Genomic DNA, 121,902 nt, shown 5'->3' on the forward strand with positions numbered 1-121,902 from the left:
TTTATTTAAGGTAGTCCTATCCTTGGCACTTAATGGGATCAATCATTAAAAGATTAGTTTTAAATGATAGACATACATTCTAGCAATACATATACATAGGACAATATGTATGTTTACATGCTAGTTTGTTTTCTATCACCTCTCCCCTTGCAACAATTATTGACAATAATGAAATTTGCCAGACGTCCGTTTTTAAATAATTACAAATTTTAGGAAAATTAGAACTGGACATACAAAATAGAGTATAAACATTTATGTAATCCATATCTCATCAATAATTTTGCGCAAATTGTTGTAAGTATATTTAAGTATGCCTTATGGACCTGATGTATCAAAAAAAAAAAATTAAAAAATGAGATGCATGCATCGTGTTTGGTCATTTTTTTTTTACTATTTTATGGACTTAAACTTAAATTTTTGTCTATAGATTGACATCTTAGAAACAAGATTTGCTAGAATAAATCATATGTTGACAGATTACTTTTCACGCTATACATGTAAGCTCTAAACCAAGTAGACTCTGACGAAAAAAAAATCCGTAAAAATCACATTTTTATACAGTTTTCTGCTTAGATCTGTCAACAATGTTAGATTTCATTTAAACATTAATTAATTGACGATGGATTAAATTCGAAATAGCTTCTGTCTCTAAATTTAAACCGGTTTTAGTAAAAGAAAAAAAAATTCGGGGGGGGGGGGGGGGGCATCATAACAAAGTTCTAAGATATAAGTATAACTGAGACCCTGGTTAATCAGAAACTTCGTTTTTCATTTTACTTTAACAGAATCGAGTTTCTCAACATGAATCATTTCTATCTCTCATAGAATATATATATTACCGTTCTAATTGCTTATTATTGCCTTTGTTTACAAGAGCGATGTAAAGCAAAATCAATACCGGGAATCTAAAACGCTATGTAAATGTCGAAACAATATTATGACGTAGTGCGATACTCGGGCTACTTTAAGGTTTCTAACATAGATGATACATTCCATGCCTTAGTAACCACAAATGTTAGTTGGAACAAAGCGTCTAGCGTATTCGCTAACGGCTTAAAAAGCGAAAGATTTATATTTCCGGTTTTGCATATGCTGTTAACCAACATTTATTTGCGTGCGAGAAATTTTCGCGAAGTAATAAGAGCCTCGTCGTCGCGAATATTTCTCGCTAAAAACCAGTTGTTGTTGTATGGTTGTTACATGTATAACAACGGGTTCTTGATAAGGCTTGGTAGCGAACATTAGTCGTCGCAAACCAGTTTATCTAAAGTTAATCGCGAAATAAAGCAGACACGAATAAAATTTGGTTTACAGTATATATGATCATAACTTGATCTAATGGTTCGGATCATGTGGAATAGCAAGGGGTGAATCAGCAGATCAAACAAGAAGCGAAGCGAAGTTACATGTATTACATTATACCACCGCTCTGAAGCTAATGACGTGGTACCCAATAAATCAATTTTGCTTGTTAGACCGTTTTCAATATATACTTTGAATTAAATTGTTTTCAATAAGTATGATGGTTTGTTTTGTTTTGTATTTTACCTTGCGGAAAGGTATCTAATGAATTTATTATCATAGGGGATCATGTTCCAAAGAATCAGATCACGTCTCGTTGCAAGGCGCGAATCATTAAATCAAACTCGACGCTACGGGTTACTTCTTATCTGATGATCCGCGTCTGGCAACTCCATGTAATCTGACCCTTTGATCAAGTTACTGTAGTAAAAATATAGCTAACACTCACATTCATGTACGTTATTTCATTTGATATGTCAATCACAAAGTAATTTATTTCTTCATGTTAAAAAAAAAATTGCATATAGACAATAAGTCCTTTTGTTAGACATAAAATACACATAACTGTTACTAGAAATAAAAAAAAAATTGGTCATTAAAATGTGTTTGGCAGGAAAAAACAAGGAATTGCCTTTGTCATAATATTAGTTCTTTAATGTTTTTGTCTATAACATTACTATCAAGCATTAGTGGTTGTGTAATAATCTTTGATTTTTTTTTATTTGACAGAACTCTTACAGAGTATGCCATGGACAAGAAAACTCGATCTATACGTCCGTTTTCAAGAGAAAGATATAATACCATTCTATCACTTATAAACAAATCATTTAATGTGGCAGTCAAAGAACGATCCTTAGAACAGAAAAGAGCTGTCCTTCAGTTCTATCGTGCTAAATCTGACTTTTCTGTTAGGAGGGACGTTTTACATTTCCGAGGCAAGAGAGTCTTATTAAAAGATGATTTGCAAAATATTGTTAAAAACAAATTCAATGATGCTCAAGGCAGTGGCGCTAGAGCGCTCAACCATCGGATTCAAAAAGAGTTCACTGGAATAAGTGAACGTCGTATCCAAAGTGAATTAGCGAAAAGCAAAATATATGCACGACAGTATGCTAAGTTCACCAACAAGCCCCCACTTAAATCAATCATTTCAAAAAATATCGGTGACCGATGGCAAATCGATCTCATAAATATGAGATCAGAACCAGTCCAATGCCATGGGCAGACATACCAGTACATTCTATCTGTCATTGATGTATTTTCCCGGTTTTTGATTTGTCGACCTTTGCAAAACAAATCAAGCAAACTCGTATGCAAAACAATGAATGATGTCTTTTTAGAATATGGAACTCCAAAAGTTCTTCAATGTGACAATGGGACTGAATTTAAAGGATCCTTTGACTCACTGTTATTAAAAAAGGGAGTTAAGAAAATTACTAGTCGCCCTTATCACGCAGAATCACAAGGAAAGTGCGAAAGGTCTCATAGAACGTTAAGAAGAAAACTTGGATTTCTCAAAATCTCGACAAAAGGTTCAAATTGGGTAACAGATCTGCCAACAGTCGTGCATTCTATGAACACAACAGCAATGGAAGTTCTCAATTATCAGACGCCGTTTGAAATATACTTTGGCCGACAGCACAAAAAACACAAAGCTACTCCAAACATTTCATTATTGAAACAACGGGTGAGAAACTCGACGGCAAGATGCGCAAACAGAATGCAACGATATAGAATGAAAGCGTCACTACCATCAATGTATGAGATTGGAGAAAAGGTTCTGATTCGCTTCCCCACAGGCAAATCAAGGATTCCAAGACGCAGATATATTTTTCCGGAAGGATAGTAGAAAGGAGGCTAAGATCTCATAAATACCTTGTTAAGTTTCAAGATCCAAGGTCGAGTTCTTCTAGAACAGAATGGGTAGGGGTTGAAAATATCACAAGTGAGACAATACAGAAAGAGAAGTTCAGAAAAATGCATACGATGAACAATGAACACAGAAAGAAATATCTTATTCCTTTCTCTCATACAGACAGATTGGAAGGCCTAGATTTAATAGAAAACGATTCAGTCACACTTTTGTTTGATCCTAAGGGAGATGGTAACTGCCAATTTGAGGCAGTAGTTCATCAACTATCAATGATTGGCATTTTTAGAACAGCTTCTAGTCTCCGCACAAGTGCTGTGGATCATTTAAAGAAGCATGGCGAGTTCTATAGATCGTTCGTCTGTCAAGATTTTGCAGAATATATTCAAAAAATGTCACAAAACGGAGAGTATGGTGATAATCTTACTTTGCAGGCATTAGCTCGAGAGCTAAATCTGCAATTTTTGATTATATCTGCAAATGGCTTAATGCATTGCAAAATTATTTCTAATGATGGAAAATTTGATGAAGGGTTAAACGTGCTTTGTCTTGGATATTTCCCAGAGGGTCAGGGTGAACACTATGTCAGCATTGACATACATCCTCAAACAAAAGAGTACATCATAGAAAATATTGAAACACACAATGAAAACGAACTACAGAATGGTCGTGTAGACGAGTTGATGAGCGAAAACAGTTTTCAGCAGAAGGAAAATGACACGTTTTCAGCCTGTAACATTTCTGTTAACGAGGATAGGTCTTCTCCTATAGAGTTAGATGAGAGCTGTGACAATGATGTTGGTCACATAGAAGAAGAAACACCTTTAACCAGTAATTGTATCCCCTCTTCCGTTGACGAATGCAGTAAAGAATTTCTACTTGACCCCAACAGTCCACCGCCTGTTTTGGATGAATACAAAAGTCCTTTTCCAAGAGAGTCAGATGAGAGTTGTGACAATGATGTTGGTGACATAGAAGAAGAAACACCTTTAACCAGTAATTGTATCCCCTCTTCCGTTGACGAATGCAGTAAAGAATTTCTACTTGACCCCAACAGTCCACCGCCTGTTTTGGATGAATACAAAAGTCCTTTTCCAAGAGAGTCAGATGAGAGCTGTGACAATGATGTTGGTGATATAGAAAAAGAAAAAAATTTAACCAGTAATTGTATCCCCTCTACTGTTGACGAATGCAGTAAAGATTTTCTACTTGACCCCAACAGTCCACCAAATGTTTCGGATGAATACAATAGTCCCCATCCTAGAGAGTCAGATGAAAGCTGTGACAATGCTGTTGACGGACTGGAAAAAGAAACACCCTCAACATGTAAAAGGCCACCCACACTTCTGTTGTCAAATGCAACGAGAACATGCTCCCTGGTGTAAACAATCAGCGCCATGTCTCAGACAATGAAACGTGTCCAAGTACTTCTTCCAAGAAATCAAACAAGGAAGCCAATAACAGCCATATCCACGGCGCGTCTATCGAATTGCCGAAAGAAATATGGTGGAAAATACTTCACATTGTTTTGGATAGGGAACCTAGTTATAGGTTTCGTCTTAGGAATGTTAACACATTATTCCGTACCATCATTGACGACACACCATGTCCAATGGTGTACATTTCTCCAAATGTTTTGCATTCTGTCCCTTCACCTGTAAGTGTGCGTCGAATAATAAGACTTGTAGGTTCTGGAAGCGGACTTGTTTTAGAGTTAAAAAGAGTTATTGCTTCCCCATTTTGGCACCATGCGTGGCTTAACCTTCGAGAGGTTTACAATCGATGGTTTGAGGTTCAAGACATTAAATACAGAAACAGAGCATGTTGACACTACCGGTAGTAAAGTAAAAACCAAAATATGAAAAAAAGAAATAAGTTTACATGTACCCAGCTTCCAGACAGTAGCTGTAGACATTTCCAATTTTGTAACGAATATTTTAAACAAGATATTCAAAGAACAAACTTGGGGGTCATATATAATAAAACTTTTCATCAATATCATGCTAGTTCATGAGTCTTAATAAACACTGATGCTCATTAATGCCCTGCGTGTGCTATTTTTTTAGGCCATATCAAAGCAATGATAAGATGTTTAAACATTATTTAAAAGCCAGTTTATCAAATAACTTGAACAACATTTAATCTTTTAAGCTTTTGTTTCAGAATATATTTCACATTTTGTCTGTTTTTAATTTCTCTTGATTAAAATGAGTTTGATTCAGTTTATTTTCTGTTGTTTTATACTTATTGATGTTTTTTTATCTATCTAAATATCTATCTAAATATCTATCTATCTATCTATCTATCTATCTATCTATCTATCTATCTATCTATCTATCTGTACACCCGTCCATTCATCATTTTATCTATCCGTTCATCAATCCATCTACCATTGCATCGATCCATTTATCTATCTATTTGTGTCTGATATATCGATTCTCTCTCTCCATCTCACCTCTCTCTCTCTATATATACAGTATATATATATATATATATATATATATATATATATATATATATATATATATATATATATATATATATATTCTATCTACCACTTAATGTACTTAATGTACAATTGTTGAGCCAATTGAGGAAAAGATAAAGATGTTTTTACATTCTTTATTACAATTTTGTATCATTAAAGGGTGCGACTGCAACGCTTAATGATATAAAGTTTGTATCATTAGCGGTTGAGGATGTCGATATTTGCTTGTTTCATTAAGCGTTAGGGCTGCTGTGCAATTGTGACGCTTAATGATACAATTATATCATTAAGCGGCGATTTATCATTAACAGTTGAAGATGTCAACTGTTAATGCAAGAATTTATGGCATTAAGCGTTGCAATTGCAACGCTTAATGCTTTTTATAGCATTAAGCGGCGTTGTATCATTAACGGTTGTTACATTCCCATATCTTTCATAGTTCTGTAATCAATATACATGTATTCACACTGAATCCCAAAATCAACAGTGTTCATTGATTTCTACAAAACAGCATGATATTAAGTTAAAATGTCTTTACTTTTAATTAACGTTAACGAACTAGATAAATGAATAAAACTTTTAAATACTAGTCTTGTTCTGAAATTGCTTTGAAAGGCGTGCTATTTCATGCTATTTTTTATTTGTCCTTATATATATATATATATATATATATATATATATATATATATATATATATATATATATATATATATATATATATATATATATATCAAATGCATATATAAATAAAATAAGAAATTAAAGTAAATTACAACCTTCAGATGTTTTCAGATTGTAATTTAATTTACTTTATTTTGTAATTTAATTTAATTTTTTAACAAAGAGATAGTAAGTAAGTAAATCATTTATTATAGTGACATGTGCATTTTGCATGTTACAATAATACAGTGAAACAATAATACAAGAAAATAGCACCCGGCCCATCGGACCTATATGTCACTGGTTATATAAATTACATATTTAAAAGTCAACGTGAAAATTTTGATTGTCTTAGTTTTAGAGCATTAATAATAAATTGAGAGCATTGCCGGGGATAAGTACATACTAAAGTTCTGAATAATTCAAATTCTTCATAATTTGTTGAGCCAGTGGTATTTCTAATAAGTATAGATAGATAGATAGATAGATAGATAGATAGATAAAACACTCTGTTCCTTTGGCTGCAGAAAAGTAATGGCGATTATACTTTATTCATTACAATGATATGAATATTATTTTAGTACGTGGATTATATAGGGTTTCTTTTTTCTTGCAATAAAAACCTAACTGTCGACGTTTAAACTCCCGTACGATGATTAAATACAAGATCTGTTTACACTTGAGAGAGAACAAGGTGGACTTGTTAAATTGTAACTGGGGTTTCCGTAGGAAAATCCAGTTGATAAAATGACGGGTTTGCGAATACCTAGGAGGTAACTGATTTTTTTTGCAGACCTATTGTACATATATTTAAGCATACGTTTTTCTTAATCTTGATTTTTGATAATTTATGCAAATAAATACTAGTCTAATATTACATATTGGGTCTTTGCAAAAAATACCAGCCGTGAAACTTTGTCATTTATGGCATAAAATGGCAGATGATAAAAGATATAACTCTACTGGCCTAATAACTCCTACAGTTTTTAAAAAGAAGGTTTTATTTTGCTGATTAAAAATGTACATATATTAGTATTAGAGATGTACATTTAACCTGGAGCTAGGTTTTTAGTATTTATATAATTAAAAAAAAAACACCAAAATTAAACTTTTTTTTTTTAACCTTTTATTGTCCAATCACTTAATAAAAAGCAATATATTTGGTGCCAGGGTTGGGGCCCTGGGATCACCAAGTACTAAGTTACATACAGTTATATATAAATATATAAACTTGTAAACTTTCGTGAGAGGTTTTTCTCTTTAACATTTATACATCATTCATGCAAACACATGCATATGAAAATATGTAGACAACTATAATTTTACGTTAATCATGCTTTTGCAATAGACAATTGTATAACATCATCTGTAACTGCATAAAAAATAATTATCCTTTTTCTTAAAACATTATCAGGTTCCATCACTTATTAAAACTTTCCATGTCACCATTTTTTTTATAAATATGTTTCTCACAGTGAAAGTAATAAACAATTTCCTCTTTGACCCTTTCAAATGAGGGTTTACAATTCTTGCTCCTACTTCTATACATATGTTTTTTAAACTTAATATCTCACAGATGAATGCAAAGTCATAAATTTTAATTATATTTTGCGGAAAGTATCAGGTGTTGAAATTTTATTGCAGAATATTACAGATAGGGTACCTTTTTTGTCCTTCCCCCTACAGTTTTTGAAAACTTTTTTTTTTTAATTTTGCCGTTGTTAAAATAACATGATGTTTATATTACTTCGATTTTGATTTTAATAAATCGTGAGATAAATACCAGCTGTTAAACTCAGTCATTTTTTAACAAAATGTTGCATACAGAGTACCCCTTTTGCCCGGATACCTCTTCGATCCTACATTTTTCAAGATAAAACTGTTTTGTTTTGTTTTGCAGTTCCATTGTGCAAATACACTGTATGCAAGATGTGAATATTACTAGTATTTTGTTTATGTGAAATGCCAGTTATTAAAGTTGATATTTTTATCCATTAAATCGCACACACGTTGCATCATTTGTTCAGATAAATCTTCCTGTAGTTTTCAAGATATGATGGTATTGTCAGTTCAGTTGTACAGATATGCACAATAAAGATAAGAATCATACTTCAAGTTTTGGATGATCATGAAAAAATACTGAAACGAAATTACGACCATATGATGATGTTTTCGGGTCAGGATCGGCTTAAGGTAGTGTTGATCAATTCAGGGTCGACAAATTGCAATGCAGATACAGCTAAGTACATAGAAGCGTTTATTACCTAATCAAAGGGATTTTGTTGTTTTATTACAAATTAAATATTTGCGTCTATTTTGAACTGCCGGTCAATAGACTGCGATCTATTAGGCTGCAGGTCAATAGACTGCGATCTTTTGGACCGCCAGTCAATAGACTGTGATCTATTGGACCGCCGGTCAATAGACTGTGATCTATTGGACCGGCAACGTTTATCAGAACGCATGTATGATATGTTATTATACTCTCATGTTAAATACTGAAATCTGATTGGTTTAGACGCAGTTGATAATCCGTTCTATTACCCTCAGCGTTAGCAACACACTTAGCAACGGGTAACACAACAAATTGTTACATGCGCGTAAATTATGTGCGTACGGTTTGCCGTGGAATTCACGTCATTTCTTTATAAAATCAGTAAAAAAAATCTCTAAAATTAAGACATTCAGTATAATAAAATAAATAGTGCCTGTTTGGGAGGATAACAGTTGAAATTGAAATCCTCTGAGTGTCAATTTCAACTGTTACCCTCCCAAACAGGCACTAATTATATAATGTTACATCCTTTCTCAGGGAATGTATATTCCTTTACATAGACGCTGTTTTTAGTACTTGGTGAAACCAAATTCAATGTTATCAAAATGGAGTATCCAAAAATCAACAGTTTTGAAGCCTCATATAAGGTAAAAGACTATTTAGAATCTACTGGGTTGAAGACTCCTCCTTCTTTGTGTAAACTAATATTAAATTGAGATGTTGTAATGCATGCAACAGGTTTGGTGCATGTTAAAGATAAAAAAATCTTAGGATATTGCATAATGGCACGAAAACCATCTGCAATATGCAAATTGTAAACCCGGAAAACTAAAAAACGAATTAGGTAATAAAACAATTATTTAATGCTTGAACAGTCAATAGACCAGAATTTTTTCCCTCGGTGCAGGGAATAGATCATACTGAGCCGTTCAGATTAAAATTTTCACAAAAACTGAAAAAAGTGATGATTTAATGGACTAAAAACGTAAATCACCCAATCTAGAACATATTTGTTTCCGAATTTCTATATATGTGAATCGTCATGCATTTTATTAAGGTCTTTCTTTGTTTTTTGCTTTTTTTGCAGCATTGAAAGAGAACGAAAACAGCTAAAATTTGCATTGTTTGGAAGATGACATTCGTTCGTCAAACGTCAATTTTCTTCTTTTAGACTGATTTTTAAGAGTTTTCTCATAAACTTTTTTAGATAAAACTATGAGACTTTATATGTTAAGAAGTGCGTAAATTACGGAAGCCTGAAAGTCACAGGTGGAAAACATAGTTTATGGAACGCCTCAACTGCCTTATGTAGGTAATCTTCATGATATGATGATACTTTAACATTACATGATGGTACTTTAACATTACGTGCTGATACTTCAACATTACATGATGGTACTTTAACATTACGTGATGGTACTTTAACATTACGTGATAATACTTTAACATTACATGCTGATACTTTAACATTACATGATGGTACTGTAACATTACATGCTGATAGTTCAACATTACATGCTGATACTTTAACATTACATGATGGTACTTTAACATTACGTGCTGATACTTTAACATTACGTGCTGATACTTTAACATTACATGATGGTACTGTAACATTACGTGCTGATAGTTCAACATTACATGCTGATACTTCATTATATGATGGTACTTCACTATGCGGTGGTTCTAAAAATAGGGAAGTTTTAACATTGGGCTGTTTCTCTGTTTCAGAGACTGATCATATAGGACTTAGGTCCACTGAGACTAGTTTGGATATTGTCAAAAAGCTGGAACTACAAATAATAAAAAAACCGGATTCTGCTTGAAAAATATATGTTATTGAAAAACTGTAAATACTCAGATTATGAAAACCACTGACAAACAATTTGTGAGAAATTATAACAAGTTTTATGACATATGTGATTGCTTAAACTATTCTCTTTTTTTTTAAAATTATATTGACCTGTGAACAAATATACATGTACCCCCTTTTCTATTGTATTTTTTTTTATCTTCGATATCTCCCTTTTTCTCTTTTCATTTACTGCTCTATATATATATATATATATATATATATATATATATATATATATATATATATATATATATATATATATATATATATATTTGCAAGAAAACACGTTTTCACACTACACGTATAATCTATTTCCTTTAGATTAATAAGATATTACAATATGTAGAATCTTGAAATGTATGAAATATGTCTGAAATATGTTTGTATGTGGATTTATGTGTAAACAAACATAAAAAAAAAAAAAAAAAAAAAAGCTGGAACTGAAGAAGTACACAATACACTACAGCTCATGAGAGAGGATCTCTACTGAATAAAAATATTGTCGAAACATACGATTTGTTTTGGTGCAATGTATTTAGGCAAACGACAACCACAAATGCAACTTATAAGATCATGCAAAGGATAAAGCATTGCATTGCTGTTGAATCTGATTTTAGCAGTAACTGTACTGTTGAACAAATCAGTGCTTTCATTGCCCACTCTTTCACGTGGATCTCCAGGAATCTACATGTAACGTGAATGACAGAAGTGTTTGTTTAGGTGCTTTTTTTTAAAATTAGTTGTTCGCTCTGACTAAGCGCCAAAAGATTGGGTTCTGAATGCACATTTTTAGACCAAAATTCCCTGAAGGACTTTTGGTACCCCCTGATTTTTATGCGCTGAGCCCCAATGAACTCACAATGCAGCCATTCTTCAAAATTTAAAATGACCCATTTAAAAGACAACACTTAATCAAATAGTAGCATTTGTTGAGTTTCTCGATCTAAAATAGTTTTAGTGGACCTTAGTCCAATCTGATCAATCTCTGAAACAGAGAAACAGCTCAGTGATAAAAACTTTACAGGAATTCACGTGTTCTGAGTTTTAGCGTATTTCGTTCCCTAGGCGACGCTTCCCTAACCCTATTTTTAGAACTATCGCATAGTGAAGTACCCATCATATAATGAAGTATTAGCATGTTATGTTAAAGTATCAGCATGTAATGTTGAAGTATCAGCACGTAATGTTAAAGTACCATCATGTAATGTTAAAGTATCAGCATGTTATGTTAAAGTATCAGCATGAAATGTTCAAGTATCATCATGTAATGTTAAAGTACCATCATGTAATGTTAAAGTATCAGCATGTAATGTTGAAGTATCAGCACGTAATGTTAAAGTACCATCATGTAATGTTAAAGTACCATCATGTAATATTAAAGTATCATCATATTATGAAGATTATCTACATAAGGCAGTTGAGGCGTTCCATAATATTTCATCAGGCGGCCGCCACATTATAACTGGCGGTCGCAACAAGTCAATTATCTGACGGCCGCCAAAAAAAGGTGACCGCCTTTCTGGCGAACGCTATATAATTATATGTGGCGGCCGCCATATAAATAAGTAGCAGTCGTCATAACGACCGCTATTTATTTATCTGGCGGCCAGCCGGTCACCACATAATTATATGGCGGCCGCAACATGTAGAAGTTTTGGGGTTTTGATTTTTTGTTTACTTTTATGCAAATACACAGTCTTCAAGGCTGCTAAATGTTTATAAGACGTCACGTTTTACTAGTTTAAAACATCAATTTTATTTATTTGTATACAGTACAATTTTAATTTTTTCAAGTTTTTGTAGTACGTACACAACTCAAAGTACTGAACGTACTTCTACTAAATCGAGGTTTAGACAGAATGATACTTAACGTTTATTTTTTGAATGATCAGTAAATCAACACTGTTTGTTATTTTTTATTGTAAATATCATCAAAGAGTGTGTGGAAATAAGCCGAGGGATAAAACCACTTATATCTATTTGAAAACCCCTCAGTTTTTTTTTTAAAATATCACTGTGTAAAGATGTCACTGTAATTAAGACAAAGTTTGAAATATTCACTAAATAAAATATTTCAGTCCATTATGTTCGATCAAACCATCGAAAATGATAAATATTCTCTAATGTATGTGTATATATGAGCCAAATTTACGGAAAAGTGTGTAAATTTTACAGATTAAATGTAAAATTTACAGATTAAAGTGTGAATTTTACAATTTTAAGTGTGAATATTACATTTTAAAGTGTAAAATGTACAGATTAAAGTATGAATTTTACAGATTAAAGTGTGAATTTTACAGTAATAAGTGTACAATTTTCAGATTAAAGTGTGAATAATACACTTTTGAGTGAGAATTTTACACTTTAAAGTGTGAATTTTATTGATTAAAATGTTAAATTTACAGATTAAAGTGTATATTTTACAGATTAAATTGTGGAAAATAAAAAAATTTGAAGTGCATATGTGGCACTAATACGCTTCCGTAGGGAACAGTACGAATATTTAAGAAACTGTTTTTATTACAAGTATTTCCGTTCGTATTCTAATCAAAGTTTGCCGAATCTTCCTGGAATTAAACCTTGGGACGAATTTGTCCGCCATTGTTTTATTTTTCCACTAAACATCCGCCTGCGTTGCCTTTCCTTTTCACTACATCTAAAGTCATAAGTGATCATAAGTGATCATTCGTTCGCATTTTAAAATATTTATGCCCGTATTCATCGGACTCCATGCTATGAAATTTAGTTGGTTAGCTACGTAATTCTTGTACATGTTTGTTCAAGTCCGCCCAGCTACGATCTGATTGTACAAAGATCAGTCAAAACATTACCTTTTCTGGAATTAACCCCTATTCAACGCTTCTATGTACTTCGCTATATTGCTCCCACAAAAGAAACCCCGGTTTGCTAGTTTGGTGTTGAATTGATATTCGTTTATTGCCATTGTCATTACTCTGAAAATAAATGACTAATTTATTTGTTAATCTTTTATGTTATTCAATATGAAAGTTTGTTTTGTAGATTGTATTACAAAGTTCAGATAAACTGTTACAGGTAGAAAAGTCAAATTGAATGTGCATTCATATGATATCTGCGTTAGATCGAATCAGTTGTTGTATAAACATTCATTTAACATTCATGGATGACCTGATAAAATGTTGATATTAACAACCCTTAACGATGTCTTCAATCTTTATGTAAGGCTACTTGAGTTGCATGAAAAAAATTGTCTTTAAAATAGAGATAGCTGAAACGAAATGCACTGGTAGCTGACAAGATTAAGAGATATATCCGAGTAATTTTGTTGTAATATTAAGAGGATGACATGATAGATTGTTATAAATAATAACACTTGTTGATATTTTCAATCTATATGTACAGCTACTTGAGTCAACTGGACAATATTGTCTAAAATAGAGATATTTTAAACGAAACGCACCAATTATCTATGAGAGGAATATGAGTAAATGATGATATTGTGCAATGTACATATCAAGAACACAAATAGAAATCCTAGGTATGTTTTCTCACTTGGACAGTAACTAGAAGCCAAGTTTCTTTCATCTCGTAGCCAGTTACTAGTAGCTAGCTTTTCTTACTTCTCGTAGCCAGTTACTAGTAGCCAGTTACTAGTAGCTAACTTTACCTATCTTTCAAATTTTGCAATATTTTTCAATGTTCTTAACAATTTTATATTTCAAATGGGTGCATATTTACATATAACGTCAAAATTACAGTGTTGGTGAAAAAAAAAACCATGGGTGGTGCAGTATTTTAGGATTATGTTATTCTGATTCATACATAGATTTGGGAATAATTGTTTACTACTTTTAGGCTACTTATTTTAAACTTTAAACAAAACTATTGTAACTGTCAGTATTCACCAATGAGTAAATCTGCACACAAAAACCCTACATATTCAGTTCATTTAAAATCACTGTGAGACGATTCCGTGAATGCTTAAAAATGGTTTTGTTTGATATGATGTACCGTGCTTTAATATTTGGTAAACACAATGAAAAATCATGTTGTATTGTAAGATTGTGTAACGTCTATTTTGCTAAAGTTTAATTATTATCTTAACAAATTTAGAGTTATCTTCAATTATCATATTAATATGTATTTCTGCAGTTATCTTTCTTTTTCTGAACCTAGAGTTATCCTTACATTATATAAATTTAGAGTTACATTTCCTTATTGTTGACTTCCTGTTTTGTTGTTTGTGTGACCCACACAAGGACACTCAGTTCATGTTTTTGTATTCATATGCTGCCACACACTGTAAGTAGTTTTCTGTTGATTTATATTACATAGGCGGCTATTCGTTTTTATGTTTACTGTTTTGTATTTATATAAATGCAGTTTCTGAGTAAATCTCTCATTCTCTCTAAAAAGTATGGAACGCCATTATTGTCTTTGTCAATCTTAGTAAATAAACATACGTTTGTTACAATTTTCTAGGGAAACCCATATCTGTTAAAATTCATTGTTATGGACCATATCTTCAATACTGTTATTTTTTTTAATTTCTATTCTTTCATTACAAACTATTATTGAATGTATCTCTTTGTAATAAAAGTCACCCCTGCGAATGTGTTCGGAATGTTTTCTTTATCGTTGCTAAGTATGTAATAAATCCAGAGGTGCTCGAATGAAAGTTCACGAGACTTCACCGAGATTTGTTCAGTTCCTGTGAAATTTCGAACGGAAGTATAAGTGTTCGGATAATATTCTCAAAATACGTAAGAACTGGTCAATTTTCATATCATATCCTACTTTGATTTATGTTAAAACATCAAAATCTTTTAAGATGTATGTCTTATTTCACAATCTAGCGGTAATTTAAATTTAACGATGATATTCAGAACAGAGTTATCGTTCGTGTTCAACCACGTGTAGAGTGGTTGAAAATATAAACATTGGGTTGCTAAATAAAATCATAGCCTTGTTTGATGCTTGTGGTGTGCAATACTATGTTTTTAAAAAAAATAATGGGTGAATGTTTTGCATAAAAATTCGGTATATCGAGCCATTTTCAAGGAACATTCTGCATAAAATAGTGTAGTCTCTTTCACTATTGATGTTATTACTAGGTCAGGCGCGGATCGAAAATTAATTCCTATGGGGGATCTCTACTACGCATGTTAATTGTTGCAACAGCAGATAAAAACTATTTTTGTATTGTCACATTTATTTTTAGAACACTTTTTATCCACCAATTAATGAAAATAAAGTTTAAAATCAATATACGTCTAGAATTCATATTTGACAACAAGTACCTAGATTCTATAAAATAAACTATAAACACGAGGCAGGATTTTTACTGCGAAACTGAAAGGGTCAAATAAAACCACGTGGTCTAAAATTTAAATGACAATAACATTCGCAGGGGTGAAAGTGTAACAAGGGCCTCGAATTTCTTAAAATAAAACTGATACCATTATTTGTTTGAAAATGTTAACCCCAAGGTAGGGTCTTGGATGTTTCTGAGCCTGATGATTAAAGTTGCCTTATAACGAATGTTAGTAGGATATTTTAAGTATGGCTCGGATCTCTCTCATTAAAGATAATGCTACCACACTTAATTCACAGTAGTTGACAATAGATAATTTTAGCTTCCAAATACTAATATTTTATTTAAGATTTCCATGTATAAAATTCACTTTTGATTACAAATTGTGTCTAAATTTTGAATCTAGTGTTTTAAGTAAATATGTCAATCATATATCTAAATGCAGGTCTGTCTAAAAGGATGAAGCTACTAACCGGTAACAGAGCGTCTAGATGCATCTATTACAAGCTTTATAAGACACCTGTGATACTGTAAAGTGTTAGAATAATGACAGAGGTCGGGTGAGCTAATTCAACCCTTGTTGGTGTCACAAACGCCTTCTAAAGATTGTAATGAATATATTTAAACAGAGTCTTCATCTCATCCTTTGTATTATTTTTTGTGATCAAAATCGTCAGAGATATAAATAATTCAAATGAGTCCAAACCCCATTGAACCAGCTCGTGGTATGCCACCAGCCAAAAACTGAAGACAGAAAATGATAACGCTACACGTCAAGTTACGCCTCGTAGTGAAACGGGCCCCAGGGCTTGATTTTCAGGCACAATTGTAGCTTCCATATAGATTTTTCGAGTCCTTTAAAGCTAGCAATAATGTAACGACCACGTCATTAGCTGCTATACATCCTTAGACTTTTTGTGAATCTTGTTTAGAATTTTATGTTCATTTAAACTATTTTCATTAAAACTGTGTTTTGATAAATCATTTTTTGTGACAGTAACTTACTTGTACATTTCCATTTTTAAACTATATTTTTAGAAGATAAGTGTCTATGGCATTATCAGTTTCATAACTTATGACCCGTAGACACAGATCAACTTTTAATTGATTTCCTATGATATACTTGATAAAATCTAGGCAAGCTTTACTGCCCCTGAAGTTGTCAATCATCAATAATATTCATGCATTAATCATCTTAATATTACTTATGATATGACAATGACAAAGCAGAAAGCAATTTTTGCTCGAGGACTAGCAGTCATCTACGGGCCTAGAAGCTGCTGTCATGGCTGCAATTATCAACCTTTTTAACTTTCTAAACACATAATCGGTATATATTTATGATTTTTAGCTATCTATCTATCTATCTATCTATCTATCTATCTATCTATCTATCTATCTATCTATCTATCTATCTGTCTGTCTGTCTGTCTATCTATCTATCTATCTATCTATCTATCTATCTATCTATCTATCTATCTATCTATCTATCTATCTATCTATCTATCTATCTATCTATCTATCTATCTATCTTTATCAAGTTTTATCATTAATGCATAACTTTTACAAAAAAGTACAGGTACATGTTATAGTATAAAATAACATAATGCAAATACTATTATAGCACAGGTTCATTCTGATTACCATACAAGGCACCCAAGCCTAAGGCGTACATTTCATGAATCCATGTGTCATTATTCTTCGGTAATCATGTCTTAATAACAGGCTATTTATACATATTTTACTTTTTTCTTATCATTAACCAATATAAGAAATGTTTACTTAAAATTAGAGGAATTCTTCCTTAATCGTTAAATACAGCGCTGTTCCAATTAGGTGTCTTATTTACACACAACACATTGGCATACTGAAGGTTGAACCAGATCAAATAATTGATTCGCTGAAAATAAACTACTCGATATATGATGTGGTCGACCGAGGATTCCATTGCGCATCGTTTTGCGCAATCTCATTAATTAAATGCAGTGTATTTACACCTGTTAGTAAATTGCCTAACACTATTACATTTAAAAAAATAAATAACAAAACATTATGTACATTAGATTTTTTAATATAGAAAATGTTATTCATTCAATGAGTTTACCATTGTTTGCAATTGTTGAAAGTTGTCATTGTGAATGAATGACGTCATGAATAACTCAATAGGAGGAGATAAGAACTGAAAATTTGGTTATACAAAATACAAAAGCGTTAAATTCTGTAAAAGATATTTTCAAGGCCAGATACATTTACTAGCAATAGATGATCTCTTTGAACGCTCTATGAAAATGAACAAAATTTGTGCTAAGAACATGATAATTGGATATATCCCAATATTTCTTAGATTATTTCAATTTTAAGTACCCTAAATAGTTGGTGTTTAGCCATATCTTCCTATCTGTGTTATGCCTAATGTTATTATTAATTCATACGCACTCAAATTCTTTTCCTCAACGTTACAACACTGCTACCATAGTAACCCGATTGCACCTGAGAGCAGTGAAATTTTTTTTTACATAACCTTGTTTTTTAAATGCATGAAAATTTTGAATAAGAATTTGTGTTCTGCATTCATTCGGTAGGTTGTATTTGACCCGTGCATCTGATTTACCCGGCGCTTTGTCCGAGGTCAACACTGCGTGACGTGTCCCTACCCAGCGTATATACCTTCTGCATTCTGCATTGCAGTTGGCAACCGACCAGGAAATATCTATCAGAGTAAAGGTAAGCGGAAGTTTTGTAAATCTATATATATTTTGTGATAGCACAAAAGGTATCGGTCATCGTAGAAGTTTAACTGTTTATCTAAATTGGGTAAGATTTGCATACTACCTTGTCCCTATTAACAAATAAGTATTCTCTCTCTCTTTCTCTCTCTCTCTCTCTCTCATCGGATAAAATATTATGAAAACTAATAAAAACAAAACGAAAGAACCGGCCTGAATATTGTAGACATATTTTACTGAATATTAGCATTGCAAACAAATACAAGACTTCAACATAAAACTCATTTTCATTATATAAAAAGCAGTTGTCCTGCCGAATTTTTTTTATTGTAAAAATTAACAGACGACAGAGTTTTATAAGCAATGGCCGCCTTGTAATTTAAAACGCTGCTGTTTACGCAATCTGCTTCCCTCGTCGTTTTAACCTACTCTTAGCAGAAATATTAAAAAAGAAGTTCTTTATAATTGTATCCACGTACGAAAGCCGAATAGGGCCACATAAAAAAATAGTTTTATCTCGTAATTACGAGAAAAGATCTCGTTATTACGAGTTAATTATCTCGTTATTACGAGAAAAGATCTCGTTATTACGAGTTAGTTATCTCGTTATTACGAGAAAAGATCTCGTAATTACGAGAAAAGATCTCGTTCTTACGAGATAATTTTCTCGTTATTACGAGAAAAGATCTCGTTATTACGAGATAATTTTCTCGTTATTACGAGTTAATTTTCTCGTTATTACGAGAAAAGATCTCGTTATTACGAGAAAAGATCTATATAAAATGGTGCGTTTTTGAAAAAGAATTCGACTGAATCACACTTTAAGTCTATCTTTTTCATTCCAGAAACGTTGATTCAATTTTGATCAATATTTAAAAATAACAACGATCATTATTCATTAATTTCTACATATCAAAATGATTGGATTTGACATCTTATCTGGTATTAATAAAAGGAAAGAACTTTATGTAATTTTTCTATTCAACTTATATATATTATAATCCCACTCCGAAGTAAATACCAGGTAGTCCTATAGTCGTAAAAACACAGTTTTATTAGTTACAGATCACTTTAATGACTATATAGTTTCAGTCATGGATATGGATACACAGGATTTACCCGAATTTGTGTTTTATATGTTCATACACAACCTACATGTATATTGAAAATAATTGATTTTATATAAACATTTTGGAGTCTGAAAAAAAATAACACGTATCCGTCTTAATTATTGACATATAGTTCAATGAATTTTTTAATCAATTTGCTTTGCTAATTCTTCTGAAATTTCTTTAAAACTGCTTGGTCCGATTTTATATCAAATTATGCGTTTTAAACGATGATCACATGTGCTAAGTAAGTGTATATTAATAGACATTGCAGTAGTTCATACACTTTATATAAAAAGAATAGAATAATGAAACGCGCCATTTCAAAAATAGATCTTTTCTCGTAATTACGAGATAATTAATTCGTAATAACGAGATCTTTTCTCGTAATAACGAGATCTTTTCTCGTAATTACGAGATCTTTTCTCGTAATTACGAGATAATTAACTCAAAATAACGAGATCTTTTCTCGTAATTACGAGATCTTTTCTCGTAATAACGAGATAATTAACTCGTAATAACGAGATCTTTTCTCGTAATTACGAGATCTTTTCTCGTAATAACGAGATAATTAACTCGTAATAACGAGATCTTTTCTCGTAATTACGAGATAAAAATATTTTTTTAGGTGGCCCTATTCGTCTTTCGTATCCACGTCTGTCGCACAATATTGGAGAAAATTTTGTTTATTGACGATCTTATTTTGTGTTTTGTGAATAGATTTTGTGACATAACATAACAATCTGATGATCGTAAATGTTAAAAGGTTTTCGTTCGATGATTGTGTTAGTAGTATGATTGACCTGGCGCAGAAGAACTTGGGGTTCAGGGTTGCTTATATATATATGCGCATATCATAAGCAAAATCAGACACCGAAGCACCACGTATCTGTAATTCAAAACTGTATGCTAAGTAAATAGCGTATATAGAGTATGTTTAGATAATTCCTTTATGGTTGAAAATTGACTTCGAAAATATAGTGTCAGATGTCTATAGTTCCAAGCTTGATGTAAGGCCAACAATTGTTTGTTTAAACATTTTTGTTATTCAACAGGTTGGGCACAGTAACCCTATTGAGGAATGATTACGCTTCTCTAAACGGACACTATTCCTATTTTATGTAAGAAAAAAACTCTCGTAAATGGTGAATTTTTTCGTTGTGTGCCATATATAACAAATCCCACTTAAATAAAAATAATCGCATGAAAATGCAATATGGTGCAAAAATACTTTATACAACTGACACTTTGAATGGCTCAATTCTTAAAAAATAATGAATAGAGATATTCCATTCTAAAAAATAACGAACAAAGACAAGTAAAACTGTTAACCTATTGGACGGTTTCACGTAAGTTCGAAACAAGAATAAAGACATCACATTTACAGATAAATGACAGATTTAATGTATAACTCCTTGAGAATGGCTCAGGTAACGCGATCCATCAGAGAAAGGCTAAAAACTAGTAACTAATCCAGTATGATATATAACTACTCCATTTGTTCAGAAACACAAATCAAACCTAATTCACTTTATCATATTATTTACTTGTAACCACAAATCATATCAGAACGTAGATTGAGACACATTTCACTGCACTATATGAAAATCAATTCTTTATATGAACTACATTCTGAAAAAAGTTCATTAAAATGAGCCTTGGCCGTCAACTTCAATCTCCTCCACACTCCTGGAAAAAATTCTGCATGTAAGCCTTTTTTGGTTAGTTTAATCATTTTATTAAAATAATTGGTAGAAATTATTGCAAAACATTGTTTGCATTCACAATAAATTCTGTTACATATGTATGTAATGTTAGAAAGGTCTTCCGTTGCAGCTTCGTGTTGAAAAAAGATTGTCAATATAATTTTAATAGTGATGATGTAATTACTATTGACAGTAAATGAATAGCATCTTGTATATCTCAGTCTCTTATTGAAGAATTACGGTAGAGATAATAAAATAATGATAAATTTATTCAAGGATAAACAACTGTTTCCTGGTTTTAATACATTTAATAGAGAAATAACAGTTAACGGTAAAACAGTTAAAGGTTTTGATTTTAACTCTAAAGGCTACAAACGATGGATGACCATCGAGCAAAATCAAGCTGTGTGAGTTATACTGCAATATAATTGAAATGATCATCAAGATGGCGAACTCTCAAAGAACCCGCCTAAATAATGGATATTTGAATTGGAAACTTTGAAAAGGACTTTTTCAACCTGAAATTTTGACCATTTTTTTTAAAGACTTACACATTGGTTTGTTGCATGACCATGACATTTGAAAAAGAATCTTTACTTACAACATTCTAATGATTAAGTCTGAGCAAAATTAAGGTAGAGGTCAAAAGCTGGGTTTCAAAGAGAGATTCTATTAATCTTTGACTTTAATATCGTTGGATCCTTTACTTACAAACACTCTTTCTGTTAATATCTGAGCCAGATAAAATCAATTAGAGAAAATATATGCCTTGATTAAACAATGATTTTTCAAACAGGTCTTATATAACCTTGACTTTTGAGCTAGAAACTTTGCTAAAGGTCACTGCACAACCTTTGAGCTAAAGATACTGAGGACAGGGTGAAGTATGAGCCAGATGGGAGAATATGTAGTCATGGCACATATTTTAAACATTAATCTACTTTGACCTTAATCAAATAATCTCTAAACATAGTTTAAAGTCATTGCACACTCACAAAGACACTCTGTAGGTGAAGCATTAGAAGTAACAAAAAAATAACAACAAAATAAAGAGATATTATGCTTGAGAGAATTATTCGGACGAACAGAGGGACAAACAAGGGGACATACGGGCATACTGATCACTGTACGTAGCGCCGACAGAGTGGAACCCTTATCATTTGTTAATAAAAATATGACAATGAATTATGATAAGTATTCATTGGCATGTTAGTGAGGGGATATTTAGGTGTTTTGTTCACAAGCACCCAAGTTACAAACTTGATCAAAAGTATTTTTGCATTGTTATATACCGGTAATACATAATGTATATATGCTTTTATACGGAAAATTGTCACAATTTTGTTGTCTTCAAAACCGCAAAGGATATCGTATTCATTGATGAATCCAGAAGGGGGTGGGGGTGGGGGGGGGGGTTCGGGGGGTCAAACCTCCTCCTCTTTTATTTTGAACATATGACTTGTTATAAAACTTTTTATATTTATTTAAAGGCGATTTTCCCATCTATAATTATCTTATATAAATGCTTTAAAAAACTTTCTTATTTAAAGAAAGTCGTACAATGGACGAACGTAATTTATATCTTGAAAAAAAAATGGTCTTCACCTTCACTTTGATTGTTCTCTCAAATTAAGGGTACCCTCACCCCACATACACAGACAGATCTGTTATACCCAAATTCATCTCTTAACTTATTGTTGTAGTCGTTCAAATTACTATGACACCTTTCTGATTTAAATAAGATACCACCCTAAAGTCGTCATTATATATGATATGTTGCCAAAATGTCCGCAAAGTTCAACTTAGCGTCATTATTGATATGCATTATCTTATTGCGATATGGTGGAATTCGGCTTTGGTAGATTAAAGTCCTTAAGTCGTTCTACACATGTAAAAAGGCGTCATCTAAAAAGAGATTGTCGTTTTGATTAAATTGCCAAATTTTGAAACAATTATATTTGACAATATTTGTTATGAGAATATAATGTGTTCGAACACAACAACACGAGACGTCTATACGTTTCCGTAAGTAACTCCTATTTACTTGTAATCATAAAATCTGTCAAGTTACCATATTTTTCTGACATATCGACTTATCAATTAAAGATGATGATGATGATTATTATTATTATTTGGATTAGCTTTTGTTCTTTGCTGAAGCGATCGAGTACGATTGTGAAAAGGTAGTGAACACAGAATATCAGTTTGGCCGGCAATTGGCCGCTAGTTTGATAAAAAATTATCATTCAAATTATCAATTCGATTTTTCAGATGATTATGTTGACCTCTAAGATGTTATACCGTCTTGAAAGAAAATAATGTCGAATTGTCAGATAATTATATCAACTTGTCAGATAATTACGAAAACTTACTTGAAAGTGATGTCGACTTGAAAGAAGATTATGTTGACTTGTTGGATCCTTATGTCGTCTTCTTAGAAAATACTGATGTCAAATGGATTGCACAATGTGGGAATGTATACGTTTTCTTTTTGAATTTTTAAACACGTGAATATGTGTCAAGTCGACCCAAAAATTTAAAAAGACAAGTCTACATAAAAAAATCTCATAAGTCGACACAATCATCTGACCAGTGCTGGCAGAACTACGCCACCATAGAATTAATCAACCGTCTAACATATACTATGGGTAAAAGCGTAAACTATGGGGAATGGAATGGCGGAACTGAGAAACCATGGAAACTTTAATCTGTTTAAACAATAACTACTTCATCGTCAGGTTTTGAAATAAACCCCTCCACTAAAAAGCAATTGCATTTGTGAAAAAAGGAGGAAAATAACGCAACGCCTCGCTATTACATTGAAAAAAACTAAACAAACACAGAAAAAGCAGCAGAACTAAATCGAGACTACCCGACAGGCCATATTTTTTAATCGTAGGACACATTAATAACGCACATTTTAAAGATCCTAGCAGCAAACACATTAAATCTAATTTTTATGACTAAACAAGGAAAGAAATGTGTTTGGTTGAACGATTTTTTAAAACGATGGAGAGAAAACATTGCTGCATGCTGTATTATTTGTCGTATCGACCTCTGATAATTTTTTGTGTGTCCGCCCGACTCGATGAACCGCATGAATGATGTAATTGAGACAGGTATGAAGGGCGCATGTTTTCATGAAGTAAATTTTAAAGATTATTTACATAATTTTATTGCTGATATAAAGATAGGTATGGGCGGTGGAAAGGGTAAAAAAGACGTTAATGTAAAACTAACTTTTAGAAGCATGTTAAAATACGGAACAGACAAGCTGAAAACAAAATCAAGAGCGTCTCTTGCAAAATCGACAGACTGCGATGCAACACAAATGATCACCAATGTAAAACCAATAGTCAACCGTAATGAACTGAATTAACGCTAGATGGCAAACCCCATACTTGTTTCGTAATCATATGGTGAGCATATCCGAATCCGATATAATAAGGTCTTAAACTTAAGAGCACACGGCGGGTGTGACCAGTCAGCAGAGGATGCTAACCCTCCTATGCACCTGATCCTACCTCTATCTCTTTGGAGATCGGTGTTGCTCTGCTTTGAATTTGTATTTCGTTTTATGGATTTTTGAGATGGTTGACGGTTTGTTAATGTCATTTTTTCCATCGCATGTGCACATAATTTTCTTCTTTCTTGTGTAGTCACAAAAATCTATTGTTTGTCTGGGGTTACGAAACATCTTCACAGAGGTAATAGCCAAAATGAATGCTCAGACAGTTACATACGATATGAAAACCGAAATGCCTTTGTCCAGCTTCAAAATAAACAAAGTTAATTCTAAAAAGAAAAACAAGGTATTCAGTAATCAACAATACAAAATATGTCTTAATTTTCTTGTTTATTAAGAAAAAAAGTACGCGTCATGGTCAAGAGGGTTCATATATATGTATGATATTTCAATAATGTTTAGTTCTAGCAAAAACTAGGTATTGGGAGCTCAGCATTATGTATAATATTTTATTGAATTTTTATCAATGAAAAATGACAATAACAAACTGTAAAGCATCTCAAAAATCCATAAAACGAAATACAAATTCAAAGCAGAGCAACACGGACCTCCAAAAAGATAGAGGTAGGATCTTGTGCCATGGAGGAGTGAGCATCCTCTGCTGACCGGTCACACCCGCCGTGTGCTCTTTGTCGTAATCGGGGAAAAAACGGAAAAGTCCGTAGACAATTGGGTGAATAATTATGGTCTAACAATTAGTTTGAAAAACGTCAGTCAGCATGCGACCCAGTGGAAAATTGTATTTGCTGACAAGGTCGTTGTATCGACCATAGAACTTATGAAAAGATGACTTCAAACGAGACTGTTGATAGTCCTGTTTTATCAACTTGTTTGTCAGTAGCTTGCCTCGCCTAAGAAACTGTTCATACGAAGATCATGCCCTTGTGTATCAAATTAATTGAGAAACAAAAACACCATATTTAGGTGATGAAGGTATATTGCTACATAAGTAAGGAAAGTTAACTATAGGAAAAGTCATTGCGTTTATCATAAAGTTTTGTTGTTAATGTGAATTTATTCAATCGGCTATTATTCATATTTATTGGATTTTCCCGAAATCTCACTAAGATTAGATAGCAAGATCTAGGGTTCTTACTCGAGTGACGTCATCATTGATAATAATAGATATATTGGAAAATCACAAAATTTTTGTATTTTCCTAGAATTAATGATGTTGCATTAGTAATAAAGCAATATGTGTAGTCTGCATGTTTAAAAAATGTAGATCTTAAACTACTTGCAATTTACGCTTCAAATCATCGCACATGCACATGAATTGTAGCATACACATTTATTGTTCATATAAATGTAATGTTCATACAGTTTTTAAATTAAAAAAAAAACCCAAATGTAATCACAGAACTTTGCCTTAAAAGTAACTATTTTTCAAAAGAAGCAACAAATTCAACTAGAAATTATCAGGAGAAAAATTTCCCAAGGTTAAGTTGATTGAGCGAAATTTGTTATACTTGTTCTAAAAGTTGAAAAAAGAAAGCGTTTTCAACCCTTTGCTTTTTGGCTTTTATTAGTGCAACAGGTATAAATCTATTTTTATGAAAAGGATAATTAACTTTGAAATTTAGAAAATGTATCTTATATGAAGATATGTATTTTTACTTACTTTTATTTACCTTTGAAATTTAGAAAATGTATCTTATATGAAGATATGTATTTTTACTTACTTTTATTTACCTACAAAGTGTCTATTAATTCGTGTATGATGAAAATGGCAAATGTAATAAGTTTCTCGGATAGTATTTCATTTAAAAGAATATATTTAGAACTGTTTTGGTTGAACAAGGTGCAAAGAACTGAAAAGAATTAATTGTTGCTGGAAACTTGTTATGAAAACAGGGGGATACATATTGTCGAGATCCTGGTAAGAAAAATAACATGTGCTTTGAAGGCTTTCTTTATTTTATTTTCTTAATTTATTCATTTTAAGCCGCCTAAACTTAATTCTTAGTTTCACCTTGAATAAAAATACCAAACATACGAGAATGGCGATAAAAAAAAAAACCCCAAACAAACAACATTACTTCTTGAATAATAATATTTTCTGATTATCCCATTGAGTACCGGCTATGAATACCAACAATTACATGAATTTTTACCACCAATATCAGTAAAAGAAGTTTTTATAAATCGGCACCCCCCCCCCTCCCCCCCCCCCCCAAAAAAAAGAACCCATATACGTACTTTTCAGAACAGCAGTGGCTTGCAGCCAACACATATATTAATTATCTCATAAATATGCGTAGAATAGGTAATGAATGCATGCTTGGCTGTGTGGAGCGAAAAGAAAATACTGTGTTGTGCATCGAACAAGTTTTTATACTTTTATGTGTCTGTGTATGTGGTAAAATTCCCGATATGCAGCCATTCTTTGTGAAACTTGATTTTAAAAAATGAATTACTTTCTTGGTGAGGCAGAGTAATATAATATTTTCTTAAAGCTTTATTGTGGAGAGTCCAAATATTATCAACTTGATTTGGTAGAATGCAAGTCTTCTGCATAATTAAAATAATGGGCATACAAATATTACATATTCTTCTATATGCAGGGTTGGCATTAATACTCATGTATTCCGAGGAATTACTGGGTAATAAAGCACAACTTATTACTAGTACTTCCTACTAAGAATAAATCAAATCTTTTGGGGTGTAGGCAATAGTTCACATTGTTATCTATGACATTTTATTACTGTCTTTTAATTTATCGCGTTTTGACTAGCCAGTAACTCATTGGGCATCTACTTATGAATACGCAAACCATGGTTCGTTCATACACCAGTGTTAGACTTGAGTCAGGTATACATTTAGGTGCAGTCCATACATTTATCATAAACTCGAAACCCAAAGATCCAGTTACATGTACTTGTTTCTATGATATATGTAAAAAAAAAAAAAAAAAGGGGCCAAGAAAATTGTGAAAAATAAAGTAACTGTGTCCTCAGTATGCAACACTCATACGAAGAAGCCAATTAGCCCCACTCAAAGTTAATATCTCCCCAAAAACAGGAGCACATAACTGTCCAGAGTCAATTATTTAGAACATAAAAAACCACATGTGATTGTTGTTGGTAACACCTACAGTAATTATAACAAAATTTAAGTTAATTTTGTGCTTTGAATGACTTTAAAGCTGTAAACAGGGAGGTATGATAATTTAACACGTGATTGTCGAAAATGTGAATCTTGCAACTTAAATGTAATTGAAGATGAGTTCCATTTTTTACTTATTTGTCCATCACTTTGTAGTTTAAGAGATAAGTATATTAAAAAATACTACTCCCGAAAACCAAGTGTCTATAAAGTTATACAGTTATTATCTACCTCTAATACTAAAGAACTGTGTAATTTAGGTAAATATTTATATTATGCAAACAAGCAACGAACACTCCATGTGAATTATCCAAATTGATTATGTACACTTTGTTTTTCTTACTGTTTATTTAATATGTATATGTTCATATGTATAACCTATGAGACATTTGTCTCTTGGAATAAAGAACTTGAACTTGAACCTGTAAAGTACAAAACAAGGGGCTGTAAAAGCTTTTTTCTTGTTGCTATATGATGCTTTGGAGAATATCTTATCTAATTAATTTCAGATTCATAATACTGAAATGGCCAAGCATACTGAATTGCGTGGGGTTTTTTGCTTACCGTTTATGTTGAACATATGTTTCAGACATATTCAAAATAAATAAAAGAGTAGAATTAAATTTAAAGGAACATGCATTTTTAAAAATTGAATGATTTTTAAAATAGTTCTTCAGTAAACATAACGCACAAAAAACATAGTTCCTGAAAAAAATTTGTCTGTTTATTAATTTTAGGTTGATGTTCTTTAATGCAATGTGATAATGAAATAATAATCTTTTGTGCTACAGTGGTAACACCGTTATTGTTGACAAGCCAATTGTGTTAAAAAGTCCGTATATTGTGGGTGATCGTTCGTGTAACGTGCGGGATCGTGCGTGTATCAGAAAAATTAGTTTGCGTTTTTTACCGTGCATGATCGTGCGTTTTTTTCGTTTTGTAACTTTTTCTACGGAATTCTAGGGTTTATTCTATAAACAACGAGTAGTTTTTTATTTACACAGTGCAATAAAGTCAATTTAAAACTTTTTTTTATAGAAGAACATTGACAAAACATACATGAATCATGTCAGTGCTGATCTTTTTTAATTATTCCCTCTTTCGTCGTTAAATACATTAAGTAAGTAATTCAACAACTCATTCAATCCTTTGTTCGATCGAGTTAGTTTTGCATATTTTTGTAATCAGTTTATATCAAGCATCTATTGTATCTTGACACAAAGTTTTAATCATATTAGCAAGAGAGACTCATTACTGAAAGCGGTCAGGTTACCCATTCCTTGTTTAAAACTAAACAAGTATCCCCCAAGTTCTCTTTAAAATGAGAATAAGATACGCATTCCTTTCTGGTAAATAATATAAATATTCGGAATAAATTCATTTTAATTCGACGTTTTAAAATTTAGAATAAATAGAACTAAATCAATACAACGTAAATTTTGAAAATATGGGATGTGTACAACCGAAATTCTTTGGAACAAGGTAACAAATTTATCTGTATTTCGCATAAATAAATCGTAGGTAGAGGAATAGATTTACATAATCAACTCGTATATAAATAATTTTGTGCAGTTTATGCATTATTTTCATTTCTTTTACACTTAATTTACCTTAAGTTATTATATAAGTTAATATTTGTTATGGAGACAAAAAAAAACCAAAACAATTTCTGTTTGAATGCTATACGTATATTTCTAGTAAAAAATAAAACCGTGCATGACTTCTGTACATGCCGCTTTTCAATAAAACACAAGTATATTGTAGTATATAATAAAAAATACGTTCCTTAAATCTAATCTTATATAATAATTTTGATTTAGTGTGTTTAATGGTGTAGAATCGTTCGTTTGCGTGCTTAATCGTTACCGTTCGTGTATCGTGAAAATTCAGTCGTTTGTCAATAATAGCGTTGCTACCACTGTAAATAAATCAATACAATAATAGTTATATCAAATAGTATGATCATCTGCAATATACCGGCCTATACTGTTACGAGTGAGATACCTTAAATTTTATATTTTAAATTGCAGAAAGTTAATAACTACATTATTTAAACCCCCGCACACGGAGTTTGGGGGTATATAGGAATCACCTTGTCTGTCCGTCCGTCAGTGCAAAATTCGTGTCCGCTCCTTATCTTTTTAATGAAGAGACTTTGGAAGTTCATACTTCACACAAAGATTGCTTATGACCCGAGGATATGTAATGACCTTGCCCAAAGGTTATTCGGGCAAGGTCAAGGTCAATGGCAGAAAAAATACATATTTTGTGTCCGGTCAATATCTTTCTTATAGAGAGACATAGGAAGTTCGTACTTCACACAAGGATTGCTTGTGACCTGAGGGTGTGTTATGACCTTGACATGAGGTCATTTGGGCAAGTTCAAAGGTATTGTTTTAAAAATGCTCAATTGTTAAAATGTGTCATGTCTTGCATGAATGGAAATGATTAAAAGGTAAAATTTGACACAAAGCTTGCTCGTGCAAGGCAAAATTGAATTAATTGTAACAACCCCGCCTGCCCCACTGAAAATGTGGAAAAAAAATTTTCGGTCATAATATCGAGCTCGGTAACTATACCAAAACTAAAAATAATTGATGGCTGTTTGACATGTGGATGATTGTTTGCTACCAGTACCTCTAGTTTATAATTGCATACATATCTTTGAACAGTGGCACCTTTGAGTTGCATTGGGAATATTTCAAAGTGAAGATGGTGATCAGGTGTTTGCATATACATTCGTGTAGCTTGTCGTGTGTTCTCTATCACATTTGCACTTGATCGAGGCTGAGTGAATTTGATTGGAGCTCTATGGGAGGTTTGTGATAACTTAAACAATATTCCTCGTCACTTAACGCATTTGGTTATTGATTGCTTAGATGGTGGAATCAAGTCGTAAATTCCATCAGATGACTGATGGGCTTCAAGTCATCGGCGTCCTAAATTGAATATATTTCATGCATGTTGCGACGTACAAAGTGGGTAGGTGGCCTGCTTACTTTTTCTCGAACGAAACATTTTTGTTGGATTGACAAATGTAAAATACTGGACAATAGGAAAATGAACGCTGCAGTAGTAGTAAAAGTACAACCCAACATTCTTGTTAAGACTCAAAAGAGGGCAGCATGATAATAAAAAGATAACCATGTAAAAGTAAAGAGATAAACAAATACTTTACTAGTACGACGGCAGTACTTGCCAGATACTTCACTACAAACACTTCGGAGTTTTGGGATTCAATGTAACACTTGTTGTTATAGTATTGTTTATTTAGACAGAATTATATTCACACTGTTCACCTCTAGCGTGGTTATTAACTTATTTCATGTTTTTATTTTACTCTTTCAGAAGATGGGATGTGGTAATGGCGACAACAAGCACGTAACCGTGTTCATTCTCACTGTTCTCTGTCTTGGAGTGTATATTTATCTGTATGTTGATATCAACATGGGCATACAAAAGATAGAAATTTTAGAACGCTCAACATACGACCATCTTAATCTGATTCTAGCGAACCAAGATCGTACAACAGTGTTTAAACCAACAACTTTAAAGCCGCACTACGTTAAGCACACAGGAAATGGATCTGGAATGCAATTTTTCTTACATGATTATAATATATCTGGTCCCATTTTGACAATATTTACATCTTGGTCAAAATCAAATGAGACTGATTTGCTTAGAAATAACACTGTTAGAAACTGGAGTCTCTTCTCGCCTTATTTATACCCTATCTTATTCACAAACGACACGGGTCTAAAAAGAGATGTCAGGGCAATGGGATGGGATTCTCTTCCAATTATACACGCAGGAAAAGGAGTACCAGTCCTTAAACACATGTATTTAGCCGCTATGGAAAAAATTGAGTCTCCCTTGTATGCCTTTGTGAATGGAGATATCTTGTTTACCCAGTCTTTGCTGGAGACTCTTGTCTCAGTTCTTCAGTCACATCTCTACCAAAACGGGACAGTGTTGGTTGTTGGAAGAAGAACGAACGTATTAAACGTGAAGCGAAAGACGGCAAGTAGTTTTCAAGATCTAGCGAATGTATCTGTTAAAAATGGCAGTTTATTTACTCCTTGGGGGCTAGACTATTTCATCACATCTAAGACGTTTCCATGGCGAGATATGCCAGATGTTGTCATTGGTCGAGTTGGCTATGACAATTTTTTGGTTGTTGAATCGAACAAGAGAAAGATCGCCGTCATTGACGCAACGAAGACGTTGTTGGCGGTTCATCAGACCACAAAGAAAGGCGGGAATTTTGAAGGTCGTAAAAAGATAAACAGAGACTATAATATCAACTTGATAGCCAAGATTTATAAAAAGGTAAACTATGCGATGGGAACGTCGAGTGCTGCTAAATATTTCACTAAATACAATTCTAAATCGCAAGTGTGCATTGTAAAGAGGTGAAATCCCATGAGATACTATCGCCATCAAAGCCTCCGTCCGTTAGTCAATTGAACCAGGTGTGTTTTTTCTCTGATAACTAAACTTTCATTTGCCTGCTGAATTTGATCTGCTTTTGAGAATTGTGAAATCATATTTAACTTTCATGTGGTATTTAGCTTTGTGTTCTTATATTAAGAAAAAGCTTGTATTTTTCTCGAAAAATAAATCATCATCACTAATATGAAGTGTATTACACGGATTTGTCAGTTCCCCCGAATTTTATAGAGGCTTATCCTTCTGTAGATTTACATTTTGATCTATGGAAGTATGGGACACAACCATGATCTTGTGATCATGGTATGCTCATTCCGAACTAAGCAATAAATTCATTTGATACATTTACTTATTTTACGATCTTGATGTCATAGAGCACAATAGTATTAAACGAAGCTGATGATTTACAGGTCACTGCATATTCTAAACCTGATGGGACTTTTACAATTGTCACTTTTTAAAAAAATTTAATAATGTGTCTTACGGTTAAATAATGTAAATTTCAAAGTTTGAAATGGGCATTTTGACTGATCTACTTTTTATCTGCTTTTATATCTCAATGTCTCCTATTCATTCCCCGAACGGTTACTCTGCAAGATTACTTTTTTGACTCTAGAAAGATCGTATCATCGTGGATATATTAAACTTAGTTAATAAAAAAATACACTTCTTTTATTCAAATACCTGGAACAATGAGATGTTCAAAATAACGTTTTTATATACTTTTTAAGACAATTTTGGGTAGAGAAAATTGTGTAGTTTCAGTTATGACTATATACATGCGACAAAATTTTGCTCGTTTTTGATGTGAGATTTTACCATGAAAGAGACAGTACGGCGCATCTTATAATCAAAGTACTGAAGAACTGACGGGAGTTGATTTTGTCGATGCTTATTTATTCTAAAATCAATGATATGTTATTTTGCATGACAAGTACATGTAGTTTCTAATTTGTATTTGAATTACGCACATTTTTATATTATGAATTTTTGGACTTTTTCGACAAGAATGTCGAGAAACTCCCATATGAATCATGTTAGATAATATTTAAAGATATAATTAATTTATTCAAACTATGTATCAGTAATAGAAATATTTCTCGATTTTTGTATGGATCCAAGCAATATCGAACTCTAGTCTCGTTCAACCAAACGTTCGGCTGACACCGTAAATCTCCGACAAGCAAGAGAGACTCTCTGCTTGTCGGAGATTTACGGAGACAGCCGAGCGTCGAGTTGAACGAGACTATATTGAACTCTGGCGTAGGAATACATACGACTACAAAAAGTATCTAAATTGAAAAATTCGTACCATTTAAAATCTGACTTTTTTCAAGGTATTAAGTTTATAAATAAGTTTTCTTGAAAACAATGCTTTAGCATACATTACATCGAATTTATCAATTATTTTCAAGAACTAAGTTTTGTCAGCAGCGATGATTTGTGCTGAGGTCCAAACACTGTTTCACTTTCGGTTTGTCTGAGTTACTGCATAGGAGAGTTGATTAAAATCAACTCCCAAAAAAAACGACTTGAAAATTTTTTCTGATCGTGTTCAGTTTTTTTTGTACTACTCATGAATGTATAAACTTTCAGAAAATTACAAAAATCTCCATTAAATAAATCTAATTATTTCATTAAAATTAATAATTACGTATAACCTATCACATAAATACGTCGCAACGTGTTACGGGGTCAGCCTTCTATAATATTACGCTTGCGTATTTACTGTAAACAAAACACATGTAGGGCTCGCGAAGATTCTCCTGAACATGTTTGTTGATAAAAATATGGCTTTTCTACTTCTCCCAGGTAATAGTTGTTCAAAGGTTTTAAAATAACCACAATTATTATTTTGTAAGCATGTATTTTTCGTGCTTATCATAGGAGTTGACTACAGGCTAAATTCATTTTTGTTAGTGAGGCTCCGTGAGGGGTTATTTGACTCATGTATGTCTGTTCATTTTAAAATGAACCGAAATTGGAAAACCATTAATAGATTATCGACAAAGTGATCATGTGTTCCGTTTAGAGAGTCCTTTTTCCCTCGTATACCACGATGATCGGAGTCGGGCGAATATCTTGTAGTTTTCAGCACGTGTCAATTACTGTAAATCAAAACCCACGTGGTACAAATAAACGATATAAGATTAATCCGGTTTGTACGACTCTTAAATTTCCGGAAGCTCATAATTACATTAATTAGGTATATGAAATGAATTTTCATCTATTTCAACTGTTACAATCAAGGTTATTTCTTATTTCCTAACGAAACAATGGGTAAATCTGAAGTTATTCACACATGTGTTTTCAGCTGTACTGTCTCTTTAACAATAATTGAGACAGGTAGAAACCGCGGAGAATCTACTGAGGAACGAATTTGCACCCTTTGTCCTGAAAAAAAGAAAAGAAAATGAGATCCATTTATATTACATTTTCTTTATACTATGATCACAGAATTACAAGAATGACCAGACGAGGATGCATTTATCGTACAAATCGATTTATTTCAAATTATCATCAGGAGGTTGAAAAATACTTAATTTCATCATCAGCGTGCAGACAATTTTTACTGTTCAGAAAATAAACATAGTTGTCCCATATTAACTGTTAAATCAAAATAAGGATTGTAGAACTTGCTGTTTATCAACTTGCATCATAAAGTGCTTAATAGCACTTATATAACAAAAGGCTCTAGTTCCTTGATTAAAAAAATATCAAAATCACCACTCTTAATCAACACCACCAACTCCAATCCAAGCCTATGAAAATAAAACAATTTACAATAATGTGGTCAAATTCGTGGACATATTTTAGTGAGTGTAACGCTCTGTGAGTTGAGTTGCATTGACATATATAAAACTTTTCACGAATTTTATCCAATTTTGTAAACTATACATTTAAAAAAAATGTTCAGAATTTCTTGCTCCCTATCCGTTAATACCCTTCCTCATTGAAGTTTTTTGTTTTGTTCGTAAAAACAAACAACTCTTGAGAAAATAATCTTTATACCGGTATTTGACATTACTAGAATAACATACGTAATTTGACATGTAGAAGTAAAAAAACTTGTTCATATTGATAATCAATATCAAATAATCGGCAGTTTTAAAGCATAAAGTTTAAAGTAAAAGACTATTTATAAATAAGTGGTATGGAGACTCTCCCTGCAACGTGTAAACAATTGAATGAAGAAATTTTAATGCATGTAAACACCAGCTTGCACAGGTGAAAGATCGATCAAAAGAGATATATATCAAAATGATACAAGTGAAGTGGCAAATTTCAAGAATGTTCTTCAGATAATGAGTCAAATCTTAGAATCAAAAATGAATGATAAAATAAGCAATTGAACCCACGTCCCACCCATGTCTCAGAGAGAGCCAAAACTAGATCTGTGCCAAGGTTACATGAGAGATCCAAACCATATAACAGCAACTTTGATAACACTTCTAGTTTTTCAGAAGATAGTTTTGATAACATATCTGGCAGTAGTGCTTATATGATAGCGTGTCAACTAGACTTGTGAAAGACAATAGCCTTTAACAAAACGTTCAACATGCAAGTTACCTCCCTTTACTTTAGAAAGAAAGGAGAAATGTTCAGTTTGGGAAAGTCATTTTAAACTATAGCGAGTAGATCTCGATGGTCAGATGAGGAAAAATTGGATGAACTATTACCAAAATAACACTGAGAAAGTTGGTGATCTAGAAGCAATTATAGAAAACGTGTCGATGAGATGGGTAGCAGGTCAAGATTGTGGAAACAAAAATATCCTTAAAGAAAAAGTTCAGCAACCGTAAATAAAAGCCCAATAAAAGTGTTAAACTGTATGCCAAAAAAGCATATCCAGTTGGAGACACCAAAATAAAACGAGAGGTGCATCTATTATTTAAGATATTTTGATTTCTGATTATTTAATTGACAAAAGAGTACAGTCATAGGTAGAATTTGTTTTGGTTCCCAACAACATCGACGACGCAGTCTTTGAATTCGTTTATTCCAAAGATATGAAAAAAAGAAACAGCAATAAATAGGAGAAAAAAATGACAAGGGACGTAACTGAATTCCCATAGAACAATTTTAAGAATAATTCCATTTCAATACTAATTAGAAAATATAGAAACTACTTCACAAAAGAGCCAAAGACTACAAAAAGTCGTCAAGTTCCTCGGAAAATCAGCTTTAAGATGAAATGAATAAACTAAGCAAATTTCAGAGATACTATTAAATATTAAATATATTAAACAATTGAACCACAGAATTCCGTTAAAGAATACAAAATCCTCCATGTCATGTCATCATTGTAGAAAACCTGGTCACTTAAAAAAAGATTGTCCCATGCTGCATAAGTCTTTGATCCAACTCGTATTCTGCTGCTCATTTAAACGTCCACGGTAGTCAAGGAACGGTCCATGACTCCGAGAAGAATGAACTAGAAAAGAAGAAAAATGAAAACGTCATCAACTGTAATTACCAAAGAAGTACTGGAATTTATGTTGAAGGAAAAATTAAAGGGTATCATATATTTACTATAGATACTGGAGCATCTGGAACAATTTTGTCAAAACCAGTCTTCGAAAATATGGCGAAGAAACCTAAACTACATAAGTCTACAGAAATTTTGAATGTTTGTAAAAAAGAAATACAAGTGCTCGTTGAAGCAAAATTAAGACTGAAAGTCGGAGATTTCCTAACTGATCTGCACATCATAATACATGTAGCAGAAATAAATGACGAAAACAATACTACTACACCCGTGTGATTACTTAACCTTACCAGTAGAGAACTGTATATCCAGCAAGATGCTATTATTTGTGATAAATTTATACACGATGTTCAACTTTCTACAGGTGAAGTAAAGAATTCAGACTTTTCTACTTTGTTGATCAGGGATGTTACTGAAATTGATACGAGAGAATACAAAGAATTTCCAGAGCAAATGAAAGACTTTTAAAACAATGCTGTTGACAACACGTATTTGATGACTCGTCCAAAGAGAAAATTTATTACATTACCTACTTTGTGAATACAGTGATGCTTTCTCTAAGGATGGCTAAGGATAAAATAGGTACTTGTGATAGCAAACCCATAAAATTGCAAATTGCCGACAAGAAGAGTGCCTCTCGCATATGCTAACTCAGAATAACAATAAATAAAAGATATGTGAAAACAGGTTATTATTCAGAAGTCTTATTCTCCATGGATATCCCCTTTGAATCTAGTCATGAAGAAAAAGTCAGACGATGCATTGATTGTCGAAAGGTGAATGATCCTAGGTTATGTGATAAAGATGGTATTGAACCAAATCCTGAAAATATTTGCAAGATTTTGGAATGGCCAAAAAATGTTACTGAAGTACGTCAAATGTTATGAATGGCTTCGTGTTTGACCCTTGATACATATAACAAAGAAAGATGTTCCTTTTCAAATGGACTGAAAACTGCAATATAGCTTTTGCAAAAATTGAAGAATTTCTTACCGGACCAGGTTTTATGGCCTTTCGGATGTCAAATGAAGGATTTATTCTAAAAAAACCCTGATGCTAGTTGTTACAACGCTGGAGCTGTTTTAGTCAGGTACAAAATGGCTAAGAAAGAGTTATTTTATGTGCCAGTATGACCATGAACAAGGCCGAGAATTGTCATTATTGCGTCACTGACAGAGAATTATCAGCAGTAAAATACTTTCTAGAATATTTTAAACAAAATCTACTGGGTAGGAAATTCAGAGTGCGAACATATCACCAAGCCTTATGTTGGCTGTTGAAAATTAAAGAACCAAAAGGACGTATCGCCAGATGTAGATAGAAATATTACCAGTATAGTAAATATATTGTTGTTTATAATGTCCAATTGAAAAAATGCTTTGCTATTGGTATCAAACGGTTGTTTTGAAACCAGGCACATTAATATACAAATAAGAGATTTGATACCTGACCAAAAGACAATAAATTTTAAATCCTCAGTAGGATCAACATCATGCTTTCCATCGCTTGATAATTTGATAAAATGACTGACGCTTCTAATTAAAAGAAAGAGAAATCCGGGTCAGCTTGGGCACTAAATGATTAGATAGGTGATGACTCATCTGATTCAAATATATGTAAAAAGTACTGTGAAGATTTTACAGGTGTAAAGGAGAGGAAATACGTTTTTGTTTCTAATGTTGAAGGAACGCCTAGAATATTTTTGAATATCGACGTTGCTAGTTTTTTTTTCTCTTTGTCCACACTTAACACAGTCTTCCGTACATTTTTTTAGTTCTAATGTCACATTGCGTTCCCATATCTTTCATAATTCTGTCTTCAATATATTAAAACTGAATCCCAAAATCAGATGGTTTTTAGCTCACCTGAGCTGAAAGCTCAAGTGAGCTATTCTGATCACATTTTGTCCGTCGTCCGTCCGTCCGTCCGTCCGTCTGTCTGTCCGTCTGTAAACTTTTTACATTTGAACTTCTTCTCTAAAACCGCTTATCCAATTTCAACCAAATTTCGCACAAAGCATCCTTATGGGAGGGCAAATATAAATTGCAGAAATAAAAGTCCGATTGTTATTCAAAGCGGAGAAAACCTTGAAACTGCAGAAAAAGGGGGTGCATTTTTAAAAATTTTCTCCTCAAGAACTACTGAGTCCAATTTAACATAGTTTAGCATAAATTATCCTTATGGGAAGGAAAATATATATTGCAAAAATTAAGGGCTAATTCTGTTTCAAATCTGAGTTATTACGAAAATAATAAAGGAAAGGCGTGTTTCAATCAGTTCAATAGCTTCGGGTTCGGCATCCAGTAAAATGGGTAGGCAAGACTTGGCCTGGGCAACACAAAAGACTGGCAGTTATTAATCTGCCAATCTCATTAAAATTTCATGATATTTGATGGACCAGTATATTTGTATTCGCTGTAAATATTGCTGCAAAATAATGCTTATATGGAATTCACGATTGCCGATCGGCCCAGGCTTTTATTTTGCCACCGCCCGGGTTTGCATACCCATTTTACCAAGACTCGTATTCCATACTTCTAAAACGAGGTTCTTTGTTTAAAGCAGCCATGACATTATACGAAAAAGGGTCGATCTGACTATGATGAATTTGCTTGTTGTGCAACAGTTCGCGTATGAAGGGAAATTTTTGAAACATGCAAAATATATTGATGCCGATTTTGTGAAGTAAACACAAATTAAGCAAAATAAATAAAACAGTTTCCATAGTTCTGATGCATTTCTGTTGCGGGGATAAAGTAATTATCGCTATTCCTATGAAAATATCACAGCGGAAAATTATCCTGGTTTGTACGCGGGTTTGAAGTAAATAACAGTCATTTAATTATAATGGAGAAGACAAATAAAATTTTTGAATGTTTTTAATTTGAGGAATTGAGCACATTGAGATACAATTTTCTTCCTCACGTCTATACATGTAGGATTTTTTAAATAAAAAACAATAACTATTATATTTGTTTTTAAAATACAATAACTAGTAAGTAGTTGATGAAAAAAATGTACCTAAATGCTCTCATATATTTTGATCGCTTTACAAAGTGGGGGGGGGGGGCAGAACGAAAATAAAGGGTATTGGAAGTTAACAACTTAACAGTGTACCCCTACCAAATGTTTAGTTTTATATCTTGGGTAGGATTTTATTATTCTGGTAATAGTATTTCATGAAGGTACAATGTCAAAGATTACGTGTATGCAAAAATGAGTGTAAAATTCGAATACTTTACAATATTTATTTTTTGTTATTCTACCGAGGGACCACATGGCACAATATCTTTTGAACGCCCATTTGCTCAGGTGAGCGATGTGGCCCCATGGACCTCTTGTTTGATGAGCCTGGCACATCAATATTTTTGTCAATTCAGCATTGTCAAGAATATTTTCAAGTAGCTATGAAATTAGGAATGATATAAGGGCTTTTATTTAGTGCACAGATTCAATGTCCATGAATTTAATTATTTCCATGTTAGTTTTTAATACTACTTACTTTCGATTTTACCCGTTCTTTTATTTTTTTCTTTTGTTTTCCTTTTCTTTGGAGTTTTGCTGTTTAGGAAAATAGTAGGTACTGTTCCCTTTTTCAGTTTTTTTTTTTGGTTTGAAATTCGTCAGGTTCATTCTAATTACCATGCATAAGGCGTACATTTCATGAATCCATCCATCATGTCTTTATAACATGCTTTTATGCAGATTTTTCTTTTTTCTTATTATCCATCGATATTAATTTTTTATCTCCTAACCTTTTCTTAAGGAATTTTTCCTAAATCATTACTCACTGTTCTATTACACTTAAGTATCTTTTTTAGATTGAAATATTACATCGGTATACTAAATGTTAAACCCGATCAGAGAATTGGTTTGTTGAAAATTAATCACTCAGTAAGGTAGTCCATTGGGCAATCGTTTTGCGCATTCTCGTTGTTTAAAAACTATGTTTTGATGCTGAAACATTTAAACAAAACATTATGTACATTAATTTTTTTAATGAAAAATGTTACTTGTATTTATTAAACGAGTTTACCATTGGATGGTATTGGCTAAGGTTGTCATTGTGAAATTATGACGTCATAAATAACTCGACAGAAGGGGATCAGACTCCGGGGCCATAAAACTTAACTTTTGATCTAAGTCTCGCTTTTCTAATATATATATATATATATATATATATATATATATATATATATATATATATATATATATATATATATATATATATATATATATATATATTTCACTCCTTGTGGAAAAGTGAAACTGAGATCAAAAGTAAGCTCATCTAAGTATTATGGCCTCGGGGCCAGAAGAATTGAAAATTTGGTTTCATACAAAATTTTGTTTAGGTCAAGATTCAGTAAATGATTATGTGCTAGAATCATTATGTCGTTATAATTGGTTTAATCTTTTACTTGTACTTTACGCCATTAAAGGAAATTTGTAAAAAATGAAACAGTTTCTTGACATTCATAATTAAATCATGGGAAAAGTTTTATTCAATTTGACATCATTTTAAAGTGGAGATCAAGAGCTTGTTAAATGCCGTTTTTGGAAAGATTGTAGGCATTATAGGTATATTTCATTAGTCAAAAAAGGGAAAAACTCTTTTATTTGTTTTTTATTTCCTTTATCATATAGAAATTGATATTTCATTGTACTTACCAAATATTGAAGCTCCGGTACATCCTATCAAACACGGCTATTGTTATGAAGCATCATTGAAAGAATGTATATATCCTGAATTTCATAAATCTGTAGGCATCCTTCATTTACTAGATCTTGATCTGAATGGGCGGTTACTTCTTTAAAATATATTTTCAAGGCCATGAACATTTACTCAAAGTACATGGTCACTGAACACTTTATGAAAATGAAAAGAATTGTTTTAAAAACTTTATATCTTTCTGTAGATTTTTTCAATCTTTAGCATCCTAGATTATGTTTAGCATTATCCTTCTATAACGTTTGTACAATCTTATGCTTTATATTATGATAATTCATACGCACACAAATTCTTTTCTTCAACGTTACAACATGGCTTCCACAGTAACTCGAAAATTGACAGCAATGATAAATAAAGTCATTTACATATTTTTTTAATGCATGACAAATTTACACAAATTTGAATAAGATATCCGTATTTCGCATTTACAAGGTAGGATAATGGTTTTATTTGACCCGTGTATCTATTCACCCGGCGCTATATCTGAGGTCATTACAGCGTGACGAGGCACTTCCCAGCGTGTTTTTACGTTCTGCGTTCTGCATTGCTATGGTTGCAATTGGCGACAGATCAGGAAGTATCTATCAGATTAAAGGTAAGCGGTAGTTTTATATATTACACAAATATTGACTGGGACTGAGACCAAAATTAAAAAATAAGTTACCTGTAGGTGTCCATTATTAAAAAAAAATGGATAAAAGACTGTCTGTTCTTAAAAATAATTGACAAAGACAGGTAAAACTGTTAACTTATTAGACAGCTACAGGTAAGTTGGAAACAAGAATAGAAACATCATATTTGCAAATGTACTAGCTGATACAGTAAAAAAACCCACTTAAAACTAGTATATATTATCCAGTATATAATAAACATTAATCCCCTTTGTTATATTATTTACTTGTACCAACAAACCACATCAGATATGATCATAACGTAGACTGAGACAAATTCCACTGTACTTTATAAAAATCATATTCTTCACATATGTAATAGTTAATTCTCGATCATCCGGACTACATTCTCCCTCGAGAAAGTTCGTGAAACTAAATCTTGACCGTCAACCTCCTCAACACCCCTGGAGAATATCTGCATCTGAGTTGGTCAATTCATAATTTGTCTTGGTTGGCTTAATCACGTTAAAATTTGGTTAACTGATACTGTCCATTCTAAAAACAAATGAGGTAATGTTTTTAGTCCGATGTTGGACTGAAACTGTAAATTTGTGGGTAGAGATCTTATCTTCGCCCTTTGGGTGTTGATTAGATAATTCTCTCACACAATAGACAGTTTTCTGCTTCTTATATCCTTTACCTAGTTATGTAAATAAGTTTGTGTAATGTTATTGTTGCGAAATATATATATGTTATTATACAGTGTACACAGCTCTATACAGTATAGTTCTATTTTATGCACTCAGTTATTAACTCTGTTTAGGTATGATAAAGGCAAATAATAACGTATAAAGTTAGCATGCATTACATCACTAAATACCTTTAAAAATAATTTAGTTGAAATTGGAGCGAAGCATTGTTTGCATACACATTAAATTTAGTTCTGTTACATATGTATATAACATATAATGCCTGTATTAAATAGGGAACAATGCAAGTTTTTAGAACTTGTGTCTTTTCTTTTTGACAGAGTTGAAATATAAACTAAAGCAAAGCTCGTTAAAAAGCAATGAGAAGGTCTTCCGTTCCACTGTCGAAAATGGATTGTCAATATGATGATAGTCATGATGTAATTACTATTGATAGTAAATGAATTCATAACGTAGTGTGATATGATAAGGAATCATAAATTATGATAAGAAATCATTCTCTGAATATAAAAAAGTGATAAGTTTGGTTGGGGCGTAATATACATCATACTCAAAAAATGATTCCTTATTATTTAATTATTTCTATAATCACTGTTGAGACTTAAATGCATTTACACCACATAATTCAACACATGTAGACAATACGCATACTTTGTTTGATCAATCCGTCTTGTAATAGTCAGTGAAAATTATTTCGGCAAACACAAGTTTTATGGTGTGAAAAAGGTATTAAAGGTCTTCTTAGGAGCCATATTTTCTAATCGACATTTTTGAGATCATAGCAGCAAACATAATAAACATATTCTTATGACGAAAGAAGGAATAAATTATATTTGGTTGAACGATTGTTTAAACAAAGAGGGAGAGAGAAAAACGTTGCTACACGTTTAATCATTGATCGTATCGACATCTGATAATTTCTTGTGTGTCTGACTCGGAACCAAATGATGCTAATGTGAGACAAACATATATCGTGAACCGCCGAAGTCTTTTGAACGTTGAAATGTCGCATTTTTTTCTTATGTAAATTTCAATAAGAAAAGAAATGGAATACCCTTTATCAAAAATTTTCAACTTTTATATTACTTGAATTTTCACTGCGCTTAGCCGATCCCTAAGATAAAATAACCGAACTTGTTTTAAAAAAACCCTGGTGTATATAGTTCTTCATGTCCCTAGCAAATACTGCCATCAGTCTTCCGTAACTAGCACACAGTTTACACGAGTGCCATCAGAAGTATGGTGCAGGTGTTGCATAAAAATTCTCATAGAAAAAAGGAAAAAGAAAAGAACATACTCATACACGTTTAACAATTAAGAGATTTGTGTGATAACTAACGAACAATGATAGTAAAAGTAATATATTTATTGCTATGATATAAGCAATATTAATTAGCGACGAAAAATTCACTAGAAGAATGACCAATATTTTCGTGAAACAGACTGTGGAGGCAGCTAGCGTAGGAATATGAATATTTCTCATTAACAGTTCTCGCGGAAAGGTGTTTTTTAAAATTAATTTTACGTTAATTTTGTTTTCTTCCAAGTATATAATATGCATCGATATTTTAAACATTTGTTGTATCTGCTGATTATGAATGGAACTATATTTTTCAGCGCAATTGTGTAAAGATTACCAGACTATAGAAATATATCTTGAAAAGGTAATTATACTGATCGAATATAATGAAAATAAAAATAAGACTTTTTTGCAAATAACATTTACGAATCAATTGCGTTTGTAACAGGTCAGTGCCGTATAGGTTTTTCGAAGTACTTCGCGTGTTTGAGACTGAATTTGACCTCAACATTAAGAATTAAACTTTACTTAAATCTCTAATTACGGTATGAAAACGAATTTAATCTCAATATAAATAAACCAAATATAATAAATCAAATTCAAAGTTAATGAAAAACAAGATTAACAACCCTTTACAAATTTATTACGACAAATTAGGAACACACAGGTTAAATACTAATTATGTATATAAAAATCCCTCAACCCAAACCTAACTTAATATTAGCAAGGACCTCAAATAGACCGACAAGACTGGGAATCAGGAGATAAGTAGCTAGCGATATCAGCTGTCTCCCTCCCACTATCTTGAGAAAAGTAGCTAGCGAAACCAGCTGTCTTCCTCGTCAAATAACGAGTAACAATACTTTAAAAATAGAAAAGAGAACAAAAGACAACTGTCATTAACGTTATTGGCTATGGAATAAAATGGGCGCTACCAAACTAATAGCATAAATAACATCGGGATCGTAATACTACTAGTAAAATAAATATAAACGAAAACCCGATCTACCACAACCATAAACATGTACTAACATTCCACATATTTTTTTGCACGTAATGCGTGTGGAAAGCTACTGCAATTATAACTGTAACATACAGGGTATTAAGATCAAATATATGTAAGAAACCAATTCGGTAGCCACACATAGTCATGATTTTTTTTAATATTACAGTTTAAGAAACTTTAAGAGTATGAAAGCCTAACGCCATTAATTTGTTGCTATGTGGTCCCGTTGCCATGGTATCAGAGTGTAAAGATGTAAAATATGGCATTTAATGCTTATTTGGGAACATACTGTGAGTAATTACAACAATATCGGGTTTCTTGAAATTTATATCAAGATCAATTTATTAAACGACTATCAAACGGGCATGATCAGGATTGTGGTTAAATTTGATTTTTTTTTTTACTGTTTACAATGCGTTAGTAAGGCATTTCTAATGATCAATCAAACAAACTTTGAGTGTCAGTTGTTGAGTTATAAGCAAGATACAGAGCTCTTAATTCTTTGTTATGTAAACAAGGCTTGTGTCATGCTTATGTTTACGTCAGTTTAATATATCGTAAAAGTTCTCTTCTATCTGCCGAATAACTTTTAACATACACAGTTATTAGCATTTGACACATTGATCTCAGGTCTAAATCTGGAAAATTCAAAATGTAAAGAAAAACATTACTACATAGCAAGAATCCCAGTTAACACAACAACGTTTTCACAACGTTTTAAAAACGTTGTAGAAATGTTACCAAAACATTTTTAAAAACGTTGTTACAACGTGAATCTGTGTGGTTTTTCTTACGTTATAATAACATTTTCTGAAAACATTTCTAAGAAATGTAAACATTTTTAAAAACGTTATTACAACGTAAATCTGTGTGGTTTTTGTTACGTTATAATAACATTTTCTAAAAACATTTCTAAGAAAAGTTTACAAAATGTTTGAAAGAAACATTTTCTAAACATCGTTTGTTATCATTTAGGGGACGTTTTTTAAAATCATTTTCATTTCCTTATGAAACTTTCTTTCTACTTTCAAAACCTAAGGTTTTTAATACAATAGTTTTAAATGTTAAAGACATGAGCCTTAAACATTTTCATACACAACAAAACAACATCATTTAAAATTTTCCAACTGTATTATCACAGAACGATATAAATCCACAGTATAATCCAATGTCATTAGATATCAAGACTTCACAGAATCCCAATGGTCACAGTTTTACAATTGTCTGAAAAGTTTTCACACATTTCGATTGTTATAGTTGCAACAGATGTGTTTCACTGAATTTCTTAGCCCTGAAACAAAAATAAAAAATAAAACATCTGGTCAGTGGAATTGAATCATTAAAATTGTTTCTCCTGTGATGCATTTAGCAAGTTCAATCAGCAATTGCCTGTAGTTTATATAAAAATACATATAGAATGCAGGGAAATAAAATTCAAATACCTATAGGCTTGATACTCCATGAAAGTCATGTCTTCGGCTAACATCAACACAATGAAACTAAACTTCTCACTCTGGAATGGTACACTGTAGTCAAGCTCTGGGAGCAACCCCTAGTAAAATGGTAAAATATAATAACTGTATTTAAAAGTTGAAAACAACATGGTATTGGAACTACCACAAATGAGTTGCATATTGCTAGCATATGTACACATGTATTGCCAATTAAATAACACAAGCAGTATACAGATATGATATGACTTAGCACAAAGCAGTTATATGTACATGTGCATACTACCCAAGTTATTATTCTCCATTGAAAGATAACAAATACTTACATTTACTGAAAATATCCCATTCTTAATCCTTGCTCTTTGTAAAATAGCGTAGGTTTTTCAAAAATTCTGACCCACTTATAGATAACAAATAGCGCGGAAACTGTATAACTGGGATCGACTGCTTTCACCCTGGACATGGCATCCCGCTGTGACATTCAATTAATTCGCAATAAATTTAAATTTAAAGGGAAAACCCAATGCCCTTCACTCTAAGTATTTTCATATATTTTCCACAGTAATCAAACTTTCTTTTTAATATTTAGATTAAAAAAATACAACAAACAGTATAAATATGAAAATTAATCTTGTTTTTTTAATAATGATATTTTATATACAGTGTTCTAAAATGTAATTATTGCTTAACTTTTATTTTGTCCGTAGCATGCATAACTGAGGTATGCCAATCTTTAGCATTTAAAAGAGAAAAAACAATTCGATTATTTTGATGTTTTAAAAATGTTCTGTAAACATTGCCGGGTAATGTTTTTATTATGCTGTCTTATAACATTTTCATTCTGTATGATAAGCAGTTTTCTGACGATAAAGAAATATACATTTGAAATACCAATACAATGAAAGCAATTTTGGTCAGACATTTGTATTTGACAGTGTTATAAAAATCACAAATAAAACATTTTTAAAACATAGTTTAGAAATGTTTTTCTGCTATATAACCATAACATTTTTGATAATGTTTTTACAACGTTGTCAAAACTAAACGGAAATGTTTTTAAAATGTTTGTATTGATAATGTTTTCTTATAATATCCTCACATCAAAAATAATTTTTTTTTAAAACGTTCTAAAAATGTTTTTATGAAAACTGTCATGGAAATCAACCTTACAACCAGAATAAAATGTAAGAAAACGTTTTGTGCTACCTGGGATTATGAGCTCTGTATCTCACTCATTACTCAACGACTGACGCTTACTTTTGGTGGACTATTAGAAATGCTTTACTGATGTACGTAAACATTAAAATGGAAACATAAATTTTGACTTAAATCGTGATCCTGTTACTTTAATTCATTTATATAAAGTTTTTCCTAGTTCCCACTAAGACTAGTGAGAGCCCAGCTAACTATGCGTATTAAGATGGGTCTTCACTCTAGTGAAGTTATCATTAATAACAAGTATTCCTTTTTAAGGAATGATCGGCATGTCTTTGACTTTAAATTTTCAAATTTTGTTTTTTCATTTTCAATGTTTATACTGATAAATATAGAAGTGTATAATGCTATTTCAAAGTTTGAAAGTCAAATATCAAGTTATAAGCAAGATACATAGTTCATAATTCTTTGTTTTGTAATCAAAGTTTGAATATTGTCATTATTTACATAATTATGTGTTATATTGGAGTAAGTTTCAATCAAATGTATATTTCTTTTGTTGATAATAGTATTTACGAAGCTATTGAATTAGTTTAAATTATTTTTACATGTCATTTTGTCTATGAAATGGTTATTCTCTACATTACATTTTTGTAAACAACTATAAGACTCGGGCTTGGTTTACATAACAACCAATTCTTACCTCTGTATCTCGCTTGTAACTTGACTTTAACATTAAATATTTTGGTCAATCATTTAAAATGCACCATTTAACCATTTTATGCATAAAAAACAAAAATAAAATTTTTGATCTCAAATCGTGTCCAAGTCCCTTGAATGTAATACGAAAGCATTACGATACATGAAATAAACTACATATAGCACTGTTTTGTTGATTTCCAAAATTGCAAGGCATGAACAAGATTTACTTTTGGTAGACAAATCATACTTCAGATAAATATTCCTCCGCATATGTGAAGAAAAACGCCAATTGAATGATTATGTAACTATGAATATTTTATTTTCAGGGCAAACGGATAAAAGTAACGTTTTTAGTAATCCTTTTTTTTTTTTTTTTTTTTTTTTTACCATTTATTGATTCCTTATAAACAAGTATATAATAACATATCAGAAAATAGGATATGGTGAAATCAGATTTAGAATATATATCAGGTTTTTATAAACTAAAAATGTACACTGTATATGTATATGAGTTAATCAGAAAAAAGGAAAAAAATCAACATATGTTGAAAAAAACGTATACGATATATATCAAGTTTTTATGAAATAAAGATACTACATGTACAACGTACGTACATTTATACATGTATGTGTTAATCAGAAAAATGTGAAAAAATCCTTGCATTGATAATTTACATGTGATTTTTTTGGCCCACACATAACAAAGGGTTTCATTACCATCAGTCAAAGTCTGTGTCCATGTTAGAAACCCTTGTATACAACAGAGGGACTGTCTCCCTCGGAGGGTGGGCGTCTATAAACATATATATACATACATAATAAATATAAGCATAAATACATATTTAAAGGATAAATGCATATTCATAGTAAAAATGCAAAATTTTGAAAAAGTTTCTTTTCTTTCATTTGATGTAAAAAAAGATAGAACTGAACAATATGATAAAGTATTCTCTTTAATATACATTCTTAACGATTGACTTGTTTCCTCTAAGTTTTCAACTCTACAGAACATTTTATATTTGTAAATTCTGAATGCAATAAATGAGAGGAAGATTTTCAAAAGCTTTGTTGTTTCGTTATCATCAACAAAAAAACAACAATGACATTTTTCCAAACAAATGTAAATTTTAAGCATTGGCTTGCCATATGCCAAACATGTTTTACATTCACACAATCAAAAATTAGATGCTGTGCATTTTCTATCTCGGTTCTACATATTTTGCATTTGTTGTTTACCCCTTTATTCCACTTACTAATTAACAGATTATTACTTAGTAAATTGTTAAGAAGTTTATAATTAAATTCCGCAATACTTTTATCTTTGACATTTTTAATTTTGTTGGAATATATTGATTTCCAAACTTTCTTATCTGGGATTTGGAAATCCCTACCAAGCTTTCCTTGTGAAATTGGACTTTGAAATTTGAGCTTTATAAGCTTCGGATAAAAACATTTAGTTTTGTATTCTTCGTCATTCTGTTGCATTTTGATATGGGGGATTTGAGAAAAATCATACATGAATTCAAATTTCTTCAACACTTTTTGTATTATTTTATACTCGCAGATCAAATTGCCTTTTTTGGTTAACCTATCAAATACATCTCTTGTACTTTTTAATTTACCGTTTTCTTTAAAGATGTCTTTAACATACAGTATTCCGCTTTTAATCCATTCATCAAAACATATCGTTTTACCTTTAAGGAAGGAGTCTTTTTATTATCAAACATACTCCTTATAATAAGAAATGCATGAAATTTTGACACAGTCAAACGGATCATATTACTTAATGATTCGATCAGTTTAATTAAATTTGACCTTTTTGTTTTCGGATAAAGGTCAGGTCAAGGTCACTACCTTTTTCCTCAACGTAAAGAGTGATAAAAATAAGTGTAGCTCTTTATAGTTCTGTAGACATTTGTTTAAGATTTGAAGATTCAAATCTTCAATAAAATCATAGACCATGAGAGTGTCTATCAGCTTATACTACTAAATTGGAATAAATATTTATACTAAAATTGATATTGCTTAGCCCGCATTTCCTCCAATTTTCTTAAATTTTGAAGAAATTTTGATTATTTTTTTATGCTTCCAATAATAAAATATTTCTAATTTTTATGTATTATGAAGACTTTATATAAAGATATAAATTGAGAGTAAAGCTAATATATTGACCGTTTCATAAGAGAGAAAAACTGATTTTAGTGATTTTTTCACAAAAATCAATGTATAGAATGGGCGCTTTAAAAAGCTTATAAAAATGTTATTTGATAGGCAAATCATATTTTAAAAACATATTCTGAAACCCAAGTATCATATTATTAGTTCACATTAGTAAAAAAAATCCAACATTATTGTTATTGTTTTTAAAATGCTAAAACAGACTCATTATATATATATAATCTGCAGCAATTCTGAATTGCGCAACATGTGATATTTTCCTACGCCAATATTACGCCAAAAATATAGTCCTTGTTCCATTCTAAACATTGATTACATTTTTCTATGCCAAGTTGTATGATAGTAAAAAAGAAAGAAAAATATACTATTTTAATTTCCTTTCATCTTGATTTAATGAACAATTAATCAAATTTACGTTTGACAAGTCGAAAACCAGAAAAGACTCCTTCCTTAAAAGTAAATGAAGAATTCGACCAAATTGGTTGTAATAATCAAAGTACTGAGAGTACTGAAAGACGGCGTCTTGAAAGTTTGAATTTGTAATTGTCCTGGATTTCCTCGAATATGCTTCCAAAATTTATGAGTTTGAATTATTTGTTACAAAATGGTAATTCGGCTTTTTTGCAATTGTCTGATACTTTGTCTAAATTTTACTCTATCCCGGCCTTCATAATTCTAAAAAATTGACACAACGGCATTATGTAAAATAAGACCCCAAGGAAAAATTTTACAAATTACTACTAACCGGGAAAATCAAACAACTATATCAAAGTAGATAATTTTAATCATTAGATTTATTCAATTTTTGTGACCCAAGGGAAAATCCACAAGTCGGACGGTATCTGTAATAAAAGTTTTATGAAAACCCTGACGTTAGAAATATTTTTTTTACAATAAGATTCCAAGAACTTTGACAATAAAAAGACTTGTCACGGTCGCCATTTTGATTTTTAAGACTTATCTGACACGATTTTCTTCATTTGCGATTCATGCAAAATTAATAGGTAAAAATTAATCCGTTCGCCATTTACTACTTTTTGTGTAAATTCGTGCATCACCTACACGAATTACGATACAACCGTTCCTTTCATTAAAAATCATACTCCGAAAATCAGAGACATAAATATCAGAGATTGTCAACTCCGCCATAAGCGTGTAAATGTTACGGGACCAACCTTACTTTGAGCACTACAAGTGCAACAGCAATCTTGTATAAGTCATTAAATTTGAACCTGATAGTAAACATGAACACGAACCTGTAAATATTTTAAGCATGTTTTATTTATGAAATATTTACAAAAACTCTTTATTTAGTTTTTAAATAACTTTTTTAAAACTTATTGACTTTTCACAAAGTAACGGTAATGCATTACTTTACTCATGTAATGGTAATGTAATGCATCACTTCAAGAAAATTAAGTGATGGTAATGGTAATTTAATGCCCTAATTCATAAAGTAATGGTAATGTAATGCATTATTTTACAATGTGATTCACCCTAAGCTAAGCCCGATTCCAACTAAGCCGGAAAACATGAACATTAACATTTAACTTGGTTCTTCAATCGATAAGATTGTATATATTATATGATTATTGATGTATAAGTCTTCCAAAATTTATAATCTATTATACATTTTGCTTACAATGCATTGTTTAAAATTTGAATTCAGTTTAATCAACTAAAGAGCCAACGAACAAGAAGGCAAATTCAGTTTTTTATTTTCTTTGTACGAACAGCAGTCATACCGCAAGTAGACTGGAAGCCAATGAAACACCTATTTAATTTGTAAAACATATGTGTATAACACCTATTTAATTTGTAAAACATCTGTGTATAACCAGTCCCGATTTTAACTTCGGCTTGCGCATGAAGTTTGGTAGTATTAGGGTAAAAAATAAAATTGACAACTTTTCAAAAATGGCACATTGCGTTTGGGAACTTTAATTTCGATCCCACCATCAACCTCTTTTAATGAGTTCGTACACCAACTGAATCGTCAACGGCGCTGTGCATTCAGTTACGTAACTCATTCCACATTTGAACCCGAGCAAGAATATTTTGATAAATTAAACTATTTGTTTATTTTCTAAAAAGAATTTTGTTTATACACAGAGGACTTAAAAAGATTTAATGAGTGTTTTTATAATACATATTTACTGAAATGCATGAAAACTTTCTGCACTATTTTCTTACGCGTAGACTCAATTCATGTGTTCTACGCGTGCCTTCCGGTTTGAGACTTCGGCTGACAGTAAACCAATCGACGGGGTCACGTGACCCCGTCTAAAAACGATTCGGTATTTATTGATCTGTCATTATTTTGCTTTAAGTCTTTACATAGATTAAAACAGGTAAAAACTTGCTTATAAAATTCTGGAAAGTTTTTTAGTATACCATAATTTTCAGTCGATATTTCTGTTGTGCTTATTAAATAGTTTATATTGATATTCAGCGCAATACAGAGACTATCTCTATATTTTTTACAACATGATTTAATGTAAGTAGGCGGGCAATCCACGTTGCCTGTATAGCCTTTAATTTAGAGTCTATGTCGGTAATGCCTATACCCCCATCCATAATATCACCTATCATCGTATTTCGTTTGATTCTGTCTGTTTTATTCCATATGAAATTGTATATTAATCTATTTATGTCATTCACATAATTTCTTCCGGGAAGTTCTAAAATACTGGAAACATATATAAGTTTAGGTAAGGCAAGAGAATTAATTACAGTAACTTTGCCGAATAATGTTAATTTTCTCTTTTTCCATGATTCAAACAAAATTTCAATATCGTGCACGCGGTAAATCTTCATCCAGTTTTTATTATAACACTCGATTTTGTCGTGTCCTACAAAAATACCTAAGCATTTTACAGCCTGTTTAGCTACTTTAATACCTTCTAGATTTTCGAACTGGTCTTTTAAATTTCCTAACAATATGCATTCCGTTTTTGATAGGTTTATCTTTGATCCAGCTAATTTGCAAAATTTATCTATGGTGTCAATAGCATGTTTCATGGATTCTATATCTCCTAAAGTAACCGTCATATCGTCCGCCTGCTGTACATTTTTTATTTCATCTTCTAAATTTTTCGAGGTAAATCCATGTATTAAATTATTTTCTTTAATTTTACTTGATAAAATTTCCGCAACAAATAAATATAATATAGCAGAAATCGGACACCCTTGGCTTATACCGCTATTCATTGCGCATGTTTTTGATATCCATCCATTGTTTTTTAAACGGAAAACGGGGTTTTTATAAAGGATTTTTATCCATTTTATAAAATCTGGTCCAAAATTAAATTTTTTCAAAGTTTTAAAAAGAAAATTCCATTCAACTGAGTCGAAAGCTTTTTCAAAGTCTAGGAATAGTAATATACCGTTTTGATTATTATTTTCACAATATTCGAAAATATCAAGTATAAGCCTTGCGTTGCTTCTAATATATCTTCCTTTTATATATGCTGTTTGTTCATTTCCTATATAGTTATCAATAACGTTTTGCAGACGGCGAGCAAATATAAAGGCAATTATTTTGTAATCAGTATTAGTGAGACTAATTGGTCTATAGTTTGTAAGCTGTGACCGTTCTCCTTTTTTGTGAATTAAAGATAATACAGCAAGTCGTTGTGAAAATGTCATTTCGTCTAAACTAAATATTTCTTTAATCATATTATGAAAGAGTATTGATATTTTATCCCAGAAAAGTCCATAATGTGATCTAAATATTTTGAATTTCTACAGATTGCAGTGTTTTAGCAAAATCAACCAGGGAAGGATCACATTAAATAATTTGTTTGTATTTTCTGAAAAAAGAATTTCTCCTACACCGGCTTGCCCGGGTGAGGTTAAACAGAATTTACATAAGATAGCCTCACAAGAATGATTCAAAAAGAAAAAGTGTTACCTTAACCAAATAATTGCTTAGTAGGAACCCAGCGTAATATTATATTCATTTGTATCAAAGTCAATATATTTATCCATATATTTGTTCATTTTGTATATGGTTTTTCTCTGCTCGCGCATGCTTTTGTGCCATACTAGAAATATCTTGCCAAACTGGTGGTTTAATTTTTTGACCATTTGAGTCATTCAACAGTGAACCTATCATTTAAGCATTGAATGCTTATATTTGGATGTCGTCGGTTCTGTGACACACCAAGCGGTGCAGACAAATTGAATACCGCGCGTTAGCGCGGTATGATAATTTGTCTGCACCGTATTAGCCATATTAAAGCTGACATGAATTCATAAAAGCATATGGTCGCCATATTACTTTCGATCGCTCCTCTATTGCCACTTGGGTATATATACCGGTTGAGAAAGTTACGGTCGGTTGCTTTCCGATCGAGGCATTCAGGTTGCACGGACTTCTAAATGCATATCATTGTAGTAAAATGTTTGTAATAAAAGAATAAAGGAAACAACAATCAGTGAAATACAAAAAAATATTTATTCTTTGAAAGTATTTCGCAGGTATCCATATTATTTTTGCACTGACAGTGCTGCCTTACTTCGCATGCACATCGAACACGTGTGTCGTTCATACAGAGTGCATAACGTCTGCATCTTTTTGAAAACACCAGCGGCACTACATCCAACACAGTAGCTAAATGATAGTAAATCCAAGAAAGTAACAACGTAACATCCATTCCTGCAAAAACGCTCCGTTTCTAAAATCCATGGCACCCCTGCGAATGTTATTGTCATTGAAATTTTAGACCACGTGGTTTTATTTGACCCTTTCAGTTTCGCAGTAACAATCCAATTGTACTACTCGGCCATTTCCGTCACCGCAAATAACCTCGTATGTGTATCGACGCCATGTTCGAACTACTTTCAGTAGTCAAGTGTAAACAAAATGGTGTCCTCACATCAGTGCGTATCGATTTAATGCAATCACTACGCTCCATCGGTATCCGAGTCTTTTTATCGGTTACGGAAAAGGGCGAGCGTGATCCGAATGAGTAACAATCGTGCCTCGTGTTTATAGTCTATTTCACAGAATCTAGGTTCTTGTAGTCAATTATAAAATCTAGAGGTTTATTGATTCAAACTTTATCTTCATTAATTGGTGAATAAAATGTGAACTAGAAATAAATGTGACAATACAAAAATTAGTTTTGTCTGCTGTTGCAACAACTAACATGCTTAAAAGAGATCCCTTCTGAGGATTAATTTTCGATCCGCGCCTGACCTAGTAATAACATCAATAGTGAAATAGACTATACTATTTTATGCAGAATGTTCTTTGAAAATGGCTCGATATACTAAGTTTTTATGCAAAACAGACACCCATTATTTTTTTTTAAACTTGGTATTGCACTATACAAGCATCAAACATGGCTACGTTTTTATTAAGCAACCCAATGTTTATATTTTCAATCACTCTACACGTGTTTGAACACGAACGATAACTCTGCTCTGAATATTATCGTTTAATATATAAATAACTGTTAGATGGTGGAATAAGACATACATCTTAACATCAATTAAAGTAGGATATGATATGAAAAACGACCAGTACTTACGTATTTTGAGAATTTTATCCGAACACTTATACTTCCGCTCGAAATTTCACAGGAATTGAAGTCTCGTGAACCTCTGGATTTATTACGTACTTACATGTAGCAACGATCAAGAAAACATTCCGAACACATTCGCAGGGGTGCATGGGATCATTGACATTGCTCGATCTGCCACAGTGTGTAGTTTGCGCATGTGCGATGTTATAACATACACAGGAATACGGTCCACAATTACCGAGGAATTTTGTAAGTATCTGCGCCTGGATTTCAGTCTGTCTTGTTTCGTCGTTTATTGGATATATCTTGCCAGTGCACTGGTTGTCATATATTTTTCTTCATAACGCTTTTCTATGTGTCATTTCGTCCAAGGTAACGTGTTTGGATGTATGAAATTCCTGAATGCGGTGAAGCATGAATAGTCCTCTCGGCCTTATATAGGGGGGTGTAGCGATGACCAGAACAATATATAGAAATATACAACTAATATGGCGGCAGTCGGAGATAAAAGGGAGATAATGCGTATTTATGAATTCATGTCAGCTTTAAAATATTATTTAGTTAGCTTCCGTGACAAAAAATATAGTGCCAGAAACTTTGTGGAGTAAAATCTTTTTTATTAAGGAGTGTGTGTGTGTGTATATATATATATATATATATATATATATATATATATATATATATATATATATATATATATATATATATATATAAGGAGTGTGTAAAATATATATATTTTATGTATGTGTATATATATATATATATACTATTGATTGTTTTTCAAAAGTACATATCAAATTGGTTATGTAAGATTGAAAGTTTTATTTAATCTTACAAAAATAGATATACTCAAAACACGTGAAGACGGTTGTATCTGTGCAGGAATTAGCAAAGTGTATTCACAGAAAATAGAACGTCGCAGATTTCCAATGCAAACATGAGGGGAAATATACACCGAATATAAACATAGTACATTGTATTGTGAAGAATATCGATAATGGTAATATTACATTTTGCTAGTAAATTGTTATGAGAAAAGGGGGAATACATAATGTAAAGATTCTGGTTTGAAAAATAACTTTTTGAAACGTGTTTTGAAGGCGTTTTGATTAGACCGCCCAAACAATTCTCAAGAAACACTTCTTTTTTAAAAATATATGTACTAATTTTCTTTATTTTGATCTATTTACATGCATTCATCTCTCTAGAAATTTTTCTATATATATGTACTTGTGCGGAGGCTAGCTGTTTTCATTTTGCATATATTTTGATCAATAAACCAATATTATTTTCTTTTTTACTTTGCACCCACGGCAATATGAAAATACTAGTAAAAGGTTGTGCAAATTCGCAAACAGTGGTGGACCAATATATAGGCTCTTGACATGTTATTTGGCTGTTTTAAGATAATGACAGATCTTAAGAGAATCATAAAATATGGCTGTTTTGTGAACAACACGAAAAATATCAGCATTTTCCTGTACCACCAATAAAATATCAGTAAAATATATTTTTTTTAAATTTCAGAACAGCTGCAGCTTGCGATCAACACATTAAAGTTCATGTTTATGCACTGAATAGGTAATAAGTAGTGCGTGCTCTGCTAAGTGAAGCGAAAAGAAAACTAATGCCGTGGCTTGGATAGTTGGGTTGTGCATCGACCAAATTTGTGGTGGAATATATGCATTTCTCGGTATGCAGTCATTCATTGTAAAATCTAATTTGATCTCAAACGTTTTAATAACTCTGTTTGGTTAGGCGAAGTTATATACTATTTTCTCAAAGCTTTATTGTTGGAAAGAAGGCCCAATTGCTGTGGGTTTGAGAAGCTATATAATGTTGAAATTCTTGACAAAGGCGAAAACATTGATTGTATTAAATGGAATACTAGGCTATTCATTGCAACTAAATATCGCGATGTTCTGATGAAAAATAAATTTGTAAAGATTGAAGCTGACTATGTGGTGGATCAATGCATGTGTACGTAAACCAATCACCAACAAGATCTGCTCAACTGATTTGATTTAAACATATATGTATTCTATTTTATTACACTTTAATGTTAAATACTGAAATCTGATTGGTTTAGACCCAGTTGGTAATCCGTTCTGTTACCCTCAGCGTTAGCAACACACTTGGCAACGGGTAACACAACAAATTGTAACATTCGCATAAATTATGCGCGTACGTTCCGACGTAGAATTCACGTCATTTCTATATAAAAGCAGTAATATTTTCTCTAGAATTAAGACATTCGGTATAATGAAATAAAAAGTGCCTGTGTGGGAGGGTAACAGTTGAAATTGACACCCCTTGCACCACCGTCAACCTCCGCTTTGCATCGGTTGACAATAGTTTTCTCGGGGTGTCAATTATCAATTTATTATTTTTAGGTTGATTTTCTTTAATATTATGTAACTAGATGCTGTCATTAGACAAGTGTTTGCCCCTAAATAACACTGTTTTGTACCAGTTTAATTAAAATAGAAGGCCACATTCAATTTAATACATTTAAAAATTATAATTTTCATAACTGAAGGATGAGATCCCTTCCCATGTCATAATACCAAGAGCAGTACTTTATAATTCTGTGCAATTTGGGGTTGAACTATTTGCAGTGAATTTTCAGTCAATCAATAATCTTAACATTTTATGTCATAGAAAGTATAATGGTCTATATAATTATTACAAACAAAATTAAAAATTAAATTATGCCCCCTCCCCGTGGCGGTTGCCGGTTTTAGGTTTGCTTCTGTGTGCCTACATGTACATCATCGTGTGCACAGATTTAGAGAAGGGGTGGGAGTGAGGGGTCCATGCAGACCCCGCCCCCCTTCCCATGAAAATTCATTTATTACCAAAAATACACCTTGGACCCCAATGCTCTTACAGACATGTAAACGCTCTAAACCATTGCGCTTCAATTTAAGGTAACATTATTTGGGGGGTAAATATTTAATTAATATTTAATATACTTTATTGTTTATCTCAATAGGAAGTATACATCACAATATGCAGGTGGCCTGCACCACCTTAAAGCTGTTACTTACCTAATAAAATAGTGCAAGTGGATTTGAAGAATAGGTCATAAAAATACATGCATGTTACAAATGAATGATCTTTGTCTGAAGTTACCTACACAACACAGGTCTGCAGGTGTCATTAACGGGTACTAGTTTTACCCAGCTCTTCAATTAGATGGGTTCGTGTGTATATACATACATGTAGGTGTTTTCCATATGCAGAAAAGGATTAGTTAAGATCAGCTAAAGGAATTCATTGTTATGTTTTAATTGGATTATCATTATGATGTTGACCAATATAGGTAAGCATAATACATGTAGTAGCACAATATAATGAGATGCCAGCATACTTAAGTTCTACTTTCACTTTCTAAATGTGATCTCCCTTTGACAGCATACTGTATCATCATCTTTGAATATTTAAATAAGCTTATCATCGTTACCTATCCTATCGCATTTGTAAAGTTTCTGTCATTTTAATTGCAAAAGTTATTTTTTTCATTTGTCAGACTTTCACTATTGAGTTGACCCCATATTGACCCTGTATAAACAGTTTCGTATTAAATTTGTGTATTACATGTAAGTAAGTGTAGACACTAATCATTTTTATATGAGTTATAATAGGAAGGAAGGAGTATTTCTTTCTTAATTAATGTATTATAATGCATTAAATACAATGTAGGTCATGACCTTATGGGACTGTTCTGACCCCACGAAACAGGAAAATACAAAATATCTTCTGACGTCATTATGATGCATCAAATGGTGTGAAGTACATTAATCATTAATGACCCCCAGTTGTTGTCTTTAACCCCCCCGCCTTTATGAAATAGGAAATGATGATACACTGTATATTTTGTTAACTTCTTAGATTTGAGATCCTCATCCCTAAACCATATAATTTATTTTTGCTCTTTGTGTGATTGCGTGTAAAATTGTATATTAGATTATGCCCCCTTGGAGAGTCATTCTGACATTCTAGAACTAGAAATAATAAAGTATTTTATCTTATTCATATGTAGTGTTTGATCCATGTGGGTATAATTCCTAGCCTAATGATGACACTGCTTTGTTTAGGAAACTTTACAATTGCCCCAAATAGGTGAATACACATGCATATAACATTTTGTTTATAAATCTTAAAAATTGAATTAAGCAACTTCCAAAATGGTAATGTGCATCAGGAGAGAAAAAGCAGTCAAGAAATGATTTAAAATTTGCTACTGTACACATGTAAGAATATATTAAGAAGACTGAATCTTTAGAACCAGGTTAGATTGGGGGGGGGGGGGGGTGAATGTGGAGTATTAACATTTATAATTTGAATCATTTATTGTTATTAATTTTAACTTGTCAATGAATACTAGTTATTGATCCCAAGGTAGAAATATGACCTTTGATCATATCTCAATAGATCATTTGTCAATTATGCAAGGTGTAATGTAATTTTTTTTTAAGAATAACATTTTTTACCAGATTATAAAAGTTTTTAGACACCCAAATTATATTTTGATTTTAATAGATCATTCGACAATTAAGGGGGGGGGGGGTGGAGAACAGTTTATATTTGAGTTTGTTTGGGGTGGGGGTTCCAAGTCATATATTTGACAATTTTTTAATGTAATTTAAAATAAGACTAAGCCATACTACAGTCATGAACATGAATAGTATAGAACACAACACAAACTAATACATGTATATATACATAGGAAGTATTACAAAACATAGATGATTGATCTATATCTGGGCTCTTAAATTGAATCATATATCATGTACATATTATATTATTGTTTCTTTGTTCAATTTAAGGCATTTCAGATGGTATGTAGGTCATGATCCCAAGTGCTCTTCCTAAATTATCAAATATCATAATAACCATTGAGATCCCCACCTTAATCCAAAGATATTATTCCTCCTTAGGTCATGGCACATCAGATCATTATGGCATGCAATTCATGACCCTAAGGGGTCATCCTGACCCCCTTAGAATCAGAAATTGTCAATTATCTTTTAATTATTGATGTTTGATGATCCTATCTCTTTTAATCTTTATTACTAAGTCTCCCGAATGAAATTTGGAGACTTATTGTATTTGTACGGTTCTTAATACAAGTATTATTATATTATTATTCTTCATCTTCTTCTTTTTCTTCTTTCCTGTTCTGAACTTGTTTCTCTGAGATGGCTGAACAGAATTGTACAAAACTCTAGGATATGATAGGCCTTCATATGTAGATGTGCACCCTGGTTTGATTTTTCTCATTTTGGGTTAGACAACCACTTTTCCGGGGGGGGGGGGGGGGGGTCAAAAGGGTGTGGGGTCTAACATTGAACCTTGTAGGAAGAATCTAGACTCTTTTGTAAATGGTAACTTGAAAACAGACAAAGATAATAATATAGGGTGTTCATAATGTATTGACTGTTACTGGCAATATATAGGGTTTATAAGATCTGACCACTGGGGTCATCCCCACCCCCCAGGAATTTGAAATTACCATATATCTCAGAAACTGTTATAATCATGACCCCTAAACCATATATATTCATGTTTCTGATGTCAAGGGGCATCAAATGTTATGTAGGTCATGGGCCCTGTGGGTGGTCCTGACCCCCTCAAATAGCAAGTCCCTTAATATCTTCAAAACAATTGAGATCCCCACCCTTAAACCATATATATTCTTGTTCCTTGTGTCAAGGGGCATCAAACGGTATACTTGTAGGTCATGGGCCCTGGGGATGGTCATGACCCCCCTCGAACAGGAAGTGCACGAATATCTCGAAAACGGTTGAGATCCCCATCCCTTAACCATATATATTCTTCATCCTTAAAGGGCATCAAAAGGTATGTAGGTAATGGGCCTCAGGGTTAAATTTAATTTTTGAAAACCATAATGCACATTTGTGGAACAGTTCCTATCATATCCCAAGATATGATGTGTCTATTCATTAAATCATAAAAGAAGTTCTAGGATCTATGTTTTTTTGAAGTGATAAATGTCAATTTTCTGCTACTTTTTGACTCCCTGGTTGAAATTTAAATTTTTAAAACCTTACTGCACATCTCTAGAACAGTCCCTATCATATCCCAAAATATGATGTGTCTATCCATTAAATCATAACAGGAGGTCTTGGATCTATTTTTTTTTTTTTAGTGATAAACATCAATTTTCTGCTACTATTTGACTCCTGGATGAAATTTAAATTTATAAAACCTTATTGCACATCTATAGGACAGCCCCAATTATATCCCAGGAGATGACGTAGCTACTCCAAAAGTTGTAAGAGGAGTTCTGCGAACCATACTTTTTTTTGCAAAAAAACGTCATTTTTTGTTGCCCACTAATCCCCTTCATAAAAAAAAAATCTGGAACCTGATCACACATCAATATGACACCCCCAATCATATTCTAGAAGATCATTTGGCTACTGCCCCCAAAAAATGACGTTTTTGAAACCAGTTTTTTTGTAAAAAAACGTCATTTTTCAGCCATTAAATGCCCCCCAGGACAAAATTGAAAATTCCGAAACCTTATTGCGCATCTATAGGATACCCTAAAACATATTTCAAAAGATGATTGGTCTACTGTTGAAAATGTAGGAGAAGTTCGAGGAAGAAAGTTTTTAGGTCACCTGAGTCACTCAGGTGACCTATTGCAATTGGTCTTCATCCGTCGTCGTGCGTCTGTGCGTCGTGCGTTAACAATTTTACATTTTTAACTTCTTTTTGAAAACTACCAGGCCAATCGTTACCATTTTTGGTGTGAAGCATCTCTATGGTAAGAAGAATCTTAATTGTGAAATTCATGGCTCTACCACCTTTGGGGTGCCACGGGCGGGGTCAAATATGCAAAAAAAGTCAAATTTTCAAAAATCTTCTTCTCGATCTACTCCCACGCATGTGAGGAAAAAACCAGTTGCATGGTTATGATGTCCATGAAGCCCTCTACCAAAATTGTGAAATTTATGGGCCCAGGGTCAGGGGTTCTGGCTCTAGGGTGGGGCCAATATGGCCATATAGTAAAAATGTATTAAATCTTAGAAAATCTTCTTCTCTACTTCCATATATATTTTTTAAAAACTAAATGCATGATTATGATGTCCATGAGGCCCTCTATCAAAATTGTGAAATTCATGACCCCTGGGTCAGGGGTTCAGGCGCTAGGGTGGGGCCAATGTGGCCAAATAGTAAAATTGTATTGAATCTTAAAAAAATCTTCTTCTCTACTCCCATATATATCTTTTAAAAACTAAATGCATGATTATGATGTCCATGAGGCCCTCTATCAAAATTGTGAAATTCATGACCCCTGGGTCAGGGGTTCAGGCTGAAGGATGGGGCCAATGGGGCCAAATAGTAAAAAAGTATTAAATCTTAGAAAATCTTCTTCTCTACTCCCATATATATTTGTTAAAAACTAAATGCATGGTTATGATATCCATGAGGCCCTCTACCAAAATTGTAAAATTCATGACCCCTTTGTTTTGTGTTCAGGCTATAGGGTGGGGCCAATATGGCCATATAGTAAGACTGTTTTAAATCTTAAAAAATCTTCTTCTCTACTCCCACACATGTGAGCAATAAACTAAATACATGGTTATGATGTCCATGAGGGCCTCTACTAAAATTGTGAATTCATGACCCCTTTGTTAGGTGTTCAGCTCTAGGGTGGGGCCGATATGGCCATATAGTAAAACAGTTTAAAATCTTAAAAAATCTTCTTTTCTACTCCCACACATGTGGGCAATAAACTGAATACATGGTTATGATGTCCTTGAGGGCCTCTACTAAAATTGTGAATTCATGACCCCTTTGTTAGGTGTTCAGCTCTAGGGTGGGGCCGATATGGCCATATAGTAAAACTGTTTAAAATCTTAAAAAATCTTCTTTTCTACTCCCACACATGTGGGCAATAAACTGAATACATGGTTATGATATCCACAATCTCCTTTACCTAAATTGTAAAATTCATGGCCCCTTGGTCAGGGGTTCAGGACATGAAGGGGGGGGGGGGGGCACAATATTGAAATATAGTGTTAATACATATAATGTTTAAACATTTTCTTCTCTATTCTCACACATCTGTATTAAAAAAAACTGACTAATAATTATGTTTACCAGGAAGTCCTCTACTGAAATTTTAATTTTCATGTCCCCTCAAGGATGGGTTTTGACTCTAGGACAGGGCCAAAATGGATGTATAGATGTTAATGCATATAACGTTAAAAAATTATCTTCTTTACTCCCACACACCTGAAAGGATTTTGTTGACCAGATCTTAGTTTTTCACCAAAATTATAGGTTTCACAGTTCTATTTGAAATGTGGTCGTCATTACAAATTTATAATTTTTCTACTCCAGTATGAGACCTAATTAATTAGATGAATATATGAGGCTCCGTGACAAGTTTGTGTATGCTACTAAGGTTACCGTTAAGACCAATTGGCCTCTTGTTTGTGAAAAAACGTCATTTTTTACCAATTATTTGACCCCCAGGACTAACAGAGAATTTTTGAAACCTTTTTACAAAACAACATGATACCCCAAATCAAACTCCAAGAGGTCAGTTTGCTGGTTTATAAGATGTAAGAGCAGTTTGAGAAAGTAAAACGTGACAGATGGACGGACGGACGGACGGAACGGGGAAACAACAATATACCCGAACTTTCTTTAGAAAGTGTGGGTATAATAATAAAATATTGATCTTTTCTAAATAAATGAAGATTCTAATACTTATTTCAAACAGTATGATCATGTTCACTATAGGCTGATAATGTGACAAGTGAGGAGCCTTAAACTTTATATTTTAAATAGCAGAAAGTCTATAACTACATTCATTTATAATTGAATACATAATTTTGAACTAAGTCGAGGCTGAGTGAATTTGATTGGAGTTTCTTTGGAGATTTTTTATAGCATTGAATGATTGATTTTTAGCTCACCGAGACGAAGTCAGGGGGCGCTTATGCTATACCCTCGGCGTCGGCGTCGGCATCCGGACCTGGTTAAAGTTTTTGTTGCAGGCCCTGTATCTAAGCTATTACTTGTCCTATCTTCACCAAACTTGCATGGATGATGCATCTGGACCTACTTATGGACTTGAAAGACTTGGATGCTGAATCTGAGTCCTAAATTTCAGATGCTGGAGGAGGTTTAGGTTGTTGGACCAGGTTAAAGTTTTTGTTGCAGGTGCCCTTTGATAGCAATATCTAAGTTACTGCAGGTCCGTACTTCACCAAACTTGCATGGATGGTGTGTCTTATGATACTGATGCACCAGACAGGCTTGAGTGCTGAATCTGAGCTATAGGTTTCGGATGCTGGAGGAGGTTAAGGTTTTTGGAGCAGGTTAAAGTTTTTGTTGCAGGTGCCCTTTGATAGCAATATCTAAGTTACTGCTGGTCCGTACTTCACCAAACTTGCATTGATGGTGTGTCTTATGATGCTGATGCACCAGACAGGCTTGGGTGCTGAATCTGAGCTATAGGTTACAGATGCTGAAGGAGGTTAAGGTTTTTAGAGCTGGTTAAAGTTTTTGTTGCAGGCGCCCTCTGATGATTATATCTTAGTTACTACTTGTCCTAACTTCACCAGACTTCCATGGATGGTGCGTCTTATGATTCTGATGCACCAGACAGGCTTGAATGCTGAATCTGAGCCATAGGTTTCGGATGCTGGGGGAGGTTAAGGTTTTTAGAGCTGGTTAAATTTTTGAACCAGGTGCCCTCTGATGATCATATCTTAGTTATTACTTGTCTTAACTACACCAGACTTCCATGGATGGTGCGTTTTATTATACTGATGCACCTTACGGGCTTAAATGCTGAGTCTGAGCCATAGGATTCAGATGCTGGATATGGTTAAATTTTTTGGAACAGGTCACATGTTTAATAGATAATAGTACTATTTCAAACTTTCATAGTTGATTAAACTGTAATATGAATGAATCACAGAGGAAGCTTCAGATGCAGAGCTTGATCTCCATTATCAAGGATGCTAAAAAATTTATCTTAAGTTAGTTAATACAGGTCCTAACATCACCAAACTTGAATGGATGGTGTGTCTTATGATACAGATGCACCTGACAGGCATGGATGTTGAATCTTAGCCATATTCGGATGCGGATGCTGGAGCAGGTTAAGGTTTTAATTGCTAGTGCCCTCTGATGATAATATCTTAGTTATTACTGGTCTGAACTTCACCAAACTTGCATGGAGATGCGTCTTATGTATACTGATGCACCTGACAGGCTTGAATGCTGAATCTGAGCCATAGGTTTCGGATGCTGGATGAGGTTTAGTTTTTTTGGAACAGGTCACATGTTTTATAGATGATAGCTTGCATAGTTGATTTAACTATATTATAAATGAATTGCAGAGGTCGCTTCAGATGCAGAGCCTGATCTCCATTATCAAGGATGCTAAAGAAATCTCCTACCTCACTCAAACCTGCTTGATAGATAGATGTGTTTATTGATAAATGATATAACATGATTCCTATTATATAGTATTGTATGGTATGAAACAATATTGTTTAATATATTACAATATAATATCATATGTAATATTATAAAAAGTGATATGATTCAATATGATATTGAATCAATTTTTTTTATATTTTATGTTATGATATTGTAACATGATATCGTTATGCATAGTATTGTATATTATGATACAATATTGTATAATATTATATTGTATTATTAATTTATTATTTTATCACATGATACTATTACATAAGATATTGCAAAATATAATATTGTATCCTATGATACAATATTGTATATTCTATAATATTGTATCATACGATATTGTATAATATGATATTAGTTTCTGTAATATAGAATTATATCACATGAAACTGTTTAATATGATAATGTAATATATAATATCGTATCATACGATATTGTATAATATGATTTTGGTTTATAATATGATATAATATCCCATCACATGAAAGTGTATTGTATGATATTGTAAAATGTATTATTGTATCATATGATACAATATGTATAATATAATGTTGTATTATATATTTTACTTTATCACATAATATTGTATCATTTGATATGATACAATGTTGTATGGAATTATATTGTATCATATGATACAATATCATATTATGTTTCAAAAATGATACAGTATCATACAAAATCATACTATATTATACAATATAATATCATATGTTTCAATGTTATGATGTATTATGTAATATGATATTGTAATATAATACTAAATTGTTTTATATATTATGATTTTGTATTATGTGATCAAATACAATAACGTATAACACAATACAAATTAATGTCATACAATATGTTACAATATCATATCTCATCATTGCTTATTATGGTATTTCATTGTATTATATGATATATGTTGTAAATATGATAGGATGCAATATTTAATTTTATATTATTGTATTGATTAACATATGAACATATGATTATCATACAATTTTTTAACAGATGATATACGATATTGTGTCAAAATAGAATCCATGAATATCCAAGATCATAAAGTATGATTTTCATTTAATATGATAAAGGTGGTCTCATAAAGGTGAAGTCTCATAAGGGCGATGTCTCGTCTCGGTGAGCTTTGTAATCTGTGATTACCTATGTTTAACGTCGTGGTGTCAATAACTGCTGTCAAGTGAGCAGACCTCAAGTAACGCGCGTTATGATAATTTGTCTGCTCAACTGACGGCAGTCATTGACACGACGACGTCAAAAATCAATCATTTAATGCTTATATCTACATTCCCTTACTGATGAAATCAATCATTTACTTAAATAAATCAATACAAATTGAAGATGACGGATGGAGTAAATTAATAACAGCAAGATCAGCGGTTTTATAAAATCGGTTTAAACTGGATATAACATAGACTTTTAAGTTGAGATCGATGAGAATAAAAATATAATCCATGAAAATAACTCTTGAAATTTTGCTTTTAACAACAAAATCAACTTTTTTGCTGAATAATTGTAAAACATGGTGTTTTGACAACCTATATGAAATATATTTTTAACCGATAACATAGAAATCACTGTTTGGGAACTACTTATATATGTAAATTACATGTAAATTAATTCACATTGGTTAGTTGTTGCATTAAGATACATTTAAAGATCGCAGAATTTAATGGAAAAACACAGTAGAATGTAAATATATTGTCTTAAACAACATTCTCAACTCGTCACTTGATTCGTGGTTTAGATTACTGATTTTTTGGATGTCGTAATCAGAACGTCAATTTGATATCAGATGACTGATGGTTTTAGAAATCGATGGTCTCCTCGTCCTTCACCCTTCACTGAGTTCAACAGTTCAAAACGCACTGCAGTACATGTATTAGATCAAGGTTTGCTTTTTGTGATATATGCAAGGGTTATGGAACTGTTAGGCTTAGGATTGTGTGAAAATACCCAAGCACTGCAGGAGCCTTCACTACAGACGGTCGCCTTTTCCTTCACTTAATTAAAAACGTCATCGAGGTTAGAAAAATTGTGACCGGGGCTTAAAGCTGACATGAATTCATAAAAGCATTTGGTCGCCATATTAGTTTCGATCGCTCCTCTACTGCCACTGGGGTATATATATCGGTTGAGAAAGTTACGGTCGGTTGCTTTCCGATCGAGGCATTCAGGTTGCACGGACTTCTAAATGCATGAACTACACATTGTAGTAAAATGTTTGTAGTAAAGAATAGAGAAAACAACAATCAATGAAATACAAAATATGTTCATTCTGTGAAAGGATTTTCCAGATAACTTTATCATTTTGCACATACAGTGCTGCCTCACAACGCATTCACATCGAACACGTGTGTCTTTCATACAGAGTGAATAACGTCTGCGTCTTTTTGATAAACCCCGGCGGCACTACATCGAACACAGTAGATAAATGATAGTAAATCCAAGAAAATGACAATGTAACATCGTTTCCATCCGTTCCACCGTTTCTAAAATCCATACGATCATTGACATTGCTCGATCTGCCGCAGTGTGTTGTTTGCGCATGTGCGATGTTATAACATACACTGGAAAACGGTCCACAATTATCGAGGAATTTTATAAGTATCTGCGCCTGGATTTCAGCCTGTCTTGTTTCATCGTGTATTGGATATATCTTGCCAGTGCAGTGGTTGTCATTTTATTTTTCTTCAAAACGCGTTTCTACACGTCTTTTCGTCCAAGGCAACGTGTTCGGGTGCATGAAATACCTGAATGCGGTGAAGCATGAATAGTGCTCTCAGCTTATATAGCGATGAGCAGAACAATAGAATTCGACAACAAATATGGCGGTAGTCGGAGATAAAAGGGAAATAATGCGTATTTATGAATTCATGTCAGCTTTAAAGTCATTGACGTCCGAAAATAAATATATTTCATGCATGTTGCAACGTAGAGGGGGAAGGCAGGTGGTGTTGCTCCTTTTCTCGAACAAGACATGTTTGTTAATTGATTTATAGGAAATGCTGGAAAATAGGGAAATGAAAACTACAAAAGGAGTAAAAGTACTACGCACCAACCTCCCCCCCCCCCACCCCCCCCCCCCCCCCCCCCCCAGGAGATAAGACTCGGAAAAATAAAGCATATAAAATCATTATCATAAAAACCTACTGTAAAGAGATAAGCAGATAAACTATATTAGTATGGCGTCAGCATTTGCCAGATATTACCCGGTAATTGGGAGTAGCCTACATGTTGATTCCCCTACAAACATTTCATGGTTATCTCCTTGATTTATTTTAGAACATGTTGTAGTATTGTTTATTTGGACGGGATAATACTTATACTTCTATAATGGTTGTCAATTTATTAAATTTTTTGTTTTACTCTTTCAGAAGATGGGATGTGGTAATGGCGACAACAAGCACGTAACCGTGTTCATTCTCACTGTTCTCTGTCTTGGAGTGTATATTTATCTGTATGTAGATATCAACTCGAGTCTCCAGAAATTAGAAGATTTAGAACGCTCAACATACAACCACCTTAATCTACTTCTAGCGAACCAAGATCGTCCAAGAGAACATAAACCAACAACTTTAAAGCCGCACTACGTTAAGCAAACAGGAAATGGATCTGAAACGCAGTTTTTCTTACATGATTATAATACATCTGGTCCCATTTTGACAATATTTACATCTTGGTCAAAATCAAATGAGACTGATTTGCTTAGAAATAACACTGTAAGAAACTGGGGCCTCTTCTCGCCTTATTTATACCCTATCTTATTCACAAACGACACGGGTCTAAAAAGAGATGTCAGGGCAATGGGATGGGATTCTCTTCCAATTATACACGCAGGAAAAGGAGTACCAGTCCTTAAACACATGTATTTAGCCGCTATGGAAAAAACTGAGTCTCCATTGTATGCCTTTGTGAATGGAGACATATTGTTTACCCAGTCTTTGCTGGAGACTCTTGTCTCAGTTCTTCATTCAGATCTTTACCAGAACGGGACAGTGTTGGTTGTTGGAAGAAGAACGAACGTATTAAACGTGAAGCGAAAGACGGCAAGTAGTTTTCAAGATCTAGCGAATGTATCTGTTAAAATTGGCAGTTTATTTACTCCTTGGGGGCTAGACTATTTCATCACATCTAAGACGTTTCCATGGCGAGATATGCCAGATGTTGTCATTGGTCGAGTTGGCTATGACAATTTTTTGGTTGTTGAATCGAACAAGAGAAAGATCGCCGTCATTGACGCAACGAAGACGTTGTTAGCGGTTCATCAGACCACAAAGAAAGGCGGGAATTTTGAAAGTCGTAAAAAGTTAAATAAAGACTATAATATTAATTTGATAGCTAAGATTTATAAAAAGATCAACTATGGGATGGGAACGTCGAATGCTGCTAAATATTTTACTAAATACAATTCTAAATCGCAAGTGTACATTGTAAAGAAGTGAAATCCAATGAGATACTATCGCCATCAAAGCTTCCGTCATTTTGTCCATTGAACAAGGTGTGTTTTTTCTCTGGTTAGTAAACTTTCATTTGCATGCTAAATGTGAACTGCTCTTGAGAATTATGAATCCACATATAGCTTTCATGTGGTATTTAACTTTGTTTTCTGATATCAATAAAGACTGTAGTATTTTTCTCGAATAATAAATCATCATTATTAACATGCAGTGCGTTACTTATCCTTTTGTAGATTATCGTTTTGATTTCAAGGAAGTATGGGACACAACCGTGATGTACTCAATCTGTAAAAGTTAGATCTACAATGATCCGATAGTCAGCAATATGGAATAATAACCTAGAAACAATGATAGTAAACAAACAATTTAACATGTGGGGCAACACATTTAGGCGCATGATTCAGGGGTTTTTTTTCAAAAGAAAGCGTTTGGTTTTCATAAAAGTGTTGGCATACCGTATTTGTTGTCTTTGAACTGAAATATTTTACATAATGCCACACGTCAAGCGACGAAGATGAACTCATGAAATATGTATTTTTAGATTTAAGTTTCGCATATTTCCGTGTGATGAAAAGGGAATGATCAATAACGATCAGCTATTCAGGCAGCACTATATGTTGTGGAAAAACATCAGCTCTGGTTAAATAATAAGTATATTATTGTTTGTTATCGAATATACCTGAACTAATTTCCAATCGGTCAACAACGCGTGGTTTGACATACGCAGAACTTCGTTTTAAGAAGCAAACAACTCTGTTCCAACTTCATCAACATATATTATTCTTGAAAAGTTTTTGTGCTCTTAGAAAAAGATTCTGCAAACAATAAAACATTTCTTTATACATAAGACCATTTTTGTCAATATTAGTGGAATGGTTAAAAAGAAAAGCTAATATTACATTTGACAAATACATTCGTCATTAATTGAACGTCAACAGCGATCAATGAATCCTACAGTACATATGGGACAAAGAGAAAACTGATGACTATGCAATGTTAAATTACATATTTGAATTACTTTACACCAAAAACATGATAAATCTGGGATGAATGATGTTCCACAGAAAGTGTAGCATACTGTTTACTAGTATTGAAGTCTGCGGATTTAAAGGCTGTTATCAAATCAGTAATGGATAAAATGTTTCAATATGTTTTTCCAAATCACTCTCAGATCGCTTTATATTGAGGCCTAAGTATTCTGTTCTGTTCTAATGAAAAGAAAAAAAACAAATTGTGGAATAGTGGTATGAGTGGCCTTATGGTAACTCAGAGTAGGTTTTGGTTTAGCGAACATTATTTCAAGTATGAAGTGTGGAACGGATTTCTACATATTTTGCAAGAGGGTCAAAAGGCCTATACTCAGCAATCCCCACCAAACATCCCTTCTAAGGTTTGAAAATTAAATTCAGATTCAGCGTTATAATCTGAACCATAAGTTTTCCATTACGATATATACTAATATAGATGGTCGCCTTGGCATTAATTTATAAAGTGATTTCTTTGTTATAAATAATATGAATATATATTAATTGAATATTGCAGCTAACTATATTATTTTGATATAACCATTTTTCTTTCCTGATTGACTTTCAGCTAATAGTGATTCTGATATTTTAGAATGTAAATTATTAAAACTGTGACTCCGGGTATTTAGAGTCTTTCTCGCTTTTCTTTTTATTGATCGACCCCCAAGCTTTCATGTGTTTTCTAATGAGGTGGGATCTAATCATACACAGCTTTGAAATTGTTCTGCCTTGCTGATTCGATCTTCTGTGGCTAGACTTGCTTGTAAAGTTTATTTTGTTTTTCAATGTACTTTGCATGACTACTTTGTTATAGTTCTGTTAAAGGCCTCTGAAGCTGTTTGATTTGATTCTCTTGTTTTTCTGTTGGTTTCTTTCTCTGTTTTTTTTAAAGTGTCTTTGGAGCGATCCATTATTGATGTTTTCATTTTTACACTCCGATTGATGTTTCACATGCAGATGTAAAATATTGCTCCGGCTGGAAGTCTGTGCCTTTGTTGTTTGCTAGAATCGATGGTGTTGAAGCGTTTCCCTACTTTTGTTTTGTTTCATTATTTAAGTTTCACTTTTTCCATTAGCAGATGGTGGTCTGAAACAGCACCTTCTTTCTTCTATTTCTCCAATTTCTCACATTTTCTCTTGAATTCTCTCACGCAGGTGTAGTTACTCTAGTTTCTTTTCCTTCTGTCTGGTGTCTGATGAGAGCCACATAGTCCGGTAACAAAAAAACAAAAAACATTTCCTAAATTTTATCAATTGTGTATTCATTGTGTATATACCAAGCTTTTCTTTTAAATCTTCTTTACTTTTGCTGTTGCTTTCTGTTATAGCATTTAAAACCTTCTTCTATTAAGATAGTCACATCCTTAGGACCGAATTTTCTCGTTGTATCCTAACGTCTTACATAGAAGCTATAAGCTTTACTTTCATTGTTTTCTAAAGTCTTACATGGAGGTTCTTTTTTTTCTTTTTCTTCTGCTTCATTTGTTGGGGCAAAGCACTGAATGATGCTAAGGTGACAGTGTATATGGACTCTCTCAAGGTCTTATGGGACACTTCCATATTGTGACGTACTTCCTAATGAAATAAACAATAAAATCAAGTAGGCCTATAACTCAATCTTACTGTTACTAACAGCGTAGTGCAATGGGTTAGAAAGTCATGAGTTCGAATCACGCTGGGGTTTTTATAGATTTTACCATCTATCTTTGCAAAAATATTTTTAAAACATATTTATTTGTCAAATATTGTAAAATCTGAAAATTCTAAAACAGTTGTTTCAATAATTATGTACTTTTATACATGTTAATGTAGAAATGTTTCCCATACCACCTTAAATCTAGCAATGAACATTCTTTCTTTGATTGGCTCCCGTCTACTAAGCTACTTCTGGACATACTTTTCTTGATAGCAATATTACTACCCGTTCAGAATGTATTGTCTGTTCTTCTGCGTGTTCTGAATATATAATGAGCTCCCCTGATATCAGTTTTGTCTCCCCCAGTATCATTTCATCCCACTCGTACGATTACTGACCGGTTTGCTCTCTCCAAGCTAGCGAGCTGCCTACCTAGACAAAGCGAGCCTCGTCTACCCGTCACCCTTGTAGTAACGCCTCAGTCCGGAAGTTATGCCAAGAACCCATCTGCCTTACAGAGAGCCGCAATGTCTGCAAATGTGATTTACGGCCTAAAATTCCAATTTTATCTTAATGGTAAGTTCATATTAATGGAAGAGCCATTGTTACTTACCCTTAGGATGAAATAGGAATTTTAAGCTAAAATTACATTTGCAAACAAGACAAGAAGCTATAAAAATGCAAATATAATAACGCCCGTTAAGAAATTTTTTACATGCAAACACGCTGCAGTTATAAAACTATGTCTTTAAAAAATAATGATTAAATGCTTATTAATAAATATACATAACATAACAAAAAACAAGTGCAGTCGTCTAGCTTAGCCTTAAATAACAAAGGACATTAAAATACTTATTTATGGCTCTCCTGCTAACCAGTGTCGAGTGCTGAAAGCGAAAAGTGACAAGCCAACAGACTCCAGACACATCACACACAGACTCCAGACACATCACACACAGACTCCAAACACATCACACATATACTCCAGATACATCACACACAGTCTCCAGACACATCACTCACAGACTCCAGACACGTACATCACACACAGACTCCAGACACGTACATCACATACAGACTCCAGACACATAATACACAGGCTCCAGACACATCCAAACAGATTCCAAAAACATCACACAGACTCCAGACACATCACACACAGACTCCAGACACATCACACACATACTCCAGAAACACCCCATACAGACTCTAGAAATATCACTCACAGACTCCAGACACATCACATACAGACTCCAGACACATCACACACATACTCCTGAAACACCCCACACAGACTCTAGAAACATCACTCACAGACTCCACACACAACACATACAGACTCCAGACACATCACACACATACTCCAGAAACACCCCACACAGACTCCAAACACATCACACACAGACCTCGTACTATTTTGTAGTTTAGCATTGTATTGACTGACAAATGCAGTACAGATATGTGAATATAAAAGATAACACAAACATAATCAAGTGTTAGCTCAGTAATTTGACAATAGAAATTTTTTTAAATAATTAAAATTGTTGAAATAATAAATTCATATGCTAGTTTAAAAACTGCAACATTTTGGTAGTAGGTAAGATTATATTGTCTCCATCCAACAAAAATAAATCTAAGGCAATGATATTTGCAAAATATCAAGAACTTCGAAGAATTGTTATCCTTTCAGTTTGCACCAAATATTTCTGGCATTTTTATGAAGTTGAAATGATGTTTTCAAACTAATTCCACACATGTCATAATTTCAAACTTTCCTTTGAAAAATTGTTAAAATAAATCAGCTTTTAGATACAAGCATATTATTCGCAATGGTAATGTAATTCACTAGTAGTTGATTTTCGACTTTCATTTCAATGATTTAAGAAGTAAAAAATGTAATCAATCTTGAATGATGAAAATGTTGGACAAATATTAAAAGGTACAACATTCCACAGTCTGAAATGTATGATCGTCCTGATTTACTAATTCATACAGTTTTTACAATAAAATAACAAAAGTGGGGGCCTTTCGTTTCAAATAAGACTCACAAGAGGAACATCCTGTAAACTTTTAATTTGGTGCTATCTAGCCAGTTCACAGAGGAAGGTTTTGGCATGATTGAAATATGCTTATGATTATCTGAAAATCCAGATGACAGTTCAGTCTCTAGCTGAACTATGCGCCAATATCAGGTTAAGGTTATTAAACTCTAAACTAGGATGTCAACACAGATCCCTTTAAAATTTGTTTTATTTCTTTAAAAGATGGTGTGGTCACTGGTTGGTCAACAACAACAACACGTGACACAGAGGTCGTTTTTGTTGTTCCCTGGGTTTGTGGGAATTTTCGAAAGGACATCGTACAACAGAGGAGCTGGAACTCACAGCTTGGCTTTCCAGCACATCCACAGCTCGCCAGCACCTTAATATGATACAAGCTTATCAAGATTCCGGCATAATAGACACAAAAGAAGCCAATAAATCTTCCAAACTGTACAAGTTTAACTTAATAGACAGGGTCAATTGGTTCCAACAATGCTCTTGTTGCAAACAGTGATTTCAGACGACAGTTAAGTCTCCATAGGCGTCGGAAACCGGGAGTGGGGGGCTGGGGGTGTTAAGCCCCCCCCCCCCCCCCCAACTTTTCTTTGCAAAGTTATAAAAAATAACCAGAGAATTTTTTGCTTGTCAGGATTCTTGAAAATCCAGCTCTTCCCCCCCCCCTTTCAATTTGCTTCCGACGCAACTGGTCTCTCACTAAATGCCAGTATTTACCAAATTTCTTTGTACAAGATTACCCAAATCCTTTGTAAAAGACTGACGGCATCATTTATTTACATTCCTTATAATTTCATGCATTTGGATATCAGTTTAATACTGTGGAATCATTAGATTTCGTGGTGGCTTAATTTTCGTGGAATTCGTGGGTGCCTCGCATCCACGAATTATTAAATCAGAGTTATAAAGTCGATTTCCTTTTTAGGTATGCGCTGTCATTACCTACTAGCTGCCAAAAGAAACACGGAGCTGAAGTTATTCTTACTGTTTCTTCTATCGGATTGTACATGTATCTGTTTTTGTAAGTTGACTCTGGTCTTCAAAGAATGGAAACTTAAAAACGTTCAACTAACCGATAGTTCAAAAGCTAGTAAACCAAGTCTCTGGAACAATGGACAAAAAATTATTCCGGTCGACCAGGACTAGATTGAATAGAGTAGACTATTTGATGCTATAAAGGAGGTCAACAGACTGGGTCATTTGATGCTATAAAGGAGGTCAACAGACTGGGTCACTGGATGCTATAAAGGAGGTCAGACTGAGTCATTAAATACTATAATGAAGGTCAACAGACTGGGTCATTTGATGCTATAAAGGGGCCAACAGACTTTGTCAGTGGACGCTATAAAAAGGTCAACAGACTGTGTCATTGGATGCTGTAAAGGAGGTCAACAGACTGGGTCATTGAATGCTATAAAGGAGGTCATACTGGGTCATTTGATGCTATAAAGGAGGTCAACAGACTGTGTCATTGGATGCTATAAAGGATGTCAAAAGACTGTGTCATTGGATGCTATAAAGGAGGTCAGACTGGGTCATTGGATGCTATAAAGGAGGTCAGACTGGGTCATTGGATGCTATAAAGGAGGTCAACAGACTGGGTCATTGGATGCTATAAAGGAGGTCAGACTGGGTCATTAGATGCTATAAAGGAGGTCAGACTGGGTCATTTGATGCTATAAAGGTGGTCAACAGACTGGGTCATTGGATGCTATAAAGGAGGTCAGACTGGGTCATTTGATGCTATGAAGGAGGTCAGACTGGGTCATTTGATGCTATTAAGGAGGTCAACAGACTGGGTCATTGAATGCTATAAAGGAGGTCAGACTGGGTCATTTGATGCTATAAAGGAGGTCAGACTGGGTCATTTGATGCTATGAAGGAGGTCAGACTGGGTCATTGGATGCTATAAAGGAGGTCAACAGACTGGGTCATTGGATGCTATAAAGGAGGCCAACTGCTAAAATTCTACTGAAACAGTGTGGTAGGGTCCAGAAATCAAAGTACCGAAGTACTGACGGGAGTTGATTTTATCTATTGTTATTTATCTAAAAATCAACGATATGTTATTTTGCACAACAAGTAGTATCTAATCTGTATTTGAATTATGTACATATTTATAATATGAATTTTCGGATTTTTTCGACAAGAATTTCGAGAAAACACTATATGAATCATATGTTGTGTTATATTTAAAGATAGAATTTATTCCATCAAATTATGTATCAATAATCGAAATATTTCTAAAAAATTGTAAGAATCCAAGCAATATTGAACTCAAGGCTCGTTCAGCCAGACGCTCGGCTGTCTCTTTTAATCTCCAACAAGCAAGAGAGAGTTTGGCGAAGATTTACGGAGACAGCCAAGCGTCTGGTTGAACGAGACTACATTGAACTCTGGCGTAGGAATACCAACAATCACAAAATAATAAATATTCTAACTATTTAAAATCTGACTATTTTCAGGGTATCTATACATAAGTTTCCTTGAAAAAACAATGCTTCAGCATACATTACATCGAATTTGTCGATTAATTTCAAGAACTAAATCTTGTTAGCAGTGATGATTTGTGCATAGGTCCAAACACTGTTTCAGTTTTGGTTTGCCTGAGTAACTACATAGGAGAGTTAATTAAAATCAACTCCCAAAAATGCAAAACATAAATGCATACTGAAATGCATTATCTGAAGAAATTCTTAATTTCAGAATTTATTACATGAGCTAAAACGAGTTAAAAAAAAACAAACAAAAAGATTTCAATATATTTTTTTTTTTTTTACAATTTGACTACAGGGTAAAAACTGATTAAAAATAAGTTCTGATGTCAATGCAAAATGTCTGGTTATCACAGAAAGAAATACATGGTAAGTAAAATCTGACTATATACAGTGGGGCCTCAGATATCCGGATGCCAGATAACCGGACGCTTCAGTTTACGGACGATTTTATTTGGGAACAGATTTTTTATACCTTATTTTGTCTCATTTATCCGGAATTCCGCGTTCCGGATCCGGACGGTCTGTTTTTACCACAAAACACTGATTTACTGCTAATCTTGCTTCATTTAACCGGACGGTAAATTTTGATGATACCCTACTCAGTACAAAAGATTACCCCTGTCAATTAAGTTTCACACCTTTTTTACGTGTTAGACCCTTATTAGTAGCTTGTATAAACACACTGACTTCCCGAATCAATTTCAAAAATTGGAAAATTGCAAACAACAGTGTATCTCATACATTTCACACTTAGACACAAAGAATTTAGTTAGATTCGGTTATCATTATTGTCATGTTAATATGTCATGACAAAATAATAAAATAAAGCAAAGTTCTTTATATCGTAAAACGTTCATATCAACAGACAACTCTAGCATGTGTTGTTCTATGGTATGAAAGGCCAAAAAACCTAGTATCAACACTGGGAGCAATTGTATACAAATACATTATCATTCATGACAACAATATACACATTTCAGATATCCGGATGCTTCACCTATCCGGACGATTGCACTTGGGAACGAAAGCGTCCGGATAACTGAGGCTCCACTGTATATATTAATGGCCATGATGTGGATTAAACTCCTGCAAAAAACATAAATAAAACCATTATAACTACATGGAAAATTTTTTCAAAAGTGAATTTCAAAACATCAAATATGCAGTTTTAACACAGAGTGGTATATTTTTGCTGTATCTTCTGTTTAAACATAAATGGTGCTAACAACTATTAAATATATTCCAATTAAAACGAGCAGACTTACTTTTGGTAATGGATGAACAGCGTATATATTGTGTTGTGTTTTCTTGTTCCAGGAATCTATTAGAGTAGGGCTAATTGTCAATCCACCATTTTTCTGCTGGTTGAGGTAGCATTGGACAAAAAACTTGTTAGCCTCTGTAAGATGAGGGTCGGATAGGTACTCTTCTATCTGAAACCACCATAGTGAAAAAACATAGGCACCAACATAGATATAACTACTCATACCTACAGATACAACCATAGAACACAAAGAGATCAATGTTATCAAACACATAGAGAATAACATAGTCTGTGTCATAGTCAAACACATAAAGAATAACATAGTCTGTATCACAATCATACTCATAGAGAATAACATAGTCTGTGTCACAATCAGAGAATAACATAGTCTGTGTCACAATCATACACATAGAGATCAATATAGTCAATGTCACAATCATACATATAAAAAATAACATGGTCTGTGTCACAGCCATACACATAGAGAATAACATAGTCTGTGTCACAGTCAATCACATAGAGATTGACATAGTCTGAGTCATAGTCATACACATAAATATTGACATAGTCTGTGTCCCAGTCATACACATAAATATTGACATAGTCTGTGTCCCAGTCATACACATAAATATTGACATAGTCTGTGTCCCAGTCATACATGCAAATAATGGCATAGTCTGTGTCACAGTCAAACACATTGAGATTGGCTTAGTCAGTGTCACAGCCATACACATAGAGATCAACATAGTCAATGTCGCAATCATACACATAAAAAATAACATGGTCTGCGTCACAATCATACTCATAGAGAATAACATAGTCTGTGTCACAATCAGAGAATAACATAGTCTGTGTCACAATCATACACATAGAGATCAATATAGTCAATGTCACAATCATACATATAAAACATAGGTAATCATAGATTACTAAGCTCACCGAGACGGAGCATCACCCTTATGAGACATCACCTTCATAAGACCACCTTTATCATTTTATATGAAAATCATACTTTATGATCTTGGATATTCATGGATTCTGTTTTGACAAAATATCGTATATCATCTGATAAATTTTTTTATGATAATCATATGTTCATATGTTAATCAATACAATGATATAAAATTAAATATTGCATCATGTCATATTTCTAATATAATATATATCATATAATAAATAAAATACTGTAATAAACAATAATGAGATTTGATATTGTAACGTATGATATGACATTGTATTGTGTTATACCTTATTGTATTTGATCACATAATACAATATCATAAAATATAATACAATATAGTATCATATTACAATATCATATTACATAATACATCATAACACTGAAACATAATATTATATTGTATAATATAGAATGATATTGTATTGAATGACACTGAAACATATTTGATACATTATATGATATTATATCATATAATACAATATAATTTGATTCCAACATTGTATCTTATCAAATGATACAATATTATGTGATATGGTAAAATATTATAAAATACATTATTATATTATACATATTGCATCATATGACACAATAAAATATATAACAATATCATATAATACAATTTCATGTGATATGATTATATATCATATAAACCAATATCATATCATACAATATCGTATGATACAATATTATATAATATTACAATATCATATAATACAATTTCATGTGATATAATTCTATATTACTGAAACCAATATCATATTATACAATATTGTATGATACAATATTATAGAATATACAATATTGTATCATAGGATACAATATAATATTTTGCAATATCTTATGTAATTGTATCATGTGATAAAATAATAAATTAAAAATACAAAATAATATTATACAATATTGTATCATAATATACAATACTATACATAACAATATCATGATACATAATCATATCATAAAATATCAAAAAAATTGATACATTATCATATTGTATCGTATAACTTTTTATAATATAACATATGATATCATATTGTATCATATCAAACAATATTGTTTCATATCATACAATACTTTATCATAGGAATCATGTTATATCATTTATCAACATACACATCTATCTATCGAGCTGGTTTGAGTGAGGTAGGAGATTTCTTTAGCATCCTTGATAATGGAGATCAGGCTCTGCTTCTGAAGCAACCTCTGCATTTAATTTATAATAAAGTTAAATCAACTATGCAAGCTATCATCTATAAAACATGTGACCTGTTCCAAAAAACTAAACCTCATCCAGCATCCGAAACCTATGGCTCAGATTCAGCATTCAAGCCCATCAGGTGCATTTGTATCATAAGACGCATCATCCATGCAATTTTGGTGAAGTTTGGACCAGTAATAACTAAGATATCATCATCAGAGGGCACTAGCAATTAAAACCTTATCTTCCTCCAGCATCCGCAACCTATGGCTCAGATTCAGCATCCATGCCTGTCAGGTGCATCTGTATCATAAGACACACCATCCATTCAAGTTTGGTAAAGTTAGGACCAGTAATAACTAAGATTTATTTTTTAGCATCCTTGATAATGGAGATCAAGCTCTGCATCTGAAGCTACCTCTGCGATTCATTCATATTACAGTTAAATCAACTATGCAAGTTTGAAATAGTACTATCATCTATTAAGCATGTGACCTGTTCCTAAAAACTTAACTTTATCCAGCATCCGAAACCAGACTATGCATTCAAGCCTGTCAAGTGCATCAGTATCATAAGACACACCATCCATGGAAGTCTGGTGAAGTAAGGACAAGTAATAACTAAGATATCATCATCAGAGGGCACCTGTTTCAAAAACTTTATCTAACCAGCTCTTAAAACCTTAACCTCCTCCAGCATCCGAAACCTATTGCTCAGATTCAGCATTCAAGCTTGTCAGGTGCATCAGTATCATAAGACGCACCATCCATACAAGTTTGGTGAAGTTAGGACCAGTAGTAACTAAGATATAATCATCAGAGGGCACCTGCAACAAAAACTTTACCAGCTCTAAAAACCTTAACCTCTTCCAGCATCCGAAACCTATTGCTCAGATTCAGCATTCAAGCTTGTCAGGTGCATCAGTATCATAAGACGCACCATCCATACAAGTTTGGTGAAGTTAGGACCAGTAGTAACTAAGATTAATCATCAGAGGGCACCTGCAACAAAAACTTTAACCAGCTCTAAAAACCTTAACCTCTTCCAGCATCCGAAACCTATTGCTCAGATTCAGCATTCAAGCTTGTCAGGTGCATCAGTATCATAAGACGCATCATCCATACAAGTTTGGTGAAGTTAGGACCAGTAGTAACTTAGATATTGCTATCAATGGGTACCCGCAACAAAAACTTTAACCTGCTCCAAAAACCTTAACCTCCTCCAGCATCCGAAACCTATAGCTCAGATTCAGCACTCAAGCCTGTCTGGTGCATCAGTATCATAAGGCACACCATCCATGCAAGTTTGGTGAAGTACAGACCAGCAGTAACTAAGATACTGCTATCAAAGGGCACCTGCAACAAAAACTTTAACCTGGTCCAACAACCTTAACCTCCTCCAGCATCTGAAATTTAGGACCAAGATTCAGCATCCAAGTCTTTCAAGTCCATAGGTAGGTCCAGATGCATCATCCATGCAAGTTTGGTGAAGATAGGACAAGTAATAGCTTAGATACAGGACCTGCAACAAAAACTTTAACCAGGTCCGGACGCCGACGCCGACGCCGAGGGTATAGCATAAGCTCTCCTTGACTTCGTCTCGGTGAGCTAAAAATAACATGGTCTGTGTCACAGCCATACACATAGAGAATAACATAGTCTGTGTCACAATCAGAGAATAACATAGTCTGTGTCACAATCATACACATAGAGATCAATATAGTCAATGTCACAATCATACATATAAAAAATAACATGGTCTGTGTCACAGCCATACACATAGAGAATAACATAGTCTGTGTCACAGTCAATCACATAGAGATTGACATAGTCTGAGTCATAGTCATACACATAGAGATTGACTTAGTCTGAGTCACAGAAATTGAAATAGAGATGAAAATAGTCTTGGTCACAGTAATAAACATAAATATTGACATAGTCATGATTACAGTCATAAACTTTGCAAATATAGTAGTTATACCCACAGAAATTACCAAAGTGGAAACATATTTAGATTTATACTACCGGTATGTAGTATTACACAAAAAGATTGATGTAGTTGACTGATTTTTAAAGATTTATTTATCTATTTTAGGCAAAATGAGCAGTTTATACTATTTAATCAATGTGTATGGTCTTTGTAGGTCACTTTAAAATAAATCATGAATTTACAAAATTACATTCCATGAATGTGTTTTCATACGATACATTAAATTTAATCTTTATAATTATCAAATGCTTTATCTAATTTCATGAAACCCCATCCTCACTTACAGATATCCATTTACACTCTGCGATTTCTTGTGGGCAGTGTTTTATTTCTGTGGTCAATGCTTTCATCAGACAAATAAAGTACCAATCAGAACAGCCGAATCGGAAGTTGTGCTGGTGACGGAAGCCGAGAACCGACACAAACTCCGCCTCTATCCCAGTCTCCTCCACAACCTCGCGCCTCGCCGTCACCGCCAAGTCCTCACCTTACAACAAAGACAGCCATCTTGTTATTCAAGAAAGATAAATACATAACTCAATTGACAGAGACAGCCATCTTCTTTATATTTTAAGCACCTACATCTCCCTATTTCCGTTTACAGGGAACATAAATACTAATACAAATAACTTTTGGACATACTGTGAAATCATTAATACTCATGGAGGCTTAATTTTCATTGATTTTGTGGGTACCTCTTTCAATAAATTAACATCCCCATCTAACATATGAATTACAGTCCTTATTCATTAAACTGTACATAGAAACAAATCAAAAAGTTACATCAAAATGACATTATCTATGAAAATTGATCTTACCTAGATGATAAGTTATCTTTGATAAGCATTCTATTAGGTAAAAATATCCTACCCAGACAACAACTAACATTTTCCAGCCAGACCTCCAGACAATATAACAACTACAACAAAAGGTTATCATTTGCCTAGGTAATGTATAACATACACAGGTGATGACTTACCTTAATTCGCCAGTTGCCCAGGTAATGTAACATACTCAGGTGATGACTTACCTTTGTCAGTTGCCCAAGTAATGTTACATACTTTGGAATCATTTAATTCCGTGGGGGCCAATTTTCGTGGATTGTGAGTTTTTTGCATATTCGTTGGGATGTAATTTTGTGGATATCTCTGCTTTAATATTCTGATGTTAAACTGAATCTTTTATAAGTAGTTTTCGTTTAGGATGTTAATTGATAAATTCGTGGGCAAGGGCTACCCACGAATACCATGAAAATTGAGCCACCACGAATTCTAATGATTCCACAGTACCTAAATGATGACTTACCTGAATTTTAACACAGCCAGGTGATGACTTACCTTTATTTTCCAGTTTCCCAGGTAATGTAACATATCCAAATGATGACTTACCTTAAATGTAACACAGCCAGGTGATGGCTTACCTTTATCGGCCAATCCGCCAGGTAATTTCCAAGGCTTTGATTGTATAACACTGAACCTCTCTCTGATAACTAACAACTCCTTTTTCTCATTTAAAACAAATCCTGCTACACCTAAAAAATTAAAAATAAATAAATACAAGCAAATATATACTGTGAATAAAAAATTCAATATACAAGTTTAACAGATTTAAAGACAACTGTCAAATATATACAATATATAACATGTTAAACATCTGTTAGATATAGATGCACATGTGTGTCTAATAGGTATACAGCTTACATACAAACTAGCTACCATATAGATATAAAATAACACATGCCAGATAGGTGTGTCTGTAACCATGTGTAATAACATGCTCAATAACTTCAGTACATATCAACAAAATAAAGAAAGACAGAATATACAAAATTACAATCTTGCACAGACTGACTGATAGTACCATACCCAGGAACTGATTGGCGTACTCTGGTAGTTTGTTTTCTTCTTCATCTGGAAGCCATTTTGTCATCATCACATAGCCTGACTGAGCATGATTGTAATCGAAACCCAACTAAAACATATATCAACAGCAATAATTCATGGATATACTGTACATGTAGACTGTATTATGAATCTGACACAGGCTGTGTTTTTATTTTCTGCAATGGTTGCTCTTTCATTATTAACCACCAAAGAAGCATTTAACTGTTTATCTACACACAATAACCACCAAAGAAAGCATTTAATTGTTCAATAAACAACAGTAACTTAATTATCTAACTACTCCACAAATGACAATGGTCATCTCTTATCAGCAGTGGTCAGTAACTTGCCTTGCTATTGCAAAGACTATTGAGCAAGCTAGAAAACATTAACTTGTCTGGCTACTTCATTATTGACTAAAGTCATTTCTTATTAGAAGTGATCAGAAACTAGCCTTGCTAAATGATAGACTATTATACTTGATAATATCAACTTGCCTTGCTATATAATAACCAATTAAGCTAAATAATAGTAATTTACCTTGCTACTGCATGGACTATTGAGCTAGATAAAAGTGACTTAACTTGCTATGGCCTGGACTATTGAGCTAGATAACAGTAAGTTACATTGCTATAGCATGGACTATTGAGCTAGATTACAATAATTTGTCATTCCATTGCAAGGACTACTGAGCTAGATAACAGTAAGTTACCTTGCTATAGCATGGACTATTGAGCTAAATAGTAGTAATTTACCTTGCTACTGCATGGACTATTGAGCTAGATAACAGTAACTTGCCTTGCTATTGCAAGGACTACATAGCTAGATAACAATAACTTTTCATGCAAAAGATGGACTATTTAGTACGATGACAGTATCTTGCCTTGCTATGACCTGGACTATTGAGCTAGATAACAGTAACTTACCTTGTTATTGCATGGACTATTGAGCTAGATAACAGTAACTTACCTTGTGACTGCATGGACTATTGAGCTAGATAACTGTATCTTACCTTTCTACTGCATGGACTTTTGAGTTAGATAACAGTAACTTACCTTGCTATTGCATGGACTATTTAGCTAGATAACTGTAACTTACCTTGCTATTGCATGGACTATTTAACTAGATAACAGTAACTTACCTTGCTATTGCATGGACTATTGAGCTAGATAACAGTAATTTACCTTGCTATTGCATGGACTATTGAGCTAGATAACAGTAACTTACCTTGCTACATACAGGCACAACAAAAGAGTGTGCTAGGTGAATCTTTACCCAGAGTCCACGGATTCCCTCTCCTTTCCACTGAGGAATGGCATCTGTTGAAAAAATAAAACTATACCAATCAAAAGATATTCTCATATAAACAAATGCAAATTAAATACATGAATGCCAAGAATCAATCTTCCTTCCTACCTGCCAATTTGGGCTCAAAATTTTCTTCAGTGCTAAGATCTTGCTCATCTGTATCAATTGTAAGCCCATTAAATCTAAATGTATTGAATAAAACATAAGGCCTGCAATCCATTCCAAATCAAATGTAATCTAATAGTCCTCAAAATTTAGTGTGTGACAGTTCAAGGTCCACTGAAGAAAGAGTTTCATTTAAACTTATTTGTACCTTCATTTTCTCTATTTTTAGTTCATTACATTATGGTTTGTCAATTCATAATGCTAGTCGTACATATATTGTCCCCTACATAACAATGTGTCTATTAATAGTCTACTACTTATTAATGTTAAAATTCATCATCCGTTACATTACACTGTGTATATTTGGTTTTTTTCATTTCAGTGCAATGGTTCAATCAACTATACAATAGTCCATTTCATAACACTGTGTCTATTCATTATCCATTATTTTACTTTATGTCTATCCATTGTTCATTACAAAATGTAAATTTATAGTCATTTACTATAAACATTGTCTATTCATTGTCTATCAATACATGTATAACACTGTCAATTCAAAGTCCACTTTATAACACTATGTCTATTCATTTTCAATTTCACAACACTGTGTCTATCCATTGTTATTATATTCTACAGGTAATTATTAATAAATTCCATTACATGAATCCTGTCCATTACAGTTCATCAACCCAATAAGACCCTCAAAAAATTTTCTCTTAACTTGACATATAAATTACACGACAGAGTATCAGTTTCCCTGGAAAGAGTTATATCCCTTAAAGAGCACCAATGGGACATAATGTTAAATCAATTATGTCAAATTTTTAAGTTCTAGAGTAGAACAAACAAACTGAAATGGTCATTGAAAACAAAGGCTGTTTCAATCATTATTACCTAATGGGTTTTTTTTATATTCAGAAATACAGAACATTTTGCTCGAGTATACTTACATGTCAGAGGTCACAACAAAGCCATGTGATTCCTTAGTCATTGTGGCAATAGTCTATGCACGAGTCTATAAAAATACCATATCACTCCATTAACAACAGAGGAGCACTTCTTGTCCATCTACTCTTTCTGATATAGTAAAATAATTTTAACTTCAATTTTCCCCCTAGATACCAATTAAAGTACATTGTACATGTATCATTGGTCTGCTGTCGCCTCAAAGATGAAAAAGTTACAACAATTTGTGTCCATTTCTTAATTGATAAGAATCTCTAATTCACTAGATATCCTTTTCTTTCAACACCAATAACATAACAGCTACTTTTTTAACATCTGAATTTAATTTTTTTTTCTCTTGTTTTGATTGTGAAACAAAAATATCAAATTCAATGAACAATACACAAAATAAGTACTATGATATCAAAGAAAAGGGAAAAATGAAGTCAACATCTATCACTCAAAAATATGGGATCTGGAATCTGGAAGTTATGTATGTACGTCACTTTTTATGTTTGCTTGTCAGTTTTTTTATCTACAGTTTCCATGCCAGTGTTGTCAGTTTGGTTAGACTCCGGATCAACAGTCTCCAACTCACTGATCAAGTCTTCCTTATCCTGAACCATGTCCTTCTGAGCACTTAGAAGCTGGTATTTTTTCTTGGTTTTTTGTTTGGCCTTGAGTTTTTTGTCTCGCTTTTCTTGCATTACTTGAGCTAAGTAGCTGTTTTTTCCATTAATTGATTCATCCAACTTTTCCTGAAGCAATTCTCTGGCAATCTCGCGGTTCTTCGCTAGAGATCTTGTATGATGACACTAAAAATATAGTAAACAGAAAGATTTATAATTTTTTAAAATCAAATCAGGTTGAAAAAAAAATATGATTCAAAATGCCTTTAATTTTTCTTCAACCTTAGCTGTAGAATAAAATGATATCAAACATCAAATCAAATTCAAATATCTAAGGAATCTGTGATCATATTCCTGCTGGGTCAATTTAGTGGTCTTTAAGGGTAACTCATTTTGTCACATTCATATTCTATATCTGTTATTCAAAGTCAATATAATACTATGCTATATAATAATGAACACGCACCGGTACATACAGTATAAGATGCATAGCACCGAAAGTTGTTATAGATAAAGAGAGTCTCATTTATTTAAGTGTTTAACATTTTGACCTACCGGTACCTGAAATATTGGATTATGAAACTAACCTTGACCACAATACCTGATGGCTTGTGTAGGAGGACCACACAGTTGGAAGTCTTGTTGACCGACTGTCCGCCCGGACCACTTCCCTTTACAATGCTCTCCTCCAAATCTCTCTCAAGGATTTCCGGAAACTTGTAATTCTTTTTGGATATACAAGCACACTGCTGGAAACAAGCTGGTAAATTGTTTGAAATTCCAACACTCAAGGAAGATAACTTGGGTTTCATGATTCGCCCACAAGCATGATAATAACAAATGTTGGTTTTGTTTGCACAAAGTATATGGAAATTTTGATAAATATTTAGTCTTGGACGTTCCATGGCTCTAATAACATGACAGAATCCTCTTTGTTGATTCCCATTCCATATGAAAGACAAGGGAGGTATGGCCTCTGCCCATCCATTTGTTGAGAGAAATCTATGAATTCTCCCTGCCCAGAGCTGTTTGTTGCAGTTGACTAACATCAATAAATTCTTGACTGAATGCTTTTACAATGTTCAGAATTCTGGCTTTATACTTACACATCAATGTATGTTACAGTCCATGAATGGCCTCGAGCTCAGCTTTGTATTGACTGAAAAAGAGCCGAAAATATAAATATTATGTCAACATGTCAACATAATTATCTTGCATGATGTTGAGATAAATAAGTTGCATCATGCCCAGGTGAAGACAAAGGCAATCGCACATTGTTGACATAAATAAGTTGCATGTCAACTTAAATACCTGGCATGTAGACATAGATAAGTCGAATTTCAAATGTGACAGATAAGTCGAATGTCAAATACCACATTGCGGAGAGACATGGGTACAAAAATGTTTACTAAAAATTTTAGAGACTTTGCCCACCCCCACCCCCCCCCCACACCCCCGCCCTTTTCAAGAAATGAGGTGGTCAGAACGGTTCGATCGCCGGTAAGTTAGTATAGCGACCACAGACCCAGATACTAAGCGCAAAACAAATCATCTTAGCCACTTTCAACAGTTCACATTACCACATCATGCTGTTACGCAACAATACATCTTTTAACCTCTGGTTACATCAATTTCTATCTGTTGATATTTAATGTTGTTGGTAATGACTTCATGTTGTTGGTATAGACTGCACTTGTTTTACCAAATACTCTAAATTCGTACATTTCTGCATGTGTTTCTTACCAGATTGGCCGATTTACACTTGATAACGCCTGGTTTCCGAATTTCCTCGGGAATCCTTTCTCTTCGAGGAGTTCCGAAGTTAACTCACATTTTTCGAAAGGGGGGGGGGAGGGGAGTGTGAAGGGGACGGATGAATTAATTTAATATTAATTTTTTTATTGTTAAGTTACGTGCATGTATCATGTATTCATCAAGGAAATGTGTTATCTTAAGAAAGTATGCGTGTATGTTGTGTGTGTGTGTGTGGGGGGGGGGTTCAGTATTGGCGAAAAAACCTAAGATTAAATGTTTATTTAAAGTTTTGGTGGTTACTTTCATTAATAAAGTGTATATACATGTATATACGGATGGACGACGCGACCTGGGAGCTACTGACATACATTCTTTACCTTCTACATTTTGGTGAACTTTCAGTAATAATGAAAGAAAAAGTTAGCAAGCTCACATATCCCATGGTCCCCTATTACTTGACAATGATACACATAATGAATGGCAAGGTATGCATTAAATACACAAAATAATTTAGTAATAAGCATAATCATCTCGCAAAAAATCAGCGGCTAAAAACTTCCTTCAATTATGTGCATCTATTCCTTTGTCTTTAAAAACTAAAAAAAAATTAAGTTCAAAAGGGCTGAAACTTCCAGAAAAATAATGGAATCGAAATTTCTTGGTAATATGCACGCATCTATACATTTCAACTGTGTCCTAAATACCTACAAAGTTTCGCTTAATTCGATGGAGCGGTTTTAGAGTAGTTGCGTATACAAACCGGCAATAACAGATCATTGCTATATTCAATATATGGCCAAAACTCTAAGTTCAAAAGGGGCAAAATTCTCAGAATAATAATAGAATCATGAACGAAATTTCATTGTAATATGCACATATTCACGTGCCATAAATGCCTCCAAATTTTATGAATTTCCATGCTTTGTTTTAGGAGGAGTTAAGCTTACCCCCCCCCCCCCCCTCCAAAAAAAAAAAAACCAAAATAGAAAAACAAAACAAAAACCTGACAGACGGACGGAATGACTGACGAACTGGCCATCAAAATTTTACCCTTTGCAACTTCGTTGCGTGTGGTATAATTAAGGTTGCAATTTTCCAGACCGGGTAGCTAACATTGAAAGAATTGGCTTTTTCCTGTGCAAAATACGTATAGCGATAAGTTACGTAATTTACTCAATTTTTGTGGATAACTGAATATTTTCAGAGAGATATTAAAATATGATCAGTTACACGTGCACGGATCCAGAAATTTTTCCAGGGGGGTTTCAAGGGATATTTATGCTTGCCAAGGGGGGTGGGGGTGGTCCGATGCCTGAAATGCTAGCTGACTAGCTCAATTCTGCGTTGTTTTCTATCTTCATACGAGCATGAACCACAAACAGAAGCATTTTCGTAAGTAAAAACAGAAGCATTTTCGTAAGTAAAGTTTTACAAGAAGTTTTAACAAGTGTGACAGATGATGAACCCACATACATGTATTTATAGTCCTTTCCTGACCCCCATCCCCACGTAAAATTGGATATCAGGAGTTATGGTGTCATGGTGAAAAATAAACATCATCCCTTAGATTGGGTCATCTTCAAAGATATTTGTCCTTCATCTTGAAATGAGTATTATTACTCATATTACAAGGAGGCTTTTTTCAATTTTAAAATTTTGGTAAGAGGTGTTATATTGTAATAATTGCATTATCCAAGTGTTTCGAAGAAATGTACATTAACTGCGAATTACACGGAAATAAATACTGGACTTAAACAAACAATTGATTCACTTACTCTAAAAGTTATAAATCAATGAATCGCAGACCTGTCTAAACAAGATATTTTTAGTAAAATAGAAGATTGATTTCGCAGAAATGTCATTTTTATAAATATTTAGTTGATGGATTTCATCTTCAATGTATCTTAGAAAGTTAGTGTATTCTCATCGTTAAGCCATCGAAACTGGAAAGTACAATAATACTCACAGAGCCCAAAGCCTGAAAGGAACTGTTTTTCATGTAAAAACTACGTTAAAGATGAATTTCATTTTATTTAAGTGTGTCCAGTTTATATTGAATACCGTAAAAATTATATTAAAAAGTATTTTTATGAGAAACCATCGATGTTCAAACTGTTGCAATTGTTTAATAACGAAAATTTCAAAGATATGTGTAACCTCGGCAAATATGTTACTTTAGCATGAAATTAAGAACCAATGTCTGTAACTAACTTTAGATGTTGTTCTTTTGATTCCTTTACCCTACAATGTTTAATTTGTATAATCTGACGAGCTGCAAAGCTTAAAGAAATAGAGAATGAATGAGTAGTGCCGTCATGATAACAAAATAAAACAAAAGGCCCCTGGGCCATATTACTCATCTGATTAGCAATGTCACTATTGATTAAAAAAAATGCCATATTTCCTCAGAGAAAAAAGATTATCAGGGTTGTTTTATCTATATACATATACTAGTCAACAACACTTTGAAATTACTAATTCCTTAAAAGACAAGTGTATGAGGCAAAACCTCAGATTTAAGGATCATTTTAGATGAGGAAATGTGGTGGAGCCTTGTTTCATATCTATATGCAGTCTTTGTCTAGTGACCCCACATCAGTGGATGTCCTCTGTAGATATACCTCATTTTGTTGTTGTCCTCTCCACTGGACCAACCACAGGATATTACATCACAATATATTCCAGTCATCACTGTGTTCTTATAATTGCGTTTATTATAATGCCATACTAATGTTAAATTACATTCAACTGTTGAACAGCTTAACAATCAAAAATTTGTACTTTTATTGATATCAATTATCCAACTCGTGCTTTAGAAGCAATAATCATTTCATTTTATGTTGATTGTTGAAGATAGATGATATATAAACTAAAAGCCTACTTCAATAAAGTAGTATATAAATGTACATATATACATACAATGTAGAAATACATATATATACAAGTGTTTCCATTAAGAAATAACTTCAAATGCACAATCAACAAATGAATGCAAAGCATAAACAAATTGAAAATTCAAGAGCAATCATGAACAAATATAAATAAAAAAGTAAATTTTCCCTGTATGGTGTTTCCAGTATCATAAATATGCATATAATGAATATACAGGTGTGGCACAAATCAAAGATAGGATAAAAGATGTAAAACAAACAAACAGTAAATGGCAAGTTGTTGCTCCCCCTACCCCTCCCCCTACCCCTCCCCCTACCCCTACCCCTTCCCCCTTTCAAGAATCCTGCTGAACATGGCTCTGTATATAATATACATACACTGTAACATATAGGTAAACCATACACTGATTCTATCTAACAATCAAAATCACTTGAATGAACTCACTCACCTAGTTAAATTATTGCAAGCATAACTAGCTAAAAAGTCAGGCATCAAATGTCACATTATTCTTCCTTCCTTATATACTACATAGATTACATTTTATGTTATGTTCAGGCATTACATGACATTTACAAGCAAATGCAATATGTCTGACGTAAATCATGGGTTTGTTTGCATATTGCACTTGTATTTGCAATTACTATAACTGGAAAACTAAACGTACAAGGTATTTGATTTAGCCTGGTTTTATTTTTTGGTTTTTACGACTCCTGTAGAACTCCTTTGCCTTAGAAATCCATTTCTCCTGTTTCTGAACAGTCCCATTCTTTGTTCCACTTCGTTTCTGATAGAACTCTTGAGCTTTCATTAACAACTGTCCTCCTTTTTTACTGCCAGGTCTCTGGGCCTTCAGTCTGGCATATCTCCCCCTTTCTAGAGCCATTCTTTTCTTCATGCGAGTTTCAAACTCTGATCTGGACTCCTTCATTAGATGTCCTAGTCTGTCCACATCCTTTACTGCAGGCATTACTCCGGATTTTCGTAGATACCTGATGACCAAGTTTGTTCCCCCTAATGTTACTGTGTATCTGGCAGGAGTGGCTATCTTGTACATCAGATAGGCCCCTGCATAACTTCCGGATGTTTTCATGACATTCACAAATTTCTCAATCTTTTCTAGACTGACTTCAATACCAATGTTCCCAAATGGCTTCACAACCCTTTCACTCCAATCTACAGATTCCAGAAATCCAGGCAAATCAAAACCACTGCAAAATAACATTCATGACAAGTAATTTTTAATATGTTTGGCTAAAAAAAAAAAAAAAAATAAAGATTCAAATGAATTCTCAGGCATCGCAACATTAAATTTCAATTAAAGCTGCCAGTGTATCTTTTATAATAATACATACATTGTATACAATACGCAATTACTTTAAAGGGTGTGAAAAGTGTTCAAATTTAATCACCAATAAGGAAAAACAAAATTAATGTTTTGTTTAATAGGTATATACTACTGCATCCATCAAATGCTGCTTTCATTGAGAGTAACTTTAAAAAACAGAGAGAGTTAATTTCAATTCTTGCACTGATTCTTGCCTATCCACACTTGAAGATTTGGGTATAAAAATTTAGGATCATTTCTGGGTCCAAATAATGTCATCTTACCAAGTCAAGGGTTTCTGATTTGATGCGTTAGACTCTACCTAAAACCCTTGACCAAACAGGCAAAACATAATTAGTCCATAACATGTATAAACTACGGCATCTCGTCAAGATCATACCTGATACTGTACCGGTACTCATTTTCTACAGAGTACTGGTAACTAAGTCACACTCACCTGGATAGAGTCAGGTAAAAGGAGCCATACCAAACCAATGAAGTCACAATGTGGACCCCAACCAGGATTTTCCCATGTCTTTTGTATGTCCTCTTAAATCTCTGTAATATTGAGAGCTTCTCACTTTCTTCAGGTACTGCAGAACTTGAGGTGGTATTTTGTACTGACTGACTCATTCGATTGAAAGGTTGAAAATTGTGAGTAAATGGCCATCGTTTGCCGTATCTTGTTACACCAGTGGAAATTCTTGCAAAATGCTCACTGTTTACCAGGTATCCTGTAAAAATTGCAAATTATTTAATTTTTCATGTTCTACAGTTCTATGCCAGACTTCTAATCATTTTCAATATAATAAATTTGTTTTAGAACCATTTTAAAAATTTTGTTTAATATTGGATGATTAGTTTATATACATGTAACAGACATAATTACGCAACTTTCTCATTCTCATGACTTACCCCGACATAAAGATGTGGTTTGAAGATTTCCAAATCTAAATGACGAATACACAACACGCTTGATAATAAGACTTCCAATCATCTTACTTGTAATTCGAAATATAAAGCATTCTTAACTCGTTAACTGATGCAACCGCAAAACATGAACAGTTACGCAAAGCGTCTCGAAAACACGTTGTTTATTCCTACATGTAGCTACTTTCATTTCGTATGTGAAGGTCAAATGTTTACGACATTAAAATTTGGTCTGTTTTGGCATGATACATATGAAATACTTTTAAAGTTGTCTTATTTAGGTATATGAATTAAGTTATAAAGTTTTTAATATACCATGGAATTAAAAACGTGTTCGTGATAAAATATAAATGTCGTAATAATCGCTTTATGGCATTTATATCAAGCATGGATCAAACAGAAAGTAAGAAGAACGTTGTTTTCCTTTATTGGCATTAATTCTATCCATTTCATCACCGTAAAATATTTAATTAGGCATGACATACACTTGCTCATGGTCAGGATGTGCTACACTCAAGAAATAACGATTTCGTCTACCGCAGTACTGTCAGTATTTTTATAATTTTTTTTTATATCAGAGATGGAGAAAAGTGAAGATGCTTCAGAACAAGCAGCCAGTGGAGAAAAAGTAAAGTATTTGTTTTATATATCATGTCAGGGTAAAGTATTTGTTTTATATATCATGTCAGGGACGTATAATTTACGTCCCTGATCATGTTTATATGATGACGAATCTCAAATCGCCTATAATTGGAATGCAATATAATTTTTTATATGATCTGATTTAATATGAACTGATTAATGATTTATTTTTCAAATACGGAGTATTGAAACAAATTCAGATATGGGCAAAACCGGTTGCAAACGTAGAAGGGCAAAAAAAAAAACCAAACAGGGCGAAAATAACTCTGTACATGTATACAGTATTTAGATTCTTCTATTGTAGAGATGGTACAGACATATTTATGACATGAAGTTTTTATTTCCTAGGACTTGTCAGAAACAGTAGCTAAACATTACAATGAACTCAAAGAGACAGGCCTGGAGATGCGGACACAAAGCCGAATCTTCTACCTACGGAACTTTAACAACTGGATCAAGAGCGCCCTCATAGGCATGTATCTAATGTATAACCGAGACAGTACATCGATCTGTATTTATCTATTGAGAGATTAACAGTGTATGGGTATTTTCATTTTGTTGTATGAATATTATTTTTGCGTGATTGCTTCATTCAGTTCTTCATCACACAACATATTCAGACGTGGTTTTCTGACAATAACAATTTATTATTATTTTTGGCAAGTCATTATGGTAGCAAATTTACACATAAAAAATGGAGAAAAATTATTTCAGTGATTATTTTTTACTTCAAAGAACCTACAAGTTTGTCTCACTTTCTCACTTACATCAGTTAGTCCATTAGGAAAATTGAGCAGATAAAAAGTTGAATAATGGTTATTGTGTGCATTTACTTTGAAGCCATGTTTTAGGGATACCAAACATTTTCCTAAAAAATGGAGAGATGTGCTACAAATGTTAATGATAAAAAATGGGAACAGGTCCAAATGATTTAGGACCTTTAAATGTTTATAGCTTAAGTATAAATGAGAAATGTAATTTATCATTTTATTTCATTTTTCAAACTTTAATAGGATCCCATGTTCAGTTTTTAATGTGTAAATTGATTTGAAATTCAATAGCATAAAAAGATCAGATGTGAAAAAATTCTCTTTACTAGAATTTCAGTACATGTATTACCATAAACCTGTGATTTTTATTGACAGGTGAGACAGTGAAAAAGTTACAAAGTGAAAGTAACAAACAATCTCTGGTGGTGCTGGATCTGTGTTCAGGGAAAGGTGGTGACCTGCTGAAGTGGAGGAAGGCGGGGATCTCCAAACTGGTCTGTGCAGGTGGGTAATGTCAGAGTCTCAGAGAAGATCTCCACACTGGTCTGTGCTGGTGGGTAATGTCAGAGTCTGGGAGAAGATCTCCACACTGGTCTGTGCAGGTGGGTAATGTCAAAGTCTGGGAGAAGATCTCCAAACTGGTCTGTGCTGGTGGGTAATGTCAGAGTCTGGGAGAAGATCTCCACACTGGTCTGTGCAGGTGGGTAATGTCAAAGTCTGGGAGAAGATCTCCACACTGGTCTGTGCTGGTGGGTAATGTCAGAGTCGCCGCAGCACTGTTAAGGCTTACTATGAAAATATCAGCGGATTTAAACGTTCATAAAACGAGGCATCTTTTATTTCAAAATATTTATTTAAAGTTATTTTATCATGATATAAATGTGATATTACCTGAAACAGAATAGTAAATGCTACTTTGTATGACACTTAGTGTGGTCCCTAGAATTGACAGTCATGTGACATTTGTTGATAATTCTCTCAAATTGAGGTCATAAACAAATTTCAATATTACAAGGGCATAACCTTATTTGAATAAAAAATTTAATTGATTATTAAATTCTACTTTTCTGGTAGATTCTGAAAAGTGCTGCTGCTTTGTATAGAGTTCATCTTTTATTAGAATAAATATCAAAGAAATGAGCTCAGGTTTGAATTTATATGACCTTCGCTTAATATTTTACGTATATATTGATTCATTCTATAGATTTCATCGAAGCAGCAGCACTTTTTAATACCCCGGTAAATTAAATATTCCCTTAATTTATGCCAAAAAAGATCACAATGATCTGTTTACCGTATACCCTTGTAAAAAGCGGATTTATTTAGGCTTCCCCAGGTCAAACACCTAGAACTTGTACATTAAACACTCTAGAAAAGAAATAATACAAACTCAAAAAAATTATCAAATGCCGAATCAAAACAAGCATACTAGATAGGATTTAATGGTACATAATAATTGTTTTAAGATTATGCTCTGTAAATTTATAAAATGCATATTTCCATGTTAAAAAATTGATTGATCCGCCTCTCTCTGCACAAAATATGCGTCAAAATTTACAGTATGACGTCACATCGACAAGTGCACCGCGATCAGTCGGTTGTTTATATTTATCGTTGTTGGACTTATTTGACTACAAAGTTGCACGCATAGGTAATTTTTAATGTAGTTTAATGTTTTCTTTGCCATAACAATCGGAAATTACTTTATTTACTAGCATTTTTGATGACTTGTAGTTTTGTATGATGTCATAGTTAACATTTCTCGTACTTTCTGGTCGGCGAGACCACAAAGTAAACCTTAACCGTGCTGCGTTGGAGAAGATCTCCAAACTGGTCTGTGCTGGGGGGTAATGTCAGAGTCTGGGAGAAGATCTCCACACTGGTCTGTGCAGGTGGGTAATGTCAGAGACTCAGGGGTGAATTTTTACCAGAAATAATATGTCGGGTTTTTTTTTTTAATTAGCAAAAAAAATTTAAAAAGAAATTAAAAAAAAAAATTTTTAAATTAAAAAAAAAAAGAATCGTCTTTATGCTTACATATATAGAGGAAAAATCCCATTTAAGTTCACCAGCATTAATACCCGGTAGGTACCTGTGTTGCAAGAAATACCTAAAAAATCCAGCTGATGGTATTTTTAACATTGTCTGACACTTTTGTTATTTTTTTTTATTATCAGATATTGCTGGTACCTCTGTTGAACAGTGTGAGGTCCGCTATCGTGAGATGATGGGGAGAGGTCACCAAGATCGACAGTCTGGGGGAATGTTTACAGCCGAGTTCATTACAGCTGACTGTACAAAGGTTTGGCAAACAAAGCAAAGAGAGGAATTCTCTAAAAGAATTTGGGATGTTTAGCCTCTCTTCATTACTTGTAAATAAAAGTACAGCAAAAATCAAATATAACATACACGGATATATAACAATGCAGCTACAACGAAGATTTTTATATCGCCCCTTAATTTGCTTTGAACGAGTTTTGCTTTAGTTCTTTTTTTCACACCCAGTTTGTATATCATAGAATTATTGTAAAAAGTATGGTATTTTTATATAAAATATTATCAGAGTTCCCAGTGTAGGATATACTACCTGATTACCAACTGCAACAAAAACAAATTTAGCTTCTCAACAGAGATATATATCTGATTGTGCAATATTTTTTTAATACACATGTATTAAATTGACACCTCTATCACACCATTAGGTGCGCATCAGGGAAAAATACCAAGATGCCTCCATGAAGTTTGACTTGTGTAGCTGCCAATTCTCCTTCCATTACTGCTTTGAAAGTCTAGCTCAGGCCAAAATGATGTTGAAGAATGCATGTGAATGTCTAAACCTTGGAGGTTACTTCATCGGTACCACGCCTAATTCTTTAGAGATTATGTAAGGCTCAACTCTTATCAGTGACATCAGTAACATGATTATAATTCAACTATTGTAAGAAAAAAATTATTGTATATCTAAAATGGGATATGAAGAAAATACAGCAACGTTCTTTATTGAAATTACTGTAAAAATGCAGTGTCTAAGTTTACTTATTGTTTAAAATATTGGTTACCATTTTATTAAACAGGAAGAGGTTGAGATCGTCTGAAAACAAATCCTTTGGCAATGATGTGTACCGAGTGACCTATGAGCTGGATGACCTTGACACGGTGCCCTTGTTTGGGGCTAAATATAACTTCCATCTGGAAGGAGTGGTGGACTGTCCAGAGTTTCTAGTGTATTTCCCTATGCTAGAAAAGTACGAGAAACTTTTGGTTCTTTTGAAATATCAAATTGTACAATGCACTTCCAAATTGTCCTATGTCCTTAATTAGGTCTTTTTATTTGAAATTGTTTTAAGGTTGGCTGAAGATTATGGCATGAAGCTACTGTATAGGAAATCCTTTGCAGAATTTTTCTCCGAAAATGCTGAGAAGGGAGAGTACCGAGGTCTCCTTAATAGAATGCAAGGTTTAGAGGTAAGGAAAAGACAACTTGTCATTTCATAGAAGTTATCTTTCCTTTCTTTTAGATTGTTCTGTTGTCTGAGGTTTTGAAATATATTAAATATATGACTCATATTTCAAAACCTCAGACAACAGAACAACCTAAAAGAAAGGAAAGATAACTTTTAAATAAGGGATGAAAGTACGTCATATTTAATATAAAATTAATGTTTTAGATTTTTCAAAATCTAAATTCCCATTTATGAAGATGTTAATTGTAATAGCCCACACAGATTACTAATCAATCATGAATGCTTTAACAAACTTTTTGTATTTTCTGCAACATGGATGTGTTGAAGACAAAAATATTTTAAAGTGAGACCAACAAGAGTCTGTAAGAAAAATGGAGAAACTCAAGTTATTCTTGTCATCAAATTTTTTTTACTGAATTGTGCATGTAAAATTAACAACTGAAATTCATCAGTTGAGTTTTTTTGGTATTGTAAGTGTTTCTTTGGAAAGGTCGTCTTTAGAGCTGTCAAAAATTCTGGGAAAACGATCTTTTTTATTTTAATTAGATTGTTTTCTAACTGGATATTATTTTGAAGATGCCAAAATTACCTGATTCTGACAGGCACATGCATTTTATTATTAGATTTATTGTATTAACATTTTTAAGAACTATATTTATTTTGTTTTACGACTTCGCATTTCATAGAACTATATTTATTTTGTTTTACGACTTCTTATCTCATAAGAACTGTATTTATTTTGTGACACGACTTCTCTGTAGACATACCCTAGTGACAATCTGATGGGGAAAGTTCCGGAGGACTACACAGAAACGGAACAGACCTATCAGGAAATCCTGGCGCACGACGACCGCCCGGAACATGTCCGACAACGGGGGCCCCCCAAAGTGGTGAGTCATGGCCAGGGGCAGAGAACAGGGGTCGTTACCTGGGCTAATGACTCGTCTTTGATTTGTGATTCCATTTAGAGGTTGATGTAAATTATTAATTTATTTATGTGATTGTTTATATTTGTTAACTTATTGAATGGTATTTACAGGGCACCTTATCCAAATCTGAATGGGAGGCCACAAGTAAGTTCTTCATTTCTTGATCCTTTTACTGTTATTTAACACTGTAAAGTAAACAATATATCAACTTGCTTATAATGTTCATAGAACAGTAAAAAGCAAAATGAAAGTTTTGATATCCACCTTTGGAATCCCTTTTCAAAAAATGAACATGATTTATTACTGATGGCTCCTCATAAAACATTAAGTTGTAGCTCAAAATGATTTTGTCTTGTGAAAAGTAGTCAATAAAAATTGAAGGAATTTAATTGAATGTTAGTATTCCTTTTGTAAAAAAGAAAAAAATTAAGATTCAAACCAATTCAAAAAAATATTTCTGTTTTTGATTGTGTTTTAAGTTAATTGTCATGTGATATTCAGTTTGTAAGAATTAACATTCAATGTTTCCTTCTTAGCACGATAACCAATCCTATATCATAATTAACTGGCGTTATTTTTCATGTATTATGATAATGATATTGAAATTGTTGAAAAATACATATGGTACCAACATTTGAAAAATATATAAACTTTAAATAAAGAGTTCAAACATTTTACATTTATTTGTATGGGTGCATTTTTGTAAATTGCATACTTTTTTTCTTTTCAGCTATTTACTGTGTGTTTGCTTTTCAAAAAGTCTCTGACAAGGCAACAGGGCGGACATGGAAACCACATTCACAGGAAGGGGATACATAATTACCCAGAATTCCACGGCGCTACTTCTCCATCCTTATTTACATGGAGAGCTTGTGTGGAGGGTAACGATGAACAAGGACGGATAGTGTACATGTTCAGTGTTGTACTCCATTGAGGACTTGTTGATATCGTTATACATGGCATCGAGCAGCCATACTTGGCTTTTATATAGGATATAACTCAATCCATCTCTGTTGGTCAGAAATATGGTGTAAATACTTCGCAAGAGAGTCTCACTATGAAGTTCAAATAAATATTGTATGAGATGTGTAGTTTTGAAAGTTTTGTTGAAGGTGTTATGTTTTATTAGTTAGTCATTCAGTGATACCAGCCAGGTATATAAGAATGTGTAACTATGACTACAAACCCATCACACCTGTACACAAAGTACATGTACATGTACATATTAAATATTTCATTTATTATATGCAGAATTAGTTGCATTGAAATAGTTTACAAGTTGTCATTGTCTTGCTCTGTTTATAAGAAAGCTTGCAATTTATTTTGATGAACAGACTTTTTTTTGCCCTTTAACAATAGTATCAGTAAATTGATATTTATATAGAATTGGCATAGATCTATCAAAGTTTACGCTATTGTTATTGTGCAGGTCAATAGTGATGGTATAGCCTGGTACAGCATGTTTCAGAGTATGTGGTCATTATAACTTGACCTGTTGATATGTGGTGCGATATGCAGAAATATTACCTGAAATGACTTCATTTACTGTTTATCATTCATGTCATAATATTATGTGTTAGGTCACTGAAGTAAAAGCTAGAGAGTTTTCGACTTATTATATGGTTATTGTAACTTACTGATAATATTCTCCCCCATATTAACCCTGGAATGAGCCTTTACATTAAAAATTTGACCAAAAAGGAATAAATCTGACGTGATGTTTGGCAAGCCTGAAAAAAAATACAAACTTAAATTTACTTTTTCCTGATCTATGTCTGTGCTAAATCTCATTTTGTAATGTTCCGGGTACTTAAAACTTGTTAAGCTTCTATAATTATCCAATTTATCTGTCACATCATTAAAACAATGAATTTACTGTTAAGTACATGAACAAAGTGAAAATTTTTACCAGTATAAAGATAAACAGTAAATGAAGTCATTTCAGGTAATATTTCTGCATATCGCACCACATATCAACAGGTCAAGTTATAATGACCACATACTCTGAAACATGCTGTACCAGGCTATACCATCACTATTGACCTGCACAATAACAATAGCGTAAACTTTGATAGATCTATGCCAGTGTCTGTTTGGGAGGGTAACAGTTGAAATTGACACCCCGAGGAAACCATTGTCAACCGACGCGAAGCGGAGGTTGACAATGGTTTTCGAGGGGTGTCAATTTCAACTGTTATCCTCCCAAACAGGCACTATTTATTTTATTATACTGAATGTCTTAATTTTAGAGAATTTTTTACTGCTTTTATATAGAAATGACCTGAATTCTACGGCAAACCGTACGCGCATATTTTACGCGCATGTAACAATTCGTTGTGTTACCCGTATAAGCGAGGTTAAACCGGATGCAATGGGGAAAATTCAGCCTGCGCATGAGCTAGCTTGGTTCCTGTGCGTAATGGGTAGCTCAGGGAACCAGGCTAACACGTTTATCGGGATCGGGATTCCGTGCCATATGCACACATAAGTTCAAAGGCGCTGTAATTGTAAAGTTGTCGGTAAACAGTACAGAAACAAAGTATTCCTTTTAAAGAAATGATTGGCATGTGATATGAACTATCAGTTTTATGAAATCAGTTAATGTTATGCCGAAACTACAACATGCATGAAATAGCATAATTTGCAATGTTTTTTGTTTTCCGAATACACATGTAACGTAAATATACATTTATAGTAGTCGAGGCTAGAGAACTTCCCGATTAAATTTTCTTCAGCATTTAAGTTTGATTGAATAATTATGTCACTATAAAAGTTTGAATCTTAAGAAAAATGCATCAAAATATGAAATTTTGCAAATGGTCCAAGTATTGTAGTCCTTTTTCAAAGGACAGCAACTTGTAATAGATTTTATTTGGATGAATAACTCATTAAGCATATTTACGTTGACAGAATTTTGGGAAGGGGGGTGGTGATAGGATTGCACGTTAAATCAGGCACGTAGCATCGGGGGGGGGGGGGGGGGCTGGCCCTCCCAATTTTTTTCTTAAATTTTTCATAAATTTACATACAAAAAATTGTATCAACATTGAGTTGCCCCCCCCCCCCACTTTCATGGGCACATGTAAAATTGAATCGAAAATAAGGATAATAAACAGTGAAATTGAAGGTAACCCCCCCCCCCCTACGGATTAGGATTTTGAAAAGTACCTTTTTTTTTGCTTTTCAAGATTTTTTGGATGAGTTTGGCCCCCCACTTTCAAAAACGATGCTACGTGCCTGTACTTGACATGTATTACCTTTACCGGTATATTTTTAATCATTTCCGATTTTAAAAAAGATGTAATTTGGGCAACAAAAAATGATCATTGATTCAATTGCATCAGGTCATATGACTTTTTTTTGCCATAATGAAAAAGGGAATAACTCATTTTTCAATCCCATTTATTCCAGTTTTCAAATCTTGCCATGCCAATAATAAACAAACAAAACCCAAAAACAAATAAAATACCTGTCTGTACATTATTTCTCGGCACGAAAAGTTATTTTTTTTTTAAGATAAATTATTTCTCTGGCCTTAATGATCCGTAATTAATTATTCGTGCGCTGTCGTTATTGTTGGAACTACATGTATCGGGCTTAGAATTAACGGGCTTTTCAAGGACCTGTTTAATTAATATTTTTTAGATTGTGTTACCATATCTAATAACTCTATGAGACATGAGTATTTTAGTACTTTGATTATTTCATCCACTTGACCAAGCTCCATTGATTGTTGAAACTGTATTTTGTAATACAAGTTATTCATTTTTGGAAAATACTGGGGAAGGATTTTCAGTTGATAGCTTAAATTTCAGTTTAAGTACATGTGCAAAGATAATCAACACGAGTACAAGTGCGGCAATGCGCCAATCAAGATAAGTACACGTGCTAGACAGTGTGACAGAAAAAACAAAAGCGTTGTGTTTAACCGGAAATTTTCTTTCTCTTCCGCATTTTATTATAGACATTATCGTTTTATGGTGAATTACAATCAATAAACACTTCTTATAAATATAATAAATAGGGTACGGAATTTAGCCTCTGTCATTTGAATAGCAAGTTACACATCGAAGGTATATATGCAAAAAGAAGGGAACTGCCTATGGTCGAAGATAGGGCACAGAGAGGAAAGGGTCTGAGGAAAGAGATGGAGGGCAGTATCCGATAGATAAGTCGGCCACACGTGCTCTGTATTAGCGAGTCTCGGCGCCCCCAGTCAATCCCAGGTCACCCAGCTATCGAAAGCTGAGGTTTCTTTATGCTCATTGACCAAGTTCCTGTTGTGACCGTCACTGCGGGGTCATTGTTCCTTACCTGATCTCAATAGTTTCCCGTGTGTCGTGTGTAAATGTGCTGTTTTCGGCGCGTGCCGGTTACATGTAATTCCTGACCAAGTTATTATTAGACACGCCGGTGCCCCACACGCTTATCGGTTCCCGAGAACATCTCTCAGTAATGTGTTAATGTTGTCCAGTTTCACGATACAACGGCAAGTGATCCAAGAGATATAGACGTAGGCAGGATTTATACGGATATTCCATACTAGGATACTCCCACTCTGCAGGTAATATCTCTCTCTCTCTCTCTCTCTCTCTCTCTCTCTCTCTCTCTCTCTCTCTCTCTCTCTCTCTCTCTCTCTCTCTCTCTCTCTCTCTGTGTCTCTCCTCTCTATCTCTATATCTCTTCTCTCTTTACTATCCCTCTCCCCACACACACACTACCGTCAACGAGTTACACAGAATTAGAAAACTACGCAGAAGTATATTAAAAAGATTGATTAGTGTGTGTGGGTTTTCGCATTGTGCAATGGTAGAGAATCCGAAATTGTTATTGCAGGCGATACGACAAATTGATTCGTTATGTAGGTGAACAACTATTGTCTGCGCAACTATCACTACATATTGGTAAGTGTTTTCTTGGAGCAACGTCTGTCCTTGAATAGAAAACATGACTCTTTGAATTCTCCTCTGATGCCGGTATTTATTGATGTGCATAGAGAGGATATTATTGACCAGGATTAGAGGCGAACCTCTATTGGTCTGGCTTTTCTCCAAATTATGAGGAAGTAATTTCTCCAATTTTGGCATACTCTAAAACCTGGCCTGGCCTGGCTTGGCCCCATTGGCCTGGCCTGGCCTCAAAGTTGGCCTGGCCTCACTTTTGGCCTCAAAATTGGCCTGGCCCCAAATTTTGGCCTGGCCTCAAATTTTGGCCTGGCCCCTAATTTGGCCTCTACAAAAATTTTTGGCCTCAAAGTTTAACATTTTTCTTTTTCTCATTTTTTTAGATTTTGATTGAATTTTTATTGATTTCTTTTAGAAATTGAAAATTCAATGCCTTTTTGATGTTTAAAGAATAATCATATGAAAAAATATACACAACAAGTGACCGATTTTTCAAATTTGATAAATTTTAATCCATGTTTAAACACACAGAAAATTCCTAAGACATGCATGTACAGCACTGCTCTTACTATTGTTAAGGAATAGATTATGCCAATACCAAAGCCATTAACTTTAAAACTAAGAGTCGCCACCCCCCTCCCCCACTCATTTAAAAATTAAAAACATCATTTTAAGAGACAGACCTGATTGATATCCAAAACATTTGTAAACTGGTTCATAGCATTAAATTGTAATCACTGTGTAATGCACTTTAAAATTTGCAGCTTGTTTACATTACCTGTCAACACCGATCAAGCCCAAATTTCCCAGCAGAAATTCAATATCAATCTTTTCTGTCGCTAATCTGCTACATTGGGGTCAGATTAATTGCCTATCCTGTCATTTAACATTTCACACAGTCTAATTTAATTAATGGCATTTGAGAACAACTGCAACATTGCATCCTCCGATACCTTGACTCAGAGATGGCCATTAATCATCACCTCCTGGTTAGAGTAGAGTTTCATGCATGTGTTGCTTGTATATTTAGGAAACAATGGGGAATTGTCATTATCAGAATTTGAACAAAGCAAAACATTTTGTGACCTTTGGTGTTGGTTAGAACAAATATTGGCCTCTTCCAATATTTTTTCTCAAACAAGTCATTGGTAAAAGATGAGTTACATAGATTTTGTCTGATCCTGATAGCAGTTTGATCTAAATACATTGCAAAAACATGCCATGGTTATACAATGGCAGGGTAAAAATCACATTTTTAAGTTCTTAAGAATTTCAAACAGGCTGAATAAAAATCAATTAGAATGGATTACTCGACATACCTTTTGTAATAAATATACATTGTTAGTACTATATTTTCAATTGTACCTATAATTTTTAAAAGTCGTTCACTATAAGACACTATAGCCACCAAGTAAGATGTTTAATATGGATTGAAAGTAAATCAATAAAAAAATCAATAAAAATCATCAAATTTGTAAAGAAAATATAAAAATAAATTTGAGGCCAAAAATTTTTGCAGAGGCCAAATTAGGGGCCAGGCCAAAATTTGAGGCCAGGCCAAAATTTGGGGCCAGGCCAATTTTGAGGCCAAAAGTGAGGCCAGGCCAACTTTGAGGCCAGGCCAGGCCAATGGGGCCAAGCCAGGCCAGGCCAGGTTTTAGAGTATGCCCTCCAATTTTCCTATGATTAGAAGAATGTCATCTTTGTGCTCTCGGATCAGAGAATATTTTATCTGTGTTTACTTGCAGCGTCGGTATGAAAAGGGTTTGTCCCACATCAAATGAGGAACGCGAGAAGAGACATTGTTCCCGAGAGTCAGCATCAGAGCCCATGGAGAGTACATGTAGCCTGTCCGCACGGGCGAGAGAGACAGGTGGGTGGGGGTACCTATGACATTAGTATTAAGCTTGTAGTGAATATATTTCTTTATTTGCAAGGGTCTTTACTAGATATTATTGTTATTTGAATATTAAAATCATGCGTGTATGGTTTTCAGTTCATAAAAAATGGACTTTTCTGGTAACCTGTCGTACGTCTTTTATCTGTTGGCCTGTTTACATTTTATATATATCTTCTACAGGAACCAATGATTATTAAGCTATGTAGACTTACTAGTAAGTCAGCCTACGATATATAAAAGTTTTTATTTTTACAATGTACATACGTACACCAAACAAAATTCAAAATGTAATTTAAGATTTAAATTAATTGTTTTCCAAAGTTGTTGCTACCGATACACTGCAAGCAACATTCTGTAATCAATAAGTATTTGATGAATGACTGAGATTTTGACTAAGATCTATCAGGATCCTTTTCCCGAATCTAGGTCAATTTAAATACCTCTATACATGGCACAAAATATCCTTCCTCAAAACACTGCTCAGATGGAGGTACATATGCACATGTCCATTTCCAAAGAAAGATTAGGCAACTAATTTCAAATCAGGAATTAGATTTCATGGAAAATATACAATAAGTCATGTACCACAGACACTGGAGGACGAAGACGAGACCCTCACGAACCTCGCGAAAATTTCTCGCGTGCGAATAAAAAATGATTTACAGTAGCCAGTAATATCTTATTTTTAAATTGGCCTCCTTGGATATTCCAGATTCAACTTTCTTCTCACTACGACTCCCATGGTCAGAAAGGGCCACAATGGAGCTTCAAATTTCACTATAGAAATAAATTGGGAAAAAATAGATTTTTATTTTTAATATGGATGGTACAACTTGTTGAATAATAAAAAATAATTTAAGATGGTTAGTCGATCCATATCTAACTGAGAGGGTCAAAAAGAGGGGCCACGTTTTTACATAGAACTAAGAAAGAGAAAATGAAGGCTTGTGTATAAATATATTGATTGGAATGTACGCAGGCTAAAACGTGACCTTTGGGAGTTGGAGAGGCACCAAAACCGGGGGAGACCGCAGAGATTTATGCATGATCTATAATTAAAATGGAGGCTACTTTTGTGATATTTAGACAGCAATTTAAAGGGAGCAAGTATGAAGAGTTAAAGCCAGTTATTCAGTGATTTCTGAGGGTTAGAGAGATGTCATAATTGAGATATGGGGTATATAGGGTTCTTGAACAGTCTTCCGAGAGAAATGGGGCATTTTTATATGGAGGGAAGTACGCTTGCTATGAAGATGGTTGGATTACAGAGGCTATCACTATTTGGGTGAGGACCGACTTTACAAAGAACTACCTAGAAAAAAGTCTTTTTAAATGAATTATAAAATTCAAACGGATATAATTCTCTTGTTTAATCAATGGCAGTTATATAGATATTATATAGATATTATCATGATATTATGGAAATGTGAGGTATGTGGCCAACGTGCTTGTTATCTTTAATACGAGGATATTGACAATGTTTGCTAAAAAAAAAAATACAATATACAAGAAGTTAACACCTGAGGTGATTTTATTATGGCTTTAAGTTTTTTAACCGTGTTTATTTTTTAGTTATTCAGAAAAAATTACCTGTCAAATAAGCGTGTAATCCGAGAATTACAGTCATGCATTAACTGTTTGCAATAATTCCACCATAAATCTGCCATGATGCAGTATTATGATTTGCTTTTTTTTTTTTTTTTTTTTTTTACAATTTATCGTCAAGTTGTAAAATTCATTGGGATACTAATAACATAATCGACATTATATGAACATCTTTACATTAGGACATGCAAGTAAATATTTCTGTGACGATAGAGAACTTAAAACCACACAATCCTGTTCATGGCCATGTACACGGAACCCTCAGAGTGGTACCGGGTATCTGTGTATTGAACGGATGTAGATCAGGATACTGTCCTACCGACAGACCCCTCACGGAGAAACAGGAGTTCTGGAGGCAGAGCTCATCGTTTATAATTACTTGTACAGTTAACTGTTCTGTGCAGTCGGTTTCAACGAGTGATAGGAAGTACGTAGATTCCATAAATTGTGAAGTAAGTCTTCGTTTATAAGTACATGTATAGACATTTTCTCAGGTGTTAGACGAGTCGGAATCACAGAATATAAACGTAATTCACAAGATGTAGCAGACTTTGGTATGCTATTGTACTAGTTTGTATTTCATCGGTTGTTACAAAATGTTAGTAAATTTCATTCGATTTTACAGATCGAATTTAAGAAAATTTCATCGGGTGTTACAGAATTTGTTTACAGATGTATATTTTATCAAGTACATGTAATATAGAGCTTAGTTAAGCTTGTTTCATTAGAGAAGATGCTACATAATCTAAGTATTTAAAGATAATTTTTGGTACTGGGTTGATCAAATTTCTTCTGGGGGCAAATTTGTATAAATGACAGCGCCATTGATTCCTGAAAAAAATGCAGTTTTCTGACAATAAAACTTTTGTAATTTATTTTCATTGGGGGGGAGGGGGGGGTGGTGTGCGCGCGGCTATTTGCAAAATTGTTGACTAGATGAAAGGACGATAGTGGTGATTATTTTTATAAGGTTTACTACAGGTACGTAGCATCGGGGGGAGGGGGGACTGCCCCCTTCCTTCCAACATTTTTTTCTCGCAGCAAACATTTTTCTTAAATTCTCATATAGAATACCCCCCCCCCCCATTTTTGGGGAGTGTGTAAGAAATCGAAATGAAAATTAGGAAATTAAGAGAGAGAGAGAGAGAGTTATAATATAGCCTAAGTGTATATTTGTGTCCCAACGTTTTCGAATCCGTATAAATTGTTTAAATTTGACGAAATAAGATCCCCTTCGTATTGTATGTAAGTGTAATAGTTAATGCAATACACAATCGACTTTTGGACTTTGCTTTCGACATTCGACATAGGTGGCCACACAGTACGATTTTAGTCGAAAGCACAGCGGTTGAGAAAATCGGATGCAGAATCCGACTCTATCGCATCGTGTGACCGCAAGTCGATTGAAAATCGTATAAAAAATCGGATCATGTGACCGCACCTTTTAATTAAGCCAATTTAAGACCAAAATTAAATATACCTATGTTTCCATAGGCCTAATCCCGCCGACTGAATTGTTTTTTACCACATTGAATAGAGAGATTTTTTTTGTAAAAAAAACTTTATTTTACCAAAATTCGTTTTTAGTAGATCTTTTTGTTAGCCTTGATCATTAAAATGGATGAACTAGCCTACTCGGAAACTTCACCAGGACTAATCAATTATTTACCTACCTATACCTACCCAACTTCAAAATTTAGGGTCGAGTTAGGGGAAACAAAGATTTTGTTAATGATGGCCTAAGGAAAAATTCAACCACAGGGGGTTCCCCGGAAATATGTGTATTACGTCATTAGTTTTGTTAATGACGAATTTTTACACATAGATCTACACACGTGTCGATCACCTAATACTGTAAGTATGAAGAACCATATATTTAAAATATTTGCTGTTTATTTCAACATTAATGTGATTTTTTATTCTAAAACATTAAGTCATCGGTGATTCTCGTGTTGTCTCGTGGACATTAATACATTCATTTCTTGTGCATGGTGAATGTCGGATAAAAATCACCCCAGAATTTGCCTCTACTGCTTCAGATATGCAATAAATGGCTAAAGTTTACAATATTGGGTCATACTTCGGGTCAAATACAGAAATGTTTTTTTCTTTTTCCATGGTACAGTCGTTTTACCGGTAACGAATATCTGCCTCAGTACATTAATGAGGGATGTTTTAGAGCAATACTATAAAAAAAAAAAAGTTTGTCCCAAGTTATTGCTTCCATCAATTTTTGATTATTTTTAATAAAAATACTCATACCTGTGAAAGAAATACAATTGAAATCGATGAAAGGGAATATATCCAAGATATCTTCATTGAACAATTATCCCTTTTCACTCATAAAATTTCACAGGAACGAAAACAATTTTCTTACGGAGATTTGTAATGGGAAATATTTACATCTTTTCTCCATTCGGAATACACTCGGAATGCATCGCGCAATTTTTTAACATTATCATCCGGGCTTTTTAATGGCTGATCAAATGCAAAATCTCCGTAGACTTTCAATTTTGGGATGTGTATTGAAACCTGAAGCGGTAGAGGGGGCGTTTCAAAACAGATAATCTGGACATTTTTCATATTAGTGGATGAACGTAGTTTGAGCACAAAGGTATTTACTATTATTGCAATATCAAGCAAAAAGTGGTGGAAGCAAAAACTCGGGACACTGCCCCCAAGTGGATATCTTTTAAGATATTTAGTGAACAGTTCCTGTATTAGGAAAAACAGGAAGAGTTTAATTCAAAAATAGAAACATATACTTGGGAAAATCATAAAAATACTGAGAGGATCAATTTATTTTCACACTCAGAAAGTATACACTAAAGAAATTATAGGGGTATTCCAATTTAATTGCAACATACTATACTTGCCTTAATTCTTGTGAGAAAAAAACATGTAATATCTTGAAGGGGTGGGTGGGGGTTGGGGTTGGAATTGCATCAATGAACATATGCCAAAAGCCAAGGACACACGTAAAGTTTCTCATTTCAATATTTTTGGGAATGTGCACGAGAGTTTAAGAAAATTCACTAAAGTATTGAAATATTTTTGAAATTTCCACTATGAGGACCACGTTAAACCGAAACAACGTGTTCAAGGAAACTGTGTACTAAAGTTGCTGTAACCCTTTTTGTGGGGTTTTGTTGATGGTTCAAGTTTTTCTCACTTAGTCAAGGCTTGAAAATGTGTGTTTAGAATTTACATATACACGTACTGTGTCATTTTTAATCTTAAGTAACGTCATTTGATATTTTTGAGCAAGCCTTTTCCTATTGATCTTTAAAATTCGAAATACATGTGTTAATTTTAATGCATTTGACATAAATATTTGGTTACTTTAGATAAAATATAAATAACTATATGAATTATCTAGATAGTTACTTGCTAATGAAATAAAATAATTTAAGAGATGAATATTCCCACAGCTAAGCTATATAGAGAAAAATCTCTCATATGAAAATGCGAAGAAGCTATTTTATCACAAGTAGTACATGTATTTTCAATCGATTACATACATTTTTTTCTGGGAGGGTTTAGTTACACCATTGAACACACGCGTTTTCTTCATATTGCACCATTGAAACAGTCTAATGTAGAGAAATCCCCCAAGTTAAAAAAAAAGATAATTAAGACTTGCAAGTTGTACATTTTCTTTGCCAGAAGGAGTATGATTTAACTTTATTTGGAATATTCTTTTAGGGCTGTGGGGGGGGGGGGGGGGTGCTGGGTGCGACCTCCTTTACTCCGCCACTGATTTACCGCTTATTCTATAAAATGTTTCCCTTTCCAAGTTGTGTGGCATGCAACATAAATGATAATTGATTAATAAGTAAGTAATAGAAAGTTTTAGACTTTAATGCATCCCCCATCCTTTGTTAATGTTTAGAACTAACCTACATTTTCACTGTAATCAAAAAACAGACCCAGCAAGTACATCTGATTGAAATTGATTAATAACGATACATGTACATTGATTTCTTTGTTTTAAATGATGGGGTGTATGGGTAGTATTTGACTAAAAACAGAATTCTTAAAAAGTCGAGCTATTCAACGGTAGTATTTTGTACGTAGATTTACATGTATATGTACATTAATTAATGAAGCAAACTATCTAAAAGTTATTTTGATAATCTTGGTTGCAGTTCGCCCTTACTCTTAAATTCACCTCCGTTATATCTATTCTAGATATGTCATTAATGGTAAAAACTTTCCATTTTAATTCATATACATGTAAATATGATTAAATTATAGCGTATAATACAGCAACGTTACAATATGAACAACATTATATGCTTGCACTGCATTTTATTTAGATTAAATGTCTTGAGTACGACTTTGAGAAAGCTTCATAGCTTACTCAGAGAATCGCCGTTTTGTATTCAGCCGGAGTACGAGTATGAGTATGAAAAAGTTTATAACCTCGATACCTTGAGTACGAGTACGGTTTGGAGCACGGAGTACGATTTGGAGTTCGAGATCGTACTCAAGAAAGTTTTATAACCTCGGGGCCAGGTGACACAAACAGGTATTCGAATGAAAACCCTATATTTCCGGATAATTAATTCATTATTATACCAAATAGAAATTGATTTCTGTCTTATTCGTCCCTCAACCGAAAGAAATCCTATTTCTTCTTTGTGGGTCCCAAACCAAACAGTGGATGCATATTCTATACCTGGGGTCTGGACATTGGCTGTATAGTAGCACTTTTCCTTGATGAGGTCGAGCATGATGAATTTTTTTGTGAGAAAGCAGATGTGGTGTCTGTCCTCTACATGCACTGTCAATGTTGTGGTTCCATGGGAGGTTGTTTGAGGTGGTAACCCCTTGTTACTCGGTCAGAGTGGTGACCAGTCCCTTCCATTGGTGTAAAATGGGGTGGTGCCTTGCTTCCGTTTTGGGGATACGTTGCATCAAACAGACTGCCAACGCTTATGGTGTAAAGTATCATATCGGTTTCTGTCGTAATGTTAATGAATAACCCAAGGAAAACTACATGTAACACCCCCCCCCCCCCCTCTGTAGTTGCACCCCTCCTACTTGCTGACAGAGCCCTTTATTATCCATTTATACTATAGGCACTCGCTGTATGATTTGAAAGACACTTTCTTTTTATACACTTTTATTTAATGATATTTAATAAAACAGTAAATCAGATTTGTTACTGTAAAGACGTCCATGGTTACGATTAAATGTCTTGATAATGCCATAGAAGTCATCTGTAAACCAAAAAATCAATAGATTTCGATCTGTATAAATTATAGTTACGTAACGTAACAAACAAGTCTAATCAGAGTGGCTGAAAAACAAAGTCCAAACCGCTTTGTATACACATTGTTAATCGTGTATTCTCTTGAAGTCAACGAGCCTTGACATGACGAATAACTCCGGAGTCAGCGACCCGTGACAGTGACGTAGTTCACTTGAATTCGTTACACAGGTAGTGACATACAGGTGTCGGAGTTACCAGACAGACTCGCCGCTTGTATCCTCCCACCAGGTAAGTAACATGCAGTCCCAGGGATGATACTGCTCTCTAAAGTCCACTACCCTTAAGTTATGTCGTTAAACGCGCCAGGACAGCAGAGACCAGTGTATTGTGTTGTTGTTTAATACGGGTATTTGTTTTGGCTACCCAGAGGACATGTTGTCGTGTGTTTTTGTTTAGGGCATTTCGGGTCCGAGAATATGCTGGCTGCTTTTATATGATGAAAACAGTCAAATATTGAAAACTGAAATTATTTTACGTAGTTTTTAAAGATACCAGTATTGTGCAATCGCTGGTGAATATTTAATCAATGTACTAATCTCGTGAACGCGAACGGTTTGCCCCCAATAGAAATTTTAATTCTTTTGTTGTGCTTGGTATGAATATTGTATTCAGTTCAGCTCGATTTTGAGCTATGGATTAAAAATAACAGACGTGTTATTCATTATATAAAGGGCACTGAGAGAGAGAGAGAGAGAGAGAGAGTGTGTGAGAGAGAGATTTAACACAGCAAATAACAGCTAGTCTTCGGATGCGAGACACGTTTAGACTCTGCTCTTGGGATGACGGAGTATTAAGCTGTATTGATTGCATATCCTTATGGGAAATATTGCAATGGTTTCTGTATTGATCTTTAAATTTGCAAGAAGAATAATTTAGTTTGGTCTGTCTGCGATTTAGATTGGGAGACTTAGGGTAGGGCGAATGGTACAGATACATACACAATTCATTGACACCGAGTGTAAAGGATTGAAAATATAAAATATTTATGAATTTGCACAAATTCCAGTTACTGATCCGGGGGGAAGGGGTCTAAATTAAGGATAGATTTTGTGTTCGGGAGAGTGGATGGGTGGGGAAGGGGGTTAGGTCTTGTTTTCTTGGGGGGGGGGGGGGCGGGGGCATGCAACACTAGACCGTGTACCTATTAATAACTATATATTTTTTCCTTTTGGTAAACAAAAAGTACTAGTAGACACGAGCCATCATTGCTATGATTATTTACATGTCGGATTGTCCTGTGACTTTGCATAGATTTGTACATGTACATATTTCTTATGAAGGATTTGCAAACCAGATTTCGCAATGTCGGAGTTCAGAGTTCCACTTTTAAATCCATTGAGATTAAGAAAATTTACAGGGGCTCGTCACGATATATTTGTCTAACATTATGACAACCCCTTAACTATGAAATGCACAGTTTTCTGTATAAAGTAAATGGGTAGCCCCCCTTCCTTTTTTGTTTGCAAAGTTAGACCTACCATTAGGCACATTGCATCATAGAGAGTTCAGCCCCCCCCCCCCCCCCAAACTTTTTCTTGCGAGAAATATTGAGAAGTTGGAGTCAGAGGTATACTAGTCCTAGCCCTAGCCCCCCCCCCCCCCCCCCCCCCCCCGGATTAAGATTTTTATGATTTCGGAAATTAGGTTTTTTGTGCTTGTCAAGATTTCTGAACACACTTTCAATTTGCTTCCACTGAAAAAAGTAAGAAGTCAAAGTTATCGTGACGAGTTGTACAATTACTTTTCCGGACATCCGTGGTCGGTCTTGCTTTTTACAGACGTCCGTTGATTTCCGATGATGGGTGATAAAACATGTTTTCTGCACATTTCGCATCTGTTTAATAATTCAAACAAACTAAAAAGCTGTGACGCTAAAACCTTGTTATATCTGATAAAACCACATTTTGGCTTGATAATACAGTATGCATGTATTTGTATTGCTATTTGTATTTTGTCATTAATAAAACATCAATCGATATATACATTAAAATTGAATTCAATGACATTGAATTAAAAAACTTAACGATGTTAAGTTAACACAAATATTTGAATTATGGACAGCCCATTATATTTCAGGATTAGGTTTGCATTATTATTTCATGTATCAGAAATGTAAATGATACAGTGCAGATACTATTTTTACCATATGCCGAAAGCTGCCCGATTACCTAATCTCGCGGCACCTGCAATATTATGTAGCTTAAGCCCATACCCCTCCCCTAAAAGTTATTATGCATGTAAAAGCCATCAAAAAACTGGCACTGCATTAAAGAGAACTAACTGGAACCAATTTTATTTCAGAAATGGCAGAATCCTCACAATCACGCGGTCACGTGCTGATCACCGGAGGCGCGGGCTACCTGGGCTCCACCCTCATTCCCATCCTCCTGGAACAAGGGTACGAGGTCACCATATACGACATCTTCTTCTGGGGTCCCACTGCCCTCATTTCCTTCGCCGCGCACCCGCGACTTCACATTGTGCACGGGGACATCCGGGATAAACAGATGCTGGCCGAACACATGCACGACAAGGACGCCATCATTCACCTGGCGGCCATCGTCGGATATCCCGCCTGCGACAAGGACCCGGATCTTGCTATTGACACAAACGTTGTTGGGACCAAGAACATCACTGAACTCAAAACACCCGACCAGAAGCTGATCTATGCCAGTACGGGGTCGTGCTATGGCGCTGTGGACGGCGTCTGTACGGAAGAGACCCAGATCAGCCCCCTCACGCTCTACGGGAGCAGCAAGGCTGATGCCGAAAAAATGGTCCTGGCGGCCAATGGTGTCGGTCTTCGTCTGGCCACTGTGTTTGGACTTTCCCCTCGACTTCGACTTGACCTTTTGATTAACGATCTAACCTACAAAGCCCTTACCCTAAAAGAATTCGACCTGTACGAAGGGTCGTTCAGACGTACCTTTCTGCACGTGAAAGATGCTGCACGCGCTTTTGCATTTGCATTGAACAATTACGACCAAATGAAAGGGGAAGCTTTCAATGTTGGGGACGAAGCAATGAATATGACCAAGTCTCGCGTGGCTCAGCTGATTCAGGGCCACGTTAAGGGCTGTGTGATCACGGAATCCAAGTCCGGGGAGGATAAAGACAAAAGGGACTATGAGGTGTCCTACCAGAAAATCCGCAAACTCGGATTTAGTTCCACCATCTCCGTGGAAGAGGGTATAAAAGACATGTTGAAAATCCTCCCTCACATTGCAACCACCGACGTCTGCAAATTCAAAAATGTGTGAACTCTCTTTCTTTTTATATTGACTGCTGTCGTATCATTTTCCGTCGCAATAAAAATTTTTATTATAAAAGAATCCTCTCCATCAAAAACAAGGATTTTCTCTTTTTAACATTTCGTTGGAATGTTTATTTTTCCATGTATCTTTTCCTTCAAATACTTTATATGTGCTGAATGTATTGCAATAAGAAATCGATTTTAAAGTTTGTATTTCCCAGTGCTTTGTTTATAAACTCAATAAAGGAGACACTTTTGAGGAAGGAAAATATTCATTATACTAGTATTTGTGAAAAGTCTCATATTTGTGCTGCAGGAAAGCTGCTATTGTCGGTCTGAATGGAATATTAAACCTCTGTAGGCTTACCTTGGAAAAGCTTTTTTATTAAACTTTGGATTAAATTTCACTTGATATGCATTTAATTCGTGAATGGTTTGGGGTGACCTTCCTACTAGCTTTGGGTAGTAACATACTTTATAGTGATGTGCTAATAAGCTAAAAGATCTGAATCAAAGTTCCCGGTAGAGGAAGAGTTATCAAATATACAGACCTTAATTTTTTAATATCGTAAGGATCACACCCCCCCCCCCCCCCCCCCGATAAGAAAGATAACAATATTATTAAAGGTCATTTATTTAAGACGATTACGCATTATCAATTTGTATCATTTATTTCTGTCAAATTTTCTCAACAGTGTGTTGTAGAGAGGATACCAATGAACCTCCTTAATATTTTTTCAGAAAAATAAGTCTGTAGCAGCGCAGTTCGACAGCTGTTTTGAGTCATTAAAAAGGCATTGTCCAGTTCTTGTATGCATACTTTTCAAACAAAATGACATGTAGGACTTCATATTTATTGCTCATATCTTTTGGCAGCATTTTTAGCCAGTTTCGGACAGAAACAAGCCAGTTCAAGAAATGTTTACATTCATATCCTCGAATGTACAAGATGGCCGCACATCCCCCTTAAAGAAATTGATATATGATAGAAGCACATTTATATATTTAAGAGACAAATGCAGAATTAATTATTTTTACACAACTCATAGCGTCATAGCTATATTTAGAAATATGACACATAAAAGGTTACAATGACCTAAAGCAAATAAAAAGTAATACGACCCAACACCAAACTGTTGATTTTGCGGGTCTCTCAAGGATCTCGCCTGCTCAAAGGACAGTGATCAAAGGGAAAGAACCTGAGACCGACACTCGCTCTCTTCCTAGCTTTGAAAACATTATTTGTATTTCATTTTTTTTATTATATCAGCTTTAAACTAATATTACGGTAGTCGGAGATATTGCGTATTTATGCATTCATGTCAGCTTTAATATCAGTGGTTACAGTACTGATATGTGTCTCAGGTAAAAATCAACAACGTAATTCAATGGCAGTGTTTTAAGTACGATTTATTATACTTTCATGTTAAATACTGAAATCTGATTGGTTTAGACGCAGTTGATATTCCGTTTCTATTACCCTCAGTGTTAGCAACACACTTGGCAACGGGTAACACTATATGAATAGTGCCTGTTTGGGAGGGTAACAGTTGAAATTCACACCTCGAGAAAACCATTGTCAACCGACACGAAGCGGAGGTAGACAATGGTTTTCGAGGGGTGTCAATTTCAACTGTTATCCTACCAAACAGGCACTATTTATTTTATTATACTGAATGTCTTATTATTAGAGAAAATTTTACTGCTTTTACATAGAAATGACGTAAATTCTACGGCGAACCGTACGCGCATAATTTACGCGCATGTAACAATTTGTTTTATTATACTTTCATGTTAAATACTGAAATCTAATAATAAGACATTCAGTATAATAAAATAAATAGTGCCTGTTTGGGAGGATTTTTTTCCCCCAAATAAATCTATTCAAATTTATTATATAGAAGTTTTCAAAATCAAATTTCTAACTATATTCAATTTTTAATATATTTAACAAAAGATAAAAAAAAATATTTCTGAAATTTTGGTGGTATCGAACCCTTAACATAAAAACCCTAGAAATATAAGCTTAGCTTATGGCAGGTACTCTAACCACTGAGCCATTTCAGACAATATAAGGTGTTTTTAAAAATATTATGTGTGATTAGGCCACGAATTTACGGACTTGTATTATTTTTTCAAAACGTTGAACTGTTGGGGTACAAAAAGCTATTTTCAATGTATAGTGTGTCATCTCTTTGCGTTTTTGTTGATTGAAATCGGTTTGTTTTCCATTTGACCTTATTTAGACTATGAGAAAAATATGGAGCACAGACCCACTCTATAAAATGACACTATTTGCAGGTTTTGATACGTATACGCCCTTTGTGAGTCAAAATATTTCAAGTAGTGAACATATTCATAGGTTAAAAATCAATGATATGTTAAATACATATTGTTTTAAATGATTTCTTTAAAAAATATATCAGATTTATTGATGTTTTGATTTTTCAGTAGCTTGTCCGACCGTGTAGGGGCATTTTACACGCATTGTCCACCCATCCTCTTTGTTGTAACTGAGCTTACTGAAGTTTTGATAAAAAAAAAAAATCAGATATAATTTATGATTATACTGGTTTATAACCCGAACACATCCAATATGCATGTTTTATGTCATCACTGTCGCCACATTTTCCACTGTATTCTCAAATGTCAAGCAATCAACTATCGCAGACACGGATTTACGCACACTTTATATGAAAAAAGTGCAAACATTTAAATTGTTTACCTTCTACATTTCGTTAAATGCCGTAGCTTAGTTGAACTTAGAGCTATTTCGAGTGCAGATATTTCTCACTTTTTTAAACACGGTATAAAAACAGTTTAAATGTAAATTCTTATTCCTCTTATATATGTTAGCCTCATATAAAAACTGCAATTTGATCGACCTGCATTGCTTAAAACATGATTTTTACTTGATAAGTGTAATATGTATATGTGTACAACAAATGAATATCAATTAATTCATAAACATAAGACTCATGGGCCTTATCGGTCACCTGAGTAACTGCAGTGTGACTTTTGAAATGTATATTCATGTGCATTATAATTACAGGGCTAAAGAAATCTTTTTAATATTCCTGCATTGTTTTATCAAATATTAACTTTCTTAATTAATCTATTTAGAAAAATGTTAAAAATTGTAGCATTATATCAATCGGTCGAAATAATATCACCCTACCCTATTAAATCATTAGAGCCATGCCCTTACAAAGAACCCTGATGCCATGAAATTCACAATTTTGGAAGAGGCATGCTCCCTTACCATAGTTATGTATTTAGTTCATGGGCTTAATACCAAGGGACAGAGAAGATTTTCAAAGAATTACTGCATTTATTTAGAGCCTCACCCTAACACCAGAACCCCTGACCTGGGGCCATGAAATTCACAATTTCAAAAAGGCATTTTTCTTCATCATTACTATGTATTTAATTCATCTGCTTTATATCCAGGAGCAGAGGAGAAGAGTTTTGAAGTATTCGTGTATTTTCTCTATATAATCATTAGAGCCCGTCCTAACACCAGAACCCCTGACCCAGGGACCATAAAATTCCCAATTTTGGAAGAGGAATTCTTCCTT

At 33.6% G+C, this 121,902-nt stretch overlaps 6 protein-coding genes and 1 long non-coding RNA gene across 18 annotated transcripts; 4 read left to right on the plus strand and 3 right to left on the minus strand.

Moving 5' to 3' along the window:
- The first annotated feature begins 18,289 nt into the window (after positions 1 to 18,289).
- Positions 18,290 to 32,551, plus strand: LOC105320158 (uncharacterized). 5 transcript variants are annotated; one of them, XM_066080322.1, is made up of 3 exons: positions 18,290 to 18,467; positions 20,634 to 20,699; positions 31,264 to 32,551. In XM_066080322.1, exon 3 carries the CDS (start codon positions 31,267 to 31,269, stop codon positions 32,329 to 32,331), a length of 1,065 nt encoding a protein of 354 aa, XP_065936394.1. In that variant the 5' UTR covers positions 18,290 to 18,467; positions 20,634 to 20,699; positions 31,264 to 31,266; the 3' UTR covers positions 32,332 to 32,551. The 5 variants fall into 5 exon arrangements, with proteins under 5 accessions (XP_065936394.1, XP_034336230.2, XP_034336231.2 ...); XM_034480341.2 differs by lacking the exon at positions 18,290 to 18,467 and adding an exon at positions 18,543 to 18,557; XM_034480339.2 differs by lacking the exon at positions 20,634 to 20,699 and having other exon boundaries at positions 18,290 to 18,557.
- A 9,363-nt stretch (positions 32,552 to 41,914) lies between these two features.
- LOC117692484 (uncharacterized) lies at positions 41,915 to 71,389 on the plus strand. Of its 2 annotated transcripts, none has more exons than XR_010712396.1 (2): positions 41,915 to 42,180; positions 70,101 to 71,389. XR_010712396.1 is itself a non-coding variant. In XM_034480343.2 (2 exons), the coding sequence occupies exons 1-2, from the start codon at positions 57,911 to 57,913 to the stop codon at positions 71,166 to 71,168; spliced, it is 1,080 nt and encodes a 359-aa protein (XP_034336234.2). In that variant the 5' UTR covers positions 57,766 to 57,910; the 3' UTR covers positions 71,169 to 71,389. The 2 variants fall into 2 exon arrangements, 1 of the variants encoding a protein (XP_034336234.2); XM_034480343.2 differs by lacking the exon at positions 41,915 to 42,180 and adding an exon at positions 57,766 to 57,922.
- Positions 49,170 to 56,306, minus strand: LOC136274099 (uncharacterized). Its single transcript, XR_010712397.1, has 2 exons — positions 56,236 to 56,306; positions 49,170 to 49,313 (listed from the first exon to the last, which is right to left on the minus strand). It is a non-coding gene; the product is annotated as an uncharacterized lncRNA (long non-coding RNA).
- Positions 71,390 to 78,673: 7,284 nt separating the features above from the next.
- LOC105345791 (mitochondrial translation release factor in rescue) lies at positions 78,674 to 90,517 on the minus strand. 3 transcript variants are annotated; one of them, XM_066080324.1, is made up of 11 exons: positions 90,422 to 90,508; positions 89,785 to 89,837; positions 88,055 to 88,119; positions 87,108 to 87,181; positions 86,919 to 87,010; positions 85,674 to 85,779; positions 85,229 to 85,339; positions 84,093 to 84,295; positions 79,665 to 79,832; positions 79,453 to 79,485; positions 78,674 to 78,783 (listed from the first exon to the last, which is right to left on the minus strand). In XM_066080324.1, exons 3-10 carry the CDS (start codon positions 88,093 to 88,095, stop codon positions 79,459 to 79,461), a joined length of 822 nt encoding a protein of 273 aa, XP_065936396.1. In that variant the 5' UTR covers positions 88,096 to 88,119; positions 89,785 to 89,837; positions 90,422 to 90,508; the 3' UTR covers positions 78,674 to 78,783; positions 79,453 to 79,458. The 3 variants fall into 3 exon arrangements, with proteins under 3 accessions (XP_065936396.1, XP_065936397.1, XP_034336240.2); XM_066080325.1 differs by lacking the exon at positions 90,422 to 90,508 and adding an exon at positions 90,259 to 90,280; XM_034480349.2 differs by lacking the exons at positions 78,674 to 78,783; positions 79,453 to 79,485; positions 79,665 to 79,832; ... (4 more) ...; positions 87,108 to 87,181; positions 88,055 to 88,119 and adding an exon at positions 88,533 to 88,864 and having other exon boundaries at positions 89,266 to 89,837; positions 90,422 to 90,517.
- A 3,120-nt stretch (positions 90,518 to 93,637) lies between these two features.
- Positions 93,638 to 95,780, minus strand: LOC105345792 (uncharacterized protein C18orf19 homolog A). Its single transcript, XM_011454088.4, has 3 exons — positions 95,565 to 95,780; positions 95,107 to 95,383; positions 93,638 to 94,533 (listed from the first exon to the last, which is right to left on the minus strand). Exons 1-3 carry the CDS (start codon positions 95,644 to 95,646, stop codon positions 94,002 to 94,004), a joined length of 891 nt encoding a protein of 296 aa, XP_011452390.3. The 5' UTR covers positions 95,647 to 95,780; the 3' UTR covers positions 93,638 to 94,001.
- A 98-nt stretch (positions 95,781 to 95,878) lies between these two features.
- LOC105345793 (mRNA cap guanine-N7 methyltransferase) lies at positions 95,879 to 102,728 on the plus strand. The gene is made up of 11 exons (XM_011454090.4): positions 95,879 to 95,982; positions 96,158 to 96,207; positions 96,570 to 96,693; positions 97,367 to 97,495; positions 99,169 to 99,293; positions 99,694 to 99,875; positions 100,066 to 100,236; positions 100,339 to 100,456; positions 101,217 to 101,345; positions 101,495 to 101,528; positions 102,115 to 102,728. Exons 1-11 carry the CDS (start codon positions 95,949 to 95,951, stop codon positions 102,201 to 102,203), a joined length of 1,185 nt encoding a protein of 394 aa, XP_011452392.1. The 5' UTR covers positions 95,879 to 95,948; the 3' UTR covers positions 102,204 to 102,728.
- A 2,759-nt stretch (positions 102,729 to 105,487) lies between these two features.
- LOC105345794 (GDP-D-glycero-alpha-D-manno-heptose dehydrogenase) lies at positions 105,488 to 118,736 on the plus strand. Of its 5 annotated transcripts, XM_011454093.4 has the most exons (4): positions 105,488 to 105,948; positions 106,221 to 106,288; positions 108,037 to 108,161; positions 117,373 to 118,736. In XM_011454093.4, exons 3-4 carry the CDS (start codon positions 108,044 to 108,046, stop codon positions 118,329 to 118,331), a joined length of 1,077 nt encoding a protein of 358 aa, XP_011452395.3. In that variant the 5' UTR covers positions 105,488 to 105,948; positions 106,221 to 106,288; positions 108,037 to 108,043; the 3' UTR covers positions 118,332 to 118,736. The 5 variants fall into 5 exon arrangements, with proteins under 5 accessions (XP_011452395.3, XP_011452396.3, XP_011452393.3 ...); XM_011454094.4 differs by lacking the exon at positions 106,221 to 106,288 and having other exon boundaries at positions 105,489 to 105,948; XM_011454091.3 differs by lacking the exons at positions 105,488 to 105,948; positions 106,221 to 106,288 and adding an exon at positions 106,323 to 106,449.
- The last annotated feature ends 3,166 nt before the right edge of the window (positions 118,737 to 121,902 follow it).

The sequence above is a fragment of the Magallana gigas genome, chromosome 3 (assembly GCF_963853765.1).
Source record: "Magallana gigas chromosome 3, xbMagGiga1.1, whole genome shotgun sequence".
Lineage (NCBI taxonomy): Eukaryota > Metazoa > Mollusca > Bivalvia > Ostreida > Ostreidae > Magallana > Magallana gigas.

Coding starts and splice junctions, on each gene's coding strand:
- LOC105320158 (XM_034480339.2), top strand. CDS start 31,267: ATGGGATGTGGTAATGGCGACAACAAGCACGTAACCGTGTTCATTCTC.
- LOC105345794 (XM_011454091.3), top strand. Junction 108,162..117,372: donor CGCACGGGCGAGAGAGACAG/GTGGGTGGGGGT, acceptor ATTTTATTTCAG/AAATGGCAGAATCCTCACAA.
- LOC105345793 (XM_011454090.4), top strand. CDS start 95,949: ATGGCATTTATATCAAGCATGGATCAAACAGAAA. Junction 99,876..100,065: donor CCTAATTCTTTAGAGATTAT/GTAAGGCTCAAC, acceptor TTTATTAAACAG/GAAGAGGTTGAGATCGTCTG. Junction 101,529..102,114: donor ATCTGAATGGGAGGCCACAA/GTAAGTTCTTCA, acceptor TTTTCTTTTCAG/CTATTTACTGTGTGTTTGCT.
- LOC105345791 (XM_066080324.1), bottom strand. CDS start 88,095: ATGACTAAGGAATCACATGGCTTTGTTGTGACCTCTGACAT. Junction 85,780..86,918: donor TTGTGCCTGTATGTAGCAAG/GTAAGTTACTGT, acceptor TATATGTTTTAG/TTGGGTTTCGATTACAATCA. Junction 84,296..85,228: donor TGGCGGATTGGCCGATAAAG/GTAAGCCATCAC, acceptor CTTTGTTGTAAG/GTGAGGACTTGGCGGTGACG.
- LOC105345792 (XM_011454088.4), bottom strand. CDS start 95,646: ATGATTGGAAGTCTTATTATCAAGCGTGTTGTGTATTCGTCATTTAGA. Junction 95,384..95,564: donor AACCACATCTTTATGTCGGG/GTAAGTCATGAG, acceptor CAATTTTTACAG/GATACCTGGTAAACAGTGAG. Junction 94,534..95,106: donor TTTTACCTGACTCTATCCAG/GTGAGTGTGACT, acceptor GTTATTTTGCAG/TGGTTTTGATTTGCCTGGAT.